The sequence below is a fragment of the Chiloscyllium punctatum genome, chromosome 18 (genome assembly GCF_047496795.1).
Source record: "Chiloscyllium punctatum isolate Juve2018m chromosome 18, sChiPun1.3, whole genome shotgun sequence".
Taxonomy (NCBI): Eukaryota; Metazoa; Chordata; class Chondrichthyes; order Orectolobiformes; family Hemiscylliidae; genus Chiloscyllium; species Chiloscyllium punctatum.
Genome location: NC_092756.1, coordinates 97,344,965 through 97,489,143, shown reverse-complemented (window position 1 = coordinate 97,489,143; position 144,179 = coordinate 97,344,965). Strand labels below are relative to the sequence as shown.

At 47.2% G+C, this 144,179-nt stretch overlaps 1 protein-coding gene across 1 annotated transcript; it reads left to right on the top strand.

Annotated features, from left to right (window-relative positions):
* The first annotated feature begins 65,509 nt into the window (after window positions 1-65,509).
* On the top strand, window positions 65,510-129,679 carry LOC140489388 (arf-GAP with dual PH domain-containing protein 1). Its single transcript, XM_072588889.1, has 11 exons — window positions 65,510-65,871; window positions 78,440-78,570; window positions 90,599-90,690; window positions 92,135-92,217; window positions 103,373-103,485; window positions 107,889-108,035; window positions 121,182-121,265; window positions 121,401-121,463; window positions 125,443-125,514; window positions 128,188-128,419; window positions 129,113-129,679. Exons 1-11 carry the CDS (start codon window positions 65,781-65,783, stop codon window positions 129,139-129,141), a joined length of 1,137 nt encoding a protein of 378 aa, XP_072444990.1. The 5' UTR covers window positions 65,510-65,780; the 3' UTR covers window positions 129,142-129,679.
* The last annotated feature ends 14,500 nt before the right edge of the window (window positions 129,680-144,179 follow it).

Genomic DNA, 144,179 nt, shown 5'->3' with positions numbered 1-144,179 from the left:
TTACAAGATTACCAAAGGAAACACAAACAAAAGAGAACAGAGTAGTGAATAACTTAACCTATCTGAAAACCTAACTTAATGATGCTGTTCCAAACACTTGCAACAATCCCCATAAATACCCCCTTGGCACAAAAGGTAAAATCAAACCCAGGGTCTTACAGGAGAGATGTCAGAGAGAGTGTGAGGAGGATCAACATGGAGCTGCTTCTTTAGGTCCAGCAGCTTTTACAACTCTACTGTGCTAATACCAAACCAAACCAGAGAAAAGTTGAGTTGGGAGAACTAACCACTCCCCTTTCATTGAACAAGCATTTTTTTTTAATTTTGAAAGCCTGTCGTCTGAGGCAGTATCTGTTAGCTATAATCAAACTGGCCCTAAAACCCTTTAACATTGACCTTTCGGAGTCTGTGTCTTTTATGACCTCTCTGAAACAAAGGCGAGGACAACATCACCTTGTTAAAGGAGCAGCATCATCACACATTGTGCAGAAGGTGACTACAAGCAGCTTTTCGGAGAGACTGAAAACTGAATGAGCGCTCCTTGCCACAAGCTAACCTCAAACTGGGGGGGCTGTACTTGACAGGGTCCATGGTCGATATTGTCTTGGTCCCACCGTAATTCAATTCAAAGAGTCATACAATGCAGAAAAGGCCCTTTGGCCCATCAAGTCTGCACTGACAAAGCTCCCACTAAAGGAGCGCTAATCCCAGTTTCCTGCATTGTTCCATACCCTTGAATGTTGTGATATTTAAAACGCTCATCCAAAATTTTTTTTAAGGTTGTAAGGTTTCCACTGCCTTCCCAGGCCTTGCATTCCAGACTCCCACCACCCATTGAGCACTAGTCACTGAACAACCTTCTACCATACACTTTGTGTCCTACTATTAAACTAATAGGGGCAATCAAACGGGAAGGTCCCATTAAAACTACCCCCAGCTTCAAGACAGAGTAAAGTGCATTGGCAATTTCTTTGTTTTTTTTAAAGTTGTTCATAATAATTTCTGGCAGGGAACTCACTCCAATTACCCCCCCTTACAAAAGGACTCCTTCCTTCCCACATCCCATCTCCAATATTCCTTCCATGATCCTAAAGCCTATCTCATGTCCATGTAGACCCACCACACTCTCCCTTCCCAATGTTATTACATTTTAAAACTCAACCTTCCGCCCAGACACTGCCCGTTGGTTTGCTGTACAGTCTGCAACTCTACCTCAACTCCCTAGCCAGGATTGCCCCTTTGCAAAGCTTCCAGAGTCTAATGCACCACTGCAACAGCCTCACCCTTTCCCAATACTAAAAAGAATATGCAGCCTTTCCCATTTATCTCCACTAAGTCTTCTACTTGAACATCCATATCCCCCAGGGCCAGAGTAACAGCGGTGTGTACAATCTACAAGACCCACTGCAGAAATTTGCGAAAGTTCTTTCAGCAGCACCTTCCCAACTATGACCACGTTTGTCCAGAAGGACAAGGGCAGCAGATACATGGGGAACACCAGCCCCTGCAGCTGCCCCCCCAAGACACTCACCATCCTGACTTGGAAATAAACGTCATCTCTTCACTGTCGCTGGGTCAAACTCCTGGAAATCGCTCCTTAACGATGTTGCGGGTCTACCTACAGCACATGGACTGCAGCAGTTCAAAAAGGCAGCTCACTACCACCTTCTCAAGGGGAACCTAGGGACAGACAATAAATGCTATTGTTAGTGGTGGGGGACACACAGTTCCCAAAAATGACCTTTAAAAAGGTTTTCCTATCAACTTGCTCCGTACCACAGAGTTTTAAATAAAAAAATTGTAAAATGAACTCCACGCTAAACACAAAATAATCAAGCTGACTTACTTAACATTCCATGTAAATACATGCATAATCATAGAACCTAATTAAAAACCATTAATACTCTCACAAAACCATGTAATAAAAGTGCAATTTAGCTTAATCAGTCAGCAATCAGTGCCTCTGATAAGATGGTGCAATTTCCAGGGGATGAGGCAATGCATATCTGGAACAATGCCACAGGTGATCTACTAACATATTTATAAAGTCGTTTGTCCATCACCATTTTCAATGCCACATGTTAAAAGAGCAGAGAAGGACAGTCCTGAGTGCTTTCTTCAGACTTGGGTCTTCAACATTGACTAACTTCTGCCAGTTTGCTATTTGCCGTCCAGTCGCAACGATTGTCCACTAGTTGACCTCAGGCCCCATGTAAAATGAGACTTTGTGGCCTTAGAGTGACAGGTCTGCGTCAATACCTTAGCAGCCATTTTTGCATTTTACAGTGACCCTGAACCACGACGTACTCTGAGGCAATGTTACAGATTAGTGCTCGCTCTTCCCTCTTGTACAGAAGGAGGTTGCTGTCAATGGTTAGGTCACTGGGGCTGGTAACCCAGAAACCCAGCCACCAGCTCTGATGATGTGGATTCAAATCACACCATGAACAGCCTTTAAATTCAATCAGTGCAAATCTGGAATTCAGAGCTCATTTCACTAATGGTGACCACGACAACCACCAGCCACAGACCTAAAAAGCCCATGTGGTTCATCAATTGTCCTTGAGGGACAAAAGTGTCCCATCCCTTACCTGGGTCTCTTCTACATGTGACTCCAGACCCACAGTGAAGTGGTTGACTCTGAATTGCCTCTCAGTTCAAACACCTTATCACGAAGTATCTCACCTCATGATAAGGTGAATCAACAAAGTGTTTTCCCCAGGGTAGGGGAGTCCAAAACTAGAGGGCATAGATTTAAGACAAGAAAGGGAAGATTTAACAGGGACCTAAGGAGCAACTTTTTTATGCAGAGAGTGGTGTGTGTATGGAATGAGCTGCCACAGAGAGTGATAGAGGCCAGTGCAATTACAACATTTAAAAGGACATTTTGGGCACTTTGATTTGATTTATTATTGTTACATGTATCTAGATACAGTGAAAACTCTCGTTTTGCATGTAGTCCAGGGAGATCATACCATACATAGTGAGCAAGAGAGGACTGCAGGTGCTGGAGATCAGAGTCAAAAAGTGTGGCACTGGAAAAGCACAGCAGGTCAGGCAGCATCCGAGGAGCAGGAGAATCGCACTAAAAGCAAGATCAACATTAAATCTGAAATTCAGAAGTCTAATAACAGTGGGGAAGTAGCTGTTCTTGAATCTTTTGGTTCGTGTGTTTAAGCTTTTGTATCTTCTGCCCGATGAAAGAGATTGGAAGAGATGATGACTGGAGTGGGAGAGGTCTTTGATGATATTTGCTGGTTTCCCGAGGAGGTGAGATGTATCGATGGAAAAGTATACATGAATAGGAAGGGTTTTGAGGGATATGGGCCAAATGCAGGCAAATGGGGCTAGGTCAGTTTGGGAAACCTTGTCAGCATGGACAAGTTGGGCCGAAGGGTCTGTTTCTGTGCCACATGATTCTATGACAATAAATGATGCCCACATAGAACAATACAGCACAGAACAGGCCCTTTGGCCCTCAATGTTGCACTGACCTGTGAATTAATCTTAGCCCATCCCCCTACACAACAGTCCATGAAAAGATAAGCAAAAACAAATCTGTGTGAGCCACTTTCAGACATCTTAAAGACAAGAAAAGTGAATCCTCTCTGTTCTTTCTCACATCGTCATGATGGATGGAACGGCCTCGTGGAGGAGATTCTGGGATTGTGTCCATATTATGCCACCATCTCATGCTGCACATTGTCATCGCCTCTGGACTATTTCCAAATCTTGAATCACAAACTGCGGTTCTCAATCAAATTCTAAACTTACAAGAGCAAAGCAATTAAGTTAATTTAATTTAATTAATTTAGCTCTAATTTTACTTTATTGCTAACTGACTCACTGAAGTTTTTTTAACCGTAGTTTATTTTAACTACTGGCATATCTCCTATTTACCGCAGAATGGCTCCTGGCAACTTGTGAAATGTACCACTTGATAGGATCTAGAATGTTCTATCATGTTCAGTACAGCTTCCATTTCTTTACATCTGCAAAACACAAGTGTTACCATTTAAATACAAGGTGGATACAGAGATGAATTATCTGCCTTCTGCTGTTAAGTAATCCTTGGCTGGTATCAAGGTCAATGAAGACACTGTGGATATTCGGACTCTTGTAATTTCTTCTCTTCAAGAGTTTGGTATATCCCATGGACAGAGGAAATACAATTGCAGATGTAATAATCTAATAATCCCCAACGGGAAAGGAGCATCAATTTAATTATATTGAATTGAATTAACTTTATTATCTTATGTACTCAAATGAGTATGGTGAAAAGTTTATAAGTCTCCACTTGCAAAACCATCTGAGGTACAGAGTACCGAGGTACAACCCTTAGATACAGAATAGAGAAATTAAGAAAAAAACAGTGATATTTAGCTATTCAGAGTATAACCATAAGTCAGAGAAACAAGATGCAAAGTTACAAAGACAAGCATCACAGTCTGCCTCCAAGGGCTATCCACAGGAGACCAGTGCAGGCACTCTCCGAGTGCTCCAACCTTTGGCTAACACCGCCCCCTCCGCCCCCTCCTCCCCCCCACCCACCCACACTCAGCACTAGGCCGCAGGTTGCCAGCATTCCCACTTCAGATCACTGATCCCCACTGTCCCCATTCCAGATCACTGATCCCCACTGTCCCCATTCCGGATCACTGATCCCCACTGTTCCCATTCCGGATCACAGATCCCCACTGTCCCCATTCCGGATCACTGATCCCCACTGTTCCCATTCCAGATCACTGATCCCCACTGTCCCCATTCCAGATCACTGATCCCCACTGTCCCCATTCCGGATCACTGATCCCCACTGTTCCCATTCCAGATCACTGATCCCCACTGTCCCCATTCCAGATCTGTGATCCCCACTGTCCCCATTCCGGATCACTGATCCCCACTGTACCCATTCCGGATCACTGATCCCCACTGTTCCCATTCCAGATCACTGATCCCCACTGTTCGCATTCCAGATCACTGATCCCCACTGTACCCATTCCAGATCACTGATCCTCGCTGTCCCCATTCCAGATCACTGATCCCCACTGTCCCCATTCTGGATCACTGATCCCCACTGTCCCCATTCCGGATCACTGATCCCCGCTGTCCCCATTCCGGATCACTGATCCCCACTGTCCCCATTCTGGATCACTGATCCCCACTGTCCCCATTCCGGATCACTGATCCCCAATGTACCCATTCCAGATCACTGATCCCCACTGTCCCCATTCCAAATCACTGATCCTCACTGTCCCCATTCCAGATCACTGATCCCCACTGTTCCCAATCCAGATCACTGATCCCCGCTGACCCCATTCCAGATCACTGATCCAAACTGTCCCCATTCCAGATCTGTGATCCCCACTGTCCCCATTCCGGATCACTGATCCCCACTGTTCCCATTCCAGATCACTGATCCCCACTGTCCCCATTCCAAATCACTGATCCTCACTGTCCCCATTCCAGATCACTGATCCCCACTGTTCCCATTCCAGATCACTGATCCCCACTGACTCCATTCCGGATCACTGATCCCCACTGTCCCCATTCCGGATCACTGATCCCCGCTGTCCCCATTCCGGATCACTGATCCCCACTGTCCCCATTCCAGATCACTGATCCCCACTGTCCCCATTCCGGATCACTGATCCCCAATGTACCCATTCCAGATCACTGATCCCCACTGTCCCCATTCCGGATCACTGATCCCCACTGTCCCCATTCCGGATCACTGATCCCCGCTGTCCCCATTCCGGATCACTGATCCCCACTGCCCCCATTCTGGATCACTGATCCCCACTGTCCCCATTCCAGATCTGTGATCCCCACTGTCCCCATTCCGGATCACTGATCCCCACTGTTCCCATTCCAGATCACTGAACCCCACTGTCCCCATTCTGGATCAGTGATCCCCACTGTCCCCATTCCAGATCACTGATCCCCACTGTCCCCATTCCGGATCACTGACCCCCACTGTCCCCATTCCAGATAACTGATCCCCACTGTTCCCATTCCAGATCACTGATCCCCGCTGTCCCCATTCCAGATCACTGATCCCCACTGTTCCCATTCCAGATCACTGATCCCCCTGTCCCCATTCCAGATCACTCATCCCTGCTGTTCCCATTCCGGATCACTGGTCCCCACTGTCACCATTCCGGATCACTGATCCCTGCTGTCCCCATTCCAGATCACTGATCCCCACTGTCCCCATTCCGGATCACTGATCTCCACAGTCCCCATTCCAGATTACTGATCCCCTTGTCCCCATTCCAGATCACTGATCCCCGCTGTCCCCATTCCGGATCACTGATCCCCACTGTCCCCATTCCAGATCACTGGTCCCTGCTGTTCCCATTCCAGATCACTGATCCTCACTGTCCCCATTCCGGATCACTGATCCCCACTGTCCCCATTCCAGATCACTGATCCTCGCTGTCCCCATTCCAGATCACTGATCCCCACTGTCCCCATTCAGATCACTGATCCCCACTGTCCCCATTCCAGATCACTGATCCCCACTGTTCCCATTCCAGATCACTGATCCCCACTGTCCCCATTCCAGATCTGTGATCCCCACTGTCCCCATTCCGGATCACTGATCCCCACTGTTCCCATTCCGGATCACTGATCCCCACTGTTCCCATTCCAGATCACTGATCCTCGCTGTCCCCATTCCGGATCACTGATCCCCACTGTCCCCATTCTGGATCACTGATCCTCACTGTCCCCATTCCGGATCACTGATCCCCACTGTACCCATTCCAGATCACTGATTCCCACTGTCCCCATTCCAAATCACTGATCCTCACTGTCCCCATTCCAGATCACTGATCCCCACTGTTCCCATTCCGGATCACTGATCCCCGCTGACCCCATTCCAGATCACTGATCCAAACTGTCCCCATTCCGGATCACTGATCCCCACTGTCCCCATTCCAGATCACTGATCCCCAATGTCCCCATTTCGGATCACTGATCCCCACTGTCCCCATTCCGGATCACTGATCCCCACTGTCCCCATTCCAGATCACTGATCCAAACTGTCCCCATTCCGGATCACTGATCCCCACTGTACCCATTCCAGATCACTGATCCCCACTGTCCCCATTCCAAATCACTGATCCTCACTGTCCCCATTCCAGATCACTGATCCCCACTGTTCCCATTCCAGATCACTGATCCCCACTGACCCCATTCCAGATCACTGATCCAAACTGTCCCCATTCTGGATCACTGATCCCCACTGTCCCCATTCCAGATCACTGATCCCCACTGTCCCCATTCCCGATCACTGATCCCCACTGTTCCCATTCCAGATCACTGATCCCGACTGTCCACATTCCAGATCACTGATCCCCACTGTCCCCATTCCAAATCACTGATCCCCCTGTCCCCATTCCGGATCACTGACCCCCACTGTCCCTATTCCAGATAACTGATCCCCACTGTTCCCATTCCGGATCACTGATCCCCGCTGTCCCCATTCCAGATCACTGATCCCCACTGTTCCCATTCCAGATCACTGATCCCCCTGTCCCCATTCCAGATCACTGATCCCTGCTGTTTCCATTCCGGATCACTGGTCCCCACTGTCACCATTCCGGATCACTGATCCCTGCTGTCCCCATTCCAGATCACTGATCCCCGCTGTCCCCATTCCGGATTACTGATCCCCACTGTCCCCATTCCGGATCACTGATCTCCACAGTCCCCATTCCAGATCACTGATCCCCTTGTCCCCATTCCAGATCACTGATCCCCACTGTCCCCATTCCGGATCACTGATCCCCACTGTCCCCATTCCGGATCACTGATCCCCACTGTCCCCATTCCAGATCACTGGCCCCTGCTGTTCCCATTCCAGATCACTGATCCTCACTGTCCCCATTCCGGATCACTGATCCCCACTGTCCCCATTCCAGATCACTGATCCTCGCTGTCCCCATTCCAGATCACTGATCCCCACTGTCCCCATTCAGATCACTGATCCCCACTGTTCCCATTCCAGATCACTGATCCCCACTGTCCCCATTCCAGATCACTGATCCCCACTGTACCCATTCCGGATCACTGATCCCCACTGTTCCCATTCCGGATCACTGATCCCCTCTGTCCCCATTCTGGATCACTGATCCCCACTGTCCCCATTCCGGATCACTGATCCCCACTGTCCCCATTCCAGATCACTGATCCTCGCTGTCCCCATTCCAGATCACTGATCCCCACTGTCCCCATTCCGGATCACTGATCCCCACTGTTCCCATTCCGGATCACTGATCCCCACTGTCCCCATTCCGGATCACTGATCCCCACTGTTCCCATTCCAGATCACTGATCCCCTCTGTCCCCATTCTGGATCACTGATCCCCACTGTCCCCATTCCGGATCACTGATCCCCGCAGTCCCCATTCCAGATCACTGATCCCCACTGTCCCCATTCCGGATCACTGATCCCCGTAGTTCCCATTCCGGATCACTGGTCCCCACTGTCCCCATTCTGGATCACTGATCCCCACTGTCCCCATTCCAGATCACTGATCCCCACTGTCCCCATTCCAGATCACTGGTTCCTGCTGTCCCCATTCCGGATCACTGATCCCCGCTGTTCCCATTCCAGATCACTGGTCCCTGCTGTTCCCGCTCCGGATAATTGATCCCTGGTGTTTCCATTCCGGATCACTGGTCCCTGCTCCGGATCACTGGTCCCCACTGTCCCCATTCCGGATCACTGCTCCCTGCTGTTCCCATTCTGGCCATTGGCATCTTCAACAACCCTGCTTTGGAGGCCAGGAGTCAGAGGCCAAGCGGAGGAAGTGGAAGGAAGAGAGAGGGAAAAAAGAAGAAAAAGAGGAAAAGGTGCAGGCGGAGTGGAGGTGCTCCAGTTGGAACATCCTACTCTGCTGGCATCCGACCGGATTTATTGGCATTCTACTTAGTGTACATTAACTAGTCCCCATCCAGATCAGACAGTCCTGCAGATACAGCTCTGAGTCAGCTTTATCAAGGGCTCCGGTGATGAGTTCCAGATGGGCAGACCATTGCCTGTTACCAAGGCAATGCACACTCAATGAACTCCACAGGAAGATTAATCAGTGATTTTCCCCTTCAAGGGATTATCACAGCATAATAGGAAAATAACACTGAATTACTTTTAAAATTGATCCTCCCCTCAAGGATCATCCCACTGAGGTGTTGAAAATAATCGAAAGACCTGAAAGGAAACTCAGGAAGGGTGATGGTGAGGACGGGTGCTGTCTGGAACATAGGGGCATGGTCTTTAAACCTGAGCCAGGCCATTTAGGGATAACCTCAGGAAGTGGATCCCCACACAGACGGGCTTGGAGGTAAGGAACTCACTCCCCCACCAGGACGCTTTTGAGGTGGGCGGTATGCGATTGACAAATCTTGAAATGGGGGTTGGGCTTTACAGAATCAAGCAGGGCAAATGGAGTGAAATTACAGACTACTGGATTGTATCAAATGATAGAACACATTTTTAGGGCTGAATGGCCTCCTCCAGTCCTGGTTTCCCACTCTCTCCTGCTGTACATCGCTCATTATACTCTCACTGACAGAGTATTTTATTATTCATGAACAGGGCAGAAAATATAAGTCCTTGCTGCTTCACAATACATCCAGCATCTTGAACCTACCATCAATGCATACTTTTTATCAGTGGAATGTAATTCTGCAGCCTCTTCAAGTGCTGGCCCTTCCATAACAAAGGCTGCACACACACAGCGTGAAGAGAAAGTCTGAGCTTGTACATCCTTTCAGAAGAATATGAGATTTTTTTTTCAGAAATGCTCTGACACTGAACTTACTACACTTCCATTAACAGAGTCCCAGAGATGAGCTTTAAGCACTTCTACCTTGACCTGGTATTTGAGCCATTTATATCCAACTGGTCAGCCCAGGGAAAGGGATCTTCTGAACAGTTAACAGTACTCCCCCCAACTCCCCCACCTCCCTTGGCGATTATTCTGGTCCAGGAGGTCAGCCAGCTCACTAATGTGTCTGATTAATTGCTGGTTTTAGTCTGGTAAACTGCTAAGGACTGTTCGCCCCTTTGATTCATAATCCTGAAACCAAGTGAACAGGGTGGGACAGTGGCTCAACAGTTAACACTGCTGCCTCACAGCACCAGGGACGCGGGTTCGGTTCCAGCCTCAGGTCACTGTCTGTGTGGAGTTTGAACACTCTCCGCGTGGGTTTCCTCTGGGTGCTCCGGTTTCGTCCCACAGTCCAAAGAGTTGCAGGTTAGAGCAGTTTGACCATGGGAAATGGCTCACAGTGTCCAGGATTGTTCAGATTAGGGGATCAGCATGGGCAATGCAGGATTATAGAGATAGGATGGGATGTTCTGCAGAGGGTCAGTGTAGACTCGCTGGGTTGAATGGCTTCTATCTACACTGTAGGGATTCAGGAATAACTGAGTTTGATGACAACCGCCTTGTAGTCTCACAGATGAATAGACATATCCATGAGGAAACAAGATTTGCATTGTTTATCGAGCCCTCCGTGACCTCGACCTTAGCTTCAAAGCCCTTTACGACCAAGGTAAGGAATGCAACGTTGGACTATAGAGGTCAAAGCAGAAACACCACTGCAATTCTTGCACAGCAAGCTCCCACAAACAGCGATGTGACGACAATGTATGGATAAGCTGCTTTGGCGAGGTTGTAGAGGGGCAAATATTTAAGCATACGTTCAAGTGAAAGAGTGGGAACTGTAAGTCAAAGAGGCCGAATGGGTGGCAGTTGTCTGAATGGCCTCTCCTATGGTGCCATCTTGCTGAGACAGTAAACTGGCACTGGGTTGACTGGGTGACACCCAATGTGTGGATCTCACTTGCCGCGTACTGCTAGAGGCAAATCCAATTTGGGCAAGTCAGGAATGATGAGTTGTGTTTGTGTTGGGGACTGAGTATCAGAACACTGGTCACTTACTTCAAAACATCCTCACACTTTGATGTCTGCAAAATGGATCCTGTAATGTTAATTGTGCCCCCCCCCCACCATGGAAATACTTGTTCCAGTCGCAACACGACAGAAAGAAAACATGCCGTGAAACCACGCTGGATCAGAGAGGAGGATGAGATGTGATTAGAGAATAGAATGTAAGCAAATAGCAATAGGTTACAATTGAACATAAAGGGCACAGGCCCCAGTATTAACCCACACCTTCTAAAAGTAATCTCTATATCATAATTCCTCCATGGCTGGCATTCATCTACAGGCAATGGAGAAAGACTTGCATTTCTATAGCACCTTTTGCAACCATAAGAGGTCCCAAAGGGTTTAGGGAGATGGTGACATCATGGTAATGTCACTGGACAGATCAGCATTTATTATCCATCCCTGATTACCCAGAGGGCAGTTAAGAGTAAACCTCATTGCTGTGGGTCTGGAGTCACATGTAGGCCAGACAAAGTAAGGATGGCAGCTTCCTTCCCTCAAGGGCATTAGTGACCCAGATGGGAATTTCCAACAATTGACAATAGTCATCATTAGACTCTTCAGTGCAGACTTTTATTGAATTTAAGTTCTACTATTCCCCATGGCAGAATTCGAACCCGGGAACATTACCTGAGTCACTGGATAAACAGTCCAGCGATAATACCACTAGGCCGTTGCCTCCCCTTCTGTAAGAGCCTCCTCCTTTCTGTAATGACCTCCAACCCTCCAGGATAGCTGCATTGTGCACCCCAATTTTAACTGCACCATCTTGGTTGGAGAAAATGAGAACTGCAGACACTGGAGAGTCAGAGTCAAAAAGTGTGATGCTGGAAAAACGCAGCAGGTCAGGCAACATCCAAGAAGCAGGAGAGTCAATGTTTCAGCACGTTCCTGATGAAGGGCTTATGCCCGAAATGTCGACTCTCCTGCTCCTTGGATGCTGCCTGACCTGCTGTGCTTTACCAGCAACAGACTCTTCGACCCATCTTCAGCTTGATCAATGCCTTCAGCTAACACAATCCTAGTCCTGGAATTCCTTCCTTGAACTGTTCCACCTCTGCTTCCTGTCTTAAGCCACTACTTAAAATCCAAAACTTTCACCAACAGTTTGGTTATTTGGTTTAGTGTGTCTTCATGGTGACCCAGCGTTGAGTGCACTCCTGTCAAAGTGCCTTGGGGACGGTACTCCACGAAAGTGGCGATATCAATTAAGGCTATTGTTGGTGCCCTTTGCTTTGGATTGTGCAGTTCATTGAGATTCATGAAGGAGAGCTTTCAAAAGAGACAGCTGGGTCACTGCGACATCTGCACATCGATAGGAACAGCAACTGACAACCTCCATATGGTTTATGTGAGCCCTCTGTGGATGTGTGTCACTATTTCCTGAAGACTGCAGGCTGATTCGTTTTGAAAGTCTCGCTGCCCCGCTGCTTCACTCTCTTTCCTTTTGTCATTGTCACGAAGTCCAGGGTGTTGTCTGTCTGTTCCTGTCACTCCCAGTCACTCTGCCTGTCTGCCTTCTCTCTGCTTTTCCCATCTCCCATTCTGTGTCTGTAACCACCGGCCAATCCACCCCACACTATTGAGTCTTGCTCAGTTACCCCCCTGGACAATCCCTCAGGAAAGGAACCTGTTCACCTCCCACTTCCCCATCATGAAACTCCAGCCTGTACCTGAGCTAGGCAGCTACCTGCTCAAGCAAGTCCCTTATTAAAGCAGCAAGCAACTATTAGGAGGCATTTGCCTGAACCTATAATTCAAATGGCACAACGGCCACAGCTGTGTGACAGATTTCTATTTATTAATGAACTGGGAGCATGACAGCTTCATGAGCGATCTTTCAGTGTGTACACAGTGGATCACACAGCAATGCACAGATTGACAGAAACTCACACAGGCAGGCACACACACTCATACAGGCACATGCACAGATATTCATACCCACAAACACAGACAAATGTGCACACATACACAGAGACTCACACAGGCAGCTACACAGAGATATGCACACACAGATACACTATCTCTCACACACACGTTCAAACACAGCCACCCTGTAGTATGTCTGTTTTTCACACACACACACATTGGAATACGCATGCAATTCCAGTCTCCTTCTTCTCGGAAGGATGTTATGAAACTTAAAACAGTCCAGAAAAGATTTACAAGGATGTTGCCACCATTGGAGGGTTTGATCTATACAGAGAGGCTGAACAGGCTGGGGCTGTTTTCCCTGAAGCGTCGGAGGCTGAGGGGTGACCTTATAGAGGTTTATAAAATCATGAGGGGCATGGATAGGGTAAATAGACAAGATCTTTTCCCCAGGGTAGGGAAGTCTAAATCTAGAGGGCAAAGGGTTAGGTTAAGAGGGGAAAAATCTAAAAGGGACATAAGGGGAAACTTTTTCATACAGAGGGTAGTGCATGTATGGAATGAGCTGCCAGAGAAAGTGGTGAAGGCTGGTACAATTGCAACAATTAAAAGGCATCTGGATGTGTATATGAATAGGAAGGGTTTAGAGGGATATGGGCCAAGTGCTGGCAAATGGGAGTAGTTTAGTTTAGGCTATCTGGTCAACATGGACGAGTTGGATTAAAGGGTCTGTTCATGTGCTGTACTTCTCTATGACTCTATAAGATACTCAGATACCTACCTACACACAGGTATACACACGCACACGCACACACACACACACACACACACACACAGATACATACACACATAGATAGACACACATACGCACAAGTGCTGTGTATACATACTTAGACACTCACACACAGATACACACATGAACAAACTGATACAAACACTCAGACATACAGATAGACATGCTCATATATGCACATATTCATGCTGACACATACTGTACAAGCACAACCAAGACACACAAACAGACACACAGATATGCATACATACTTGCACACAGATTCACAAATACATATACATACAGGCACAGACAGGTCGATGTTCATACATGCAGATAGGCATCTGCATAGATTAACACACACACACACGGAGACATATACACAGATGTGCGTACACAGACACTTGCACACAAGCACAGATATACAGATATTTACACACACAGACATATGCACAGATGGACAGACACACGCACACACACACTGGCACTGACGAATGTAAGAAACATCGGAGAAGAAGCAGAGAGGGCTGTTGCTGAAGTTAAACTTGAAGAGGCCAACACATCTTGGAAGTCAGCTCTCCTTTGGTGACAAAGTGGAGAGTCAGTCGAGAATCTGAGTTCAAACTGGGGCTTTGGCCTACCACTTCCAGCCCAGAAAGAAAAGTGACTTTGTGTGGTGGGGACGCCCAATGGGGGACGTCATGTCTGAAAGGGAACAGATGCAGAAATATTGGACACACAACAAGAGAGCCTCAAGCCTCCTGTCAATGCCAATTCCCACTTAGAATCAGCATTAGCTGAAATAAGAGCACACCCTGTTTAACCAACCCTGCCCTTTCGTCAGTTAGATACACCCAATAGTCAAGGTCACCTCTAACTAAAGTGAAGAATGGGAAATGAACATCCATTTTGAGTACAATGAACACCTGTGCCTCCAAATGTCCTTAATCCTTGGCATCTTCAAAGTAGTGGAGGACAAGCCCCCATGAAGGAAGTAAATATCTTTGCAAACGGAAAATTAAAACAGAACTAAGGAATGGAAATGTGGCCCGAAATTCTAAAGGTCTGCATTTTTTATGAGGATTGTGCGGAAGGTTCGTAAATGGCATCCGGTAGAACTCCAGTTTACGTTAATCCCATATTCATTTATTCTCCAATGCCTTTCATTCCTTTCTCTCCTATTCACAACTGAAAATTGATTAAAATAGTCCTGCTCTGAAATAGTTTTAATTAGAATTTCAAATGGGGATTAATAAACAATGTGCAGCTTTTTCAAGTGCAAAACAGGTATGTATTTCTGTTAAAGAAACAGAACACAGAAGTAAATGTGTGTGTGTGAGAGAGAGTGAGAGAGAGAGAGACTGTTTGTGAGAGAGAGTGTGTGTGTGTAAATGTGAGTACATGAATGTGTGTACGTCAGCCTGTCTGCATGTATCTATGTGTGTGTGTGTCAGCCTGTCTGTGTGTATGTGAGTGTGTGTGTGTGTCAGCCTGTCTGTGTGTATCTATGTGTGTGTGTGTCAGCCTGTCTGTGTGTATGTGAGTGTGTATGTGAGTGTGTGTGCGTGTGTGTGTCAGCCTGTCTGTGTGTATGTGTATGTGTCAGCCTGTCTGTGTGTATCTGTTTGTGTGTGTGTGTGTCAGCCTGTCTGTGTGTATCTGTGTGTCAGCTTGTCTGTGTGTATGTGAGTGTGTGTGTGTGTCAGCCTGTTTGTGTGTATGTGAGTGCCTGTGTGTGTGTGTGTGCCTCTGTGTGTGTGAAATAGTGTGTGAGTGCGTGTGTATGTGTGAAAGAGTGTGTAAGTGCCTGCGTGTGTGTGAAAGAGTGTGTTTGTGTGTGAGTGTGTGTGAGTACGTGAATGTGTGAGTGTCTGTGTGTGTGCGAGAGTGCATGTCTGTGTCCATCAGCGTCTGTGTGTATGCAAGTGTGTGTGCATGTATGTGTGTGTATGTGAGTGTGTGTGTGTGTGTGTGTGTGCGAGAGAGTAAGTGTGAGTATTTCAGTATACTTCTATTCACAGACATAAAAGGATAGAAGGAGGCCATTCAGCCCCTTCAGCATGCTCTACCATTCAACTGGATCGAGGCTGTTCTTCTGCCTGAGCTCCATTTCCTGCACCCACCCCACACCCCTGGATATCTTTCATATCTAGAAATCTATTGATCTCAGTTTTGCCTATGGAGGAAGTACAATGAACGTTTACTTGACTGATTCCTGGGATAGCAGGATTAGCAATATGAAGAGAGACTGGATCAGCTAAGATTATATTCACGGGAATTTAGAAAAATAAAGAGATCGTGTAGAAAACGATAAAATTCAAAGAGGACTAGACAGGCTAGATACAGAAAGGATGACTGGGGAGTTCAGAACCAGGGGTCACTCTTTAAGGATACAGGGTAAGACATTGGGACTGGGATGAGGAGAGATGTCTTCACCCAGAGAGTGGGGAGCCTGGGGAATTCTCTGTGATTGATGTCAAAACATTGAATGTTTTCAAGAAGGAGTTAGACACAGTTCTTCGGGCTAAAGGGATCAAAGGGTATGGGGAGAAAGTGGGATTCGAGGATTGTGTTGGATGATCAGCCATGATTCTGTAGAGTGGTGCAGCAGGATTGAGGGGCTGAATGGCCTCTTCCTGCTCCTAGTTTCTATGTTTCTATGCTGAACATGCTTAGTGACTGAGCCTCCATGACCATATGTACACCATTACAGGACCAATATTTACTCATCTGCAGTTTACAGGAAAAGAGAGAACTTGGAGAAAGCATCAAAATATTTCATCCATAAACTCCTCCATAGTTTTGAAGACTTTAATAAGCATTTTATTTTATTATTTCTTAGAAATTCATCCTTCCAGTGTGGAAGCAGGCCATTCGGCCCATTGAGTCCACAGCCATCCTCCAAAGGACATCCCACCCAGACCCACCCCTTCCCTATAACCATGCATTTCCCATGGCTAACCCACCTAGCCTGCACATCCCTGGACACCGTGGGCAATTTCCCATGGCCAGACCACCCTAACCTGCAAATCTTTGAACTGTGGGAGGAAACCCACACTGACACGGGGAGAACTCCACACAGAGAGTCGCCCGAGGGTGGAATCAAACCCAGGTACCTGGTGCTATGAGGCAGCAGTGGTAACCACTGAGCCACCGTGCCATCCCAGTGTTCAATAGCAGCAGTGTGTACTAGCTACAAGATGCACCAAAGATCCTTAGACAGCACCTTCCAAACCCACAGCCACTTCTGTCTAGAAGGACAAGTTCCTCTCCAAGCCACTCACCACTTACTCATGGGACGTTGGTAAAGGCAGCATTTGTTGCTTGTCCCTAGTTGCCCCTTGAGAAGGTGAGGTGAGCTGCTTTCTTGAACCACTGCAGTCCATGTGTTGTAGGTCGACTCTCAATGCCCTTAGGGAGGGAAGCCCAGTCCCAGTGAGAAGAAAAGTGATATATTACCAAGCCAGGATGGTGAGTGGCTTGGAGGGGAACTTGTCTTTCTAGGTGTAAGTGACCGTGGCTTTGGAAGGTGCTGTCTGAGGATCTTTGGTGAATTTCTGCAATACATCCTGTAGATGGTACACACTGCTGTTACTGAGCATCAGGGATGGAAGGAGTCAATACTGAAGAGAAAACAGTCCTGCGTCTATTCAATCTTCCTGATCGTTGAAACCTCTCAATTCTGGAACTTTCCTTGCAGCTCTGCTTTGCATTTTCACCAGAACCTCATATTCTTGATGTAGAATAGAAACTCTGTAGGGTCCACCAAATGTGATCTAACACCTCTTTATACACATTTGGCACTTTGTTTTTCAATCTTATTCCTCTAGGATTTAGAGGAGGGTGTGCCTTATATTATTTGCCCCTCTCACCAAATTGTAGTTGTTACTGTTTGGGAGCGATACTCCCAAACAAGCTTATCCCAATCTTCCTCTGCCCATCCCCATCAAAATACCTCAGTAACATGATCAAACGACTGTCTTTCTTTACCCTAGGTATCCCACAGGCCTCTGTGAAAGAAAAATCACTGTTGTGGACTAGGCCACACCACTCAAAACATTCTTGAGCACGCAGCCCAGACCATAACTTTGCAATTTGCTTCAGTAAGTGTAGAAAATTACCTGGAGTAAGGTTAGCCAGGTTGACTACTAGTTTTAAAACAGACAGAAATTTATTCACAAAATTACACAATGAAACACAAAGAACAGAATAAAAAACCCCGACCGAACTCAGTCTATCCAAACTAGTGTTTAGATCAGAGTGGTGCTGGAAAAAGCACAGCAGGTCAGGCAGCATCCGAGGAGCAGGAGAATCGATGTTTCGGGCAAAAGCCCTTCATCAGGGATGGTTTGATGAAGGGTTTTTGTCCGAAACATCGATTCTCCTGCTTCTCGGAAGCCGCCTGACCTGCTGTGCTTTTCCAGCACCACTCTGATCTGGTTTGCAGCATCTGCAGTCCTCACTTTTGCCTGTACAAACTAGACCTAATTTTGCTGTTCTGAATCTACACAATAGTCCCATAAGCAAACCCCCTTAAAAAAACATTTAAGAAATGGAACAGATGCTTACAGGTTGAAGTTAGAATGGCAAAAGGAGAGAGAGAGAGAGAGAGAGGTTCCACACAGCTCACTGTTGGGCACCTAACTAGTTCTGGACTGAACTGTTCAGCTAGAAAGCTGACCACTCCTCTTTCATTATACAGATCACTTCTAAAACATGACCACTTTGGCCTGAAGTCTCATCTGTTTATATACAAACAAATAGGCCTCTCAATATCCTTTAATCTCTGTACCAAACCAGTTGAATCAGCACAGAGAGTGGTGTATAACCCCTCTGGAAAAAAAAATCAAGGACACAGTATCCTTGAGAAAAGGAACAGCTTTTAGAAAAAAAGGGAGCAGCTTTGTGACAGGACCAAACCTGTATTCATCAGATTTAAGTACAAATTGTCAATAAACGTGACAAACATTCTCTCCCAGCATTCCAGCTCACTGCCAAACCGCAGCCACTGGTGTTTTCAAAGTGACCTGTTCAGTGGCGTTATTTCATACCTGCTGGGACTTGAACCCAGATCTCCTGGCTCAGAGGTAATCACACTACCACTGCACCAAAAAGCTCTTGGTGCCACCACAGGTATAACCACATTTTAACAAGCCTCCACATCTCCCTATTTACAACTATTAGCTTGTCACTTCTAAAAGGAGGGCTTTTATTGTGCAATGGTAGTGTCCCTACCTTTGAACCTGGAGACCTGATTTCAAATCCCACCTACTCCAGAAATGTGCAGTGATATCTCAGTGAAAAGGGTGATGAAAAAGACAACCTGTCAATTTTAAAAGACAGAGTAGGATATGTAGGCAGCCTGGAAACATTTGTATGCAGCAGAATGACAAGTTGAATCTCACAGAGTTGAAATCCTCTGTCTTCATGAAGTCCCACTATGGACTTTATCAACATTCATTCATTCGCTAATCCATGCAAACATTATATATAGATCTATTTTATGTATGGCTCTTTATTACATATAGGTCTACATTACATATAGGTTTGCATTATATTCGGGTGGCATGGTGGCTCAATGTTTAGCACTACTACCTCTGAGCGCCAGGAACCTGGGTTTGATTCCCACCTTGGGACTCTCTGTGTGGAGTTTACACATTCTCCCTGTGTCTGTGAGGGTTTCCTCCCACAATCCAAAGTTGACATAAGGAGGGAAGATGTGTTGAATAGGCTAGAGGTTATTAAGGTGAACAAATCCCCAGGACCGGATGGGATGCTGAAGGAGACAAGAGAGGAAATAGCTGAGGCCCTGACAGATATCTTTGTAACATCCTTAAGTACAGGAAAGGTGCCGGAGGACTGGAGGGTTGCTCATGGTGTGCCCCTGGACAAGAAGGGTGGTAGGGATATTCTGGGTAACTACAGACCAGTGAGCCTGACATCAGTGGTGGGAAAGTTGCTGGAGAAGGTATTGAGGCATACAATCTATTTATATTTGGAAAAGAATGGGATTATCAGTGATAGGCAGCATTGTTTTGTGTGGGGGAAATTGTGCCTTACCAACTTAATAGAGCTCTTTGAGGAAGTGACCAAGTTGATAGATGAAGGAAGGGCTGCAGATAATATATACATGTCTACATGTATATAGTATGTCTTTTGATAAAGTTCCCCATGGTAAACTAATGGAGAAAGTGAAGTCACATGGTATGCAGGGTGTTCTAGCGAGGTGCATAAAGAACTGGTTGAGCAACAGGAGACAGAGAGTAGTAGTTGAAGGGAGTTTCTCAAAGTGGAGAAAAGTGACCAGTGGTGTTCCACAGGGGTCAGTGTTGGGGCCACTGTTGTTTGTGATATACATAAATGATCTGGAAGAGGGCACTGTTGGTCTGATCAGCAAGTTTGCAGATGACACAAAGATTGGTGGAGTGGCAGAAAGCATAAGGGACTGTCAAAGAATACAGGAGAATATAGATAGACTGGAGAGTTGGGCAGAGAAGTGGCAGATGGAGTTCAATTCAGGCAAATGTGAGGTAATGCACTTCGGGAAGTCTAATTCAAGAGCAAATTATACAGTAAAAGGAAGAGCCTTGGGAAAAGTTGATGGGCAGAGAGATCTGGGAGTTCAGGTCCATTGTACCCTGAAGGTTGCTGCACAGGTGGATAGAGTGGTCAAGAAGGCATATAGTATGCTTGTCTTCATCGGACGGGGTATTGAGTATAAGAGCTGGCAGGTCATGTTAAAATTGTACATGATATTGGTTCGACCGCATTTGGAATACTGTGTACTTTTCTGGTCGCCACATTACCAAAAGGATGTGGACGCTTTGGAGAGGGTGCAGAGGAGGTTTACGAGGATGTTGCCTGGTATGGAAGGTACTAACTATGAAGAGAGGTTGAGTAGGTTAGGATTGTTTTCATTAGAAAAAAGGAGATTGTGGGGGACCAGATTGAGGTTTACAAAGTCATGAAGGATATAGACAGGGTAGATAGAGATAAGCTTTTTCCCAGGGTGAAGGATTCAATAACGCGAGGTCACGCTTTCAAGGTGAGAGGTGAAAAGTTTAAGGGGTTGCACATGGCAAGTACTTTATACAGAGGGTGGTGGGTGTCTGGAGCACGGTGCCAGCAGAGGGGGTAGAGGCAGGCACCGTAGATTCATTTAAGATACGGCTGGACTGAAGCATGTGTAGGTGGGGAGCAGAGGGATACAGATGCTCAGGAATTCGGCAACAATGGATTTGGATCGGCTCAGACTTGGGGGGCTCTGACTTGGAGACCTGCCAGCTCTTATATTCAATACCCCGTCCGATGAAGGCAAGCATACCATATGCCTTCTTGAGCACTCTATCCACCTGTGCCGAAGGACCTGTTCCTGGGCGGTAAAGTTTCTTTGTTCTTTGTGCAGGCCAGTTGAATTGGTCATGCTAAATTGCCCTTTGTGTTAGTTGCATTAGTCATGGATAAATATAGGGTGATGGGTTACTCTTTGGAGGCTCAGTGTGGACTTGTTGGGCTGAAGGCTATACTGTAGGGAATCTAATCTACCCTACATACCCTAATGTTTATTCATGTACAGTTTTTTGAAAAAGAGAAAACTTGTAGAAAATGTCAAGAAATGGTAAACGAAAATCTAAATGAATGGGAAGGGACGCAGCTGGGGAAGGTGTCTGTTACATACCGCACTGTCATTCCTGGATTGGATAGTGTGTTGTGTGTGTTTTATCTGCCATGTCGTTTACTGGAGTGTTGTTACAATCACTGCTTTCCACTAGACAACTTTATAATAGGGTACATGTGACAAGTTTTACATATTTCTCATTTTCTTAAACAATTTTTCCACTAGGATGTCTTTGTATGTGGTCAGAATATTGTGTTTTAGTTTCTACTGTGTACTGTGTACATGCAAATTTTTGAATGGTTGAACCTATCTATCTGACTCCCGTTATAAAACATCTTTGATTTGATTTGATTTATTATTGTCACATGTATCTAAGAACAGTGAAAAGTTTTATTTTTTGTGCAGGCAGATCATACCCTCAAAAGTGCATCAGAAGAGGTTGGAAGGGATTCTAACCGGGGTGGGAGGGGTTAACACCGGGGTGGGAGGGGTTAATACCGGGGTGGGAGGGGTTAATACCGGGTTGGGAGGGGTATTTGATGATGTTGGCTGCCTTCCCAAGGCAGTGGGAAGTGTAGATGGAGTTAATGAATTGGAGGATGGTTTGTCTGATGGATTGAGCTGTGTTCACAACTCTCTGTAGTTTCTTACGGTCCTGGGCAGAGCAGATGAAGGGCTTATGCCTGAAACGTTGACTCTCCTGCTCCTCGGATGCTACCTGACCTGCTGTGTTTTTCCAGCACCACACTTTTTGACATTACACCAGGAAGTCTACCTTTGTTTTTGAAAGTCCACACAGGAGCAACGTCCCACAGGAGCATTGGATGTGCTCCCATCAGTCACTCCTGGGGATGATATAGCTGCAAAGAACTAGGGTTGATCTTACTCATGTCATTTGCTTTACACAATCAGCCTCTGCCCGCTCAAAAGATTATTTTGATTTTATCGGGTGATGTTGCTGTGTTTAGGTCACGGGTTCTGTTTGCTGTAATTTCTCTCTGTGTGCCTGGAGCATGCTATTTAAATAGACTCTGTTTATTGTTTGCTGATGACATAGACAATGTTTGCTGTAAAACCGCACACTCATGGTGAGTCCTGTGTCTAAATCGCCAAGTCATGGTGGTATCACTAGTTTGATATTGAAATGTTGCCTCCTCTCGTTGGAATGTCACAGAGTTCCAAATTCCCAAGTAAACGTGAAATACCAAAATCGTCACAGTCAACACGACTCCAGTTCAGGTGACGTGAACCTTCAGCAGCAGAAGATTCAGTGGGAAGAGCCTGTCGGTTAATATTAAACTGACATTCTGTGTCATAACCTACACGTCAACATGTCTCAAAACGTTTCATTCAACAAATTACTTCTGATGCGCAATGACTGTTGGCTTGAGATGATTCTTTCTGACACCATTGAGTCAAAGCGTGGTCACTCACTTCCTTCTGGCTATTGGCATCGCACAGCAATAGAACTGGAGGAAGCCATTCAGCCCATCACTTTCAAATTACACCAAATTACAACCTCTGCTCTTGCCACATAGCCCTGCAAACTGTTTCCTTTCAGAGGTTTTATCTAACTTTCTCCTGAGGGTTCCTGTTCAATCTTTCTCCACCTCCCTTACGGGCAATGTGGCCTAGATCTTGACAAGAGTAGAGATCAGAGTGGGGCTGGAAAAACACAGCAGGTCAGGCAGCATCCGAGGAGCAGGAAAATCGACATTTCAGGCAAAAGCCCTTCATCAGGAATGGCTTTTGCCCGAAACGTCGATTTTCCTGCTCTTTGTATGCTGCCTGACCTGCTGTGCTTTTCCAGCCCCACTCTGATCTCTACTCTGGTTTCCAGCATCTGCAGTCCTCACTTTTGCCCACTAGATCATGATACTCAATGCCGACAATCAATTCTCTTCCTCTGTCCTCTGGTTTGTTAAAATTTGCCCTAACCTCTGGTTATTGACCCTTTCACCAGTGGAAATGCTTCCCTTCCATTTCAAAAGGTTTCATGATCCTGAAAGACTCAATTACAGTTCCTCAGCTCTAAGAAGAACCAACCCATCACCTCCGGTCCCTGCATCCCCCTAAAGTGTCTGAACCCTGAACCGTGCTGGTAACCATCTTCCACAGCCCCTCCAAGACCTTCCGAAAGGGCAGTGCCCAGAGCTGAGTGCAGTCCTCCAGCTGGGAGCTCATCGTGTGATTTGTGAATGGTTTCATGATTGGACTGTCTCCTACTGCTGCACTGGTGAAGGATGTTACCCCAATCACCAATAGATACCTGTGTGGTACCACTGACATCATCGCTGCACTCACACTATCACTTCCTGACCTTTACCTCATCTTGAGCTCACCTCATTGATCCCTGACCTCACAATGAAGTCACCTCATTGACCCTGACCTCACCCTGAGCTCACTCACTGACCCCTGACCTCACCCTGAGCCCTGCTCACTGACCCCTGACCTCACCCTGAGCCACCTTGCTGATCCTTGACCTTACCCTGAGCCCAGGTCAATGATCTGGCCTGAGCCCTTGCAGCTCTTCCTCAGTACAATCACTCACAAGGAGACTCAGAGAGAGAATCACTGATCTCCTGATCTCCATGACCACAGAGAGAGACAAACACAGTCATATTAAGACAACAGCCTTCCCCTCTCTGCCTCTTCCCACTCCCCCCATCCCTATCCCACAGCTGTCATACTCTCCCACACATTCAGGGCTACGTCTGTCTCAATATCAGTAAAACACTCTGAGGCCTGGACCTCAGCCCCATTTCCCCCTCCCTAAATATTTCTGTCCAGGTGACTGCTACTCTGTCACTCTGGGGTACAACACTGTAAATATACACACGCCCCTGCTCAGCGTCCCACCTATCAGTACCATTGATCTAAAACAAAATGATGACTATTAATCAAACTGCTCGGATGTATCATAATGCACCTCTCGATGGGTGAGACTTAAAGCTGGACCATCTCATCCACAGTTAGGGACAGCTACCATTGCACCACAAGTATTGGTCTCAAACACAGACTTCCGAGTCAGGCTTTGACTGCCACCATCATTAGCCAGAGCCCCTACCTGCAGTACTCTCCCATTCAGCCCGAACCCAGATTCATGAGCAGGGGATAAGCTGTCCTGGTGTGGTGTCCCCTTCCCTTACTGTTCTCCATCCCAGGGTCTCACTGATAAGGCCCCTAGTCAGAGAGGGGAATATTCCTGAGTGATGGGTGCCTTATGCCTGAGAGATTGAAGAGAGTTTGAGAGAGGCTGGCATCTATGTGCTCAGGATGTCTCTTTTCAGAAAGCAGAGAGCAGGGGAAAGGAAGCTGGGTTTTATTTCTAGTGCGTCACAGATTAAAGGATCCAGCAGAGTGGACGATAAATAGAATTCTATCATTGTCCCTCTTCAGTGACACAATCGCCTTTGAAAATTCAGCAAATCTGAAGAAAGCATTAGTCTCCCGAAGAGGTTGAGAATAGAGATATTTCCTGACCATCCCACACACATCATGCTGTGAAATGTTTCTTCACCAATGACAAAATATCAGCTATGTCAACTTGAGTAGATTATTTTGTTTCCTTTTCAGTCCTGTTACTTTCTTTCTCAGTTTTCCTTCCCAAAGCAATCACCTGGCCATGGGGAGGGGAAGGGGGAATGGCGAAAAATAAGACCAGAAGACATAGGAGTGGAAGCAAGGCCATTCGGCCCATTGAGTCCACTCTGCCATTTAGTCATGGCAGATGGCCGTTTCAAAGCCACTTACCTGCACTCTACCCGTCTCCCTTAATTCCTTGCAAGATCAAGAATGTATCAATCTCTGCCTTGAAGACATTTAGCATCCCGGCCTCCACTGAGCTCCATGGCAATGAATTCCACAGACCCACCACTCTCTGGCTGAAGAAATGTCTCCTCATATCCATTCTAAATTGACCCCCTCTAATTCTAAGGCTGTGCCCATGGGTCCTAATCTCCCTGCCTGACGGAAACAGCTTCCCAGCATCCACCATTTCTAAGCCATGTATTATCTTGTAAGTTTCTATTAAATCTCCCCTTAATCTTCTAAACTCTAATGAATACAATCCCAGCACCCTCAGCTGTTTATTGTATGTTAGGCCCAGCATTCCAGGGATCATCTATGTGAATCTCCGCTGGACACGCTCCAGTGCCAGTATGTCCTTCCTGAGGTGTGGGGCCCAAAACTAGACACAGTATTCCAAATGGGGTCTAACTAGAGCTTTATAAAGTCTCAGGAGCACTTTGCTGCTTTTATATTCCAACCCTTTTGAGATAAATGACAATATTACATTTGCTTTCTTAACCACGGACTCAACCTGCTGGTCAACCTTAAGAGAATCCTGGTCTTGTGCTCCCAGATCCCTTTGTACTTTGGCTTTATGAATGTTCCCACTGTTTAAAAAAATAGTCCATGCCTGTATTCTTTTTACCAAAGTACAAGACCTCACATTTGCTCACATTGAATTTCATCAGTCATTTCCTGGACCACTCTCTGAAACTGAAAATGTGTTGCTGGAAAAGCGCAGCAGGTCAGGCAGCATCCAAGGAGCAGGAGAATCGACGTTTCGGGCATGAGCCCTTCTTCAGGGCTCTTTTCACTTTCTGAAACTGTCTAAATCTTTCTGCAGCCTCCCCACCTCCTCAACACTACCTGCCTGTCCACGTAACTTGGTATCATTTGCAAACTTCACCAGAATGCCCCAGTCCCTTCATCCAGATCATTAATATATAAAGTGAACAGCCACGGCCCCAACACTGAACCTTACGGTACATCACTTGTTACCAGCTGCCATTCCGAAAAAGAACCTTTCAGCCCAACTCTCTGCCTTCTGTCAGACAGCCAACCCCCAATCAATGCCAGGAGCTCACCTCGAACACCATGGGCCCTCACCTTACTCAGCAGCCTCCCGTGAGGCACCTTATCAAAGGCCTTTTGGAAGCCTAGATAGATAACATAGGAAAATGTCTAGTTATGATGCTGAATCTGTCATCACGTGGGGCAGTCTGCTTTTGTTATTTGTTCTCTGGATATTGTCTGACCCCCAGATTCCAAATTCCTCTTTAATCTCCCCCTCCAACCTGTGTCGAGCAGAGCTCCATCAAAACGTAGGCCGTGTTCCATAAAACTGGGCCCTGACAGAATCAGCAACTGCTCAATCTGGATCATAGGAACAGGAGACCATTCAGCCCTTCAAGTCTGTTCCATCATTCAGCAGCTGATCTGTACCGCAACACAGTTGATCCTTCTTTGCCCGTTATCCAATAAAATATACCATAACCGCCCCCCCCACCCCAAAACTGGGAAGCTTCAACTGACTCCCATCATTGACAGCATTTTGCAGGAAACTTTATTGATTTCTTCAGTGAGAAAACACGTTTCCTGATTTGACTCCCCTTAACACTTGGTTCCAGAAAAGATTCACCAGAATGGTGTCAGGGATGAGGGACTCCAGTGATGAAGATCAAGTGAAGAAGCAAGGACTATTTTTCCAAGAGAAGGGAAGTTGACTGGAGAGTCAATAAAACAATTCAAACCAATGAAGGGTCCCGAACAGAGAAGGGAGGCCACTTTTGGAGACTGTGTACAATTCTGCACGCCCTGTGTTAAGAAAGCTGTTATTAAACTGGAAAGAGTGAAGAAAAGATTTACAAGGGTATTACCGAGACTGGAGAGTTTGAGTTATAAGGAGGGGTTGGATAGGCCGGGTCTGTTTTCCCTGGAGCGTAGGATGCGGAGGGGTGACCTTGTACAGGTTTATAAAATCATGAGCGGGAATAGATAAGGTGAATGGCAAAGATCGCTTCCCCAGGGCAGGAGAGTTCAAAACTAGAGGTTTTGGTGAGAGGGGAAAGACTGAAAAGGGACCCAAGAGGCAACTTTTTCAGACAGAGGGTATTGTGCATATGGAAAGAGCTGCCAGAGGAAATGCTAGAGTCAGGTACAATTACAACATTTAAAAGATATTTGGCTGATACATGAATAGGAAAGGTTTAGAGGGATATGGGTCAAACGCAAGCAAATAGGACTAGTTGAGTTTAGGAAACCTGGTCAGCATGAACGAGTCGGACCAAAGGGTCTGTTTCCATGCTGTTTGACTCTATGACTCTAAGAGATATTGAGTATTGCTGAAAAAAGATATAGTTTGCCAAAGGTTTTCATTTTGCAATTGCAAGGGCAATTTGCAAGAAACATCAATTTAGATGGAACCAACATGTCATTCAGAATTTAAAAAGAATGCTGTTTGATTGACAAGTGAACGCTGACTGGGGGAGGTGTTGCAATGGTGAATGAATCAGTTGATGATGAATGACAGTTAGCTGCCTAGTTTTACTTAAATTTAAAACAGACAGTTGAAATGAACCAGAGACTGTCTGTCAAGTACTTTGTTCAGTTGAAGCAAGGACAGTCCATATGCATGTTCTTTCTATCTATAGGGCCCTAGATTAATGTATGTAGCTTACGCAACGCTCATGTGCACCACACTGAGAACTCAAACAGTCTGGAAAAACTATTCCCATTCATAAAGGATCAAGAACAAGAGGGTACAGGTTTAAAATAATTATTAAAAGAAGTTAAGTTTATGCAAATTGTCCACACAAGTTAACCCTTTAGGTCAACATAGTTTTCCTGAATCCAGTTTCTTCAGATGCCGCTCAGATGAAGGCTCTCCAACTATAGAAATATCAGTTCCTTGCTTAAACACATTCCAGGATCACTTACTACCCTGGTAATCAGCGATGGGGAATCCTGACTCATACTGGAAAGTAAAAGGAGAAAGTGAGGACTGCAAATGCTGGAGATCAGAGCTGAAAAATGTGTTGCTGGAAAAGCGCAGCAGGTCAGGCAGCATCCAAGGAGCAGGAGCTGATTCCTGAAGAAGGGTTTATGCCCGGAACGTCGATTCTCCTGCTCCTTGGATGCTGCCTGACCTGCTGCGCTTTTCCAGCAACACATTTTTCAGCTCTGGAATATAAAAGCCCAAGCCACAACAGATTGCTTCGTTTGTGATCATTAACACAATAATCTACAAGGCACAAGTCAGGAGTGAGATGGAATACTCCCCACTTGCCTGGGTGAGTGCAGCCCCAGCAACACTCAAAAAGGTCACCTTCCAGCCTGCTTGATTGGTACCACATCCACAAACATCCACTCCCTCCACCAGCGACGCTCAGTCGCAGCAGTGTGTACTATCGACAAGATGCATTGCAGACATTCACCACAGATCCTCAGACAGCACCTTCCAAACCCACAACTACTTCCATCTAGAATGACAAGGGCAGCAGATACATGGGAACACCACCCTCTGCAAATTCCCCTCTGAGCCACTCACCATCCTGACTTGGAAATATCTCACCGTTCTTTCACTGTCGCTGGGTCAAAATCCTGACAATCCCTCTCCACGGGCATTGTGGGTCTACCTACAGCACATGGACTGCAGCGGTTCAAGAAGGCAGCTCACCCCCACCTTCTCAAGGAGCAACTAGGGACGGGCAATAAATGTTGGACCAGCCAGTGATATCCACATCCTGGGAATACATATTGAAAATGCACAGGCCTTATAATGAAAAGAGATGGGAGGTGATTTCATCGAAGTATAGAATGAACTCAATATGGAGAAAACCATGCAACCCATCATGCTATGCTGATCATTAACATCGTGATTTAAATGACCCCTTTTCTCAGCAAGGTCTCAGTAAGAAAGCGTAATATTGTTTTCATTTTCTCTCCCTCAGAATGTCGAAAAATTGGGTTCCTCCAATTTTAATTATTGGTGTTAAATCCTAACCCCAAATAAGTCGCTGTAATTAGCCCTGAGTCTTCCAACAGGAGCTGGTCTTGGGTCCTGCTAATTGGTTGTTATGGAGATGCCAACTGCAGCTGGGATATCATCGATTCTGAAGCTTCCGGTCTTACCCAAATCTCAGCAGCAGAACCGAGGACAGCATCTGACGACAATATCCCAGGAGGATGCAATTCTACTGCACCCAGCGCAATTAGCCAGAGGAATGATTAGCAGGCGACTGGCTCCTTGGGAGTACATTTCAGGAGAGATTTGACAAGGTTGTACAACTCAAACGGAACACACAAATTTGCATGCAGCCATCAAATCCCTGCATTGACTCCCAGTCTGACAAAAACTCAACACTGACATTATCATTCAGTTACCCCCATAACCTTCTCCAACGCTCAGAGAAATCAGAAATTCTCTAGTTCTTGCTTCAGGGCTTGAGTGTTTGATGGGCATAGTGTAGAGGCAGCTTTACTTTGTATCTAACATCATGCTGTCCCTGTGCTGGGAGTGTTTGACTGGGACAGTGTAGAGGCAGCTTTACTCTGTATCTAACCCCATGCTGTCCCTGTCCTGAGAGTGTTTGATGGGGGACAGTGTACAAAGAGTTTTACTCTATCTAACCCTGCGCTGTCCCTGTGCTGGGGGTGTTTGATGGGGACAGTGTAAAGGAAGCTTTACTCTGTATCTAAACCTGAGCTGTCCCTGTGCTGGGAGTGTTTGATAGAGGGAGTGTAGAGGGAGCTTTACTCTGTAACTAACCCTGTGCTGTCCCTGTGCTGGGAGTGTTTGATAGAGGGAGTGTAGAGGGAGCTTTACTCTGTATCTAACCCCGTGCTGTCCCTGTCCTGGGAGTGTTTGATGGGGACAGTGTAGAGGAGGCTTTACTCTGTATCTAACCCTGTGCTGTCCCTGTCCCTGGGAGTGTTTGATGGGGACAGTGTAGAGGGAGCTTTACTCTATATCTAACCCTGTGCTGTCCCTGTCCTGGGAGTGTTTGATGGGGACAGTGTAGAGGGAGCTTTACTCTATATCTAACCCTGTGCTGTCCCTGTCCTGGGAGTGTTTGATGGGGACAGTGTAGAGGAGGCTTTACTCTGTATCTAACCCTGAGCTGTCCCTGTGCTGGGAGTGTTTGATGGGGACAGTGTAGAGGAAGCTTTACTCTGTATCTAACCCTGAGCTGTCCCTGTCCTGGGAGTGTTTGATGGGGACAGTGTAGAGGGAGCCCGTACTGGAAATGTCTGTCAGAGTTGCTAATGGCTGCAGAATATTGGAAGCCTGGAAGGTTTCGTGAATTATTTTTGAAATAATATTGTCACTGTTTTGAAACAATCAGGTGAAAAGCATCCTGAAAATGAATTTCTCTTTCGTTATCTTAATGAATTACTGTTATTGTCACGAGACGTTTCTCAACAGCTGGCCTGAGTCAAGCCTTGAATCGCAGTGATTGGTTCTGCTTCATTTTAACTAATGATTTCTCATCTGTGTGTCTGACTGTACCATCCTGGGGCGGGGTATTGCTGCACCGAAAGAGGTCATTATGACCATGAGACACAGGAGCAGAATCAGGCCATTCAGCCCATCAATGCCATTCAATGAGATCATGACTGATCCAATAATCCTCAACGCCAATGATCTGCCTTTTCCCAAAACCCTTGATTCCCTTGCTGATTAAAAACCCGTCTTAACCTTGAATATTCAATACAGAATGATATAGAATATATAATAGGAATAAGAGATAGTGAGAATAGCTGTAGTTAAAGGGGGTGGAGGGCATGATAGGGGCAGAGGGGAGAGTTGTGGAGAATAGGGTGAAGAGGGTGGGGTTAGGGGTTTAAGGGAGTAGAGGAGAGCGAGCTGCAGGGACAATAGTTGTGACCATTTGACCTGTAATATCTTAAAGAAAAGTGGGTGATGGATGAGGATGAGAATCCAGAGAGTGAGGACTGGCAGCTGAAGATACAGCCAATAAGGGTTGGGCTCCTGGAGGACATAATGGCTGGAAACAGGGAGCTCAGAGCTCAATGAGAGTGTCTTACAGCAGGTGAAGAGGTGAGAGCGGCCAGTGAGGCTGGAATTAAACACCTCGATTATTTAATACTTGAGCCCCATGGGGACTTGGATTTCCGGTTGGTCATAGAGGACAAGACAATGGTTGCTCAAGCCCATTGAAGAATAAATATTGGCTTTTTCTGGTTCCCCCTACCTCCTCAGTCAGTGATTTATTACTGAGTTTTCCTTTCACCAGCTTTCAGTTTCCTCCAGTACCTTAACCCTACATTGTAACACATGACAGCTCAGCATTACTCTATCCTCCTGCTCATCCTCTTCCAGGCCTGTGCAGCTCAACACGGGGTTGTAGGACGTCACTCAGGAGCTGAGGCCTAGCTGATTTTCCCCTCCCTCACACTGAGGAACTGAGGCCATATGAAATGTTTGTAGTTGGAAAATCTAACTACTGTTTGGAGGAGCAAGATTTCTTCTCAAAATGTACGCAGCCCCTTCCTTGAGGAACACTCAAAGACACTGAGTTTTCATCCAAGTTGTTATGTCTAAATGTGATGGCTCCTGCAGCTGATGTGCCTTGTCTGTATTTTGTTGAAACTGTTTGATCAGGACACAGATGTAAATATTACAAGCATACAACACACTGTACAGCGGGACTTGTACACTTAACATCTCAGGCCACTTTATTCCCAAATCCCCAAATAACCCCACACCAGACTTTCCTAATCCCACTCCCCCCCAATCCCCCTCTCTCCCAGCCCCACTCTCCCCCAATCCCCCTCACCCCTAATCCCACTCTTCCCTAACCCGACACTCTCCCCAACCCCACTCTCCCCCAACCCCACTCTCCCCAACCCCATTCTCTCCTCACCCAACACACCCCCAACCCCACTCTCCCTAACCCTACACTCCCCTAATCCCACACTCCCCTACAAAGAATAAAGAACATTACAGTACAGGAACAAGCCATTCGGCCCTCCAAACCTGCGCTGATCCAGAACCTCTATCGAAACCTGATGCCTATTTTGTAAGGGTCTATATCCCTCTGCTCCCTGCCCATTCATGTATCTGTCTAGATACATCTTAAATGATGCTATCATACCCACCTCTACCACCTCCACTGGCAAGGCATTCCAGGCCCCCACCACCCTCTGTGTAAAGCACTTCCCACATATATCTCCCCGAAACCTTTCCCCTCTCACTTTGAACTCATGACCCCTAGTAATTGAGTCCCCCCACTCTGGGAAAAAGCATCTTGCTATCCACCCTGTCTATACCTCTCATGATTTTGTAGACTCCCATCAGGTCCCCCCTCAACCTCCATCCTGCTAATGAAAATAATCCTAATCTACTCAACCTATCCTCATAGCTAGCGCCCTCCACACCAGGTAACATCCTGGTGAACCTTCTCTGCACCCTCTCCAAAGCATCCACATCCTTTTGGTAATGTGGTAACCAGAACTGTATACAGTATTCCAAATGTGGCCGAACCAAAGTCCTATGCAACTGTAACATGACCTGCCAACTCTTGTACTCAATACCCCGTCCAATGAAGGAAAGCATGCCGTGTGCATTCTTGACCACTTTACTGATCTGCATTGCCACCTGAACACCCAGATCTCTCTGTATGTCAATTTTCCCTAGGACCTTTCCATTTACCATATAGTTCCCTCTTGAATTGGATCTTCCTCGCATTTGCCTGAACTGAACTCCATCTGCCATTTCTCTGCCCATCTCTCCAATTTCTCTATATTCTACTGTATTCTCTGATTGGTGTCATCTGCAAACTTGCTAATGAGGCAACCTACACCTTCCTCCAAATCATTTATATATATCACAAACAACAATGGTCCCAACACGGATCCCTGCGGAACACCACTGGTCACAGGTCTCCATTTTGACCTCCTAATCCCACACTCCCCTAACCCCACAGTCTCCCTAACCCCACACTCTCCCCAATGCCACTCTCCTAACCCCACAATCCCCTAACCCCACACTCCCCCAACCTCACTCTCCCTAATCCCACAGTCCCCTAACCCCACACTCTCCCCAACCCACACTCCCCTAACCCCACTATCACTTAACGCCGCACTCCTCTAACCCACCCTTCCCAACCGCACACTCCCCCAACCCCAAACTCCCCTAGCCCACTCTCCCTTAACCCCACGCTCCCTTAACCCACTCTCCCTTAACCCCACACACCCTTAACCGCACTCTCTCCTGAACACTCATCCCCCAACTCAACTCTCCCCTAACTCCACACTCCCTAACCCCACACTCCCCTAACCAATCCCAGTCACTCCAATCCAACAGAAACCATCCCAATTCCCTGAACCCAGCCAAATCCACAAACACAGCTCCGAGTAAAACAATCGACCATATTTGGCTCCAACACGTCAATCCAATTCACCCAGCCCAGAATTACACTGTGTCCAAACCAATCCTGCCACACCACAGTCACTGCCGACTCAGTCCTGTGCTGTATTTTGTTGGTGTGTCTCTCTGTCAACAATGAGGAGGTAGAGTGGACAGTGGTGATCACTCAGTGGGAGTGGTGGCAGGGAGTTATTTGAGTGAGTGAAGAGGCAGCCTGCCACTGAGCTCAGCCGACTGTCAATCAAGGTGATCCATCGAGGACTGGCAGCTCACGGTCACCGCTCAGTCTTGGAAAGGTGCTGACAATCTGTCAGAGGTGCAGGCTCAATCCAGCTGCTCCTCGGCCAATAATGAGGCGCAGGTTCAGGAGTTCATCGTACCGAGCTCCTGGTATCTGGGAGAGAGCTGAAATCTGCAAGAAATGTCACAGTTAGATCAGAGGGTGCAATCTGAGCTTTAAACTACCACAAAAGCAAAAGTCTCCATTATAAAACAAGCAGGAACACTCTACTGTTTTTTTTCACAGGGCTGATCGACAAATACACAGCTGAAAATGTGTTGCTGGAAAAGCGCAGCAGGTCAGGCAGCATCCAAGGAACAGGAGAATCGACGTTTCGGGCATGAGCCCTTCTTCAGGAATGAGGAGGGTGTGCCAAGCAGGCTAAGATAAAAGGTAGGGAGGAGGGACTTGGGGGAGGGGCGTTGGGAATGCGATAGGTGGAAGGAGGTTAAGGTGAGGGTGATAGGCCGGAGAGGGGGTGGGGGGGGCGGAGAGGTCAGGAAGAAGATTGCAGGTTAGGAAGGTGGTGCTGAGTTCGAGGGTTGGGACTGAGATAAGGTGGGGGGAGGGGAAATGAGGAAACTGGAGAAATCTGAGTTCATCCCTTGTGGTTGGAGGGTTCCTAGGTGGAAGATGAGGCGCTCTTCCTCCAGCCGTCATGTTGCTATGGTCTGGCGATGGAGGAGTCCAAGGACCTGCATGTCCAGCATCTGCAGTCCTCACTTTCTCCTGATAGACAAATACAGCCACTTTTGAGATAAACTCAGCACCAATTTTGTATCTGTCTCATGATCTTTGCTGGCACTTTCATAGTTTTAGCTTCCAGGAAGGATTGTTAAAACTAAAGGAAAGCTCCAACGATCTGATATTTCTTGCAGATTGATTCTTCACATCTTGTTGCAGACCATGTCCCATCAGTTCCCATCTCTCGGCTTGTACCTCAACCAGACAGTGATTGGCATTCATTCATTGATGGCTGTACTTGTGAGGCATAAGTCACACAATGAGAGGACTGAGAACCCTAATGAGCAATGGGCTGAGGAACATTTCACTCAGACACAGGAGATGCAGTTCCCTCTCACAGTTCACTGATGCTCTGTGGGACTCCAGCACAACCAGCGCACAGACACCATTAACCACCCAGTATCCACATGGGGGAGGAGACAAACTGACCAAGAATAGAAGAGAGAGCCATTTCAAAATGAACCCACACAAACACACCATAAAACAAAGTATCAACATTTCCTGGGAGTGTTTGATGGGGACAGTGTAGAGGGCGCTTTACTCTCTATCTAACCCTGTGCTGTCCCTGTCCTGGGAGTGTTTGATGGGGACAGTGTAGAGGAAGCTTTACTCTGTAGCTAACCCCATGCTGTCCCTGTCCTGGGAGTGTTTGATGGGGGACAGTGTAGAGGGAGCTTTACTCTGTAGCTAACCCCATTCTGTCCCTGTCCTGGGAGTGTTTGATGGGGGACAGTGTAGAGGGAGCTTTACTCTGTAGCTAACCCCATGCTGTCCCTGTCCTGGGAGTGTTTGATGGGGACAGTGTAGAGGGAGCTTTACTCTGTAGCTAACCCCATGCTGTCCCTGTCCTGGGAGTGTTTGATGGGGACAGTGTAGAGGAGGCTTTACTCTTTATCTGATTCTGTGCTGTCCCTATCCTAGTGTTACTGAGACGAAGGGGCTGTTTCCACCCTAACTCACTGGATATCAAGTGGAAAGCTGGATTTACATCCCCCAATATCATCAACCATTTACAACATCAGAGTGTCCCAAAGTGTTTTACAGCCAATTAATAGCCTTCTGAAGTACCGTTAGTTATTGTTGCATTTTCTGTAATCACAGAAACAGAGATTTGTTATCACGCAGAAAGAGGTCATTCAGCCCATCCTGTCTATACTAGCTCTCCAAATGAGCATCTCACTTTCCTCCATTCTCCTGCCTTTCCTCTCTCCCATAATCCTGCACATTTTTCCCACCACCGACATTCCACATGAAGCTTCTTCCATCATAGTCTCAGGTGATAGTATTCAGCCCACAGCGTCCTCATGTACCTTGCATCTCTCTCTGCCTCTCTTTAATCGTTGAGTTCCACTTCTAGTTGTCTTACACTTGTGACTTAACAAGAAAGTAACTCGACTTTACCCAAACCTCAGAAGTCTTCAGAAACGAGGACACTGGAGTTTAACTTTTCAAAACACTTTGGCGGTGTCTCAGCTAGAATGTTGAGTGTAGCTCTGAGCAATTCAGGAAGGATGGCAAGGCCTTAGAGAGGCTTTTGGAGGAGATTCACTGGAATGGGACAAGTGAGGAGGGGTTTCAGACTTGTGGACAGACTGGAGAAAGTATCAAGATTAGAATGGTGCTGGAAAAACGCAGCAGGTCAGGCATCATCCGAGGAGCGGGAAAATTGACATTTTGGGAAAAAGCCCGTCATCAAGAATGAGGCTGGGAGCCTCAGGTGTGGAGAGATAAATGGGAGGGGGTGGGGCTGGGAGGAAGGTAGCTGAGAGTAGGTCAATGGGGTGGGGGTGAAGGTGATAGGTCAGAGAGGAGGGTGGAGCAGATAGGTGGGAAGGAAGATTGACAGGTAGGACAGGTCATGAGGATGGTGCTGAGCTGGAAGATTGGAACTGGGGTAAGGTGGGGGGATTTTGCAAAAGCTGCTCATTGACTTCAGGAAGTGGAGTGGAGGACACGCCCCTGTCTACATTGATGGAGCTGAGGTAGAGATGTTCGAGAGCGTCAGGTTTCTGGGAGTGATGCTCACCAACAGTCTGTCCTGGTCCAACACATTGGTGCAATGGTCCAGAAAGTGGAACAATGTCTCTAAATCCTCAGGAGGCTGAGGAAATTTGGCATGTCCATCAGGACTCTTACTCATTTTTATTGAAGCATCATAGAAAGTAATCTATCCAGATGCATCATGACTTGGCATAGCAACTATAGTAAAAAACTATAGAGAGTTATGAACACAGCCCAGTCCATCACACAAACCAACCTCCCATTCATTGAGTCTATCTATACCTCCCACTGTGTCAAGAAAGCAACCCACATCATCAAAGACCCTCCCAACCCAGTTATAATCTACTCCGTTGGGCAGGAGATACAGAAGTTTAAACACATGAACCAACAGTTTCAAGAACAGCTTCTTCCCCGTTGTTATTAGATTTCTGAATGCAGCTCTCAAATTTCAAATTTCGTGTTGATCTCACTCTCTCTGCAGCCATAACATTGTGTTCCTCACTCTGTTCTCCTACCCTAATGCACTTTGTATAGTTTGAGTCAAAAAGTGTGGGTGCTGGAAAAGCACGGCAGGTCAGACAGCATCCAAGGAGCAGGAGGGTCGACATTTTGGGTCGACATTCCTGATGAAGGGCTTATGCCCGAAAAGACGACTCTCCTGCTCCTCAGATGCTGCCTGACCTGCCGTGCTTTTCCAGCACCACACACTTTTCGACTCTGATCTCCAGCATTTCTCTTTGTATGGTATGCTCTGACTGCTTGCAAAATAAGGCTTTTCACTGTACGTGTGACCACAATAAATCAAATCAAATCAAAATATTTTGTAGAGGCATGAAGAATGATGAAAGGTTGTAATGGAGTTGAAAAGGAGGCAATATTGCCACTACATCGTGTGTCGTTTACCAGAGGACACAGAGATCAAATAATTGGCAAAATAAACAGGAAACGGAGTGAGTTATTTATTCGAGGAGAAAGTGAGGACTGCAGATGCTGGAGATCAGAGCTGAGAATGTGTTGCTGGAAAAGCGCAGCAGGTCAGGCAGCATCCAAGGAGCAGGAGAATCGACGTTTCGGGCATGAGCCCTTCTTCAGTAATGAGTTATTTATTCATCAACCATTTCTGATTATCTCGAACTTGCTCCCTGACAGAACGTTAGAAAACAGATTCAACAGCAACTGTTAAAGGAGAACAAGGGTAAATATTTGCAGGGATGACAGGACTGACGGGATTCAAACAGCTGGCACAGAGACAATGGGCCAAATGGTCTCCTTCATGGCCCCGACTGGAAACACATGTGCAAGGACTGTAGATCAGACTCCAGTGGTGATGTGACCTGGAGTCAAATAGTCCACTGACCATCCTGGATCACACATGCAGCATGTGCAAAGGACAGAGACTAAGGTGGCATGGTGAGTTGATGAGGGAAAGGTATTTGTTTGACAAAAAGTTATCAACTATCCAGACAAAGAGTCAAAGATGAGAGTTCAGTCCTGATCTTCCCAAAGTCTATTGAGTTGCCAGGGTTCCATCTTGTTTATATTCAGTCCCTTTCAGGGAGAGAAAATACACACATGAGTTGGGGAGTGAAAATGGAATGTCACAAGTAATCTGAGTTAAACAGCCCAGAGAGCAGGAGATCCTGATTAAACCAGACCATCTCAATGCAGGGATGAGTAGAGTTGAGTACCGTATAAAATGTTCCTTTCTGTCGCTGTCTCTATGAACTGTCACTTCGCCAAGACAATGAGGAAAGGAAAAGACACAGACAGAGTGAGCTGTCTCAGTCCCACATAGACACGCTCTCTCTGCTTTGTGCTCAGTACCTCAGGGCCATCTCCTACCTCCAACAGATCCCCAACATCCACCAACAACACAAACACCCCCACCCCATCCTCCAAAACACACCCATCCCAACACACAGCACCCCCCATCCCCAACACACACACATCCCAACACACAGCACCACCCCATCCTCCAACACACACCCACCCCAACACACAGCATCCCCCATTCCCAACACACAGCATCCCCCATCCCCAACACACAGCATCCCCCATCCCCAGCACACACCCCCCCAACACACAGCATCCCCCATCCCCAACACACAGCTACCCCCATCCCCAACACACAGCAACCCCCATCCTCCAACACACACCGACCCCAACACACAGCACCCCCATTCCCAACACACAGCAACCCCCCATCCTCCAACACACAGCACCCCCATTCCCAACACACAGCATCCCCCATCCCCAACACACACCCACCCCAACACACAGCAACCCCCATCCCCAGCACACACCCACCCCAACACACAGCAACCCCCATCCCCAACACACACCTACCCCCATTCCCAACACACAGCAACCCCCCATCCTCCAACACACAGCACCCCCATTCCCAACACACAGCATCCCCCATCCCCAACACACACCCACCCCAACACACAGCAACCCCCATCCCCAGCACACACCCACCCCAACACACAGCATCCCCCATTACCAACACACACACATCCGAACACACAGCAACCCCCATCCCCAACACACAGCACCCCCATTCCCAACACACAGTACGCCCCATCCTCCAACACACACCGACCCCAACACACAGCACCCCCATTCCCAACACACAGCAACCCCCCATCCTCCAACACACCCACCCCAACACACAGCACCCCCCATTCCCAACACACAGCACCCCCATCCTCCAACACACACCCACCCCAACACACAGCACCCCCATCCTCCAACACACACCCACCCCAACACACAGCACACCCCCATCCCCAACACACAGCACCCACCTCCAACACATACACCCCTAAAAACAGCACCCCCCATCCCCACCAGACAGCATCCATCTCCAACACACACCCACCCCAACACACTCCCCATCCCCAAAACACACCCACTCCAACACACAAACCTGCCATCACCAACACACTCCCCCACCTCCAACACACACCCATCCCAACACACAGCACCCCCCATCCCCAACACACAGCTCCCGCCTCCAACACACACCCACCCCAACACACAGCACCCCCCATCCCCAACTCACTCCCCCACCTCCAACACACAACCACCCCAACACACACATCTCCCATCACCAACACACAGCACCCGCCTCCAACACACACCCACCCCAACACACAAACCCCCCATCCCCAACACACTCCCCCACCTCCAATACAGCACCCCCCATTCCCACCAGACAGCACCCATCTCCAACACACACCCACCCCAACCCACTCCCCATCCCCAAAACACACCCACCCCAACACACAAACCCTCCCACCCCATCCCCAACATACTCCCCCACCTCCAATACACACCCACCCACAATACACCTAACCCCCCATCCCCAATACACAGCACCCACCTCCAACACACAAACCGCCCATCCCCAACACACTCCCCCACCTCCAATACACACCCACCCACAATACACCTAACCCCCCATCCCCAACACACAGCACCCACCTCCAACACACACCCACCACCAACACACAAACCCCCCATCCCCAACACACTCCCCCACCTCCAACACACACCCACCACCAACACACAAACCCCCCATCCCCAACACACTCCCCCACCTCCAACACACACCCACCACCAACACACAAACCGCCCATCCCCAACACACTCCCCCACCTCCAATACACACCCACCCACAATACACCTAACACCACATCCCCAACACACAGCACCCACCTCCAACACACACCCACCGCACCACCCAGCACCCCCCCATCCCCAACACACAGCACCCACCTCCAACACACACCCACCGCACCACCCAGCACCCCCCCATCCCCAACACACAGCACCCACCTCCAACACACACCCACCACCAACACACAAACCCCCCATCCCCAACACACAGCACCCACCTCCAACACACACCCACCCCAACACACAAACCGCCCATCCCCAACACACTCCCCCACCTCCAATACACACCCACCCACAATACACCTAACACCACATCCCCAACACACAGCACCCACCTCCAACACACACCCACCGCACCACCCAGCACCCCCCCATCCCCAACACACAGCACCCACCTCCAACACACACCCACCGCACCACCCAGCACCCCCCCATCCCCAACACACAGCACCCACCTCCAACACACACCCACCCCAACACACAGCGCCCCCCATCCCCAACACACAGCACCCACCTCCAACACACACACACCCGCAACAGCCCCCACCCACAATATACCCACCATCAACACACTCCTCTATCTACATTATAATGATTAATGGATCTTGTCATTAAAGGAGGAATTACTTTTCGGAGGAGAGCTGTCGGGGCAGAGTCCTTGTGTATATTTAAGATGTGGTGGAGCTGGTGTAGAACTGGGGTAGACAAAGTTAAAAATCACACAACACCAGGTTATAGTCCATCAGGTTTATTTGGAAGCACCATCTTTCGGACCGCTGCTCCTTCGTTGGGTAGCTAGCTAACTACCTGATGAAGGAGCAGCACTCTGAAAGATGGTACTTCCAAATACATGTGTTGGACTGTAACCTAGTGTGTGTATATTTAAGACTGAGGTAGATTCTTGATCAGTTGGGGAATCAAGGGTTACAGGGAAAGAGCAGGAATGTGAGAAATGTTGGATCGGCCATGATTCTATTGAATAAGCATGTTCGAGGGGCCAAATGGCCTTATGGTCTTAACCCCCATTGCCCTCTCACAGAAAGGGCACAGTCCTTTATTGAGTTTGTCTAACCTCCAGCCTGGGAATCCAGCCCCTGTGACAATGCAGCACTCTGTCAACACAGAGCTGGGATACCAGCCAATCTGGATCACTGGCTGAAGTCTGGGAATCCAGACAGCCAAACCTTCCCCGTCTCCCCAGTCCGAACACAAATGTGACGAGATTTCCCGTGGACACATTACTCAGCTAATAGAGAGTCAAATAGCAGGCACAAAACAAAATCATTGACATTCCGAAAGAGATAGGCACCATCTAGTGGTCACCAAAAGTGGCCCTTCCTTCACACGGTTCAAGAAAAAAGGGAGAAAACACAAGTGCATCAGAAAGAACTGAAGGTTTGCAGATGTTCCGATTGGGAAGCTCAGGAGAAAGGTGCGATAATCTGGAAGAGATCATTACTAAATGGTGGAAGGCCAAATAGGATTCCAAAGTGGAGTTATGTTGAGAGGTTTAGGATAAGGATGCTACCAAGACTGCAGGGATTCAGCTATGAAGACAAACTAAATGGGCTGGGGTCATTTCCCTCACAGTGGAGTATCACAGAATTCCAACAGTGTGAAAGCAGGCCATTCAGCCCATCAAGTCCTTGCATTTCCCCATGGCTATCCCATCTAGCCTACACCTCCTTGGACACTATGGGCAATCCACCCTAACCTGCACATCTCTGGACTGTGGGAGGAAACCCACACAGACACAGGGAGAATGTGCAAACTCCACCCAGACAGTTGCCTGAGGCTGGAATCGAACCCGAGTTGTTGGGGCTGTGAGGCAGCAGTGCTAACCACTGAGCCACCGTGCCACCTCAGAAGGCTGAGGGGGGGGGCCTGATTGATGTGTAGAAAACAATGAGGTATCTGGATAGGATGAAATGTTTCCCTTTACTGGAGGGGATCAGTAACCAGGTTCCCTAGATTTAATGTAAGGGGCAGGAGGTTATTGGAAAAAGACCAGAGGCTTGCACTAAGGGATAGAACCAGTATGGGTTGAATGGCCCTTTTGACACTATAACAATGCTGTGAATGTGTGAGGTTAGTGGGCATTTAAGGAAGAATTGCTTTCATCTAGAGGGTGGTGGGTATCTGGAACTCACCGCCTGAAAGGGTCACACAGGCAGGAATCTTTAAGTGACCTTTAATACTAAAACATCCACAAACATCTACTCCCTCCACTACCGGCGCTCAGTAGCAGTGGTGTGTACCATCTATAGAATACTCTGCATGAATTCACCAGAGATCCTCAGACAGCGCCTTCCAAACCCATGACCACTTCCATCCAGAAGGACAAGGGCAGCAGATACATGGGAACACCAACCCCTGCAAATTCCCCTCCAAGCCCCTCAGCATCCTGACCTGGAAATATATCACCGTTCCTTCAGTTGGGTCAAAATCCTGGAATTCCCCTCCCCCCAGGTCATTGTGGGTCTACCCACAGCAGGTGGACTGCAGCGGTTCAAGAGACAGATCACCCCCACCTTTTCAAGGGGGCAACTAGGGGTGGGCAATAAATGCTGGGCCAAGCCAGCGAAGCCCACATCCCATAAATGAATTTTTATAAAGCATATGAGGCTACGGGCCAAGTACTGGAAAGCGGAGCGAGAGCAGTGGTAGTTGGGTGTTGGTCACTGGTGCACACACCTTCTTGTGCTGTAAAACATCTAAGACTCTATGACTGGAAGGGTCACCACGAGCCAGTTCTTTCAGATAAATTAATATTCACCCAGACAGTTGTGAATCTCTACAATTGAGTCACCAAGAGTCACTGCTCAGTCGCTGCGTGGATTCAAGACTGAGGTCGATCGATTTAAGGGACAGGGCAGGCAAGTGTACACTGAGGTGGTTTGAGCATTAACTGCGATCTAATTGAACAATGGAGACGGCTTCAATGGCCACATCCTGCTCCTCACCGAAGGCTGTGGCCCAACTCCACACTCCAGGGATACTGCCACAGCTGAAGAAGCTCAGTGACACCAAACTTTCATCCAAACAGTCAGCAGCAAGTTTCAGAAAGATTCCCAATCCTTGGGGAGGAGTAATTGGGGTGTAATTGGGGTGTAGTAATTGGGGAGTAATTGGGTGTAATTGGGGTGTAGTAATTGGGGTATAGTAATTGGGGAGTAATTGGGGTGTAATTGGGGTGTAGTAATTGGAGTGTAGTAATTGGGGTGTAAATGGGGTGTAATAATTGGGGTGTAATTGGGGTGTAGTAATTGGGGTGTAGTAATTGACCACGATTTCAACACGGCAAACAGAATCAGCAAGAGAGGGAAGGGATTCAGTGAGTTCTACACCCCTACTACTCTATTATTCAGAGAGGTGTAAGGGTGTGGAACGCACTGCCTGCAACAGTAGTAGACTCACCAACTTTAAGGGCATTTAAATGGTCATTGGATAGGCATATGGACAAGAATGGAATAGTATAGGATAGATAAGCTTCAGATTGGTTCCACAGAGGTCTGTACTGCGCTGTTATGTTTTATGTTCTATTGTGGACTGCCTCACAGCCCCAACAACTCGGGTTCGATTCCAGCCTCGGGCAACTGTGTAGCCCTGGTGGGGGGGGACGTGCGTCAGAACCCCACACACCAAGGCTCCTCCAGCAAATAGACCAGAAACCTGAGGATGCTGGAAACCTGAAACAAATACAGAGGGTGCTGGAGCAACTCAGCAGCAGCTGTGGAGAGAGAAACGGAGTTAATATTTAGTGACCCCTTGTCAGAGCTGATTGGAGCTGGGAAACAGTTGGTGTATTTGCTGGCGTTGGGTGGGGTGGAGAGGAAAGGTGTAAACAATAGGTGAGGATGGAGCCCAGACTGAGAAACAACAGTTGGACAGACAGGAATGTGTGAAGGTCAGATTAGGAGGAACATTAGCTTCTGATGAGGAGTCTCAGTAGCTGACTATGGGATGTGTGTGTAGTAACAGCCCATGGGATGATAAGGTCTGGTATACAGTGGGGGGGGGGGGGTGAGGTTGGAGTGAGGACGTGGGTGAAGATGTGCTCAGGCCTTAAGATGATTCTATTTGATATTGAGTCCTCAGTTGCTGATGGTCCCCAATGGCAGTGATTCATTCTCCCGCGTTGGCCATTCCTATATCTGCCCAACAACTTTTCTCTCTCTCTGTCTGAGCTCCATCTACATAAGAGCTGATGTAGCTACATAAGAATCCTACTCATTGACTACAGTTCAGCCTTCAACACTATTATCCCCTTGAGACTGATGACTAAACTTAGGGATCTCAGGCTAAGCCCCACTCTCTCTGCAACTGGATCCTTAGTTTCCTGATCCACAGGCCACAATCAATGAAGACCGGGGACAATATTTCATCCTCAACACTGGAGCCCCCCAGGAGTGCATACTCTGCTCCCTACTGTACTCACTGTATACCCATGACTGTGTCGCCAAATACCAGACCACTGCCATTTACAAGCTCGCTGATGACATCACCATATTCGGTCAAACCTCACATGGCAACGAAACAGACTACAGACAGGAGATGGAAGACCTAGAAAAATGGTGCACTGAGAACAACTAGCTCCCAATGCCAGCAAAACAAGGAACTCATTACTGACTTTTGGTGGGATATTACTCATGCCCCCCCCCTACACATTAACAGCACAGAGATGGAATGAGTGGAGACTGTCAAGCTCCTGGGAGTGATCATCCACAACAAGCTTTCTTGGACTGTTCATGTGGACGCACTGGTTACAAAGGCCCAACAAAGTCTCCTCTTCCTCAGGCAGCTGAGGAAATTTGGCATGACAGCAAATAACCTTGCCAAGTTTTATAGGTGCGCCACTGAGAGCATTCTGTCTGGATGTATCACTACCTGGTATGGTAACTGTACCATTCAAGATTGGAGATGGTTGCAGAGAATGGTGAACTCAGCCCGGACAATCACAAAGGCCAACCTCCCATCTATAGAATCCATCCAAGGACAAGCCGCCAGCATTTTCAAAGATCCATCCCACCCTGGCAACGTTTTTCTACAACCTCTACCATCGGGGAGAAGGTACAGAAGCCTGAACACACGCACCAGCCGGTTTCATAACAGTTACTACCCCACTGTTGTTAGAATACTGAATGGACTGACAAACTCTTAGCATTCGCCTGTCCCTGTGTTTTTGTTTTTGCCACTGTTTACCTACCATTTATTTATCGATGCTATTTAACTCTGATCTGCCTGGATTGCTCGCAAGACAAAGCTTTTCACTGTGCCTCGGTACATGGGACAATAAATTCAATTCAATCCAATTCAATCTCTATCTATAGTTTACTCCTGCCCCACTCCCTCCACCCCAGCTTCACCACAAATACGCCACCTTTTTCTGAGCAATGATCAGCTCTGAAGAAGGGTTGCTGAATCCCAAACGGTAACTCTGTTTCTCTCTGCGATTCTGCCAGACCTGCTGAGTTTCTCCACGTGAAAGTAAGGACTGCAGATACTGGAGATCAGAGTCAAAAAGGGTAACGCTGGAAAAGCACAGCAGGTCAGTCTGCATCTGAGGAGCAGGAAAATTGATGTTTCGGGTATAAGCTTGCTGAAGGGCTTATGCCTGAAACATCGATTCTCCTGCTCCTCGGATGCTGTCTGACCTGCTGTGCTTTTCCAGCGTCACCCTTTTTGATGCTGCTGATTTTCTCCAGTGATTTCTGTTGTTATTGAAGGTTCCTCATGAATAGCTTCTGTCCCTCTTTAGTGGAGAATCACAAACTGAACAGAAGCAGTAATTTGAGTATTTATTCAGCAAATATAAAGCTTGGGGAAGTACTGGTTCCAGAAGCAATGAGGAAAAAGAGAGAGAGAGAGGGGAACAATCATTTAGAGAAAGGTTGGAAAGCAAAAATAAGGGAAGAATGACATATCGATGAAATAACTCCCCATAGGCCGATATCCTGTCACCAAGTCACCCTTTATTTACACTAAGAGAGTCCTAGACACTGATCCAGCTCCCTCAGAGAGAACATAACCTCTGACCCTCCTGTTTATATTTGTCAGCCATGGTTCCTTGATTGGATCAGATTAACAGCCCCAATCAGGGAACTCATATACTATGCAGTCCACCTGGCTGACCTCGTTATGATCACTACAATAGAAGCATAGAGTCACACAGCTCAGAAATAGACCCTTCGGACCAACTAGTCTGTGCTGACAAAGTTTCCCAAACCAAACTATTACCACTTTCCTGCATTTGGCTCATATCCCTTTCCTATCCATGTACATGTCTAAGTGTCTGTGAAATGTTACAACTGCACCTGCATCTACCACTTCCTTTGGCAGTTCATTCCATTCACGCACCACCCTCAAGGTGAAAAAGCTGCCCCTCACGTCCTTTTTACATCTTTCTCCTCTCACCTTAAAATGATGCCCTCTAGTTTTGAACTCCCCTACCCTGGGGAAAAGACCTTTACTATTCTCCTTATCTATGCCCCTTATGATTTGATAAACCACTATAAGGTCACCTAATAACCTCCTACGCTCCAGGGAAAGAAGCCCCAGCCTATCTGCTTTCTCCTTATAACTAACTTGTATCTCCACACACAAGCAGTAAAAAGGATTTCAACAAAATTCTGAAGGTGGACACAAACCAAAGATTTCTAGCTCAGATATGGGAGTCTTACCAACTGATCTATTCAAGACGATACTAACCATAAAGTTAACACTCAAATTATGTTGACTCTGTCAGCATGAGTAATGATTTCTAAGCTCTGCTTTAATTACCCAGAACTAACATCCACAGCCCAGTCTATCAACTCCAACATCTCCTCCAAACTCTCTCTGACAATCAGCAGCTCAATTATTTAAACTTTAATCTTTACAATCCTCGAGATAGAATGTTCTCAGACAGCCAAAATTATCAAGTGTAATTATAACTCACTAATTTTCCTTCTAGCATTGATAAAGATTACCATTTTTAAAAAAAATCATTTTCTTAAAGAGCTGAGGAAATATAATTAAATGCAAACCTACATTTCTTTTTCAAAGTCTTTGTTATTTCAGGGGCACGAGGTTCAATCTTTGCACACGGCCTCTGCAAGGTTATGGAAGTGCATAATAAAGTTCTCAGTGACCTCCAGTTTATATTCATTAAACTAATGACACTACGCCATTTTGATTTACCACTGTTTAATAGCCATGATGTAGAGGTGTGGTGTTGGACTGTGGTGGGCAAAGAAACTAGGTGACATAGCTTTCGAGATACACAACAATGCAGTATCATAGAACATAGAACATTACAGCGCAGTACAGGCCTTTCGGCCCTCAATGTTTCGCCGACCTGTGGAACCAAATTGGTGCTCATCTAACCTACACTATTCCATTCTCATCCATATGCTTATTCAATGTCCATTTAAATGCACTTAAAGTTGGTGAGACTACTACCATTGCAGGCAGTGTGTTCCATGCCCCTACTGCTCTCTGAGTAAAGAAACTACCTCTGACATCTGTCCTAGATCTATCATCCCTCAATTTAAAGCTATGCCCCCTCGTGCTAGCCATCACCGTCCAAGGAAAAAGGCTCTCCCTATCCACCCTGTCTAATCCTCTGATTATCTTATATGTCTCTATTAAGTCACCTCCCAATCTTCTTCTCTCTCACGAAAACAGCCTCAAGTCCCTCAGCCTTTCCTCATAAGACCTTCCCTCCATACCAGGCAACATCCTGGGAAATCTCCTCTGAACCCTTCCCAAAGCTTCCACATCCTTCCTATAATGTGGTGACCAGAACTGTACACAATACTCCAAGTACAGCTGCAGCAGTATCACCGAGCAGAAACTGACAGCCAAGTCCTGTATCCGTGAGGATGGCCTCAATGTGATTTTGGGTTCATGTTGTGTTACATGTGACCCCACCATACTGTTCTGTATCTGTAAAATCTTCCTTACTGTCCTGTTTGACCCCATCACCTTGATAACTTGTTATGGATCTCTCTGCTTTAATTAGTTTGTACACTTTTAGAATACTTATTGCTTTGGTTAGACACTCGGCATGTGAGTCTTATACCTATTATTCCAGACACTTGGTTTGTTTCCAGCACCACCTTATTTTTAATTTTTTGCAATTATCTCTCTGCCTCATTTAATCGGATTATAGGTCATGCCTTAACTTGTTATTCAGCTGTTGACACTTCACTCACACTGTCTGATTCTTGTGATCACCTGCAGAGACTTATTACCTGGCACCACTCATACCATTTGTATGATCTTTGGATCTCTCTACCCTTGATCCCTCTCCCCATAAATTCTCTCAATTCAACTGATGAAGGGTCTATACCCCAAAAGCTTCTGATTCCAGATAAACCTGTTGAACTATGACCTGGTGTCATGTGACTTCTGACAGCGTAAAAGGGCGGGAGATAGTGAGGGGGTGGCGTACTGATAATACCGCTTATCTAGCAATCCAGACTCTCAGACCTGGGGACATGGGGTTTGACCCCATTTGGGCAGATGCTGGAATATGGCTATCCACCTCAGAGGATCTAAGTTCAAGTCCCATTCACTCCAGAGATCTGAACATGTTGTTTAAAAAAAAAGTGTACAGCCCAGAGCTCAGACAGCATTTGTGTATCTGAAGACAAACAAATGGTACAATGGTGGCTTCCCTACCTCTACACTGGGAGGGCCAAGTCCCTCCTGCGCAGGAAGTGAGTCTGATCAAGTCGATGAATATAACCAAAAGGGGTGGAGATGGCTCAACAGCATCTGTAAGACAAGTGCAAATATCTCACTCATGACGGCCCACCGTGTCGTGTTGTTTGGCCAAACCATAGCGCTGGTTGATAAACTTGTGCATCGGCGGCTGCTGAGTGTCCCTGAGTTGGCTCCGAGGTGATTTGCCCCATTGTTGAAGCAGCTGCATGGGTGGTTAAGTAACTTCGCAATGTGTTAAAGTCAAGATATTTTACTAATCAGAAACAAAAACACAAGTTGCTGGAAAAGTTCAGCAGCTCTAGCAGCATCTGTGCAGAGAAATCAGAGTTAATGCTTCGAGTCCAGTGATCCTTCCTCAGAATGGGGAGCAGTGTAGAGAAGCTTTATTTTGTATCTAACCCTGTGCTGCCCCTGTTCTGGGAGTGTTTGATGGGGGAACAGTGTAGAGGGAGCTTTACTCTGTATCTAACCCCATGCTGTCCCTGTACAGTGAGTGTTTGATGGGGGATAGTGTGGAGAGAGCTTTACTGTTTATCTAACCCTATGCTGTTCCTGTCTTGGGAGTATTTGACAGAGAACAGTGTAGAGGGAGCTTTACTCTGTATTTAACACTATGCTGTTCCTGTCCTGGGATTGTTTCATAGAGGACAGTGTAGAGAGATCTTTACTCTGTATCTAACCCCATGCTGTCCCTGTCCTGGGAGTGTTTGATGGGGACAGTGTAGAGGGAGTTTTACTCTGTATCTAACCCCGTGCTGTCCCTGTCCTGGTAGTGTTTAATGGGGGACAATGTAGAGAGAGCTTTACTCTGTATCTAAACCCCCTACTGTCCCTGTCCTGGGAGTATTTGATGAAAATTAAATAATTGGGACTTTTCAGTGCATACCCCTAATCAAAAGAAAGCAAGACCATTAGAAAAAATTAAAATAAGAAGCTTTGAAATGTAACTTTAAATGGTGATTAGAGGCTTCAGTTCTTCCAGGTCAGTAACAGCGCGTTCCTTCACACAGTGAAATGAAGCAGGTGATTATAATAATCAGTTGCAAAGCAATCTCTTTTTGCATTCTTGTATATTCTGCCTGGCTGGGAAGGTTTCAGCTTACAGGATAAATCCACGGGCAGTAAAACTCTAATCATTCCATTACCCATTTACTCATAAGCAGCACAAAATAATGAATATTGCTCAATCACAGGTTAATGCCTGTAGCTGTCCTCTGAACAGAATAGCAAAGCATAGACACACCATGATGTATCCCTGCCTTTCCCAATGTCAAGCTTTGGCCACTGGGGAGGATTAGCATAATGGTCAAGGTGAGAGTCAGGCAGCATCCGAGGAGCAGGAAAATTGACCTTTGTCCATCAAGATGAGGGGCTTTTGCCCGAAACGTTGATTTTCCTGCTCCTCGGATGCTGCCTGACCTGCTGTGCTTTTCCAGCACCACTCAGATCTAGATTCTAACCTCCAGCACCCACTTCCATGTAATGGTCAAGGTGAGTCCATATCTCAGTGGGTACAACAACCAACCCTTGAGTCAGAAGGTTATGTACCTAAACCCCTCCAGACATTTCAGCACATCTGAAGGATGCACTATCAGAGACTTATTTTTAGGTTAGATTCCCTACATGTGGAAACAGGCCCTTTGGCACAACAAGTCCACACCGACCCTCCAAAGAGTAACCCAGCCAGACCTATTCCTCTCTGACTAGATGCAGCCTTTCAATTGAGAAGTTTAACAGAGCACCATCTACCCTCACAGCTGGACGCCAAAGCTTCAATTTTGAAGAAGATAAAGGTGTTAGATCAGATTCCCGATAGTGTAGAAACAGGCCCTTCAGCCCCACAAGTGCACACCGACCCTCCGAAGAGTAACCCACCCAGACCCATTCCCCTCTGAATGATGTACCTAATACTGTGGGCAATTTAGCATGGCCAATTCACCTAGCCTGCACATCTTTGGACTGTGGGAGGAAACACACACAAATACAGGGAGAACGTGCAAACTCCACACAGACAGTCTCCTGAGGCTAGAATCGAACCTGGGTCCCTGGTGCTGTGAGGTAGTAATGCTAACCATTGAACCACCATGTCACCTGTGTTCTCTCCACTGTTTTATGCATTGCCTATCAAAATAAAACCAAAAAAACCTGACCATCTGATAATCATTCCATTACTTTCCCTGCCCAGATTGACTGCCCCATTTGCTGGAGTACAGGTCTGGGTACAGTTCAGAGGTACCTCACCAGTTCTAAAGTACCTTGATATGTCATAAAAGGTGCTACATAAATTAAATTCTTTTTTTTATCTGACTTCCCAATGATATGGAGGCGCCAATGTTGGACTGGGATGGGCAACGTCAAAAGTCACATGACACCAGGTTACGGTTCAACAGGTTTATTTGGAATCACGAGCTTTCGGAGCGCTGCTCCTTTGTCAGGGGAACCTGATATCATGTCCCTTCTGATTTATCTTCCCATTAACTGCCTTTTATTCTCTTTTAGTTACAAGGGAGTGAGATTCACATTCTCACTGCTCCTTAGGTCAAAGATGAACACACAGACCAACAGGTTCAAGGACAGCTTCTTCTACGATGTTATTCGACTGATGAACAGACCTCTCTAACTACAAATCTAACGTTGATCTTGCTCTGTGTCCCTTCTATGCAGCTGTAACCCTGTATACCTCATTCTGTCTAAACATCCTGTGGTCTGTTTGTCCTTGTTTGTAATGCTCTGCCTGTACTGCTTGCAAAACAAGACTTTTCACTGCATTTAGGTACAGGTAATAACGATAAATTAAATGAAAAGAGTTGCTCCTGAACAGTCATAGAGTCATAGAGTTGTACAGCACAGAAACAGACCCTTCGGTCTGACTTGTCCATGTTGACTAGATATCCCAACTCAATCCAGTCCAACCTGCCAGCACCCGGCCCATATCCCTCCAAACCCTTCCTATTCATATACCCATCCAGATGCCTTTTAAATGTTGCAATTGCACCAGCCTCCACCATTTTCCTCCTTTCCAGATTTATTAATGATTACTCTAAATTTTGTTACCCATCCCCCAACAGTTTGAAACATTTTCCCTCTGTTTACCCTATTGAACGCTTTCATGATCTTAAAGATCCTGAGTAGTTTATCTCTTCGCCTGTTTTCTCATGGGACAAGACCCCAGTTAGCTTCAGTCTTTCTAATGGTTATAAACCTTTCATTTCTGGTATCTTCTTTGTAAATCTGCTTCTGTTTTTACATATGAAGTTATTTTGTTACATTTGTGGTCAACATCTCAGTCTAGCATGTCATCGAACCTGCCATGTCAAGAAAAGAGTTTGCTCCCAAGAGTGTGGAGAACAGTAAGTACAATTACCTTCAAGCCAAAACAGCAAGAAAGCCACTCACTACAAAAAGATTCGATAAATTCTTTTTGATTAATCTCAGGCTTTCTCTGAGGAAATCAGTGCAGGCAAACTCACTGGAGCTTCATGATTCAAATTATATTAATCACTTGCCGACAGTTAACGCTCAATGTTCTCCATTGTGTATTTCAGTCATCATTAACTGCCATTCCACCCAATAAATTCTATGGGATTAGTGCAATTCTCTGCATAGCCCTGAGGTGGTTTGAAGTATTGGTGGGTTAAGGCAGTGTGGAGAGATGGGCTAGAAGTTGGTCCAAGAGATTCATACACTGATAGAAATTGGTAGTGCAGCAAGAGGCCATTCGGTCCCACTGTGTTCAGGAGTGATCTGGGAAAGCACAGCTGGTCAGGGGGCTTATGCCTTAAACATCGATTCTCCTGCTCCTCGGATGCTGCCTGACTGGCTGTGCTTTTCCAGCACCACCCTCTCGACTCTGATCTCCAGCATCTGCAGTCCTCACTTTCTCCTCCTTGAGGAGAGATCTATCCCTTCTTGCCAGCTCTTGGTCAGCGGCCCTTGAGATCATGCCACTTGGAGCCTATTTTTTAAGCGTAATTTTTTTTGCCTGTATTACTCTTTCAGCAGTCCCAGATTCTGCCACACCTTCTGGGTGAAACAAATTACTCCTCAACTCCCATTCTATTTCACCAATTCCTTTAAATATAGGGTCCCTGGATACTGATCTCTCTGCTAAAGAAAATAGATTCTTCCTGTTCACTCTGTCTGGGTCCCTCATCATTTTATTAATCTCAATTTAACTTCCCCTCAGCCTTTTCTGTTCCAAAGGATACACCCTCAGCCCATCTGTGAAGAGTTAACTTTTTGGGTGCGTTGCCCCACGATGTTAGCTTTTACATTCCCCACAGGAGTCACATTCCGCTCAGGGGAGAGGACAGTGTAATAGAGGGAGAGAATGAATTTCTCCAGCGCCACATTTCGAGTTCTCCAGAAAACCTTCACAGTGATAAGGACAGAGTAGGTTCAGCAAACCTAATAATCTCAGTGAAATGGAAATGATGTCAGTAATTTAGTAGTGTGAAGAGTGGCAGTTACTGTAAACTGGGTCAATGGAGAGGGAACAGGGTCCGGTGGAGCAGACAGAATACAATTCACTGATCATCCAACACCATCACAGTATCTCACAACAGATAATGTCAGCTCTATTAAAGTACGGATTTAACCATCAAGAATGTTCCTCTCCCCATCCTCAAGGAACTCACTTGCCTTAGCTACTTGTTTACAGTTGTCACAGCTCTATTGGTGTCCCACCCCCTTCATGGGTATTTACAGATTACACACCAGCTGGGTCTTGAGTCCAGAGGTAGGGAGACTTCCACTGTAGGAAGACTCCACAAACTTCATCTACTGACTCTTTAAGTGGGAGCTGAGAGATATTTTAGGCTTCTGACTCCTGTTCACCTTCCTTTTCAAATGGTTCCCAACTCTCCAGGATTGGCCAGATATAGAGTCATAGAGATGTACAGCACAGAAACAGGCCCTTCGGTCCAACTTGTCTATGCCGACCAGAATTCCCTAACCTAATCTAGTCCCATTCCTTCCTTCAACATATACCCATCCAGATGTCTTTTAATTGTTGTAATTGTACCAGCCTCCACCACTTCCTCTGTCAGCTCATTCCATACACGCACCACCCTCTGCGTGAAAAAGTTGCCCCTGGAGTCTCTTTTAAAGTTTTCCCTTCTCACCTAACCCTTTGCCCTCTAGTTCTGGACTCCCCTACCCTGGGGAAAAGACCTTGTCTATTTACCCTATCCATGCCCCTCATGATTTTATAAACCTCTATAAGGTCACCCCTCAGCCTCCAATGCTCCAGGGAAAACAGGCCCAGCCTATTCAGCCTCTCCCTATAGCTCCAACCCTGGCAACATCCTTGTAAATCTCTTCTGAACCGTTTCAAGTTTCATAATACCTTTCCTATAGCAGGGAGACCAGAACTGCGCATAACTCTGTCCAGGAAGACTCTTCATCATTCTGAAATATTAACCATTTCACTCTCCACAGATGATGCTGAGTTTTTCCAGAAAATTGTTGTTTTTGTTTTAAAAAACCCCACCTGGTTCACTAAAACCTGTTCAGAGGAGGAAATCAGCTATCGTTAGCCAGCCTGCTCTCCATGTGATCGAAGGATTCACAGAAAGGTAGCTGACTTTTAACAATTAGGAACGGGAAATAAATGCCCAGTCAGTAATGCTCACATCCCATGAACAAATTTAATAAAAAGTGTGGCAAAAGCAGTAACAATAAATTAAAAAACAAAAACAGAAATCACGAGTAAGGGGAGGCAGATCTGGCCTCATCTGTGGAGAGAAATCAGAGTTAACGTTTCAGGTCGAGCGAACTTTCCTCAGAACTGATGGTAGCTGGGAACTGGCTGATTTGTCTGCAGAAGATAGGGTGGGGGAGGGGATAAGGAGTGAACAAGTAGAGCCCAAAGAGAGAGAAGAACAGTTGGGCAGACAAAGGAGTGCATAATGATGCAGCTGGAGAAAGTGAGGTTCTGCAGATTCTGGAGGTCAGAGACGTGATTGTGGTGCTGGAAAAGCACAGCAGGTCAGGCAGCATCCGAGGAGCAGGAGAATCGATGTTTCGGGCAAAAGCCTTTCATCAGGAATGAAGGGCTTATGCTGGGAATGTTGATTATCCTGCTCCTCGGATGCTGCCTGACCTGCTGTGCTTTTCCAGCACTACACTTTCGACTAATGATGCAGCTAGGAGGCTGTTAATGGGGACTATTAGTGGCTAACAATGAGACGTGCGTCATAGCAAACTGTGACATAAGAGGTACAGTTAGTAAGTTTACAGATGACACCAAAATTGGGGGTGTAGTGGACAGCGAAGAGGGTTACCTCAGATTACAACAGGATCTTGACCAGATGGGCCAATGGGCTGAGAAGTGGCAGATGGAGTTTAATTCAGATAAATGCGAGGTGCTGCATTTTGGGAAAGCAAATCTTAGCAGGACTTATACACGCAATGGTAAGGTCCTAGGGAGTGTTGCTGAACAAAGAGACCTTGGAGTGCAGGTTCATAGCTCCTTGAAAGTGGAGTCGCAGGTAGATAGGATAGTGAAGAAGGTGTTTGGTGTGCTTTCCTTTATTGGTCAGAGTATTGAGTACAGGAGTTGGGGGGTCATGTTGCGGCTGTACAGGACATTGGTTAGGGTGCTATTGAAATGTTGTGTGCAATTCTGATTTGCTTCCTATCAGAAAGATGTTGTGAAACTTGAAAGGGTTCAGAAAAGATTTACAAGGATGTTTCCAGGGTTGGAGGGATTGAGCTACAGGGAGAGGTTGAACAGGCTAGGGCTGTTTACCCTGGAGCGTCGGAGGCTGAGGGGTGACCTTATAGAGGTTTACAAAATTATAAGGGGCATGGATAGGATAAATAGACAAAGTCTTTTCCCTGGGGTTGGGGAGTCCAGAACTAGAGGGCATAGGTTTAGGGTGAGAGGGGAAAGATATAAAAGCGACCTAAGGGGCAACTTTTTCATGCAGAAGATGGTACGGATATGGAATGAGCTGCCAGAGGAAGTGGTGGAGGCTGGTACAATTGCAACTTTTAAGAGGCATTTGGATGGGTATATGATTAGGAAGGGTTTGGAGGGATATGGGCCGGGTGCTGGCAGTTGGGACCAGATTGGGTTGGGATATCTGGTCGGCATGGACGGGTTGGACCGAAGGGTCTGTTTCCGTGCTGTGCATCTCTATGACTCTATGACATAACAAGGCCTGGAGTGTGGGACCAAATTCCTGCAGATGCTGGAATCTGAAACCAACAAATGCTGGAGATCCCAACGGGTCAGGCAGCATCCATGGAGAGAGCGCAAGCTAACGTTTTGAGTCTAGATGACTCTTCATCATCATGCTGATGTGTGGGTCTTTTGGTGTGTGGGAGTTGGGGTAAGGACATGGGAGAGCTCAAGCATAAAAGGTTGTTAAATTCGATGTTGAGTTCAGAAGGTTGCAGCTTCCCCAAGTGGAAAATGAGATGCTGACTTCCAGCTTGTGCTGAATTTTAACAATAAATTAAACATGCTAACGTGTTAGGACACCACAAATAGTTCCACTGTTTTTCAAAATACCTCTGCTGAACCTTTTATATAAATCAAATCTATATTCCAGCTGAGAACCATCAGCTGTGACAATGCAGTACCCCCTCAGTGCTGTGTCTGGATGTATCAGCCTAGATCTGTAACAGATAGGAATTTGAACCAATTAGCTCCTCATGCATGAACAAGACTCGTTCCGTCACGGCAGAGATTTACTTACACATCCTTGAACCTCATTTACTGCATCTATTGCTCTCGATGTGGTTCCCACTACATTGGAGAGACTGAGTGCAAACTGGTGGAACGGTTCAGGGAGCATCTCTGGTACATACGCACCAACCAACTCCACCTTCCAGTGGCCATCCACTTCAACCACCTCTCCCACTCCCCTGCCATGACAAGTCCACTCTGGGCCTCCTCCACCAGGCCAACCGTAAACTGGAGGAGGAACACCTCCTCTTCCGCCTGGGGAACCTTCACCCACACGGCATCGACATCGATTTCACCAGTTTACATATGTCCCCTCCACCCACCCCATCTGACCCTCCGATTCGGCACTGCCCTCTTGACCTGGCCTACCTGTCCGTCTTCCTTCCCATCTATCTCCTCCACCCTCCCCACTGACTTGTCACAATCACCTCCACCATCCATCTCTTACCTTCCCACCTACCTTTCCCCCCAGCCCCACCCTTCCCCATTTATTTCTCAGCCTCCTTTTCCCCTCCCCACTCCTCATGAAGAATCTGGCCCGGAACGTCGATTTTCCTGCTCCTCGGATGCTGCCTGACCCGCTGTGCTTTATCCAGCGCCACACTCCATCTCCTCTCACTCCTCACTGCCATGGCCAGCACCAAGTTACTAGAGTGAGAAATTTAAACTAAGTGTGCCAAGTCTCCAGAGAATAACAGCTCCCAGCGGATCCCACTCTGTGATCTTTGGAGAGTGGAGAGAACTCATTAAAAATCCAATGAATATCGTCTCCAATAGTAACAGGTTTCTTAAAAGTGCGAAGTAGTCAATTCAGCAAAAATACAGGGTTGGTTATTTTGAGGTTGAATCATCATGTGGGAAAAAAACTCAGAAAAATGTATCCATGCAAAATGTAATTTCTCGTTGACTGCCAACAATAGAAAAACACTTTATACCATAAACATCACGAAAATGACTGTGACTCTGTGATATCCTTTTGGAAATAAACTGAAGGTGCTCAGGTGGACAAGGAGTCTTGTACGGTGTACCTTTTAACAGAAAAAGTGAAACTCATTTTGAATTTCATTTAGATATCCAATTGAGCTCTGACAACCTCCTGTATTAAATCAGAGCCAGTGCTCCTCTGTGAGATCCGAGCTGTAGACTGACAATGCAAAAGACAGAAACCCCATTATAAAGTCATTACACTGGTGTCAGTTTTCCAAGTGCCTGTCTCTTGACGGACAGGTTCGGGGGGGGGGGGCGGGCGGGAGAGGAGTGAGCGACAGGTACAGAAATATCGAGGGAGATATCGCGTTTTGACAATAAAATAAACAGATCGACATGAAGGTCAGGCCTTGTGGGGTTACTGAGTATTGAGGGACTGAGTTCTGGAGAGGCTGGGCTTGTTGCTGCTGGAGATTAGTGTAGAAACAGTAGATACAGTAGATTAGTGTAGATGTCACTGGTGGGCGACATTGTGACACAGTTGTTAACACTGCTGCCTCACAGAACCAGGGATCTGGGTTCGATTCCCGCCTCAAACAACTGTTTGTGTGGAGTCTTCATGCTCTCCCAGTGTCTGTGTGTGTTTCCTCTGGGTGCTCCAGTTTTAAAGATGTGCAGGTCAGGGTGGATTGCCCATAGTGTTCAGGGATGTGTAGGTTAGGTGCCTCAGTCAGGGGTAAATGTAGGGGAATGGGTCTGGGAGGGTTACTCTTTGGAGGGTCGGTGCAAACGTATTTGGCCAAATGGCCTGCTTCCGCACTGTAGGGATTCCCTGATAGGTCAGTACAGACTTGATGGGCCAAAGGGCCTTTTCTATGCTGTATGGCTGTGAGAGGAGTGGGGGAGATGATTTGATTGAATTCATAAAAATGTTAACTCTGAATTCTCTCCACAAATGCTGGCAAACCTGCTGAACTTTTCCAACAATTTCTGTTTTTGCTTCCTCTTGTAGTTTTTTTTTTGTTATTTATTCATTTTGTGGGATGTGGGTGTCGCTGGATGGGACAGCATTTATTGTTCATCCCTAGTTGCCCCTTGAGAAGGTGGGGGTGAGCTGCCTTCTTGAACCACTGCAGTCTATGTGCTGTCGGTAGACCCACGATGCCGTTAGGGAGGGAATTCCAGGATTTTGACCCTGAGACACTGAAGGAACAGTGATATATATCCAAGTCAGGATGGTGAGTGATCATAGAGTCATAGAGATGTACAGCATGGAAACAGACCCTTCGTTCCAACCGGTCCATGCCGACCAGATATCCCAACCCAATCTAGTCCCACCGGCCAGCACCCGGCCCATATCCCTCCAAACCCTTCCTATTCACATACCCATCCATATGCTTCTTAAATGTTGCAATTGTACCAGCCTCCACCACATCCTCTGGCAGCTCATTCCATACACGTACCACCATCTGCATGAAAAAGTTGCCCCTTAAGTCTCTTTTATATCTTTCCCCTCTCACCCTAAATCTATGCCCTCTAGTTCTGGACTCCCCGACCCCAGGGAAAAGACTTTGTCTATTTATCCTATCCATGCCCCTCATAATTTTGTAAACCTCTATAAGGTCACCCCTCAGCCTCCGTCGCTCCAGGGAAAACAGCCCCAGCCTGTTCAGCCTCTCCCTGTAGCTCAAACCCTCCAACCCCGGCAACATCCTTGTAAATCTTTTCTGAACCCTTTGAAGTTTCACAACATCTTTCCGATAGGAAGGAGACCAGAATTGCATGCAATATTTCAACAGTGGCCTAACCAATGTCCTGTACAGCCACAACATGACCTCCTAACTCCTGTACTCAATACTCTGACCAATAAAGGAAAGTTACCCAAATGCCTTCTTCACAATCCTATCTACCTGCGATTCCACTTTCAAGGAGCTATGAACCTGCACTCCAAGGTCTCTTTGTTCAGCAACACTCCCTAGGACTTTACCACTAACTGTATAAGTCCTGCTAAGATTTGCTTTCCCAAAACGCAGCACCTTACATTTATCTGAATAAAACTCCATCTGCCACTTCTCAGCCCATTGGCCCATCTGGTCAAGATCCTGTTGTAATCTGAGGTAACCCTCTTCGCTGTCCACTACACCTCCAATTTTGGTGTCATCTGCAAACTTACTAACTATACCTCTTATGCTCGCATCCAAATCATTTATGTAAATGACATAAAGTAGAGGGCCCAGCACCGATCCTTGTGGCACTCCACTGGTCACAGGCCTCCAGTCTGAAAAACAACCCTCCACCACCACCTTCTATCTTTGAGCCAAATGGCTAGTTCTCCCTGTATTCTGTCAGATCTAACCTTGTTAATCAGTCTCCCATGGGGAACTTTGTCGAACGCCTTATTGAAGTCCATATCGATCACATCTACTGCTCTGCCCTCATCAATCCTCTTTGTTACTTCATCAAAAAACTCAATCCAGTTTGTGACTCAGATGGGAACTTGCAGAGGTGGGGTTCCTATGTATCTGTAGCTCTTGTCCTTCTAGATGGAAGTTGACATCGGTTTGGAAGGCGTTGTCTGAGGATCTTTGGTGAATTACTGCAGTGTATTTTGTAGGTAGTACGCATCGCTGCTACTGAGTGTCGGTGGTGCAGGGAGTGGATGTTTGTGGATCTGGTGCCAATCAAGCGGGCTGCTTTGTCCTAGATGGTAGAACATAGAACATTACAGTTCTACGGCCCTCAATGTTGCACCGACCTGTGGAACCAATCTGAAGCCCATCTAACCTACACTATTCCATTCTTGCTCATATGCCTATCCAATGGCCATTTAAATGCCCTTAAAGTTGGCGAGTCTACAACTGTAGCAGTCAGTGTGTTCCACGCCCCTACTACTCTCTGAGTAAAGAAACTATCTCTGACATCTGTCCTATATCTATCATCCCTCAATTTAAAGCTATGTCCCCTCGTGCTAGCCATCACCATCAGAGGAAAAAGGCTCTCACTACCCACCCTATCTAACCCTCTGATTATCTGATACGTCTCAATTAAGTCGCCTCTCAACCTTCTTCTCTCTAATGAAAACAGCCTCAGTTCCCTCAGCCTTTCCTCATAAGGCCTTCCCTCCATACCAGGCAACATCCTAGTAAATCTCCTCTGAACCCTTTCCAAAGCTTCCACATCCTTCCTATAATGCGGTGACCAGAACTGTACACAATACTCCAAGTGCGGCCGCACCAGAATTTTGTACAGCTGTAGCATGATCTCATGGTTCCGAAATTCAATGCCTCTACTAATAAAAGATAACACACACACCGTATGCCTTCTTAACAACTCTATCAACCTGGGTGGCAACTTTCAGGGATCTATGTAACTGGACACCAAGATCTCTCTCCTCATCTACACTACCAAGAATCTTATCATTAGCCCAGTACTCTGCATTCCTGTTACTCCTTCCAAAGTGAATCACCTCACACTTTTCTGCATTAAACTCTATTAGCCACCTCTCAGCCCAGGTCTGCAGCTTATCTAATGTCTCTCTGTCACCTACAACATTTTTCATCACTAGCCATATCTCTACTGACCTTAATGTCATCCACAAATGTACTAACTCATCCTTCTATGCCTTCATCCAGGTCAAGTAACAATGACCCCAAAACTGATCCTTGCGGTACCCCAAGAATAACTGAACTCCAGGATGAACATTTCCAATCAGCCACCACCCTCTGTCTTCTTTCAGCTAGCCAATTTCTGATCCAAAACGTTAAATCACCCTCAATCCCATCCTCTGTATTTTGTGCAATAGTCTACTGTGCGGAACCTTATCAAATGCCTTATTGAAATCCATATACACCACATCAACCACTTTATCCTCATCCACCTGTTTGGTCACTTTCTCAAACAACTCAATAAGGTTTGTAAGGTACAACCTATCCTTCACAAAACTGTGTTGACTATCCCTAATCAAATTATTCCTCACTAGATGATTATAAATTCTATCTCATAACCTTTTCCAACACTTTACCTACAACCAAAGTAAAGCTCACTGGTCTATAATTACCAGGGTTGTCTCTACTCCCCTTCTTGAACAAGGGGACAACATTTGCTATCCTCCAGTTTTCTGGCACTATTCCTGGAAACAATGATGACATAAAGATCAAAGCCAAAGTCTCAGCAATCTCCTCCTTGGCTTCCCAGAGAATCTAAGGATAAATTCCATCCAGCCCAGGGGACTTATCTACTTTTACGCTTTCCAGAATTGCTAACACCTCCTTCTTAAGCACCTCAATCCAATCTTGTGTGGTAGCCTGTCTCAGTGTTCTCATTGTCTTTTTCTAGTGTGAATTCTGACAAAAAGTGTTCATTTATCATTCCCCCATCTCCTCGGATTCCACGCACAACTTCCCACTACTATGCCTGATTGGCCTTAATCTTACTCTAGTCATTCTTTTATTCCTGATATAGCTACAGAAAGTCTTAGGGTTTTCCTTGATCCTATCCACCAATGGCTTCTCATGTCTCCTCCTGACTCTTCTTAACCGGTCCCTGAATAAGCTCCACATTTCAATTGTACCCATCCCCTGCAGTTTCCTTCCCCATTCTATGTATCCTAAATCTTGACTAATTGCATCGTAATTTCCTTTCCCCCAGCTATAACTCTTGCTCTGTGGTATATACTGATGTGGTGTCAAGCTTCTTGAGTGGTGTTGGAGCTGCGCCCATCCAGGCAAGTGGGGGGAATTCCATCGCACTCCTGACTTGTGCTTTGTAGATGGTGACAGGCTTTGGGGAAGTCAGGAGGTGAATCATTTGCTGCAGGATTTCCAGCCTCTGACTTTGCTCTTGTTTCCGGAATTAGGGAACACTGTCTCAAAATCAGAGGTCGCTCATTGAGAAGAATGAGAAGATGAGATAAGGAGAAATTACTTTCTCTCAGACGGTTGTGAGGTTTCAAACTCTCTGCCGTAAGTGGGAGTGGGGGTGGGGGAGGGTTGACTTAATAGTTTTAAGAGGGAGGGGGTGGAGCTCTGTGAGGCAAAGAGGTCAAACCATTATTGGGCAAGATGGGAACATAGAATGCAAAACATAAACAGATGAACCATGACCATATTGGATAGTAGGAGCATCCTCAACAGGCTGAATGGCCTACTCCCATTCCTTCTTTGTAATCTGCCTGGCTCTCCGCAATCTTCATATTGATCTGGGGGCTCTCAGTTGAAAGATTATGTGGTTCATCTCCATTCCAGATGTTGACATGCATATGCTCCTTATTTCCTCGGATTGAACTTTATCCTTCAGTCAAAATCCCCCGAAAAGAACATCTGGTCATTGCTGCATTGATTTTTTAAAAATGCGTTATTTGTTCAGGGATGTACTCATCACTGACCTTCCTAGTTTTTATTGCTCATCCCTAATTAGAGTCAGAGTCGTAGAGATGTACAGCACAGAAACAGACCCTTTGGTCCAACTCATCTGTGCTGACCAGATATCCCAACCTAATCTAGTCCCACCTGCCCGCACCTGGCCCGTATCCCTCCAAACACTTCATATTTATATACTCATCCAGATGTCTCTTAAATGCTGTAATTGTACCAGCCTCCACTACTTCCTCTGGCAGCTCATTCCATACCCGTACCACCCTCTCCATGAAAAAGGTTGCCCCTTGGGTCCCTTTTATATCTTTCCCCTCTCGCCCTGAACCTATGCCCTCCAGTTCTGGACTCTTCCACCAACCCAGAGAAAAGACTCTGTCTATTTACCCTATCCATGACCCTCATGAATTTATAAACCTCTATAAGGTCATCCTTCAACCTCCAAGGCTCCAGGGAAAACAGCCCCAGCCTGTTCAGTCTCTCCCTGTAGCTCAAACCCTCCAACCCTGGTAACATCCCTGTAAATATTTTCTGAACCCTTTCAAGTTTCACAACATCTTTCCAATAGGAGGGATTTCCCTGGAGAAGGTGCTGGTAAGTTCTCTTCTTGACTAACTGTGGTCCCCAGTCTGTGGTGACACCTGCTGGCAGCACCCTCAGGAAGTGAGTTTCAGCCTGATGGTTAGCAGAACCTTTCTGTGCTAGAATCGGCAGACCAGTTTCCGATGTCACAGCAGTGATTACAATTCAGAATACAGAGATATTGGTGTTGGGCTGGGCCGGACAAAGTCAGAAGTCACACATCACCAGGTTATAGTCCAACAGGTTTATTTGAAATCACAAGGTTTCGGATCGCTGCTCCTTCTTTAGTGAAGTACTGAGTTGTCAGGGTTGGAGGATTTGAGCTATAGGGAGAGGTTGAATGGGCTGGGGCTGTTTTCCCTGGAGTGTCGGAAGCTGAGGGGTGACCTTATAGAGGTTTATAAAATCATGAGGGACATGGATAGGGTAAATAGACAAAGTGTTTTCCCTGGGGTGGGGGAGACCAGAACTAGGGTGAGAGGGGAAAGATATAAAAGGGACCTAAGGGGCAACTTTTTCACACAGAGGGTGGTACATGTATGGAATGAGCTGCCAGAGGAAGTGGTGGAGGCTGGTACAATTACAGCCTTTAAAAGGCATCTGAATGGGTATATGAATAGGAAGGGTTTGGAGGAATATGGGCCAAATGTTGGCAAATGGAACTAGATTAATTTAGGATATCTGGTCGGCATGGATGAGTTGGACCGAAGGGTCTCTTTCCGGACTGTGCATCTCTATGTCTCTCTGATTATAACCTGGTGTTGTGTGAACTCTGACTTTACAAACAGAAAGCACTTCATTGGCTGTACCTGATCAATACCAGATTGATTAGGTCTATATTCAGCAGAGTTCAGAAGAAACCTATAAAATTCTGACAGGACTAGACAAGGTAAATACAGGAAGGATTTTCCTGATGACCAGGGATTTCAGAACCGGGGGCACAGGAGTCTCTCACGTACGGCCAGTGAAGGACTTTCTGAATTGTAGTCACTGCCCTAGGATACGGGGGAGGCCATTGGGACTGAGCTGAGGAGAAATGTCTTCATCCAGTGGGTGGGGAGCCTGTGGAATTCTCTCCCACAGAAAGCGGTTGAGGCCAAAACATTAAGTGTTTTCAGGAAGGAGATAGATATAGTTCTTAGGGCTAAAGGGGTCAAAGGGTATGGGGGAGAGAGCAGGAACAGGGGACTGAGTTGGATGATCAGCCCTGATCATATTAAGATGTCTCGTGACACCAAAGGTCACTACAGTACTTCACCTGAGGAAGGAACAGAGCTCCGAAAGCTTGCGATTTCAAATAAACCTGTCAGACTATAACCTGGTCTCCTGAGATTTCTGACCTTGTCCACCCCAGTCCAACACCGGCTCCTCCACATAACAAGTATTGAGGGGCGGAGCAGGCTCGATGGGCTGAATGGCCTACTCCTGCTCTTAGTTTTTATGTTTCCACACACAGAGCTCCTGAGGATGTGAAAGGTGCTACATAAGTACAAGCTCTTCCTTTTGTAAGGCACGGTTGTTACTGTCATCCCACTATGAATAGGAAGGGTTTGGGGGGATATGGGCCCGGGTGCTGGCAGGTGGGACTAGATTGGGTTGGGATATCTGGTCGGCATGGACAGGGTGGACCGAAGGGTCTGTTTCCATGCTGTATATGACTCTATGACTCTAAGAATCCAGGGTCAGTTTGAGTTAAATCCCTTAAAATGAAAGTTATAAAGCTGGTCTCAGTTAAACATGCCTGATCACTTCGACCTTTTGCTGTAATGTATGATACAAGGGGTAACCAATTCATGCACAGCAAGCTCCCACGAACTGCAAATGCTCAATGCCCAGCTCCTCCCCCATCCAAATATAGAAACGGGGGTTAATTTATGTCATTTCTAGGGCTTTTCGGTTGAGTCTAAATGTGTCAGGGAAACAAGTGTCTACGTTTGTTCCTTTAAAAAGAAAAAGCAGTCAGTTTCTTTTACAACTGAAGTTGCTGAAACGTTTTCTGTCTGGGTTTGAGGAGCTGCTGTACACGAAGCGGCCGCGCGGAGGCGGTGCCGGGCCACTGTGTGCCGATTGAAGGGGACGACGAGCTGACGGCTGTGTGTTTGTAACTGAGGAATGCGGAAAGAGTAGATTTTGCAGCGTGTGTCTCGCTCCTTTCGCCTGCCAGTTCCGATCATTCCATGTTCTCTGACTGCACGCCAGCCTTTTCCAGAAGAGAGAGAGAGAGAGAAAAGCAGGCGGCTGGATAAATATATATATGACAGAAGTAACTGGAGCAAGGGGTCTCACAGACACAACTGGGTTTAAAGAGCACTGCTAGGAAAGCAAGTTCTCGCTTGAGAAAGGACTCTCTCTCGTTGGATTTGAGCATTGTTTCCAGGGCGTTTACTATGTCAACTGAGAAAGAACGGATTTTCAGAGCACTTAAAGATTTGGTGCAGAAACCTGGAAATGGGATCTGCGCTGATTGTCAACTACCAGGTACGTTTTAACCAATCTCTCTGTATTGGCTACATTAGGAAGTCTCTCTCTGTCCCATTCTGTGTAAAGTGGATCCAAGAGGTTACTGCTGACTCTGTTAAAACAGATTTGCTTTTCCCCTGCAACTTTATTTATTGTATTGATTTTACAGCTGGGTTACGAACTAAGCAGGAATTTGGGTAACTTCAAACCAGGAGGCACCTGAAGGGTTCCGGAGGAGAAATTGCAGAATTGTTCCAGCAGGCCATTCAGCCCATCTTTCCCGCACTGGCTGTCGGAACATATTGACTGCAATCTCCTTGCCTTTGCCCTCTTATCCCTTCCCATGCTTTCAGTCGAAATAATTATCTAATTCCCATTCAAATGTCTCAGTTAAACCAAGAACCAGGTTCGGAGGGTCACTTGACCTGAAATGTTAACTCTGATTTCTCTCCACAGATGCTGCCAGACCTGTTGAGCTTTTCCAGCAATTTCTGTCTTTATTTGTGATTTGCAGTTCCCTCGGTCTCCAATTGAACCAGCCTCTGCCCCATCTCCAAGCAGTGAATCCCAATCCCAGGCTGCTCCCTGACTGATAAAGACTCTCTCTCTCTCTCTCTCTCACCTCACATTTGCCCCTTTTGCAAAGCCCTTGTAGTCTGTGGCCCTCCTGGTTTTCAGTTGGTTTACAGGGAGAGAACTGCCGTCAGCTGTATCAGAACATGCCGAGTTCCCCTTGCAAATACGTGAGCTGAACTAGGCCACTGCAATACTGGGGGAGTGCTACACTGCTGGAAATCTCAACATCTGAACCAGGCCCCACTCTCCTCCCTCTAGTCGCTGTTAAAGATTCTTGAGTATGATTCAATGGCAAGCAGAGCACTTTATTCTGATTGTCTTGGGTAATCCTTATCCTTCAACCAGCATTGCCCACGGACCTGTTTTCTATTCATTCACGGGCTGTGGGGTGTGACTGGCGAGGCCAGCATTTATTACCCAGAGGGTAGTTAAGAGTTGACCACATTGCTGTGGGTCTGGAGTCACATGTAGACCAGACCGGGTAAGAATGGGCTGATTTCCTGTTATTAACCAGACTGGGTTTTATTTTTAAACATTTGACAAGTTCTCTCTCAGATCAACTTTTATTTCTTTTTTTTTGTTGTTGCCTTTTTGATTTCAAATTTCAGTAAGGACTCAGAGCTGTGTCTCCAGGGTATTAGCCGAGGGTCATGGATTACATTACCACCTCACTGCAGCCCCAGTCGTTGCTGGGTGTGGGATCTTGCAGTGAACATGATGTTGCAGTGTTTTCTGATTTTAGAAGCACCTTGAAATTTTCTTGTAAGTCAAGCACTTTGTTGTCAGCATGGGCACGTCTGGAGGCCCTGAGACTGAGGGCTCTTACCCTGGAGAGCTGTATCACCTGCTGACCAGAGATGTTGGAATCAGTAAATGAGGCCATTCAGCCCATCGTCTCTGTGCAAGCCCTCTGAAAGGTCCATCCAATCGCTTCCTCTTTTGCTTTCTCCATGCCAGGTATTCATCAATTTCTTTCACTGAAAGTTCCTGTTGAATATGCTTCCAGACAACAGCGATTCGCTACAGAAAAATACTTTTCCTCATGGCTCTTACCCCAGTGACCTTCAATCTTTTCCGACCGTTCCGCTAAGGGAGCGGGAGGAAGCCATTCAGCCCATCTAGCCTGCCCATCCATCCAATATGATCATGGCTGATCAAACACTTCAATGCCTTTAGCCCTCCCTATCCCCAAATACGCAGCTGGTAATCCAAAACACATAGGCAACTGACCTCCATAATTACTCCCTCAGAGCCCTTCTTACATTTCAAACACTTCCACCAAATCTTCTCGGAACCTCCCCTTCTCCAGGCAGAGTAAGTCCTGCATCTCCGATCACTTTGCGGGAAATTGGCCAGATCTAAAGGTTAGGAACATAGGAGCAGGATTAGACCACTCAGCCTCTCAAGCCTGTTCCATCATTCAATAAGATCTTGGCAGATCTGTGGCTTATCTCTGTAACCTGCCTTTGGCCCAATCCTTTGCTTAATGAAAGGTTATCTATTTCAGATTTAAAATGAACAACTAAGGAAAGCTTAAAGGTACAGACAGGCAAGCAAAGTGCACCACTCTCCTTTCTGTTACATCCTGGACTCAGTTCCCTTTGACAGAGAGGGAGAGGGAGAGAGAGAGAGAGAGAGAGAGGGGCTTGGGAATTTAGAACGGGAAGGTGGGAGATAGCAGAAATTTTATGCCTGTCATCGCAATAGAAGTCACTTAAAGCATCCGAATAGTGGAAAATCAGGAGACAAGAGTAGGAGAAAACTTCAAACACTCATCAATGTCAGAGAGAAAGTTCGAACAACTGACCAGTCCTCTGGTCATTACAGAAAAGGCTGTGCAGAAATAGCAGGTGCAATGTTTGTAACTTGTCAAAACTTTAGATTCTGACAGCAAATGAAACGTGACTGTTTTTTAGTTCACTCATAGAACACAGGCATTGCTGTTTGGCAGCATATTGCCCACCTCGAGTTGCCTCTGAAAGGGGTAGCTTGTTGGGTTATTTCAGAGGTCAGTTAAGAGTCACCTACATTGCTGTGGGTCTGGAGTCACATGTAGGCCTGACCAGGGTAAGGATGACAGAGTTCCTTCCATAAAGAATAGTCGTGAACCAGGTGGGGGCTTTCTGACAATTGGCAATAGTTTCATGGTCATCAGTAGATTCTTAATTCCAGATTATTATTGAATTGAAATTCTACCGTCTGTCATGGTGAGTTCCTAACCCAGAAGAAAGGAGGAAGACAGAAAGGAGGAGTCTAACAGTTAGTATAGGGAAGATTCTAGAATCCTTTTGTTAAAGTGGAAATACTTTGAAGTTTAGAAAATCATATAGTTAGGCGAAGGAGAAATTATGTTGAGAAATTATTTTGCCTTATGGGGAAAAGGCTAGACAGGCTGGGCCTGTATCCTCTGGAGTTGAGAAGGATCAAAGGTGACTTAAATGAACCATCTAAAGTCCAGAGCAGGTTTGACCGGGTAAACATGGAGAGAGGATCTGGAACTAGAGGTCAGAGTTTAAAAATAAGGGAGTGCCCACTTAAGGGAGAGGGCGCCATCTTTTTCTCTCAGTCAGTTGTGAGACTTTGGAATTCCCTTCCTCAAAGGCAGTGCATGCAAAATCTTTAAATATTTTTAAGGCAGCGGGAGATAGCTTCTTGATGAGATTGTTGGGGGATATGCAGGAGCTGTAGGGAGAGGTTGAATAGGCTGGGGCTGTTTTCCCTGCAGTGTCTGAGGCTGAGGTTTATAGAGGGTTATAAAATCACGAGGGGTGTGGATAGGATAAACAGACAAAGTCTATTTATCCCTTGGGGTGGGGAGTCCAAAACTAGAGGGCATAGATTTAAGGCGAGGGTGAAAGATTTAAAACAGACCTGTGGTGACTTTTTCACGCAGAGGGTGGTGCGTGTATGGAATGAGCTGCCAGAGGAAGTGGTGGAGGCTGGTACAATTATAATGTTTGAAAGGCATCTTGATGGGTATATGAATAGGAAGGGTTTGGAGGGATATGGGCCAAGTGCTGGCAAATGGGACTTGACTAATTTAGGATATCTGATCGGCATGGACAAGCTGGACTGAAGGGACTGTTTCCGTGCCATACATCTGGACGTAAAGTTGAGCTTAAAATCTGATCAACCACGATCTGATTGAATAGTAGACCCTTGACAGACAGAGTGGCCTCCTCTTCTTCCTTGTTTGTTTGTGTTTGGTGAATTTATTAAAGTTCTTCGAGGGTGCAACAAGAACATCGGATAAAAGGGAATCAGTTGGCGTGGTGAACCTGGATTTCAGGAAAGCAGACCATAGACAAGATCGGAGCTCATAGTGCTGGGAATACTAAATGAGCACAGATAGAGGATTGGCTAAATAACTGCAAATATAACATCCAGATCAACAGGTCGTTTTCAAGTTGCCAAACGATAACCTCTGAAGTCCCACAGGAATCAGAGCAAGGGCCACAAGTGTTTACAATCGGAATTAATGACTCAGATGTCAGGTAGCGGGAAGTGCTGACAGTGCAAGAATACAAGGTAAATAAGTTGTGAGGAGATCACCGACATTCTGTAAAAAGTGATAATTAGCATAAAGCAGTAGGCAGACATGGGGTAACATTGAGAAAATGAGAGGTTGCCCCCTTTAGCAGGAAGAATGGAAACACAGAGATTGTCTACATGGAGAGGGACTGGAGTAGAGAATATACCCCCTACAGTGTGGAAGCAGGCCACTCATCCCATCGAGTCCACACTGAGCTTCTGAAGAGCATCCCACACCCAATCGCTATAACCCCACACCTACCATGGCAAATCCACCAAGCCTACATATCCCTGAACACTATGGGTAATTTCCCATGGCCAATCCACCCAAACCGCACGTCATTGTGACTATGGGAGGAAACCAGAGCACCTGGAGGAAAATTACGCAGAAACGGGGTGAATATGCAAAATCCACACAAACAGTCGCCTGAAGCTGGAATTGAACCGGGGTCCCTGTGAGGCAGCAACACTAGCTACTGAGTCACCCATGAGAATGAGGCAAAACCAAAGGATCTGGTGCCTCATTAATGAAAGATTGAAGTTGTTCATGGGTACAGCAAGTCATTAACAAGACAAACGGAATTCAAGCCTTTATTAAGTGAAATGGAATACAATAGTGGAGACTTTTTGTTGCAACTGTGTTGGTGAGACCACATCTGGGGAACTGTGCACAGTTTTGATTATCTCATTAAAGAGGGCTGTCTTGACAAAAGAAGACATTCAGAGAGCACCTTCACTCAGTTGATTCCTGGGAAGAAGATCTGTTTTGAGGAAAGGTTGACCATATTTTACCCACTTTGGGACTTGGAAGGTTAATGAGGGATCTAAGTGAGATAAATCTGATTCTGAGGGGCAAAAGCCAAAACAGAAATTGCTGGAAAAACTCAGCAGGTCTGACAACATCTGTGGAGAGAAAGCATTGGACCTGAAACATGAGCTTTGCTTTCTCTCTCCATAGTTTTTCAGTTCTAATGAAGCTTGATAGGGTAGATGCAGAGGGAAGGTGGAGGAATTCAGAATCCGGGTTTCAGTACAAGGAGGTAACCCATTTTAAGACAGCAGTGAGAATGAATGACTTCTTTGACAAAGGTTAATTCATCTTTGGAATTCTTTGCCCAAATATATTCACGGCTGAGATCAATCAATCCTGATTGGATTCCCTACAGTGTGTAGAAACAGGCCCTTCAGCCCAACAACTCCACACCGACCCTCTGAAGAGTAACCCACCCAGACCCATTCCTCTCTGATAAATGCACCTAACACTACGGGCAATTTAGCATGGCCAATTCACCCTGACCTGAACATCTTTGGATTGTGGGAGGAAACTGGAGCACCCGGAGGAAACCCACGCAGACACGGGGAGAACATGCAAACTCCACACAGACAGTCACCCGAGGCGGGAATTGAACCCAGGTCCCTGATGCCGTGAGACAGCAGGGCTAACCACCGAGCCACCGTGCTGCCCCTTTCTTGGATCACAGAGTGTCAGATGTTCAAGGGAGAGCAGACACCAAAATGTATTTGTGGCCAAGAACAGCTCAGCACTGGATGCTGGGATAGCAGGGTGTTTTCACAGAGCCAAATGGCCAATGTCTGCTTTTATTTCCTCTGCTCTTGCGTCAACTTCAAAGGTTCCCATCTTTGTTTTCAAAGTTCTCTGTGGCTTTGCCCTTCCCTATCCCTGCCATCCCCCCCCCCTCCCCCCCACCCACCTCCCAACCCCACCCCCATCCCTGTGAACCCTCAGAGACGACAATCTCAAACTTTCCCCTCCAGGTTGAATGAAGACACCTGGGAGAACTTGTTCTGTTCGGCCATGCAACAACAACTTGCGTTTAGGTAGCACTTTTCAGACAGTAAGCCACAAAAGGCAGACTGGGGCCATGTGACTCGAGGCTCAGGCAAGAGGTTGGAATGAAAAAGTGTCTTGAAGGGGCCAACAGAGTCTGAGAGGGTCAGGGAGAAAATGTCAGATTTTACAATCAGGCCAGCAGTGGTGCAGGGAATAAAATCAGGAGCTGCACGGTTAACAGAGGATCAAGGATCAGCTCACTGTCAACGTGGATAAGATATCTGTTTCTGTTCTGGATGTGAGCAGGGATCTGAGCTCCAATTGCACAAATTTTCTGGATGGCAATTTTTGTCTGAGTTTTATTTTCTCAAGCCCAATGGCAAATCACTGAATGTCATGTTCTCCATCGTAGCCAGTAAATGTTCAGAACTCACACTCGGTGTATTAAATATATATTCTGTGGTAACATGGTGTTTTTATTAACAGGCTGAGGCTGGGGTTATCACCATGGTTATCTGTTTTGACTCATTCGCCAGATGAAATATGAGGATGAAAGTGACTCTGCACATTGACGTGCAGTTAGAGTCAAGAGAGTGGTGCTGGAACAGCACAGCAGGTCAGGCAGCATCTGATGAGCAGGAGAGTCAACGTTTTGGGGAAAAGCCTTTCAGGAATTCCTGGCGAAGGGCTCTGGCCCGAAATGTCGATTTTTTTTTTTCCCTGCTCCTCGGATGCTGCCTGACCTGCTGTGCTTTTCCAGCACCATACTCTCAATTCTGATCTCCAGCATCTGCAGTCCTCACTTTCTACTACCTGACGTATAGTTAGGGTTTAACTCTGTAGGAGCAAGAGTAGGCCATTCAGCCCATCCAATCTTCTCCATCATTCAATGAGATAGAGTGATAGAGATGTACAGCATGGAAACAAACCCTTCAGTGCTACCCGTCCATGCCGACCAGATATCCCAACCCACTATAGTCCCACCTGCCAGAACCCGGCCCATATCCCTCCAAACCCTTCCTATTCATATACCCATCCAAATGCCTCTTAAATGTTGCAATTGTACCAGTCTCCAACACTTCCTCTGGCAGCTCATTCCATACATGTACCACCCTCTGTGTGAAAAAGTTGCCCCTTAGGTCCCTTTTATATCTTTCCCCTCTCACCCTAAACCTATGCCCTCTAGTTCTGGATTCCCCCACCCCAGGGAAAAGACTTTGCCTATTTATCCTATCCATGCCCCTCATAATTTTATAAACCTCAATAAAGTCACCCTTCAGCCTCTGATGCTCCAGGGAAAACAGCCCCAGCCTATTCAACCTCTCCCTGTAGCTCAATCCCTCCAACCCTGGCAACATCCTTGTAAATATTTTCTGAACTCTTTCAAGTTTCACAACATCTTTCTGATAGGAAGGAGACCAGAAGTGCACACAATATTCCAATAGTGGCCTAGCCAATGTCCTCATGGCTGATCTGATCATTTTCATATCCCCATAGCCCTTGTTTCCCTGACTGATTCATAATCAATCAATCCAGCTCAACTCTGAACAAACATATTGCCCCAGCCATGACATCCCTCTCTGGTAAAGAATTCCATAGACCCACTACTCTCCGAGAGAAGAAATTCCTCCTCATCTCTGTGTTTAGTGGGTAATCTTTTACTGTGCGATGATGCCCTGTGGACCCAGCCTGTCAAACAAGGGGCAACGACCTTCCTGTATCCACCCTGTCAAGTCTCTGACGATCTTGTATGTTTCAATAAGGCCACCTCACATTCTTCAAAACTCCAAGTGCAGTCCCAATCTACTCAACCCCTTCCTCATACGAAAATCTCTCCCATGTCCAGGATCAGCCTGGTAAATCTTCTCCGGACTATCTCCAATGCTGGTGTATCAGTTATGAAGAACGGTCACTGGGAGCTGAAGTGTTAACTCTGCTTTCTCTCCGCTGATGCTGAGTTTTTCCAGCATTTCTGCATTTAGGGTCACAGAGTCATGGAGTTATACAGAAAGGAAACAGATCCTTCAGTTCAACTCCTCTGTGCCCAATCTGACCTCGTCCCACTTGCCAGCACTTACTCCATATCCCTCCAATTCCTTCCTATTCATATGCCCGTCCTGATGCCTTTTAAATGCTCTAATTGTACCAGCCTCCACCACTTCCTCTGCCAGATGGATATATGAATAGGAAGGGTTTGGAGGGATATGGACCATACACTTACCACTCTCTGCATGAAAAAGTTACCTCTTAGGTCCCTTTTTAAATTTACCCTATCCCCTCTCACCCTAAACCACGTCTAGTTCTGGACTCCCCCACCCCAGGGAAAAGACCTTGTCTATTTATCCTATCCATGCCCCTCATGATTTTATAAACCTCTATAAGGTCACCCCCTCAGCCTCCAACACTCCAGGGAAAACAGCCCTAGCCTGTTCAACCTCTCCCTTTAGCTCAAATCCTCCAACCCTGGCAACATCCTTGTAAATCTTTTCTAAACCTTTTCAAAGGTCTGTTGGATTTTTTTTTTGCAAGATATCTTCCCTTGTTTCTTATTCACTTATGTACATATTACTATTGAGTAGGCTTTAACATGGACTTGTTCATGTCTCTGTGCCTTGCAGTGGTGAGACATGAACTCATTGTCCCAGAATGTTCACATGAATTAACCTGTGACCTCCTAACCCAGTGATGGGTTAGCATCACTGTGTCAGCACCTGCCCTCTTCAAAGCCTGTGACTATGCTGACATTGCTAACTTAATTCTGTTAATTAAGTGATGTCGGGAAGGATGGTAGTTTAGGGGTAAGGTCACAGGGCTAGTAATCCAGAGACTCAGGATAATCTTTTGGGTGCAATTTTCCAGCAATTTCTGTGTTTTTGTTTCTGATTTACAGAATCCACAGTTCTTTCAGTCTTTAATGTTTTGGGAGCAAAGGTTCAAATCGAATTTTGGGCCAAATGGTCTTATTCTGCTCCTATGTCTTATAGTCTAAATCACGACATAGATTAGATTCCCCACAGTGTGGAAACAGGCCCTTCAGCCCACACCGACCCTCCCAAGAGTAAGCCACCCGGACCCATTTCCCCTCTGACCAATGCACCTAACGCTGGGCAATTTAGCGTGGCCAATTCAGCTGGCCTGCACATCTTTGGGCTGTGGGAGGAAACCCACGTAGACACGGGGAGAATGTGCAAACTCCACACAGTCAGATACCTGAGGGTGGAATCAAACCCGGATCCCTGGTGCTGTGAGGCAGCAATGCTAACCACTGAGCCACTGTGCCACCCATGGTAGCTGATGGAATTTAAACTCACTTAATAAATCTGGAATGTAAATCTAATCTCAGTGATGGTGGACACATAACTATTGTTGACATTTGATAAAACCGATCTGGTTCACTAATGTCCTTTCAGGAATGAAACTGCTGTCCTTACGTGGTCTGGCCTACATGTGACTCCAGACCCACAGCAATGTGGTTGTCTCTCAAAAGCAAATCACTTAGTTCAAGGGATGAGCAAGAAATGGGGACGTCACCAGTGATTCCCACATCCAGGAAAGATTTTCTTTTAAGGAAAAACATTTCTTGACTCCAAAGGTTGTAGGAACCTCCCACTCACCCCTCCACCCAAATCTCCAGAAACATAGTATTGAGGTTAGGAGTAAATTGGTGATGTTAACTGTTAAAGGGGGATAATGTGTAACAAGCACCGAGAAACTCAGCAGGTCTAGCAGCAGCAATTGTGGAGAAAGAGAGAGAGAGAAACAGAGTTAACTTTTCAGATTCAGTGACCCTTCTTCAGAACCGTTTCTCTCCTCACAGAAACTAACAGCCCTATAGAGTTTCTCCAGTAATCTCTGTGTCTGTTTCAGATTTCGAGTTTTGCTTTTATTTGAGTGACGGTATCTAGTTGGGGGTCAAGATACAATTGGCCTCCAACCCAAGTGAATGGTTGAACAGTTTTGAGGGGCTGATTGGCCTCCTCCTGTCTCATACATTCAGTCTGTTTTTGCTCTTTCTCTCTTCCCTGTCTCCAGGTCAGGCACGGTTCCACAGGCAGCTGTCTACTCCCTGCTGCCTCTACATATGTTATCAGCCAAGGTGGGGCTTATGTCTCCTAGGCAAATCTTTTATTTAGCATTTTAACAAGTCACACCCCAGCTAGGCCTCACCGCTGTTCTCACAATCACACTGTTAAAGCAGGGAGGCACCCTAGCTCAGAGGTCCTGAAAAATCACACTGAAGAATAACTATCACCCCCTGACTGGGGCAAATTGCCTAGTCTTCTGAGTGAAGGCGAGAGCTTTATCCATTTCTGTGGGAGCGTCGACATCAGGAAGATGACACTTCTGCAACAGCTGCACTCCCCTCTCAGTGTGGGCACTGGGAGGGTCACAGAATCCCTACACTGTAGAAGCAGGCCATTTGGCCCATTGAGTCCACACTTTCCCTCTGAAGAGCATCCCACCCTATCCCAGTAACCTTCATTTCCCATGGCTAACCCACCTAGCCTACCCTTCCCTGGACTCTATGGGCAATTTAGCACGGCCAATCCACCCTAAGCTTTGGATTGGTTCTAGTGACTTCACCCGATGATGGAGCAGTGCTCTGAAAGCTTGTGATTCTAAATGAAGCTGTTGAACTATAACCTGGTGATGTGTGACCTCTGACCTTGTCCACTCCAGTCCAATGCCAGCCCGCCACGTCGGACTGTAGGAGGAAACCAGAGCACCCGGAGGAATCCCACGCAGACACGGGGAGAATGTGCAAACTCCACACAGCCTGACACCATAGGGTGGAATCGAACCTGGGTCCCTGGGAGGCAGCAGAGCTAACAACTGAGCCACCGTGCTGGTCTGGATTTTAAGCCTGTGCCTCTGCAGTGGGTCTTAGTCAGGGTGAAGAGGGTCTATTGCACTGAGTGGGACCTGACAGAGGGAACGGGTGTAACACAGTCAGGAAGACGGGATGGGTTCAAAGTTTGGGAGAAGATTTGTAGCTTGGGTGCTCGTTGTTGTGGTTCTGTTCGCCAAGCTGGGAATTTGTGTTGCAGACGTTTCGTCCCCTGTCTAGGTGACATCCTCAGTGCTTGGGAGCCTCCTGTGAAGCGCTTCTGTGATCTTTCCTCCGGCATTTGTAGTGGTTTGAATCTGCCGCTTCTGGTTGTCAGTTCCAGCTGTCCGCTGCAGTGGTCAGTATATTGGGTCCAGGTCGATGTGCTTATTGATTGAATCTGTGGATGAGTGCCATGCCTCTAGGAATTCCCTGGCTGTTCTCTGTTTGGCTTGTCCTATAATAGTAGTTAAATAGTAAAACTACAGAGAACAGCCAGGGAATTCCTAGAGGCATGGCACTCATCCACAGATTCAATCAATAAGCACATCGACCTGGGCCCAATATACCGACCACTGCAGACGACAGCTGGAACTGACAACCGAAAGCGGCAGATACAAATCACTATAAATGCAGGAGGAAAGATCACAGAAGCGCTTCACAGGAGGCTCCCAAGCACTGAGGATGTCACCTAGACAGGGGACGAAACGTCTGCAACACAAATTCCCAGCTCGGCCAACAGAACCACAACAACAGAGGGAATGGGTCATGAATGATGTCCACCAACCTGCCCCTTGGAGGCTGCTGTCTGTACATGGCTTCCCTCTGGTTGGGAACTCAGTCCATTCCATCCCTCCCAACACCCCTCCAAGGTCACTGCGCTGACATCCTGCCCTCGCAACCAATCCCTGAACTTTAATCATGATCCCATTAGCAACTGAGATTTCAACTACACGCTTTGAGATCCTCTCCATAAACCTCTCCCTGTGCTTCTCACTTGGATTACAGGTTAATGAATGTATCATCAGCCCTTGCTGCGCTGGACGGGTGTGGGCACACAGTAAACCTTTGATAATTCCTGTCATTCCTGAAGGGTGACAGATTACAGGTTGTCTCCTGCAGGCTCTTGCACTTGCCCTGACGGGCCGTGGTAATCGAGTGAGCCCAGGGTGGGGCTGACATGTCGGCACTCCCAGGTGCTCCCTCACCCATTCCCTGTGTGAACAGGCCTCTGGGGGAAGTGACTCTTTCAGCTTTGCGGGCATTCCATTGAGGGGCAGTTTTGGCAACTGGGGCACTGCCCTCCACCTTCTCCACTCCAACTCACTGAGGGAGTTGCTGCAGTAACCAAGTTGTTCTGGGATGTGACTTGGGCCAGTTACAAAATCAACAAGCAGTCCGTTACAGTGCTTATAAAAGACCGAAATTAAAATCTGGGAACTGTAAAGCACGCTGTTTCCAAACCAATCAATGATTCCCAGGACAGGGATAGCACAGGGTTAGATACAGAGTAAAGCTCCCTCTACACTGTCCCCCATCAAACACTCCCAGGACAGGGATAGCACAGGGTTAGATACAGAGTAAAGCTCCCTCTACACTGTCCCCCATCAAACACTCCCAGGAGAGGGACAGCACAGGTTTAGATACAGAGTAAAGTTCACTCTACACTGTCCCATCAAACACCTTTAGGGGATCTAACAACCCCAACACACTCTGACCAAATCAGGCTGGGTCACCCCCCATGTTGATGCTTTTGTAGAGTTGTTCTCAATGGAGCCCAGTGAATGTTGTTGAATCTTAGTGAAAGTGTTGAATTATTAAGTTCCTGCTGTATGCTAATTTTGGATTCTGTCTCCCAGAACCTGAATGGGTCTCTACCACTCTCGGAATCTTCATTTGCCTAAAATGTTCGGGGATTCATCGGAACATCCCTGATGTGAGCAAGGTCAAATCTCTCATCCTGGATCCTTGGACTGATTCTCAAATTCAGGTAAAAAAAATGACAGCCTGGTGCTTAAAATGAAGAGCAAATTGCCCTTCCATTCCTTGTTTCATGATATTCAGTGGGAACTGCGTCAGTATTGATTGCTCACCCCTAGCTGTCCCGCAGGAAGTGATGGGTCAACTTCTTGAACTGCTGCAGTCTGTGTGTTGTAGGTAAACACACGTGTTGGTCCCCAGGTGTTTGCCAGTCAAAGGGACACTTTGCAATATCAATGACACTGTGTGAGCTAGGAGAAAGTGAGGACTGCAGATGCTGGAGATCAGAGTCGAGAGTGTGGTGCTGGAAAAGCACAGGAGGTCAGGCAGCATCTGAGGAGAAGGAGAATCAACATTTCTGATGAAGGGCTTATGCCTGAAATGTCGACTCTCCTGCTCCTCGGATGCTGCTTGATCTCCTGTTCTTTTCCAGCACCACACTTTTAAACACTGTTAGTTAATAACTACTGACCAAAAAAAAAGGAACTGCAGATGTTGGAAATCAGAAACAAAAACAGAAATTGCTGGAGAAACTCAGGTCTGGCAGCATCTGTGGAGAGAGAGAAACAAAGTTAACGTTTCAGGTCCAGTGACCCTTCTTCACCAAACCTTTCTGAGGAAGGGTTACTAGACCTGAAACGTTAACATGAAACATTACAGCGCAGTACAGGCCCTTCGGCCCTCAATGTTGTGCCGACCTGTGGAACCAATCTGAAGCCCATTGAACCTACACTATTCCATTCTCATCCATATGCCTATCCAATTACCATTTAAATGCCTTAAAGTTGGCGAGTCTACTACTGTTGCAGGCAGTGTGTTCCACGTCCCTACTACTCTCTGAGTAAAGAAACACTTCTGTCTCTCTTCACAGATGCTGCCAGACCTGCTGAATTTTCCCAGCAATTTCTGCTTTTGTTTCTGTGTTAGCTCCCTCCAGTTTCATATCTTTGTTCAGACTTGTTGTGGTTTGGTACAGTTGTTTGCTTGGCCATTTCAGAGGTCAGTTAAGAGACAGCCACATCACTGTGGGTCTGACAGCAAATTTCCTTCCCTGAAGTACATTGGTGAACGCCCATTGGGGGCTTTATAAAAATCAACAGTGGTCACCACAAGGCTAGCTTTTAATTCCAGATTTTTATTGAATTCAAATCTTGCTGAGTGTAAATTGACTCCTGCACTTCCAAGATTGCAATAATTGTGTACGCTTTCGAAAACAGACTTAACTGATTGTTAGGCACTCCAGAACATCTTGAGGTCACAAGGGCACTTCAGATATTCAAGTTCCTGGTTTTTGTTTGCTGCTTATCTAATGCACATCTTTTAGATGTATCAAAAATTTGCATCCAAGCACGAAATAAACAGCGAGGAAAAGTCACCCCGAGTGAGGGAATACGTCTAAGGCACACCTTGGACGAATCCTGAGGTTTAATATCACGGTTGTGTCAGCAACGTTCAGACTAAGCGATATTCACTTGAGCCCCAGTATCTAGTCAGCACAATCCAGCTCACATACGCAAGCCTAACCACACCTTGCAGCTGGCCCAGAGCAACAGCAGCAGCTCACTTAAAGCACTCGATTACACTTGTTCTCTCCTCTGTCATTCTCTCTCTCCTGCTGTGTTCCCCCCTCTGTCTGTTTATCTCTCATTCAATCCAAGGTCGTTCTGCTGTAATGCACATTTCATTAATGCAAATGCACTACTGCCCAATCAATGAATTGGGGACACTGTTTCTATAGAGCGAACTTTTAAAGTGTGTATTGGTTATAACGTGATTCCAGCCCCATTAGTTTAAATGGTGCTGCTATTACACGATTTTCTAATAACATGGAATTGCACAAAAACGGAACTACCACATTGTAGCAGAACTGACTAATTCTATCTCTCTAATATTTCATTCACTAACTCCAGCTCTGCAGATATCTCTGTCACTCCGGAACAGTGGAACTGTCTCTCAGTAATCCTTTCTTCGAATCTTTGCAAATCTCCAACTATAAATATCTCTCTCTCTTTCATGCAAACTGGAGCTGAGCTGATCTCATGCTGTCATTTACCCCCAGCACCATTGTTCCTTCCTCTGTCTTCTGTTTGCATCCCGTCTTCCCGTTTCTGAATGTGGACTTCACTCTTGTATTTCAGTTTGACTGTTTTTGCTCCAAGTGATTATCACTCTCTCTCTCTCTCTCTCACTCGCTCTCTCTTTCTTTCTTTTCTCTCTCTCTTTCTTTTCATTCTCTTTCTGTCTTTCTTTTCTCGCTCTCTTTTCTCGCTCTTTCTTTTCTCTCTCTCTTTTCTCGCTCTCTTTCTCTCTTTCTTTCACTCTTTTTTACTCTCTTTCTCTCTTTCTTTCTCTCTTTCTTTCTTTCTCTCTTTCTCTCTCTTTCTTTCTTTTTCTTTCTCTCTCTTTCTCTTTCTCTCTTACTCTCTCTCTTTTTCCCCTCTCTCTCTCTTCCCCCCCCTTGCCCCCCTTCTCTTTCCCCTTCTCTTCCTTTCTCTGCAAATATCTGCCTCCCTCTCTCATTACCTTGCATTTAGATAGTGCCTGTATCACAGTAACATGTCCCAGGGTGCTTCACCATAAAGTCAAGTTGCCATAGTCCCACATGCTCATTGGACAGAGATGACTGGAGTGTTTTATTAATGAGGAGAGGCTGAACAGGCTGGGGCTGTTTTCCTTGGAGTAATGGAGGCTGATGGGTGACTTTATAGCAGCTTATAAAATCGTGAGGGGCATGGATAAGGTGGATAGCCAAGGTCTTTTCCCCAGGGGAAGGGGAATCCAAAACTAGAGGGCACAGATTTGATGAGAGCGGAAAGATGTAAAAGGGAACTAAGGAGTAACTTTTTCACTCAGAGGGTGGTACGTGCATGGAATGCGCTGCCAGAGGAAGTGGTGGAGGCTGGTACAATTACAGCATCTGGATGGGTATATCAGTAGGAAGGGTTTAGGGGGATCTGGGCCAAATGCTGGCAATTGGGACTAGATTAATTTGGGATATTTGGTCGGCATGGACAGGTTGGCCTGAAAGGTGTTATTCCATGGCAGGTTTAACCTGAGGGTCACCCGGCCCTCAAGGGAGGGGGGCCGTAGAGAAGGAGATTCCTTCGTGGTAACCACAGCTGGGGGGTTGGTGGTGATGGCAGTCGTTGTGGGGGGTGGGGGCAAGGGGTGAACAAAGCCTGCCTCATCCCCTACCCTGGGAAGCCAGTGGCAGTCAATACATTTCAAACATTGACACCGTTCTGTCTGATTTTGGCTTTAAGCATGCCTTTAGGATATTGGGCATCACTGCCAAGTGCAGCATTTATTGCCCATCCCTAATTGCTTAAGAGAAGGGGCACACACAATGTCCTGCACAATGAGCGCTCTCTTTCCTCTCCCACTCTTTCACTGTTCCTCCAAGAGAGTCAAGAGTCAGAGGTGAATGTAGTGGTCATCACTGAGGAGAAGGTGCCGGGGAAGCTGAAAGGTCTGAAGATGGGTAAATCACAGCAGGTCAGGCAGCATCCAAGGAGCAGGAAAATCAACGTTTTGGGCAAAGGCCCTTCATCAGGAATGCTCACTTTGCCGAAAACGTCGATTTCCCTGCTCCTCAGATGCTGCCTGACCTGCTGTGCTTTTCCAGCACCACTCTAATCTTGACTGTGATCTGCAGTCCTCACTTTCGCCTGGATGGGTAAATCACCTGGCCTGGATGGACTATACCCCAGACTTCTGAAGGAGATAGCTGAGGAGATTGTAGATGCATTGGTGGTGATCTTTCAGGAATCACTGGAGTCAGTGAGAATCCCAGAGGACTGGAAAGTGGCTAATGCAACACCCCTGTTTAAGAATGGGAGAGAGGCAGCAGCCAGGAAACTATTGGCCGGTTAGCCCAACTTCAGTCGCTGATAAGGTTTTAGAGTCCACTATTAAGGATACGATTGTGATGTACTTGAAAGTACGTGGTAAAATAAGTCTGAGTCAGCACGGCTTCATCAAGGGGCGGTCATGCCTGACAAATCTGTTAGAATTCTTTGAGGAAGTAACGAGCAATTTAGACAAAGGAGAGCCAGTCGGCACGATCTATTTAGATTTTCAGAAGGCCTTTGACACAGTACTGAACAGGAGGCTGTTAAATAAGATAAGAGCTCAGGGTGTTAGGGGTACGGTACTCCCATAGATTGAGGATTAGCCGACCGGCAGAAGGCAGAGAGTGGGGATAAAGGGGTCTTTTTCAGAATGGCAGCTGGTGACGAGAGGAGTTCCGCAAGGGGTCAGCATTGGGATCACAACCACTCACGCGAATGATCTGGGCGAAGGAACTGAGGGCATTGTTGCTATGTTGGCAGATGACACAAAGATAGGTGGAGGGACAGGTAGTGTTGAGGATATGGGGAGGCTGCAGAAGGTCTTGGACAGGCTGGGAGAGCAGGCAAAGAGGTGGAAGATGGAATACAATGTGGGAAAGTCTGAGGTTGTACACTTTGACAGGAAGGATAGAGGCACAAACTATTTTCTAGACAGGGAAAGGCTTTGGAAATCAGAAGCACAAAAGGAGTTGGGAATCCTAGTTCAGGAATCTCTTCAGGTTAACGTGTAGGTTGAGTTGGCAGTTAGGAAGGCAAATGTAATTATAGCATTCATTTCAGTAGGGCTGGGGATGTACAGCTGAGGCCGTGTAAGGCTCTGGTCAGATCACATTTGGAGTATTGCGAGCAGTTTCAGAATGTAGAATTAGATTTTATTGTCATGAACACTCAAGTACAGGAATACAGGATCATGGTGAGAAGTTTCCCCATTCCCGGCACCATCTTAGGTACAAAGTAGGAAAATAAGCAACGAAAGTTAAAAGCTCAACATTAAAGTCCTTCTTCCTATGTGGTAGAAAAATAAAGAAATGATGTTAAACGTTACACCCCCCCCCCACACTGTACCAAGATACACCGATCACCCCCACACTGTACCAAGGTACACCGATCACCGCCCACACTGTACCAAGATACACCGATCACCGCCCACACTGTACCAAGGTACACCAATCACCGCCCACACTGTACCAAGATACACCGATCACCGCCCACACTGTACCAAGATACACCGATCACCGCCCACACTGTACCAAGGTGCACCGATCACCGCCCACACTGTACCACGGTGCACCGATCACCGCCCACACTGTACCACGGTGCACCGATCACCGCCCACACTGTACCACGGTGCACCGATCACCGCCCACACTGTACCACGGTGCACCGATCACCGCCCACACTGTACCACGGTGCACCGATCACCGCCCACACTTTACCACGGTGCACCGATCACCGCCCACACTTTACCACGGTGCACCGATCACCGCCCACACTGTACCAAGATGCATCGATCACCGCCCACACTGTACCAAGATGCATCGATCACCGCCCACACTGTACCAAGGTACACCGTTCACCCCCACACTGTACCAAGGTGCACCGATCACCCCCACACTGTACCAAGGTACACCGTTCACCCCCCACACTGTACCAAGGTACACCGATCACTGCCCACACTGTACCAAGGTACACCGATCACCGCCCACACTGTACCAAGGTACACCGATCACCGCCCACACTGTACCAAGGTACACCGATCACTGCCCACACTGTACCAAGGTACACCGATCACCGCCCACACTGTACCAAGATGCACCGCTCACCCCCACACTGTACCAAGATGCACCGCTCACCCCCACACTGTACCAAGGTGCACCGCTCACCCCCACACTGTACCAAGGTACACCGATCACCACCCACACTGTACCACGGTGCACCGATCACCGCCCACACTGTACCAAGGTACACCGATCACCCCCACACTGTACCACGGTGCACCGATCACCGCCCACACTGTACCAAGGTACACCGATCACCGCCCACACTGTACCAAGGTACACCGATCACCCCCACACTGTACCACGGTACACCGATCACCGCCCACACTGTACCAAGGTACACCGATCACCCCGCACACTGTACCAAGGTACACCGATCACCGCCCACACTGTACCAAGGTACACCGATCACCGCCCACACTGTACCAAGGTACACCGATCACCCCCACACTGTACCACGGTGCACCGATCACCCCCACACTGTACCACGGTGCACCGATCACCGCCCACACTGTACCAAGGTACACCGATCACCGCCCACACTGTACCAAGGTACACCGATCACCGCCCACACTGTACCAAGGTACACCGATCACCCCCACACTGTACCAAGGTGCACCGATCACCGCCCACACTGTACCAAGGTACACCGATCACCGCCCACACTGTACCAAGGTACACCGATCACCCCCACACTGTACCACGGTGCACCGATCACCGCCCACACTGTACCAAGGTACACCGATCACCGCCCACACTGTACCAAGGTACACCGATCACCCCCACACTGTACCACGGTACACCGATCACCGCCCACACTGTACCAAGGTACACCGATCACCCCGCACACTGTACCAAGGTACACCGATCACCGCCCACACTGTACCAAGGTACACCGATCACCCCCCACACTGTACCAAGGTACACCGATCACCCCCACACTGTACCACGGTACACCGATCACCCCCACACTGTACCACGGTGCACCGATCACCGCCCACACTGTACCAAGGTACACCGATCACCGCCCACACTGTACCAAGGTACACCGATCACCGCCCACACTGTACCAAGGTACACCGATCACCCCCACACTGTACCACGGTGCACCGATCACCGCCCACACTGTACCACGGTACACCGATCACCCCCACACTGTACCACGGTACACCGATCACCGCCCACACTGTACCACGGTGCACCGATCACCCCCACACTGTACCAAGGTACACCGATCACCGCCCACACTGTACCACGGTACACCGATCACCGCCCACACTGTACCACGATGCACCGATCACCGCCCACACTGTACCACGGTGCACCGATCACCCCCACACTGTACCAAGGTACACCGATCACCGCCCACACTGTACCAAGGTACACCGATCACCGCCCACACTGTACCACGGTGCACCGATCACCGCCCACACTGTACCACGGTGCACCGATCACCCCCACACTGTACCAAGGTACACCGATCACCGCCCACACTGTACCACGGTGCACCGATCACCGCCCACACTGTACCACGGTGCACCGATCACCGCCCACACTGTACCAAGATACACCGATCACCCCCACACTGTACCAAGGTGCACCGATCACCGCCCACACTGTACCAAGATACACCGATCACCCCCCCACACTGTACCAAGGTACACCGATCACCGCCCACACTGTACCACGGTGCACCGATCACCGCCCACACTGTACCACGGTGCACCGATCACTGCCCACACTGTACCACGGTGCACCGATCACTGCCCACACTGTACCACGGTGCACCGATCACCGCCCACACTGTACCACGGTGCACCGATCACCGCCCACACTGTACCACGGTGCACCGATCACCGCCCACACTGTACCACGGTGCACCGATCACCGCCCACACTGTACCACGGTGCACCGATCACCGCCCACACTGTACCACGGTGCACCGATCACCGCCCACACTGTACCACGGTGCACCGATCACCGCCCACACTGTACCACGGTGCACCGATCACCGCCCACACTGTACCAAGATACACCGATCACCGCCCACACTGTACCACGGTGCACCGATCACCGCCCACACTGTACCAAGGTACACCGATCTCCACCACAGGAAGGAAGTGGATTGAAGTAAGGAAACAACAAGGAAGGATAAAAGTTAAAAGCAGACGGAGCAGATGAGTTCTGGGCAGGATGCTGCAGGCGGACCTGGTATCCCACCCCATCGTGGATTGCATCTTCAACCCTGTATCTGAGGAAGGATGGGCTGGTGTTGGGAGGTTATTGCAGAGTCTTGGAGATACACAGCATGGAAACAGACTCTTCGGCCAACCAATCCATGCCGACCATAATCCCAGACTAACCTAGTCCTAGTCCAGAGGAATGATCTCGGGGATGTAGGGCATATGAGAAACAGTTGAGGACTATGGGTCTGTACTCAATGGGGTTTACAATGATGGTGGAGTTGTGGGGCGGGGGGGTAGGGGTAGGGGGAGGGGGGAGGGGGGAGCTGATTGAAACTTACAGATTTCTGAGAGGCCTGGATAGAGTGGACATGGAGAAGGTGATTCCACCGGTAGGAGAGACCAAGCCCCGAGGGCACAGCCTCAGGGTGAAGGGACAACACTTTAGAACTGAGATGAGGAGGAATTTCTTCAGCCAGAGAGTGGGGTAATCTATGGAACTCATTGCCACAGAGGGCTGTGGAGGGCAAGTCATTGAGTGTATTCAAAGATGGAGATGGAGAGGTTCTGCATTGGTGAGGGGATCAAGGGTTATGGGGAGAAAGCGGGAGAATGGGATTGAGAAACAGATCAGCCGTCATCGAACAGTGGAACAGACTCAGTGGGACGAATGGCCTAATTTTGCTCTGCTCTCTTATGGTGCCTCTGCCTCTTACACGACCCCTTTAATTTTCTGTCACTGGGCATCGAAAACTCACTGTCCTCCACAAGATGAGATAAATTCCGAAAATATCTTGTTGGCGTTTTAGAAATAAATTTGGTGACCGTGGAGAGAGCAGATGTAACCACAGACTGACAGGACACAGAGGGAACCATGCAGACTGAGGAAATGTTGCATTACATCTGCTGTTGGAAATATCATTGCTCAGCAAAAGATTGAATGAATGAAGCAACTCATCATCCTGGGGCACCAGCAGCCTGGTCTGAACCGACGACAGTCCGTACCAACGACAATCTGAGTTTGTAGATCTAAAGTGAAGATATGGGATAGGAGAAGGCCAAAGAGCCCATTGTGTCAATCCTGGTTTGTACAAGCTTATGCCAGCCCCAAGCAGGTACCTGTGCGAAGGTGTGGCAGATTCAAGTTCCTTTTAAAAGGAGTTCCACCTCAACCACTGACCGAGACAGAGTTCCAAACCCCTCCCACCACCCTCTGGGGAGCAATGTTTTTCCTCATGCCCCCTCTGCCAATCCCCTTAAATTTGTGCCCCCCCCCCCCTTCCCTGGGGAACTGAGCTCTGTGCTAGGAGAGACAGGTCTTCCCTCTCCTATTTATCAATGCCCCACATCATGTTAACAAAGTCACCCCTCAAGCCTCCCCGATTCTCAGGGAAACCGCCCCCAGCTGATCCAACCATTCCCTCGGTAGTGCAGTATTCCAGCCCAGGCCAACCTTCTCGTAAATCTCCGCTGTACTTTGCAGGAAGTCCATAACCACTGTCGAGAATATGGTGAGTAGGACTGTACAAAAAACTCCAGCTGTAGCCAAACCAGTGTCTGAGAGACAGTTCCTGTATTACACCACTGCGATTGTATTTAATGCCTCACCCAATGAAGGAAAGTCTTCAGCTGAAAGCCTAAGTCAGCTACAGTCTAAATCACCTACACACCACCATAACTTCAGACTGAAAGACTTACAGTCTGAATCACCTATAGACCAACACAACTTCAGACTGAAACAGTTACAGTCTGAATCAGCTACATACCAACACAACTTCAGTCTGAAACAGTTATAGTCTGAATCAGCTACATACCAACACAACTTCAGACTGAAACAGTTACAGTCTGAATCAGCTACATACCAACACAACTTCAGTCTGAAACAGTTATAGTCTGAATCAGCTACATACCAACACAACTTCAGTCTGAAACAATTACAGTCTGAATCAGCTACATACCAACACAACTTCAGTCTGAAACAGTTACAGTCTGACAGCCAACATAACTGGATGGAGAGGTTGTAATTTTAAATTGATTATGATCTCATCCAGTTATGGTCTGGGGGAGTGGGGAATGTGGAATCACACAGAGGAGTTTTCTCTAGAAAGGTTCATGTGGTGCCAAGATTTCTTTGTGTTGGAGAGTCTCTGGTTGAAAGTTGATGTGTGATTTCAAAAGGCTAATAACATGGAGACATCAAATATTCCTTACCCATTTTCCTCCAGACACTCCCTGGTATTTATACATTAAATGTCAAAGGCATTTCTCAGAGGCAGAGAGAGAAGACCAAACCAAGAAACAGTAAGTTTGATCAAAGAGATAGGTTGTAATGGAGAGAGAGGGAGTGATTCATGTAATCAGAGATCCAGAAATACAGAGTCTCAGGCCCAGGGAATTGCCGCTGTGGGGTCAGGCATAACAGACTACGAATAGGAGGAGTTATAGAGTCACAGGAACACACAGTGATTCGGGAGGTATGCCCATGGTGAGATTTGATTCCAAATCATAGTGTGTGTGTGTGTGTGTGTGTGTGTGTGTTCTACAAAAAGCAACTTTCCTCCAGTGTCTTGACCATGCTGCATGTGAGACCCTGGACCAGGGAGAGTTGATGTGCTGTTCGACTGTTACAGTCAGCACAGTCAAACCTCATCATGTCCTCCTTCTGCCACGCCCTCACTCCCTCTCCCTCGCTCTCTCTCCTTCTCCCCTGCTCCCGCTCCCAACCCCTTGACCTCACCCCTTGCCTTTGTCCCCTTGCCCTTGCCCCCCTCTCTCACCCCACCCCATCTCCCTTGCCCACTTGCCCTCGCCCTCTCCCTCTCCCTGGCGTCTCCAATTGGTGAGTGGTACATCTGTGTGAGAGTATGGTTGGATAGTGTTGTGGTCATTAACCATCAATGCATTTGAAGGTCAAAGGTTGGAGGTGAGGACAGAGACACTGTTTAGCCAACAAGATTCATGCCATTGGGTAACCGTGCGTGTTCCACTTTCCAATTGGACACAGAGAGGTAGCGTGCCTGGGGGATTAGCCAATGGCAGGATTGGGGTGGTCGGGGTGGGGTTTGAAGTGGGATGTCATGTGACAACACCAACAGGAAGACACCCAGCCACAATGGTGCAAGGTTTGTGTGCATCCCATCGCGGACATATATCACCGCTCCCCCATTGTCACTGGGTCAGAAGCCTGGAACCACCTTCAGCTCTGGTCCCTACGCCATACGGACTGAGGCGGTTCGAGACCATCTACCACCAATTTCCTGAGAGATGAGGAACCTATCCAAGCTTGCCAATAATGCTCACAGCCTGAGAATGTGTGGGAACGAAAAGGATCCAAAGTCCTCTCCAGATTAATGAGGGATTCTGTAAGGATCTCCATAATCAACTTGACCTTCAGCAACATTGGAGCATGGCATTCAGCCCATCGAGCCTGGCTCACCATTCCATATGATCACGGCTGATCAAATACTTTGATTTCTCTTGCTCCCCCCATCCTTGTAACCTTGTACACCATCTCTTAATCTATGCCTCAAATATACTCAGAAGCTGAGCTTCAAAAGCCCTTTGTGGAATCCCAACACACTGAGTATAAAAAATTCACCCTACCTCATTCAGGGAGTCATGGGGATGTACAGCATGGAAACAGACCCATCTGCCCAACTGGTCCATGCTGACCGGACTTCCTAAATTAATCTAGTCATATTTGGACAGTCCTAACTGGCATCCAACATATTTTTAAATTGTGTATCCCCTCCCCTGACTCCCCATCCCAGCAAGCATCCTACCCTCATTTATCTGGTCTGTCCCTTTAAGGATTGGGTAGGTTTTAATTTGATCACCTCTCACTCTTCAAAGCTTTAGCCAATTGTAGGCCCAGTTTATCCAATCTCTCTTCGTGGGGCTGACCCCCTGCTGTCTATCTTCATTTGTAAATATTACCCCCCAGGTTTTGTGTCCAGCCAAGTCGATATGATGTGTTTGAGGGTGACGTTGATCACGTTGCTCAGGGGGAATCCTCCCACTGTGTTGTTCCCAGCGATAGGTCACAGTGGATGACAGGTTTGTGCCTCCTGCTCTTCCCATTGGCAGGCTGAGTGAGGCACTGGGCGTGAAGGAGCTCATGGTGCTCTCCTGTGTCCCAGCGCTGGGCCATCTGACAGCAGAGAGTTTTAGTGACTACAGACCTCCAACCCAGCTTTGGTCTTTAACTCCATCTCTCTCCCTTCCAGTTTATGGCCCAACATGGTAACAAAGCTGCCCAGCAGAAGTATGAAGCATTTGTGCCGATATATTACTACGTCCCGAACTACACCGACTGTCAGTGAGTACAGTACACAGCCTGCACCCAACTTCTCTCTCGTTCCATTGGTGTCAGGAAAAACATGAACCTTTTATCCAATTCATCAAGGCTTTCGTTGGAATTGAGCATCTTTCCATTTTTGTTTTGGTTTAACCACAGACTGCAAGGTTTCAGGCACAGTACACACCGGGTTACCTGTAACACACACACACTGTTACATACTGGACTACCTGTAATGCTCACACGCAGTCACACACTGGGTTATCTCCAACTATCTCACACTGTCACACACTGGGTTACCTGTAACTCTCACACACTGGTTTGCCTGTAACACACACACCAGGTTACCTGTAACTCACACACACTGTCACACACTGAGTTACTTGTATATCTCTCACACACTGTCACACAGTGGGTTACCTGTAACTCTCATACACTCACAAATTGGTTTGCCTGTAACACACAGATTGTCACACACTGGGCTATCTGTAACTCACACACACTGGGTTACTTGTATCTCTCACACACACTGCCACTCACTGAGTTACTAGTAACTCTCCCACACTCATACACTGAGTTACCTACAACTCTCACACACTGTCACACACTGGGTTACCTGTAACTCTCACGCGGTCACACACTGGTTTGCCTGTAACACACAGACTGTCACACTCTGGGCTACCTGTAACGCACACACACTGGGTTACTGTAACACTCAAAGACACTGCCACACACTGGGTTACCTGTAACACACACACTGTCACACACTGGGTTACCTGTAGCTCTCACACACACTGTGACACACTGGGTTACCTGTAACTCACACACAGTCACGCACTGGGTTACCTGCAACATTCACATATTCTGTCACACACTGGGTTGCCTGTAACACACACACACACACACACACACAGAGTCACGCACTGGGTTACCTGTAACTCTCACACACAGTCACACACTGGGTTACCTGTAACACATGTACACTGTCACACACTGGGTTACCTGTAGCTCTCACACACACTGTCACGCACTGGGTTACCTGTAACACACACACACACACAGTCACGCACTGGGTTACCTGTAACTCTCACACACTGTCATGCACTGGGTTACCTGTGACACACACACACTGTCACACACTGGATTACCTGTAACTCTCACATGCTGTCACGCACTGGGTTACCTGTAACATTCACATACTCTGTCACACACACAGCCACCTTTCTCACACACTGTGTCACTCACTGGGCTGTCTATGTCAGTTGTCCAATGTGATGGTGAAGGCAGAGGGGAGCAGTATGTGTTGGACAGTGTACAAGGTGGAAGATAGAACTGTTTAGGTGTTAAACTGGGGCTGGATCCTTAGGGAAACGGAGTGGAAAGGGCAGGGTGGGAAGTGAATGAGGATAGGAATTTCGACAGGAGGTTGGGAATTGTTGGTGCCAATCTCCCTTGGATGTTACAGGGTCCTGCGGGAGCAGTGGATTCGAGCAAAGTATGAACGCAAGGACTTCACGGAGCCAAATAAACCATTGGCCTATGCTACAGGTAAGTGAGAGAATGTGGCTCCACACTCCCAGGGTCCATCGATTCACATTGTGTTAAAATTCAGTGGTGGGGGGCAAGACAGAGAAAGAGTGAACTCACATTGACTTTACAGCACAGAAAGAGGCAATCGATCCAGCTGCCTCATGCTTGCTGTTTAAGCTACACCCAATCTTGCTCTCTCCTTGCTCATTGAACTCTGTCTGCACTGGAATCCTTTCTCCCTTGTGTTTATACAGCTGCTCCACAAACCTGTCTCTACCTGTTTACCTCAACCACTCACTGCAGGAGCAAGTTCCATATTCCCATCTATCTGTGGCTCAAGACATATCAACTGGGCACAACTCAGCAGGAGGCTGTTCAGCCCATCATTGTCCATGCCAGCTCTCTGTTACTCACACTCTCTCACACTCACTCACACACACTCTTATACTCACTCACTCACTCTCACACACACTCTCACTGTCTCTCTCTCTCTCTCTCAAACTCTCACTTACACACACGCTCTCTCTTGCTGTCTCTCACTCTCTCTCACACTCTCTCTCACTCACTCACTCACTCACTCACACACACACACTCACACACACACACTCACACACACACTCACTCACTCACTCACTCACTCACTCACTCACTCTCTCACTCACACACACACTCATTCACTCTCACTCATATATACACTCACTCACTCACACACTCACTCATACATACACTCACCCACACTCACACTCCCACTCCCACTCTCACTCACACTTATACATACACTCACTCACAAACACTCTCACTCCCACTCACACACACTCTCTCTCACACTCACACTCACCTACACAACTCTCACTCTCACTCACTCACTCTCAGTCTCACTCTCACTCATATATACACTCACTCACACACACTCTCACTCATACATACACTCACTCACACACTCTCACTCACACTTACACTAACACTCTCACTCACACTCTCACTCACACACTCTCAATCATACATACATTCACTCACAAACATTCTCACTCACACACTCACACACACACTCTCTCACACTCACAATCACTCACTCTCACTCACTCTCCGTCTCACTCACTCTCACTCTCACTCTCACTCACACACTCACACACTCACTCTATCTCTGTCTCTCTCTCACACTCTCTCACTCTCTCACTCCTCACTCACTTTCTCACTCACTCTCACTCACTCTCACTCACTCTCACTCACTCTCACTCTCTCTCACTCTCTCTCTCTCTCTCTCTCTCACTCTCTCTCACTCTCTCTCACTCTCTCTCACTCTCACTCTCTCTCACTCTCTCTCTCACTCTCTCTCTCACTCTCTCTCACACTCTCTCACACACTCTCTCACACACTCTCTCACACACTCATGCTCTCCCTCTCGCTCTCCCTCTCGCTCTCTGTTCTTCCTCTCTTTCTATCTATCTCTCTCTCTCTCTGTCTCCCACACACCCCCATCTGTCTCCCTTTCTCTCATACCCACTTACTCTGGCAGTATCTATGAGGAGGGCTCAGACTAACGTTTTGGGTTCGGTGACCCTTCCTTAGAACTTGTTAACCCAGAATGATTTCTCTCCACAGATGCTGCCAGACCTGCTGAGCTTTTCCAGCAATGTCTGCTTTTGTATCTGATTTATACCTTCCACAGTTCTTTCAGTTTTGATCCAGTTTAGTAGAACTTTCTTCTTTCTCAGTTGTATCCAGTAGGACTAAACCCACATGCTGATTTTATGCTGCCCTGGGTTACATGTTGCTAGTTTTAATGGTTTGTGCATTTTTACTCTCCGATTCCTTCGCTCATAAAGAGTTGGAATCTATTATTGAAGAAGTCAAAACAATGCATTTAGAAAAGCATTGTGTGATTAAAACAAGTCGATATGTCTTTACTAAAGGGAAATCCAGTTTAACAAACGTTTGAGAGCTCCTTTAGGATGTAGGGAAGGTAAAGGCTGACCAATGTAACTAGATTTGCAAAAGTCATCTATAAGGAGCCAGCCAAGTGATTAATGGGAGAGATAAGGGCCTGTGGAATTGAGGATGTGAAATTAGAGCCATAGAATCATAGAGATGTACAGCACCAAAACAGACCCTTCGGTCCAACTTGTCCATGCTGACCAGATATCCTATACCAATCTACTCCCACCTGCCAGCATTTGGCCCATATCCCTCTAAACCCTTCCTATTCATATACCCATCCAGATGCCTCTTAAATGTTGTAATTGTACTAGCCTCCACCACTTCCTCTGGCAGCTCATTCCATACACATACCACCCTCTGTGTGAAAAAGTTGACCCTTTGGTCCCTTTTAAGTCTTTCCCCCTCTCATCCTGAACCTATTATAGAGTCATACAGCATGGAAACAGGCCCTTCGGCCCAACCATCCATGCTGACCAGGTTTCCTAAACTGAGCGAGTCCCATTTGTTTGTGTTTGGCCCATATCCCTGTAAACCTATTCCCCTTAGCTAAGCCTCTCGTGATTTTCTAGATCCCTCAGCCTCCTGCGCATCAGGGAAAAATGCCCCAGCCTATCCTTGTAACTCAAACCTGCCAGTTGTGGTAACATCCCCCGTAAATCTTTCTTTGCACTCTTTCCAGTTTAATTATATCCTTCCTATAGCAGTGCTCCAAGTGTCGCCTCACCAATGTCCTGTAGAGCCATAACGTGATAATCCCAACTCCTGTACCCAGTGCTCTGACCAATGAAGGCAAGCCTGCCAAACACCACCATCACTGCCCTGTCTACCTGTGACACTGCTTTTAAGGAACTACGTATCCATACCCCTAGGTCTCTTGTTCAACAACGGTCCCCAGGGCCCGACCATGAACTATGCAATTCCATTCATATGGATGGGGGTGGGGGGTCATTTAGCTCAGTTGGCTGGACAGCTGGTTTATGATGCAAAGTCACACCAACAACACCAATTCACTTCCCTCAATGACCAAGGTTACCGTTAAGTTCCCACCTTCCCACCCTCGCCCCTTGCCTCAGGTTAAACCACCATCAGTCATCTCTGTCTCTGTCTCTCTCTGTCTCTGCATCTCTCTCTCTGTCTCTCTCTGTCTGTCTCTATTTCTCTTTCTCTGTCCCTGTCTCTCTCTCTCTTTCTCTGTCCCTGTCTCTCTCTCTCTTTCTCTGTCCCTGTCTCTCTCTCTCTCTCTCACTGTCTCTCTCTCTGTCTCTCTCTCTGTCTCTCTCTCTGTCTCTCACTCTTTCTGTCTTGCTCTTGCTCTCTCTCTCTCTCTCTCTCTCTCTCCCCCCCTCTCTCCCCCAGCCCTGTGGTCACCTGTGGCAATGGCAGCTGTGGCTTGTTTTGGATAGACAGAGTGCGATCGAAAACACAGGGCACAGAGTCAGGATTAGGAGCTGATCATGTCACTCAGAGATGGGGAGGACATTTCTCATTCAGAGGTAATTGCAAGTTTTTTGGAATTCCCTCTCCCTGAAGATTGCTGCGTCTTCATCGTTGGAGTACATTGAGGACTGACACAGAGACTGTTTTGCCTCTCAGGGAAGCATTAGGCTGGCAGAGGGGCATCGGGTTGTGCCTAAGATCCGTGATGACCATTTCGAAAGGTGGCAGTGACTCGACACTGAGATAGTCCACTCCTTCTCCTGTTCCTTCCATCCTTGGCCCCGGTCATAAGCTTTGAAGCTCTGGCTGGCTATTTGGCTACGGAAGGAACCAGAACATAATCTGATCCTACACTCGACATGGATCACTGGGCAACAGGGCACCTTTCCCTCTTTTAACCTGTTGACTGTGGGTCGCTGACCATGGTCAAGGGAATGGTGACGAACTGGGGTCTACAGGACCATGTTTAAATCCCATCAGGAGAATTGAGAATTTTGAACTTCTTTTTGAAATCTGGAAATAAAACAGTCAGGAATCAGTAAATGTGAGCTGGGAGCTGTTGGAGATCGCTTCACCAATACCTGTTCAGGTATGGAACCCTCCAGTCCAGGGCGATTGATTTGATTGCCTTCTGAGGGGGCAAAGCAGATTTATCAAATGACTGTGAGTGGCTCAGTGGTTAGCACTGCTGCCTCACAGCACCAGAGACTCTGGTTCAATTCCACCCTCAGGCGACTGTCTGTGTGGAGTTTGCACATTCTCCCTGTGTCTGTGTGGGTTTCCTCCGGGTGCTCCGGTTTCCTCCCACAGTCCAAAGATGTGCAGATCAGGGTGAATTGGCTGTGGGAAATTGCCCGTAGTGTCCAGGGATGTGCAAGTTAGGGTGAATTGGCCATGCTAAATTGTTCCATAGTGACCAGGGATGTGTAGCTTAGGTGGAGTGGCCGTGGGAAATGCAGGGTTACAGGGATAGAGAAGGAGGGGTGGGTCTGGATGGAGTGCTTTCCAAAGGGTTAGTGTAGATCTGATGGGTCAAATGGTCTGCTTCCACACTGTAGGGATTTTATGATTACAAGTCCAAAGGCGTACATCTTAAGTAGATTGGGTCAAGATTAGAGTGGTGCTAGAAAAGTACGGCCAGTCAGGCAGAATCCAAGCACCAGGAGAGTCAGACCAGGGCCCTTCATCAGCTTCAGTAGATTGGCCATGTTAAGTGTGGGGTTATGGGTACTAGGTGGGATGTTCTTCAGACGGTCAGCGCAGACTCAATGGGCTGAATGGTCTTTCTCCACACTCTACAGTTTGTATGATGTACTATAGCAAGGGGGCAGCTCATCGCCCGTTACTCAGAGCAGTTAGCGATGGGCCCAGTTAGCGATGCCTGCAGCTCAGGAGTGAAAAGTGCAAAAGCATCGGCATTCGGATCTAGAACCTTCTTCTGTGTTTAGTACAACCGCACGTTGATTACAGCAACTCAGGAATCGAGAGACGCAGAGCCTGGTGTGAGAAAGCAGCATGTTGTGAGCAGTCAGTCCAGTCCAGTCTCCACAGCTGACTGACACAGCACTGTGTGTGTTGTGGTACTTTGAAGAAACCCTACCATTTTTAGTTGCAGTTTTTTTAGCAGCCCCAGTCTTATCAGTTAGCCAACCTGCCCTGGTGATATTGACTGAAATTAGTGCAGTTTTCATAAAGAGGAACCACTGTCCTCAGAATTACCACAGAAAATTGAGAGAGAGACGTATTATCTCTCTACTGCTGACTGCCTCTCCCAGGCAACAGAGTCAGTCAGACTTGTGTTTAGTTTTGATCCTATCACCAAGTCTCCAAGACAAATTTAGCTCACACTGTTTCTCTCTTTAGCAATAAGCCCCACTTAAAACCACAGAGAAGTGACCCAGATGTAAAAGTTTATGGTTAGCCCTTTCCCCTGCTAAGTGAGCAAAGACTCATGGTGTGCACTTTAATAACCAAAGGCATTGAAATCTCCACTCCAGAACCTGGTTAAACTGCAGTCAGATCAGGACCACTCCCTCAGGTTCAAAGCAGAGAGCACTTATATTTATGTAGCACCAGGGATGTCTCAAAGTGCTTTACGACTAATGAAGTACGCTATGCAGTGTAGTCTCAACTTCAAAGGAAGCAGCCAAACTTACTCACCGCAAACGCCAATTTGACAGTGGCCCACATTTTAGTTTTGGGTTTAATGTTGTCCCGAGAAACCAGAGAGATGTCCCCTGCTTGGCAATAGTTGCCCCTTGATCAGAAATGTTTGGTTCCATGCCGGGAGAGTGAGCAGGGACGTGCCTGAATCTCTGGAGTACAGGGGTTTCGAGCTGTGACCTTGGGATGAAAAGAAAGACGCACGACACTCCGGTTTACCTGGAAACCAACAGAGAAAGATCCCAGTCCCCCGTCTCCCGGGAATTCCAGCAGTGCCCACGGGCTACAGTGGGTACACAGCAAATCCTGAGACTGGCACTGAGAAAGACATTCTGAGCTGACGTCACCGAAAACAGCCACTTTCAGCCAAATACTGTGCCCACTTTGCCATCCCATCACCCATTCCCAGCCACAACCGCCCAACCTTACCAATGCTCTTGTTTCTCAATTTTTGTCACAGAGATACCTGTCACCTGTACACCGACTGGTGTGTCTCAGGGAGATACCTGTACACCGACCGGTGTCTCTCAGGGAGATACCTGTACACCGACCGATGTCTCTCAGGGAGATACCTGTACACCGACCGGTGTCTCTCAGGGAGATATCTGTACACCGACCGGTGTGTCTCAGGGAGATACCTGTACACCGACCGGTGTCTCTCAGGGAGATATCTGTACACCGACCGGTGTCTCTCAGGGAGATATCTGTACACCGACCGGTGTCTCTCAGGGAGATATCTGTACACCGACCGGTGTCTCTCAGGGAGATATCTGTACACCGACCGGTGTCTCTCAGGGAGATATCTGTACACCGACCGGTGTCTCTCAGGGAGATATCTGTACACCGACCGGTGTCTCTCAGCGTGATACCTGTACACCGACCGGTGTCTCTCAGGGAGATACCTGTACAGTGACCGGTGTCTCTCAGGGAGATACCTGTACAGTGACCGGTGTCTCTCAGGGAGATATCTGTACACCGATCGGTGTCTCTCAGGGAGATACCTGTACACCGACCGGTGTCTCTCAGCGTGATACCTGTACACCGACCGGTGTCTCTGGGAGATACCTGTACACCGACCGGTGTCTCTCAGGGAGATACCTGTACACCGACCGATGTGTCTCGGAGATATCTCTTATCCTGTCTTTGCTCCTACATTTCCAGTCTCACAGTCTTTAACTGATGTTAGTTTGCCTCGGACCCAGAGACAATGGGAGGGTTGGGTGGTGTAGAGAAACGATCAGTAGAACTAGCAATAAAGTGGTAAATCTGTGTGCAGCAGGTTTTTATACAGTGGCCTGAAGTTAGCAAAGGCACTGGTGTGTGAAATGCCCAGGATTTGCAATCCCGCCAGACAAACGTCCTCTCAGGGAATCTTGTGATTCTGTTCCTTTTTGTGAAAACTGCTCAGGTTGAAGTGAACTCGAGCTGACAGTGAGGCTTCCTTCATTCCTTGACAGATTAAAACGTGCTTCAGGCAAGAGCCAACAGCTGCTCAGGTAGCAGTCAGTGCAAGCTCAGGGTGTGGCAAATTCTTCCCAACCTCCAGGTTTTGAACAAAAAAGGAAGGTGTTTTGGAATTTCTCCTGGGTATTATCTGCATGGTTAAACCACAGATGTATAGCACTAGAATTTCCATTCCCTCCCAGTCATAGAGTCATACAGAATGGAAACAGAGCCTTTACTGCAACTCGTCTGTGCTGACCAGGATCCGCAACAGCTTGGTCGTCTCTTTTAGTTAAAGTTGGATTCTGTACAATTTGCGTGGGCTTTCTCTGGGTGCTCTGGTTTCCTCCCACAGTTCAAAGCTTTGCGGGTTAGGGTGGGTTAGCCATGGGAAATTGCCCCATAGTGTTCAAAGATGCGCAGGTTACGTTGGGCTAGCTATGGGAAATTGCCCCATAGTGTCCAGGGGGATGTGCAGGTTAGGATAGATTGGCCATGGGAAATTATCCCATAGGGTCCAGGGATGTGCAGGTTAGGATAGATTGGCCATGGGAAATTGTCCCATAGTGTCCAAGGATGTGCAGGTTAGGATAGATTGGCCATGGGAAATTGCCCCATAGTGTCCAGGGATGTGCAGGTTAGAATAGATTGGCCATGGGAAATTGTCCCATAGTGTCCAGGGATGTGCAGGTTAGGATAGATTGGCCATGGGAAATTGTCCCATAGTGTCCAGGGATGTGCAGGTTAGGGTGGATTGGCCATGGGAAATTGTCCCATAGTGTCCAGGGATGTGCAGGGCTGGGTGGGTTAGCCAAGATAATGACCCCGTGTGAGGTTACAGGCATGGGACGAGTCTGGATGGGATGCTCTCTGGAGGGTTAGTGCAGACTCGATTGGCCGAATGGCCTCTTTCTGCATTGTAAAGATTATATAGTATTACGATATGCACTATTTGACACCTTCACTGAATCCCCGCTGTCAACAAAGGTATTGAGGGAACCAAGGCAAATAAATTAAGCTAGTTTACAGTGATTGTCTTGAATGGTGGAACAGGCATGAGGGGCTGAATGGCTTACTCCTCTTCCAATTTGTTCTATTCTACAGTGTTTATATAGGTGGTGTGATAACTCCTGGAATAAAAGTTTGTGTTGACCCTCTGACTCGAACGTGCAACCATCTATGAGAATCTAGGGGGCATGGTTAGTGAGTTTACGGGATGACACCAAAATTAGAAATATAGTGGACAGTGAACAAAGTTACCTAAGAGTGCAATGGGATCTTGATCAATTGGGCCAGTGGGCTGAGGAATGGCAGATGGAGTTTAATTTAGATTTTTTAAAATGCAACATCTTTATTTAAGACAAACTAGGGTAGAACTTACACAGTAATGGTAGGGCCCTGGGGAGTTTTGTCACACAGTCCCAGGGGTGCAAATATATAGTTCCTTGAAAGTGGTGTCACAGGTAGACAGGGTGGCGAAGAAGGTGTTTGACATGCTTTCCTTCATCAGTCAGATCATTTACTATCGGAGTTGTGACATTATGTTACGGCTGTACGAGACATTGGTAAGGCCACATTTGCAGTATTGTGTAAAATTCTGGATGTCCTGTTATAGGAAGGATGTTGTTATACTGGTAAGGCTGCAAAAAAGATTTGCAAGGATGTTCCTGATACTGGAAGCGTTGAGTTATAAGAAGAAACTGGGAAAGGGTGGGACTTTTTTTCCCCGTAGGAGGCTGAGGAGTGAGTGACCTGATAGAGACTTATAAAATCACAAGGGCATAGAAAGCTGAATAGCCAAGATTTTTTCTCCCCAGGGCAGGGAGTTAAAAACTAGAGTGCATAGGTTTAAGATGAGAGGGAAGAGATTTTAAAAGGGCTCTGAGGAGCAACTTTTTCAACACATTGGTGCATAAATGAAATGAGCTGCCAAAGGAAGTGATAGAAGTGAATATAATTACAACATTTAAAAGACATTTGGACAAGTATGTTTGGGGGATATGGGCCAAATGCAGGCAAATAGAACCAGTTCAGTTTAGGAAACCTGGTCCGCAAGGACACGTTGGGCTGAAGAGGCTGTTTCCATGCTTTTATGTCTCTGTCTCTATCCAAATCAAACTGACAATGTCAACAAGAGCATTTAATAGAAACAGAATGTAGGAGTAGGCCACTAGGCCTTTCAAGCCTGCTCTGCCAATTGGTATGATCATGGCTGATCATCCAACTCACTGCTCTGTTCCTTCCCATATCCTTTGATCCCTTTAGTCCTAATAACTATATCTACATCTTTCTTGAAAATCTTCAACGTTTTGGCCTCAAGTTCTTGGGGCTGAGAATTCCACAATCTCACCACTCTCTGGGTGAAGAAATTCCTCCTCGTCTCTGGCCTAAGGGACCTATCCATTATCCTTACTCTGTGACCCAGTCATCAAAAACATCCTTCCTGTACCTTCTTGTAGAAAATTCTTAGCTTAGCACTTTAAATGTGTCTAATCACAAGTGCTTCAATCCAGTTCAAAATACTTCAGGCAGACCAGGTTTGTAAAGATAGACTTATATAGATTGCATTTAGGTAGCACCTTTACACTACTGTGACTACTTTGGTACATTAATCAAACATTGTCACTAAGTCAAAGGAAGTGTTAAGAGGGCTGCCAGAATCTGCATTAAAGTAGTTGCCTTTTAAAGAAAGGGTGAGGTGGGAAGTTTCGGGATGGAATTCCAGAGCTTAGATGGTTGATGGCTGATGGCTGAAGGCACAACTGACTGAAATCCTAATGCTGTTGGTTCCATAATTTTCACTTGTTGGCAGCAGATAGCTAGAAAGTATTTTTGCTATTATGTAATCTTGAGTAAATTATTGATACACAAGTTCAGGGAAAGTTTTCAATTAAATAAGCCACTCCAATCTCCAGTAAATCAAATTAAAATGGCATGTTGCATCATAGTGAAGGAACTTAAAACTGTTGTACGAGTGAAGGAAGAAGCTGGAGGTAAAATGGCTGAATTCTATCCTATTTATGAGCATGTCAGAAATCATTTGACAACTATGGGCGGCACGGTGGCTCAGTGGTTAGCACTGCTGCCTCACACACCAGGGTCCCAAGTTTGATTCCAGCCTCGGGCGACTGTCTGTGTGGAGTCTGCACATTCTCCCTGTGTCTGTGTGGGTTTCCTCCGGGTGCTCCGGTTTCCTCCCACAATCCAAAGATGTGCAGGTCAGGTGAATTGGCCATGCTAAATTGCCCATAGTGTTAGGTGCATTAGTCAGAGGGAAATGGGTCTGGGTGGGTTACTCTTCGGAGGCTCGGTGTGGACTTGTGGGCTGAAGGGCCTGTTTCCACACTGTAGGGAATCTGATCTAACAGATAACTGGATAACTAGACTTCCAAGTTATTAGGACTAGTTGGAGCAAAGACTCTGTTTCCATGTTGTGTGACTCTATCCTTGGAGTTACCATTGACCAGAAACTTAACTGGACTCACCACTTAAACACAGTGGCTACGAGAGCAGATCGGATAATAGGGATTCTGTGGCGAGTAACTCAGCTCCTCACACCCCAAAGTCTACCCACCATCTACAAGGCACAAGTCAGGAGTGTGATGGAATACTCCCTGCTTGCCTGGGTGCAGCTCCAACAATACACAAGAAGGTCACCATCCAGGACAAAGCAGCCGCTTAGTTCGCACCACATCTACAAACAGTCAATCCCTCCACCACTGGTGCTCAGTAGCAGCAGTGTGGGCTATCTACAAGAAGCACTGCAGAAATTCATCAAAGATCCTCAGACAGCACCTTCCAAACCCACGACCATTTCCATCTAGAAGGACCAGGGCAGCAGGTACTTGGGAACACCACCCCCTGCAAGTTCCCCTCCAAGCCATTCAGCACCCTGACTTGGAAACTTATCGCCATGCCTTCACTGTCGCTGGATCAAAATCCTAGAATTCCCCCACTACTAGCATTGTGAGTCTACCTACAGCACGTGGACTGCAGCAGTTCACGAAGGCAGCTCACCCCCAATTTCCCAAGGGGCAACTAGGAATGGGCAACAAATGCTGGCCCAGCCAGTGACACCCACATCCCACAAATGAATTTTTTTAAAAAACCTCCACATATACACAGGTATCTTAGTCTCACAATACAATTGTTGCATTAAATAACCTGTTGTTTCATGTGTTTTCTCCCTTAGGCTACAGAGAAGGGTTTCTATGGAAACGTGGCCGAGATAACGGGCAGTTCCTGAACAGGAAGTTTGTCCTGTCGGAGGCTGATGGGAATCTGAAATATTTCACCAAGCACGATGTAGGTCTAACGTTGTTCTGGACTTATTTTCACTCAGTTGTCCAACTCTGTAATGGTTCAGACAGACCTGTGAAGCCAATGAGTCTTAGCAACCGTCAGAACAGAATGCAGCTCAACAGCCGGGACAGTGGGGATAGGTGCTGGGGTAGGGGGAGTTGGGGGGCAGTCCGATTTGAAATTTTGGGGGCCACAGTATTTGAGACACAGCAGTTCCAACAGAGCGAGTGTTAAACAAGGAGGCAGCTTGCGATCTTGCATTTTCTGTTTTTCAAACTTTGGGTGTGGCCTAAATAACTCAACCTTGAAATTTGGCTCCAGCAACAATTAAAAACAAGGCGTCATGTGGTCTTTCTTGAAAAGCAAACACAAGGTCTCATCATAATTTTCTCCACCACTGCCTCTCGCCCGTACTTACAGACCTTCCTCCGCAACTCATACAGTTCCTCCACATTTCCCGCTGTAGAATCCTTCCTACCTCCCCTCCTCCCCAACCCGTGATCCTACAGTTCCATCAGTGGGGTCTCCACAGTGTTCCAGATGTGTGTGGGTCACAGTGGGATACAGTTAGGGAACTCTGTGTCTCACAAAAATACACACACTCTCTTTGTCTCTCTCTCTCTCCCTCCCTCTTCCACACATACACACACTCTCACACTCTGTCACATACACACACAGTGCTCAGTGCGGGATCTGTTTGAATAGAAAGCAGGAGGATTTTATATTCACCGCACAAAACTAGCTCGGTGGTTAGCACTGCTGCCTCACAGTGCCAGGGACCCAGGTTTGATTCCAGCCTCTGGGCAGTATCTGTGTGGAGTTTGCACATTCTCCCCGTGTCTGCGTGGGTTTCCTCCAAGTGCTCTGGTTTCCTCCCACAGTCCGGAGGTTAGGGTGGATTGGCCATGCTAAGTTATCCATGGTGTCCAGGGATGTGCAAGCAGGGTGCATTAGCCATGGGAAATGCAGGGTTAGAGGGATAGGATGGGTCTGGGTGGGACACTCTTTGGAGAGTCGGTGTGGACCAATGGGCTGAATGGCCTCTCTCCGCACGGTAAGGATTCTATGATTCTCTATGAAAACAATCATCACCTCGATCCCACAAAATAGTTTCAACCCAAAAGTCATGAAGGTGAAAGAAAGCATTTCTTTTCAGAATCTTAAAATAGAATATAGAAAAAGTACAGCACAGAACAGGCCCTTTGGCCCACAATGTTGTGCAGAGATTTAATCCTAATGTAAAATATAATAACTTAACCTACACACCTCTCAACTCACTGCTATACATGTGCATGTCCAGTAGTCGCTTAAATGTCCCCAGTGACTCTGCTTCCACCATCACAGCTGGCAACGCATTCCATGCATTCACAACTCTCTGCGTAAAGAACCTTCTTCTGATGTCTCCTTTCTACCTTCCTCCTAATATCTTAAAACTATGACTTCTTGTACCAGTCAGTCCTGTCCTGGGGAAAAGTCTCTGGCTGTTGACTCTATCTATTCCTCTCATTATTTTGTACACCTCGATCAGGTCTCCTCTCTTCCTCCTTCTCTCCAGAGAGAAAAGTCTGAGCTTATTCAACCTTTCTTCATAAGGCAAGCCCTCCAGTCCAGGCAGCATCCTGGTAAACCTTCTTTGCACCCTCTCCAAAGCCTCTGTATCTTTCCTATAGTAGGGCGACCAGAACTGGACACAATATTGCAAATATCCCAGAATCCTCTGGTTATGGTTCAGGTCCTGACCAAATAGTCCAGGCTGACCCTCACAGTGTCGTCCCGAGGGAGTGCAGCGCTCTCAGATGGTGCACGCCTTTACATGTTAAACCAAGGCCCTGTAGGTGACTATCTCAAGTGAATGTAAAATGTCCTCTGGCCAGTGGCTCAAAGGAGCTCCATCTCTGAAATTCTGTGTTTATCCTTAAATCAGCTAAAAACAAGCCCCTCGCCATTCTCCCATCGCTGTGTGAGGGAGTTCCCTGTGTGTAAATTGGTTGCCCTTTTTCCTACAGTGACTCCGAAGGGAGATGGTAGCTGCTCATCCAGGTGCCGGGATTATTTCTTTGTGGACATGATCAGTGCAGCAGCTGATGCAATCTGAATTCAGAACTAAATCTGGATACAAATTGTTGTGAAAATCCATCGGTGTCCCTTTACAGAGAAAATGCTGCCCTCCTTACCTGGTCTACCCAGTGTATGTGACTCCAGACCCAAAGCAATGGGGCTGATTCTTCTCTGCCCTCTGAAATGGCCATTCAGTTCAGAGACAAGCAATAGATATTGGCCTTGCCATCACTGCCCGCATCTCCTTGAGGAATAAAACAGAATCATGCATAGAATCATGCAGTACAGAGACCTTTAGGCCCATGCCAAAAATACACTCCGACCCACACTAGATCCGTAGCCATAGAAACAGAATCCCAACAGTGTGGAAACAGGCCCTTCGGCCCAACAAGTCCACACCAACTCTCCAAAGAGTATCCCATCCAAACCCATTTCCGTACCCTGTTACTTACATTGACCCCTGACTAATGCCCCTAACCTACATATCCCTGAGCACAATGGGCAATTTACCATGGCCAATTCACCCTAACCTGCACATCTTTGGACTGTGGGAGGAAACCGGAGCACCCGGAGGAAATCCCTGCAGACACAGGGAGAATGTACAAACTCCACACAGACAGTCACCTGAGAGTGGAATTGAACACAGGTCCCTGGCGCTGTGAGACAGCTGAGCTAACCACTGAGCCACCGTGCCACCCTGAGTCATAGAAATGTACAGCACAGAAACAGACCCATTACTCCAACTCATCTATGCCCCCCAGATATCCTAAATAAATCTAGCCTCATTTGCCAGCATTTGGCCCATATCCCTCCAAACCCTTCCTATTCATGTACCCCTCTAGATGCTTTTTAAATGCTGTAATTGTACCAGCCTCCACCACATCCTTTGGTACACTCCATACACTCACCACCCTCTGTGTGAAAATATTGAGACTTGAAAATTAAGGAGTGACACTTCAGTTGCACGTCCAAGTACTTTCTAAAGGTTGTGAGGTTTCAACCCCTCTCCCAGATAGTTCAATCGGACGCCCCCCCCCCCCCCCAAACCCTCTGGGTGAAAAAGACTTTCATCAAATTCCCTCTAAATCTTTTGCCTTTGACTTTAAAAGTGTGCCATGTTCCCAACATTCAGACTAAGACGGGAGAGACGAAGGTGGGGGGGGAGGGAGGGAGGCAAGAAACAACATTGCAAACGTGGAATGGTCTGTGAGTTCCTGAGGTCACGAAGGACGGTGTAGCAACAGACATTCTTCCTTTCCTCCTGAGCTAGCTCCAAAGTCATGTTGCTTTTACTTCCTTCATTATTTAGAAGGAGAAAATCTCAAGTTGCAGTTCCTGAAACTGATGTGTGAAGGAGAACAGATATGGGAAATGACATCACCTGGCCCAATTATAGCAACTATTACCAGCACTGTCTCCATCTTGTTCTGGATTTGGTCATCGCTTATTTACTCTCTCCACGACGCCACAACAACATTTCACAAACCAGCCTCGAGACAAAAAAAAACACTGACTCGGAGAATTGCTTGGTGTTACGGAGCTGAAACCCTGCACAAAGCTCCATCTCTTGCAATCGGCATAATTGGGACGGAGGAAAGCCACATAAAAGGGAACACTGATTTGCACAACAGTTAACGGACTCAACTGTACCTTCCTCCTCTCCTCATGCTGTGTAAATTGGAACTCGGGTTCAAATCCCACCACGACAAATGGTGGAATTTGAATTCAATATAAATCTGGAATTAAGAGTTTAATAGAGTCATAGAGATGTACAGCATGGAAACAGACCCTTCGGTCCAACTCCTCCATGCCGACCAGATATCCCAACCCAATCTAGTCCCATAATCCATTGTCGATTGTTAGAAAAACCCATCTGGTTCATTAATGTCCTTCAGGGAAGGAAATTGCCATCCTTACCTGGTCTGGCCTACACGTGACTCCAGACCCACAGTAATGGGGTTGACTCTTAAACTGCCCTCTGGCCAATTAGGGATGGGCAATAAAGGCTGGCCTGGCCAGTGATGCCCTCACCTTGTGAATGAATAAAAGCAAAATTGGTGTTCCCTTTCAAAGATTGGATCCAGTTCTGATGAGTGTAAAATGAAAAACCCCTGTCACTGTCTAGAAAATATTTAAATTGGACATCACTAGGATAGATTGGTCCCAGAGGTAGGTTTTGAGGGGTTGGAGGTGGTCATGGAAATTGGGAAAATTATGCATGCATAATGAACCATTGACAGTGAACGCATCAGTTGTGTTTGTGGCTAATATTTAATTTGCCAACAAAGTGGAGAATGATGTTCTCCTCTCTCTCTCTCATTTTTTCCCTCTCCCTCTCTCTTTCTCAGGCTAAAGAGCCCAAGGCCGTGATTAAAGTGGACAATATCAATGCAACCTTCCAACCAACCAAGATTGGGAATCCCAATGGCCTTCAGATCACCTACCTGAAAGACAACAGCACTCGGAATATTTTCATCTACCATGAAGAGGAAAAGGTGAGGCAGACAGGTGTGAAGATAATAACTCAATGCCAATAGTTCATGGTGTTGCTGTGAGTTTGAGTTTGCGTATCCGTAACTTATGTCCCCTTTCTAAATCGGGTGAAGTGGCCTGAGATGTCAATGTGGGTAAGATTTGCAAAGCAATCTGCAACAACGCCTATTTATATAGCACCTTTAAAATTGTTTACCATCCCAAGGTGCTTCCCTGTGGAATGAAAGTGGGCTTCAAGCCAATGAGGGAGGGAGGACCAAAATCTCGGTCAAAGGCCTGAATTTTAAACAGGGCCATAAAGAGGGAAGCAGTGAGGTTTGGGAGGGTAATTTCAAAGGCTTAGGGACTAGACAGCTTAAGGTATGATCATCATTGGTCAAGCAAAGAGAACAGTGATGTCAAAATAGGCCAGAGTCATAGAAATATTGACAGTAGGAGCAGGAGTAGGCTATTTGGCCCCTTGAGCCTGTACCTCCATTCAATCTGATCATGGCTGATCATTGAGCTCAATACTCTAATCCCACCCTCCCCTCAGATCCCTTGATCCCTTTAGCCAATAGAGCTACATATGCCTCCTTCTTGAAAACACATTGGTTTGGCCTCAACTGCTTCCTATGGCAGTGAATTCCATGGACCCACCACTCTCTGGGTGAAGATATTTCACCTCATCTCAGCCATAGACTCACAGTGTCCAACAGCATGGAGGAGACCCTTTGTCCAACTTGTCTGTGCTGACCAAGTTTCCAAAACTGAACTAGTGTCCCATTTGCCTGCATTTGGCCCATATCCCTCTAAACCTTTCCCATTCATGTACCTGTCCAAATGTCTTTTAAACATTGTAACTGTACCTCCATCCACCACTTCCTCTGGTGGTTCATTCCACACATGAACCACCCTCTGTGTGAAAAAGTTGCTCCCTGGGTCCCTTTTAAATCTTTTCCCTCTCACCTTAAAAATATGTCCTCTAGTTTTGAGCTCCCCCACCTTAGAGTAATGACCTTATTCACCTTATCTATGGCCCTTGTTGTTTTATAAACCTCTGTAAGGTCACGCCTCAACCTCCTATGCTCCAGTGAAAAACATCACAGCCTGTCCAACCTCTCTTTATAACTCAAACCCTCCACTCTTAAGAGATTCCCTCTTTATCCTAAAATTATGACCCCTCGTACCGAACGTGGTGCAGTCAGGGAATGGAGGGCAGTAGGGAGGGATTGTAGGGGAGGAGGAAATGACAGAGACAGATGAGGGAAAGGCAATGCAGGGAGAGAAAAACACAAGGAGGAAAACCGTTCGTTGGAGACATTGTAAGCAAAGGTAAATCAGCGAGCACTGGAATGATGAGTGAGTGAGACAGGACTAAAGGAAGACAATGTCAGCTCAGCTGAGCTTCACCAAAAATATGTCTCTAATTTTCCTCAGTAATTGAAAAGGAAGTGGTGAGGCTTAATATATTAATTGGAATTTTGTGCTAATTGGGCTCAATTTGCATCAACAAATTAGGTCCATTTAGAAAACAAAGTTAAAGGCAATCCTCCGGGAGCAGTTGTGATGAATATTAAGTACAGAAATGAATTCATCCCACATAGTCCTCATTTAATGAATCTCTCATGCCTCTTAGAATCCCTGCAATTAAATTTAATCTCATTTCTCTTCTTCTCCCTCTCCCCATGTACATCTCTGGATATAGATGTACTTTATACACATGCAAATGAATGTTAGCATGAATTAGAATATAGAATCCCGACAGTGTGGAAGCAGGCCATTCAGCCCACTGAGTCCACACTGACCCTCCGAAGAGCATCCCACCCAGACCCACCCCCTTCCCAATCCAAATGACCCTGCATTTCCCATGGCTAACCCACCCAGCCTGCACGCCCCTGGACACTATGGGGAATTTAGCATGGCCAATTCACTTAACCTGCAGATCTTTGGATTGTGGGAGGAAACTGGAGCAAACCCACACACAGACACGGGGAGAATGTGCAAACTCCACTCAGATAATCGCCCGAGGCTGGATCGAACCCGGGTCCCTGGTGTTGTGAGGCCACAGTGCTAACCACTAAGCCCATTAATTGGACTCAGTTTTTTGGTTCTGTTCTGTATTTCCTTCATATGTTCATGTATCTAATATGTTCCTCACAAACTTCAAATATACATAGAAACACACAAAATAGGCGCTGAAGTAGACCATTTGGCCCATCGAACCATGCTCTGATTCAGTACCATCGTGGCTGATCTGTTTCTGTTCTGAATTCCACATTCCCATCTCATTCTCAAGAACCCTTAATTCCCTTCCTCACACAAATCTATCCACGTCTGCCTCAAGAATATTGAGTCACTTTGCCTCTACCTCCTTCTGAGGCAGAGTTCCAAAGCCACACAGTCGTCTGAGAAAACATATTCTCTTTATCTCTGTCCTTAAAGGGCAATCTCTGACATTAATCAGTGCCCCACTAGTTCTGGACTGACTCAGGAGAGGACACATCTTTTCACCCTCCACTTTTTCAACACCATCCACCATCTGTTACTCCTCCCTCCAGTGGGAACCAGCCCTGCCTTCCCAATCTATCATCCAATCACGGAATCCCTGCAGAGTGTAAGCAGGCCATTCATCCCATCCAGTCCACACCAATCCTCCGCATCCCAACCTTCTGTAAATCTGGGCCACCCCCCATGAGGGGTCTCTTGGTTCCGCGATCGGTCAAATAAACACTAGCAGCTCAGTCTCTTTTAGCAAGTTTTAACAATGTATTACGATGCTGGGCATAGATTTCCAGCAACACGGGGTTAAGCACCTGTGTGTACTCTGGGAAAGCTGCGCACATTCTTAAAACACAGTCAACTTTTATAGGTCTCTTAACAAACAGAACAACCTTAATTGCAAAATTAATCCAATAAAATGAAATGATTTGACAAATAGACATAAAATTGAGCCATTGATTTTTTTCCTAGGAACTGACTTGTTTTGCACTTCTTTATCTCCTGGACACCTAGTTTCCAAGGTCAATTTAGGATACTTTAATAATGTCATATCTTACTTAGTTAATTCATACTATGAACAGGGCATTGTTTGTTAATCTCTTTCAATAAATTCAGGAATGCAGTTTTCAGCAGGGTTAGATGCCATTGCGCCTGGAAGCCATCTTGCTACGTTATTTTATATTACTTGCATTAAGAAGCCATTTTTTAGTTAGTAAAATCATGCATTAAATGGTTGCTCCTGACACCAGCCTAAATCCAAATTTTAGATCCTCACCTCTACCCTAGCCATGTAATCCTGCACATCCCCTGGGCAATTTAACATGGCCAATCCACCAAATCAACTTGAATCTTTCTCAACCAATTTCATGCCATCACACCTGGGCTGAACTTTCACGACAATCAATGGTAAATTAACTTACTCTTATAACACAACCCACTCCATTTATTTGATTTTGTAAATCTTCTCTGAACTGCCTCCAATGCATTTAGATCCTTCATTAAATAAGGATGGCTAAAACCGCACACACTGTTCAAAATGAGGTCTCCCGAAACGCCTGTATAACTGAAGCATATCCTCCTTAATGTTGCATTCAATGCTTCCCATAATGAAGGAAAACATCCCATTAATCTTCTTTATCACCAGCTGGACTTACAGACTAACATTTTGTGAATCATACGCTGCAACTCCCAGATCCCTCTGCATTTTAGAATTCTGCAGTTGATTTCCAAGAGGGGCATGGATAAAATAAATAGCAAAGATCTTTTCTTTAGGGTGGGGCAGTTCAAAACTAGAAGGTATAGGCTTATTAGATTAGATTTCCTATAATGTGGAAACAGGCCCTTCGGCCCAATAAGTCCATACCAACTCTCCGAAGAGCAACCCACCCAAACCCCTTTTCCCTCTGACTAATGCACCTAACACTGTGGGAAATTTAGCATGGCCAATTCATCCTAACCTGCACATCTTTGGACTGTGGGAAGAAACAGGAGCAAACCCATGCAGATACGAGGAGAATGTGCAAACTCCACACAGACAGTCGCCCGAGGCTGGAATCGAGCCTGAGACCCTGGTGCTGTGGTGAAAGGGGAAAGATTTGAAAGGGACGTGAGATGCATCTTTTTCCACACAGAGGGTGACATATATATTGGAATGAGCTGCCAGAGGAAGTGGTAGATGCAGATACAACTACATTTAAAAGACATCTGGACAGGAAAGGAAAGGTTTAGAGGGATATGGGCCAAATGCAGGAAAATAGAACAAGTTCAGCTTGGGAAACCTGGTCAGTATGGACGAGTTGGGCCGAATGGCCTGTTTCTGTGCTGGATGAGTCTATGATATATTTGACTTCTCAGAAATAGTGGAATCTGTTTGATACTTTAATGAATCGATTCTCCCTCAGAGTCCCCGTGTACTCGATTAATCACTTGTTACTGGAATGCGGATTGTACCAATCCAATTTGAATCTAATCCCTTTAAGTGCAGGGTTTTTCCGCTGGATGTGCTGATAACCCGAAGCAGTTTATCACATTATCCTATTCTTTGGAAGTCTGAAAAGACAGAATCCCGCCCCCTCTCAGCCTTTTTTTTTAACCTGTGAGAACATGCCCAATTTATATAATCACTCCTCAAAAAACCCAACTCTGTGTCTCACACACACTTTTGAAATTTGTCTGTCTGAAGGGGAGGTACAATTCCAGCAGCAGTTTCCAGAGCTTAGAACAGGATTCTGCTTGTATGATAGAGACATGAGTAATTACAGCTGCCTCATTCAATGTACAGCGCTGCTGTGGAAATTAGAGGGACAAGAAACTACATGTTCTCTCAGGAATCTGAAATAGACAGGCAGGAGGCTGGGAGAATGCAGCAAGGCAGGCAGCATCAGGAGGGGGAGAAGTCGACGCTTCGGGTGTAACGCTTCTTCCAGGACTGGGGGTGGGTGTGCATTTAAAGGGATTAGATTCAAATTGGATTGGTACAATCCTCATTCCAGTAACAAGTGATTAATCAAGTACACGGGGACTCTGAGGGAGAATCGATTCATTTAAGTATCAGACAGATTCCACTATTTCTGAGAAGACAAATATATCATAGACTCATCCAGCACAGAAACAGGCCATTCGGCCCAACTTGTCCATACTGACCAGGTTTCCCAAGCTGAACTCATTCTATTTTCCTGCATTTGGCCCATATCCCTCTAAACCTTTCCTTTCCTGTCCAGATGTCTTTTAAATGTAGTTGTATCTGCATCTACCACTTCCTCTGGCAGCTCATTCCAATATATATGTCACCCTCTGTGTGGAAAAAGATGCATCTCACGTCCCTTTCAAATCTTTCCCCTTTCACCACAGCACCAGGGTCTCAGGCTCGATTCCAGCCTCGGGCGACTGTCTGTGTGGAGTTTGCACATTCTCCTCGTGTCTGCATGGGTTTGCTCCTGGTTCTTCCCACAGTCCAAAGATGTGCAGGTTAGGGTGAATTGGCCATGCTAAATTTCCCACAGTGTTGGGTGCATTAGTCAGAGGGAAAAGGGGTTTGGGTGGGTTGCTCTTCGGAGAGTTGGTATGGACTTATTGGGCCGAAGGGCCTGTTTCCACATTATAGGAAATCTAATCTAATAAGCCTATACCTTCTAGTTTTGAACTGCCCCACCCTAAAGAAAAGATCTTTGCTATTTATTTTATCCATGCCCCTCTTGGAAATCAACTGCAGAATTCTAAAATGCAGAGGGATCTGGGAGTTGCAGCGTATGATTCACAAAATGTTAGTCTGTAAGTCCAGCTGGTGATAAAGAAGATTAATGGGATGTTTTCCTTCATTAAGGGAAGCATTGAATGTAACATTAAGGAGGTAATGCTTCAGTTATACAGGGCACAGACACACACACACACAGACATACATACACACAGACATACACACACAGACACACATAAACACACAAATACACACACAGACACACAGACACAAACACACACAAAGACACACACAGACATTCATGCACAGACACACACACACAGACACACACAAACACACAGACATACACAGAGACAGACACACACACACACAAACACATACATACACAGACATACACACACAGGCACAGACACACACACAGACACACATACACACAGACACACACACGTACATACACACACACAGACACACACAGACACACACACACACACACAGACTGAAACACATAGACAATACACAGACACACACTGACATACACACAGTCATACACACATAGTCATACACACACGGACACACACACACATACACACATACGTACACACACACAGACACACACACACACACAGACTGAAACACATAGACAATACACAGACACACACTGACATACACACAGTCACACACACACACACAGACTGAAACACATAGACAATACACAGACACACACTGACATACACACAGTCATACACACATACACACACAGACACACAGACACACACACAGACACACACACACAGACACGCAGACACACACAGACACAACCGCACACAAAGACACACACACAGACATTCACGCACAGACACACACACACAGACACACACAGAGACAGACAGACACACACACAGGCACAGACACACATACACACAGACACACACACATAGACACATACATACACAGACATACACACACACATGCACACATACACATACAGACACAGACACACATACACACACAGACACATAGACACACACAGACATGCACACAGACACACACACAGACACATACACGCACACACTGACACACAAGCACAGACACACACACACACACACACATTCATACCCACTCACACACATACACACAGACACAGAGACACACATACGCACACAGAGACACACACAGACACATACACACAGACAAAGACACACATACACACGCACAGACATAAACACACAGACCCATACACAGACACTTATACACACAGACACACACACCCACATAGACACACACACATACATTCTCACACAGACACACACAGAGACAGACACACACACAGGCACAGACACACACACACAGACACATACATACACACAGACATACACACTCAGACACACATAAACACACAAATACACACACGGACACAAAGACACACACAGACACACACACAGACATTCATGCACAGACACACACACTCAGACACACACAAACACACAGACATCCACAGAGACAGACACACACACAGGCACAGACACACAGGCACACACACACACGCACACACAAACACATACATACACAGACATACACACACAGGCACAGACACACATACACACACACACATACATACACACACACAGACACACACACACACACACACACACACAGATATGCACACATACACGCACACATATACACACAAGCACACATATACACACAAGCACAGACACACACACAGACATCCACACACACACATTCATACCCACACACACACATACACACAGACACAGAGACACACATACGCACACAGAGAGACACACACAGACACACACAGACACATACACACAGACAAAGACACACATAAACATGCACAGACACACACGCACAGACATAAACACACAGACCCATACACAGACACATATACACACAGACACACACACCCATATAGACACACACACATACATTCACACACAGACACACACACAGACACACACAGAGACAGACACACACACAGGCACAGACACATACACACACAGACACACATGCACACACAGACACACATATACACAGACACACACACAGACAGAAACACATACACAATACACAGACATACAAACACAGACATACACACACACAGGCACACATACACAGACACACACACATACACACAGACATACACATACACACAGACAGACACACAGTCATACACACAGACACACATACACACAGATGCACACACATACACACATACACACAGAGACACGCATACACACAGACACACTCACAGACACACATACACACATACACACAGACACGCAGACACACACACAGACATACATACACACAGACATACACACAGACACACATAAATACACAAATACACACACAGACACACAGACACAAACACACACAGACATTCATGCACAGACACACAAACACACAGACATACACAGAGACAGACACACACACAGGCACAGACACACACACACACATACATACACAGACATACACACACAGGCACAGGCACAGACACACACACAGACACACACACACACAGACACACAGTGGTTAGCACTGCTGACTCACAGCGCCTGAGACCCGGGTTCAATTCCCGCCTCAGGCGACTGACTGTGTGGAGTTTGCACGTTCTCCCCGTGTCTGCGTGGGTTTCCTCCGGGTGCTCCGGTTTCCTCCCACACTCCAAAGATGTGCAGGTCAGGTGAATTGGCCATGCTAAATTGTCCGTAGTGTGAGGTAAGGGGTAGATGTAGATGTAGATGTAGATGTAGATGTAGGGGTATGGGTGGGTTACGCTTCGGCGGGGCGGTGTGGACTTGTTGGGCCGAAGGGCCTGTTTCCACACTGTAAGTAATCTAATCTAAATACATACACACACACAGACACACATACACACACAGACTGAAACACATAGACAATACACAGACACACACTGACATACACACACAGTCATACACACAGACACACACACAGACACACATACACACACAGACACAGATACACACAGACACACATACAGACACATACGCACAGACATGCAGACACACACAGAAACACATACACACACACACACAAACGCACACAAAGACACACACAGACATTCACGCACAGACACACACACACAGACACACACAAAGACACACACAGAGACAGACATACACACACACAGGCACAGACACACATACACACAGACACACACACATAGACACATACATACACGGACAGAAACACACACAGGCACACACACATACAGACACAGACACACATACACACACAGACACATAGACACACACAGACATGCACACAGACACACACACAGACACACATACCCACAGACACATACACGCACACACATACACAGACACATACATGCACACACATACACACAAGCACAGACACACACACGCATACCCACACACACACACTCATACCCACACACACACACACAGACACAGAGACACATACAAACATACACAGAGACACACACACATACACAGACACACATACACAGAGAGACACACACACAGAGACACATACAGACACAGACACACATACACATGCACAGACACACACACTCACACAGACATACAGACACACACACACAAACACAGACACACACAAACACAGACACACACAGACACATATACACACAGACACACACACAGACACATATACACACAGACACACACAGACACACACACAGACACACATACACACACACAGACACACACATAGACACACATACACACACAAACACACAGACACACACAGACACAGACATACACACACACACAGGCACAGACACACACACACACACACACACACACACAGGCACAGACACACACACACACACACAGGCACAGACACACACACACACAGACACACATACACACAGACACACACACATACACACACAGACAGAAAAACATACACAATACACAGACACACAGACACACAGACACATAAACACATAGACACACACAAACACACATACACACAGACATACATACACACAGACACACCACACACACACACATACACATACACACAGGCACACAGGCACAGACACACACAGACACACAGACGCACACACATACACACAGACATACACAGACACACACACACACAGACATACACAAACAGTCATATACACAGACACACATACACACAGACACACACATACACAGACACACAGACACAGACACACACAGACACACATACACACAGACACACACATACACAGACACACACACACAGACAGACACAGAGACACATACATACAGACACAGGGACACACACATACACAGAGACGCACACACAGACACACATACACACACACAGACACACACACATACGCACAGACACAGACACACTCACACAGACATACACACACAGACACATACACAGACTCAGACACACACAGACACATATACACACAGACACACACTCACAGACACATACACACACACATACACACACACACGCCCACAGACACACACAGACACATACACACAGACACACACACGCACAGACCCACACACAGACTCACACACCGACACACACACACACAGACATACACACACAGACATACACACAGACACACATACACACACAGACACACGTACACATACAGACATATATACACATACACACAGACACACACGTACATACACACAGACACACACACAGATATACACAGATACAGGCACACATACACACGCACAGACACACACAATACACAGACACAGACACAGACACGCAGACACACAGACGCAGACACACATACCCACACACACACAGACACATACATAGACACACACACAGGCACAGAGACACACATGCACACACACAGAGACACACATACACATGCACAGACACAGAGAGACACACACACACAGACAGACACACATACACGCAGACACACACACACAGAAACAGAGAGACACACATGCACACATATACACACAGACACAGAGACACACACAGACACAAACACACACACATACATTCTCTCACACATGCGCACGCACAGACAGACTGACAGATAGACACACACATACACACGCACACACTCAGCTGTCTCCCTTGACCTGCTCCACTCACCAGGCTTTTGGTCATCCTGTCTTCATATTTCCTTGAAGTTGTCGATATCTGTTTGGAGGAGGGTCACAGACACAGAGGTCTACAGCACACGAAGGACCCTTCAGCCTATCGGGTCCCTGACGCTGCAAGGTCACAGTGCTAACCACTGAGCCACCTTGAACAATCCTGCATGCATCAAACACTTATTGAAGAAATGAGGAGCATGGGATTTGAACCCACATATGTAGAACACAATGGATCAGTCGAAACACGTGGCTTTTCGACTCTGTCCAGCGTCTGCAGTCCTCACTTTCTCACAATGCATTAGTCGCCCAATATCTCAACCTCTCAGCCATCTCATCACACGTCAGCCTCAGTTAATGAGGGGAGAAGAGAAAAAGAGGTCTCACACATATGCAGTATTTTTAGTTACACTGAATTCACATAATCTTCCTGGATTTCAGTGACCACCTAAACTGCTTAATGAGTGTGTTATGTGAAGCTTCCCAAGTTGTCCTTAATAAGCTCATTATAATCCCCAAGCCTCCTCCATCAAACTCCCAGCTGCATGACAAAGCCTACCCCGAGGGAAATGGCGCAGACAGTCCCTGACAATATTCTATTTAAGTCGCTGTTAGAGGTCAGTGTTCCACATGTTCTTGACAGAAATTGTCGAACAGCTTCTGAAGTGGACAAACTGTATCTTTCAAGCCACTGAATAAGAACAAATTACTCCAAATTGTTATACAGCCTGCCCCAACTTCGAAGGTACAAACCCGTTCAGGAGCTGACCCAGCTCTGCGGGCAACGCCGTGCTGGCTGAGATGGAACAGTATGGGTCTGAGGCCAGGAATGGAGCAGCACAGGGTTAAAAACAAGCACATCCGGGCAAACTCTCCACTGCAGCACTGAGGGAGTGCCGCACTGTCAGAGGGTCAGTGCTGAGGGAGTGCCGCACTGTCAGAGGGTCAGTGCTGGGGTAGCGTCGCACTGTCAGAGGGTCAGTGCTGAGGGAGCGCCGCACTGTCGGAGGGTCAGTGCTGAGGGAGCGCCGCACTGTCAGAGGGTCAGTGCTGAGGGAGTGCTGCACTGTCGGAGGGTCAGTGCTGAGGGAGCGCCGCACTGTCAGAGGGTCAGTGCTGAGGGAGTGCTGCACTGTCGGAGGGTCAGTGCTGAGGGAGCGCCGCACTGTCAGAGGGTCAGTGCTGAGGGAGTGCCGCACTGTCGGAGGGTCAGTGCTGAGGGAGCGCCGCACTGTCAGAGGGTCAGTGCTGAGGGAGTGTTGCAGTGTCAAATTAGATTACTTACAGTGTGGAAACAGGCCCTTCGGCCCAACAAGTCCACACTGACCCGCCGAAGCGCAACCCACCACCCTATATTTACTCCTTCACCTAACACTATGGGCAATTTAGCATGGCCAATTCACCTAACCTGCACATTTTTTTTGGATTGTGGGAGGAAAGCGGAGTACTTGGAGAAAACACGCAGACACGGGGACAATGTGCAAACTCCACACAGAGAGTCGCCTGAGGCGGGAATTGAACCTGGGTCTCTGGCACTGTGAGGCAGCAGTACTAACCACTGTGCCACCGTGCCACCCATGTTCTGCCTTTCAAACTACACTCTCAACTGTTCTGTCAGGGGGTGAGGAAAGTGTTCTGCTTTGAAATAGATTTCTCCATGATGTTCTAGGCCATTGCTGTTCATGGGAGCTTACTGCGTGCAAATCAATGACCCCTTTCATTCATTATAAGAGCAATTGCACTTCACAAGGTACCTGACCAGCTGTAAAGTGTGTTGGGACATTTTGATGTTTGAAAGGCGCTATATAAATGCAAGTTCTATCTTTTCAATGCTCCAATTGATCTATTTTTTTAAATTTCCTCCCACACCTGGGAACCGGGAGGAGTCAGCAGAGGTTCTAAGTAGTACCCTTTGGAACAAGGAAGGTGTTGATAGGAACTGGTCTGTGTAATATCGAGAGCAGGTTCCCTCAGCTGGTGCCAACAGCACCTCAGGTTGCCAACTCTGACCGGCTGCATTATGACATGGTCTTCTGCTTCAGAGTAGAGCCCCTGACACACCTTCCAGGTGAAGCAGTGACTGACCTGCCCTTCACTCAGTCTGGTCTGCAGTACTCGCTGCTCACAATGTGGTCTCCTCTGCACTGGGGAGACAAAACACAGACTGGGTGACTGCTTTACAGAAATTGTAAATGAATACAAAGAATCGGTAAATGAACACAATTATTAAGCCTGGACTTGCCTGCAGCAAGGAAATGAACTCTGTCTTTCTGGGAGACTCCAGGAGGGATGGTGACTCGTAACACTCAACATTCAAATCCAGAATGCTGGTCTCACAGGATTTAATCTTGTTTATCCTACAGGAGATTGTAGATTGGTTCAATGCAATACGTGCTGTCCAGTTTCACTACTTACAAGTGGCATTTCCAGGGACCAGTGACCACGAGGTAAGCTTTGCTGACAACAGCTCTGAGTACCCTCTGGTCTATCGTGACCCTTTGATCCCCTTTAGCCTTATGAACTATATTCAACTCCTCCTTGAAAACAAATAAACTTTTCTTTTCCAACTTCTGATTTGCCAGCTGAAGTACAAACTGACAAGGAACTTCCTGAAGGAAGGTTACATGGAGAAAACAGGACCCAAGGTAAGAGACCACCTTCTTGTCATCAGCCTGAGCTGAAGTTGTTAAATGGCTCCGAGGTTATCACAACTGTCCGCACGGCCTACCTAGCAACAGGAGGGGAGCATCCCAAAATGGCGCCAGAGTGTGGCACAAGAACACGTTTAGCTATATCTCCCTCGATATCATGGAACTCTCACAGTGTGAAAACAGGCCATTTGGCCCAACAAGTCAACCCTGAAGAGTAACCACCCAGACCCATTCCCTTGACTAATGCACCTAACTACACACACCTGAAAACATTGGGCAATTTAGCATGGCCAGTTCACCTGACCTGCACATCTTTGGATTGTGGGAGGAAACTGGAGCACCCGGAGGAAACCCACGCAGACACGGGGAGAATGTGCAAACCCCTCACAGACAGTCACTCGAGGCTGGAATCGAACCCGCTGTAAGGCAGCGGTGCTGACCACTGAGCCACCAAGTCACCCAGACCATGGCAAAAAAAATCATTCATTCGTTCATTCATCACCAGCCGTAACCACAGCGACACCCATTCTCCTAATTGAGTTCAATGTACACACATGGTTTTGATGGGAAAGAGCACTATTCCTTTGGAAGTTCACAGTTCAGTTGGGATACTTGTGGGACACTTCCTGTCACCAGTGGGGACACTTCCTGTCACCAGTGGGGACACTTCCTGTCACCACCCACAGTTCCATTCCATCTGTTGAAGGTGAACAGGACCAGACGAGCAGGGTGTTGGGATTCTGATTACCGTTCCTTTTAACACCCACTGACAATGGTCAACTGGACACTGATCATTTTGCTATCTGTGGGATCTGGCTTTACTCAAAGTAGCTACCAACACCCATGATAACAATGCTAAATCAAACATAATTCTACGGCTTGCGAAGGAGTTGTAAAATTTCAGCTCTGTATAAGGACGTGTTTTTAAACAATGCTCCAACTTTAGGTTTGATGGCTCTTGGCATTAGTTGGATCACCCATTGGTTTTAATCACAGCTCCACAACTAATGACTCAGCTCCTGGATACACAGGGACTCTGGGAGTGTTCAGTGTGTCCGGGGAAATCAGGAAGCTGCTTTTGTGATCTCATCGGTGGTTACAGCAGACAAAGATTCACACACACACAAACCTTCTCTCAATATACACTCACACTCAGAGTCCCTACAGTGCAGAAAGAGGCCATTTGGCCCATTCAGTCTGCATGACCCTCCAAAGAGCATCCCACCCAGACCCCCACAACCCCATATTTAGCATGGCCAATCTACCCTGATCTGCACATCTTTGGACTGTGGGAAGAAACCGGAGCACCCAGAGGAAACTTACGCAGACACGGGGAGAATGTGCAAACTCCACACAGTCTCCCAAGGCTGGGATCAAACCTGGGTAGCTGACACTGTGAGGCAGCAGTACTAACCACTGAGCCACTGTGCTGCATGTAGTCTAACACATTCTCTCTCGCTCTCACACACATACCTCTCTGCACTTTCACACACATAGCCTCACTCTCACATCTGCCTTTACTCTTACATACACATTCAGCCTCACACATACTGTCTCTCACATTCACACACACCCTGTCTCTCATACACACTGTTTTACGGATACACTCTCTCATACTCTCACTTGCCCTCTCTCACAGACACACACTCTTACGCAAACACACACTCCCCAAATCTCATACATAGCTCCCTACACACACACAAACACACACACACACACTCTCACAGAAACACACACCCTCCAAATCTCATACATAGCTCCCTACACACACATAAGCACACATACTCTACACACACACTCACACACAAACACACACTCCCCAAATCTCATACATACCTCCCTACACACACACAGACACACATACCTACACACACACTCTCTCCAAATCTCATACATATCTCCCTACACACATACCCTACACACACTCCCCAAATCCCATACATATCTCCCTACACACAGAGAGACAGACATACTCAGATACACTATACACACACACACACACATCCTCTACACGCACACATCCTCTACACACACAGACACACACAGACACACACAGACACACACACACACACACACACACACACTCCCCAAATCCCATACATATCTCCCTGCACACAGAGAGACAGACATACTCACACAGATACACTATACACACACACACACATCCTCTACACACACACACACACACGTACAAGTACACAATGGAGAATGTGGAACTGGAAAATCTTTCTTTCTCTGCGCTGTATTTTTGACATTCCCCTGATACCATCTTCAACAGCCCATGGTCTCACCTTCATGAGCAGCTCCCTTTATTAGATGCCCAGGCAATTATTTAATGTACAAAAGTAAACCTTTACAGTTAATATTCTGGATTTCAAACTTATACAAAGCAGAGAAGGATGGCTGATACATTTATATAGAACCTTTTTAGATAGTCAGACCATTGAATGGTCAACAAGTATTGGTGAGTGGATGTGATATACTGCAGAGCTGTGACCTGATCGGTTGGCTGTGTTCTCACCTCTGTATCTGCTTCTGCTGTTTGGCATGTGTGTATTGCAGCTTGACCAGGTTGGCATTTCATTTTAAACATGCCTGGTGCTGTTTCTGGTGTGTCCTCCTGCCCTCTCCATTCAACCAGGGCCTGATTGGTCAGCTTGAGGGGAATAGTAGAGTGGGTGGGTGGGGGGGGATGAGTCAGAGCAGGGGTTAACAAGGCTGAGAGGTTACAGCTCGCTGAAAGCCTCATTGTTGCCCCGTGTCTGAGCTGCAGGATCTATCCTGAATCCATCCCATCCAGCAGAGTCGGAGTGCCACAGAGGGGAGTTTCGGCATGACAATGGGATTTTGTCTCCACAAGGACCATACAGTGGGGGGTCACCTGCACCACATACTGCGGTGACCGGGAGGGGGGGGGAAAGAAGAGAATGGGGAGGTGTATGTTTCTCCCTCGTGTTGGTTCCTTCGTCACTTGCTCCAGTCACACAGCGTTGTCCTTCAGACTGTGACCAGCACGCTCTGTCACGTAGCTGCTGAGTGACTCTCAGTGATGGACATTGAAGTCTCCCACCCAGTGTACGTTCTTGTCCCGTCGGTGTTGCCTCCAATTTGAGTTCTGCACGGAGTAGCATTGATTCGTTAGGCCGGGGGTAGGGCACATTCCCAGGAATCAGCAAACAGTTGATGCTGGTTATGGGATAGCTACTTGGTGGAGTTTAGAAGGAGGAGGGGGTGATCTGATTGGAACATACACAATACTGAACAGCCTGGACAGAGGAGATGTTGGGAAGATGTACCCATTGTTAAGAGCAACTAGGACCCGAGGGCACAGCCTTAGAGTAAAGGGAAGACCCTTCAGAACAGAGATAAGGAGAAACTTCTTCAGCCAGAGAGTGGGGAACTTATAGAATTCATTGGCTATGGAGGCCAGGTCATTGAGTATATTTAAGACTGAGGTAGATAGGTTCTTGAGTATCGGGGATCAAGGGTTATGGGGAGAAAGTGGGAGAATGGGGTTGAGAAACTTATCAGCCATGACTGAATGGTGAAGCAGACTCGATGGGCTGAATGGCCTAATTTCTGCTCCTGTGATCTTAGTCCTGGACACCAGAGGTAACTCGATTGCGCTTCTTTGAACTAACGCCATGGGATATTTTATTTTCACCTGAGAGGCATCAGACTCACCCAGAAGAAGCATCTCTGACAGAGCGGCACTCCCTCAGCAATGAGTGTCAGCCTCCAAGTGAGCCTCAAATTCACCTCAAGCAGAGACCGTTGTAATGTTCACAAAAAGATCTACCCCTTTGTAATACCCTGACCCTCCTAACCCTGAGCCTGTGGCACCAACAAGAAACAGCAACTGAATCCACACAGCAGGGCAGTGTGGAACTCTGTAAGACTCACCTAGAGCTCCACCACAATCTATCAGACACTGATCAAACAACAAAGTTCACTCGCTTTTTCTTGCTCCAAGCAAACCGAAGGTTTCAAGAAGCGATGGTTTACTCTGGATCATCGACGCCTGATGTACTACAAAGACCCTCTGGTATGTAACTCCACAGACAGCCCGGGTTAGAGGCTGTGCTCCCTCTCTCTCAATTACACTCGGTCTCTTATTCTCTCACACTCTCTCCATGTCCCCAACTCTGACACTCCCTTTCTCTCTCACACTCACACTGTTTCTGTATCACCCTTTCACATTTTCTGTCACATTCTCTGTATCTCTGTCCCTCGCTTTTCCCCTCACACCCTCACACTCTCTATCACCCTTTAAACACTTTCTGTCACATTCAATGTGTCCCTGTCTCTCTCTTACTTTCTCTCTCACACTCACACTCTCTCTGTATCACTCTTTAACACTCTCTGTCACATTCTCTGTGTCTCTGTCCTTCATTCCTGAGGAAGGGCTTTTGCCTGAAGCGTCGATTTTCCTGCTCCTCTCCTGACCTGCTGTGCTTTTCCAGCACCACTCTGATCTTGACTCTAATCTCTAGCATCAGGAGTACCACTTCTGCCTCATTTTTTATGCCACCCTCACACTCTCTGTATCTCTCTCCCTGTCTCTCTCTCACGCTCACACTCTCTGTATCTCTCTCCCTGTCTCTCTCACGCTCACACTTTCTGTATCACAGTAAAACTCTTGCAGTCACATTCTCTGTATTGCTGTCTCTTGTTCTCTCCCTTTCTGTCTCACACTCACACTCTCTCTGTATCACCCTATCACACTAATTCTCAAATACACTGTAATCTATCTCTCACTCTTTCTTCCCCACCCTCAACCTCATACTCAGTTTGTCTCAATCGCCATTAATCAAACTCCCACTTCGTGTCCCACTCTTTCTCTTGTACTCGCTCTTCCATTTGCTTGCCCTCTCCGACTCTGTAAGCACTCTCACGTTCACTCACTCAATCTTTTTCTCCCTTCATTCATCCTCCAGCTGACCACTTCCCTCAAGGTCAATCTTTTCCTCGGAACGTTCCTCTTTCCCAATGGTGTAGGGCTGGGTGCAAAGGGTCTTAAGGAAGGTGTTGTTGGCATTTCCCTAGCCCCTAACTACGCACACTGGGGACACTGGCACAAGGGGTTGGTGCAGAGACCAGGCAGCACAGTGGATGAGATTAAGGCTCAGGGGGATGGGGACTGGAAAGAGTTACCAAGGCTAGAGTGGCAGATCATGACCAACCTAAACCAAATGGGCTGAATGGCCTCTTCTGGGCCAATGTACTTTATCATGCAACTGAAGCAAGCAAATTGAGGAAGCTGAGGTTTTTGCAATAGTTTACATGATGAATCGAGCAGATGCTGTGGCTTGGTTCCTGCTCACAGGAGGATGCCGTGTGGGTTTCTGTGTTATGTATTTGGGGCTGGGTTTCATCCTCAGATTGCAGGATTCCAAGGAGGTGATGCCCCTGGGGTGTAATCGCTGGGCGGTTAATCCTGAGACCCAAGTAACGTTCCAGAGACCCGGGTTCAAGTCCCACCATGGCAAATACTGCAATCTGAATTAAAACAAATTTGGAATGAAGAGTCTAATGATGACCACAAACCCATTGTTAATTGTCGGAAAAACCCATCAAGTTCACTGATTCTATTCAGGGAAGGAAACTTCCATCCTTACCCAGTCTGGCCTACATGAGACTCCCGACCCACAGCAATGTGGTTGACTCTTAACTGCCCTCTGGGTAATTAGGGATGGGCAATAAATACTGGTACAGCCAGTGGCACACATATCCCATGAGTGAATTCCTTTTTTTTAAGAAATGCTCTCCGTGCTTTATGTTCTGAGCTCAGGAATGTCAACGAGGAACCAGTCAAATATTGGGATATTGCAATCTGTAGTGTGCAATACACATAGAGTCACAGATTCGTAGAGATGTACAGCATGGAAACGGACCCTTCTCATCCATACTGACCAGATATTGTCCATTAATCTCGTTCCATTTGCCAGCATTTGGTCCATATCCCTCTAAACCCTTCCTAATCATATACGCATCCAGATGCCTTTTAAATGCTGTAATTGTACCAGCCTCCACCACTTCCTCTGGCAGCTCATTCCATACATGCACCACCTTCTGTGTGAAAATGTTGCCCCTTAGGTCCCTTTTAAATCATTTCCCTCTCACCCTAAACCTATGCCCTCTAGTTTTGGACTCCCCCACACCAGGGAAAATACCTTGTCTATTTATCCTATCCATGCCTCTCATGATTTTATAAACCTCTATAAGGTCACCCCTCAGCCTCCGACGCTCCAGGGAAAACAGCCCCAGCCTATTCAGCCTCTCCCTATAGCTCAAACCCTCCAACCCCGGCAACATCCTTGTAAATCTTTTCTGAACCCTTTCAAGTTTCACAACATCCTTCCGATAGTAGATGGTTCGTAGAATGCCTCAGATTCAATGTTTACAATGCCCCAGGGTCAGGATAGATGGAAGGTTGTTAACAAAGGATCGAGATGGGCAGGCAAGGGGCTTATCTTTACTCAGTGCTGTTGTGATGATTTGGAATACACAGCCAGAAAGGTCGGTGGAAGGGAGACCAGAAGTCACTCTGAGAATGGAAGCTGTCTCAAAGGGGAGAACTCTGAAAGGCCGAGGGGAGAAAGCAGGGACAGTGTGCAGTAGGACTAATTGGATAAAAGGGGAAAGTGCGACCTCCTGAAACCTCCTGCCCCCAAAGCGAGATGGTATTAACGGGCAGTTGTTTGTGAAACTTCTGCAGGATGCATTTGCCAAGGGAGAGGTCTTCATTGGCAGCAGTGAAAACGGGTACCTGGTCAAAGAGGGTCTGTGCCCTGGAGCCCAGAGCAGTCCAGGATGGCAGTATGGCATCACCATAGTAACACCAGACCGAGACTTCCTGTTCACATGTGAAACGGAAAGCGAGCAGCAAGAATGGATAGCAGCATTCAACAGCGTGATCAATCAACAGATGTCACCTCAGGAATATACAGGTATGTTTCTCCCTCTCACTCCCCCAGACCCTCCTGACATGCTCTTTAACCCCTGCCCTCTCTTTAACCATATCTTCTATCATAAATTCCTTACAGTGTGGAAACAGGCCATTTGGCCCATCGTGTCCATACTGACCCTCCAAAGAGCATTCCACCCAGACCAACCTATTCCTGTAACCTTGCATTTCCCATGGCTGGCCCACCTAGCCTGCACATTCCTCGACACAATGGGCAATTTCCCAAGGCCAATTCACCCTAACCTGCACAGCCTTGGACTGTGGGAGGAAACCGGAGGAAACCCACGCAGACACGAGGAGAATGTGCAAACTCCACACAGGGAGTCACCCAAGGGTGAATTCGAACCTGGGTGCCTGGTGCTGTGAGGCAGCAATGCTAACCACTGAGCCACCATGCCAACCCTCTTTACCCCCTCTCTTTACCTCACACCCTCTCTTTAACCCCATCTTCTCCTTAACCCATGTCCTCTCTCTAACATCTCCCCCCCAGTCTGCGAGGAGGAACGAGACAGGGCCATTGTTGACAGAGCACCGTGACTCTGGGTGGTCACTTTCTGAGTGAGGTTCAGAGCCATGAGGATGAAGGGGGTGGGGGGGGGAAGCAAAGAAAGACAAAGAAATGACTATGTGGGTTTCTTCCTCAACTCAGTTCATGACTTCCTTTTCTGTTTTTCAGTGGAAGCCAACTTCAAACACAGACGATAAATCCCCAAACATGCTGACCTCCAACCTTTAACTTCTGACCTCAGCTTTACAGACAGACACAACACAAAGCCATCGCTATGGTGCTGGAAGATTAGAACCTCCCCATTTTTTACCAGTGACTCCACTTCTTACCGATGAGAGTGCGAGGCATTTCCCCTGGGGCCTTGGCTTCATGCGCTGCTGGCGGGCCCCTGGGAATGTTCTAGAACAGAAGCATGATATAACTCGCTCAGCCACATTGAGGGTTCTTGGCACAGCCATGGATGTGAGCTGCAGGGATTCGGCAAGCCAGCTTGGAGGAAACACAAACATTCCACTGTCTATTGGACAGAGAGCTGACAAATCCACCTTCCTGTTGAGGAGATTGGTGTGCCGAGGGACACTCCAATAATCCCAGCACAGTGACACAAATACTCAGCAGAACACTTTGTCCCCCTGGGAATTTAGGGGCATAATAAAATGGAAGCAGGAAAAAAATGTCCCAACTAGAATAGTGGAGGGATATTCTTTAGCCAATAAAGCTGAGGCATATTCATAAGGACAGTGTATCTGACCCTGACCTTGGAGTGTTTGATGGTGACAGTGTAGAGAAGCTTTACTCTGTATCTAACCCTGTGCTGTCCCTGTCCTGGGAGTGTTTGATGGGGACAGTGTAGAGGGAGCTTTACTCTGTATCTAACCCTGTGCTGTCCCTGTCCTGGGAGTGTTTGATGGGCACAGTGTAGAGGGAGCTTTACTCTGTATCTAACTGTTCATCTATGTTGGGTGCAAGTTGTCCGATTGTCTTGTACATTCTCTAATTGTCCCTCCGTTTGAGTGTCACACATCTCCCCCCAGCCCCGCCCCGCCCCAAGCTGGGCTCCTTATTTTCCCAGAGCCAGTACGCATGCCCCCCTGCCATTGCATATTGTTGTCAGTTGGCTGGATGGCTGGCCTGCAAGGTGGAGTGATGCCAATGGGACGGGTTCAATTCCCGCTCCTGGCTGAAGTGACCATGATGGTCTCACCTCATGTCCGGTGACCCTCAGGTTAAACCGCCATCGGTCACCTCTCTAATGAGAGGTAAGGACAATAGCAGTTTGGTTTTGCCATTATCTGCACTGTAGTCTTTGCTCACCAGGGGATGGTGTCGATCACCTTAACCTTAACCCTTCGTTTGTAATCACCAATTGACCCTGGGTCCTTTATTTCCTCACAGCCTGAGGTGCTGCTAGTCTGGATGCCTAAATCAGGAGTGTGTTTCTTTCCCCAGTCCTGACAACCCATCTCTCTCCCCAATCGACAACAGCAGCTACCAAACGTCGTGTTTCTGATCATCCCTGTCGCCATTCACAAATTTCTCTAGCAACCCCCAAAGGCGGGGTCCTTCAGGCTGTTGCAGAGATACCTCATGTGGCCAAGTTCAGGAGAAATGCTGCTCTCTGAGTGGTCATGAAAACATTAACTGCTTCTTTCGAATATTTCAACTGTTCAGTTAAAAACAAAATCTCCTACCAACCTCCACGGGAAAAGAAACAGAATGGCAACTGGTTTTTATTTCAAGTTTGATGCTGTCAATGCAACCAATCTGCTCCATCAAATATTAAATGGTGCTGGAGTCAAAACAAAGTTAAAAATCACACACAACACCAGGTTATAGTCCAACAGGTTTAATTGGAAGCACTAGCTTTCAGAGCACTGCTCCTTCATGATTAGATTGGGTTAGGTTCCCTACAGTGTGGAAACAGGCCCTTTGGCCCAACCAGTCCATACCGACCCTCCGAAGAGTAACCCACCCAGACGCATTTCCCTCTGAATGATGCACCTAACACTATGGGCAATTTAGCATGGCCAATTCACCTAATCTGCACATCTTTGGACTGTGGGAGGAAACCGGAGCACCCGGAGGAAACCCACACAGACACGGGGACTAGTACAAACTTCACACAGACAGTCGCCCGAGGCTGGAACCGAACCTGGGTCCCTGGCGCTGTGAGACAGCAGTTCGAACCACTGAGCCACCGTGCCACCATCAGGTGGTTCAAAGCAGCGCTCCGAACCTGTCGGACTGTAACCTGAAGTGTGATTTTTAACTTTGTCCACCCCAGGCCAACACCAGCTCCTCTACATCAAGAGTCAAAACACATTTAAACAGTGCACAGCTAGGATTCAGACTCCCTGAGACCGTGGAGGAGGCGGGTTCAATCAGGGTATTCAGAAAGGAGTTGGATTATTAACCGAAAGGGAAAGGGATAGGGTGGGAAAGGCAAGGAGGTGCCACAATGAGAGTTGCTCTTATGGAGAGCTAGCATGGCCAAAATGGGCCAAATAGCCTTCATCTCCACCTAGACATTCCACCCATGCAGCTGTGAGTTTCCCCGGCCTTTCCCTGCAATGCCCACCTGCCCACCTACATCAGCTGACCTCGCACTGGGTGTCATAGTTAAACTCAGCGCCAGAGGCAAAACTCTGGTCCCGTTTCTGAGGAAGGGTCACTGGACCTGAAATGTTAACTCTGATTTCTCTCCAGAGATGCTGCCAGACCTGCTGAACTTTTCCAGCAATTTCTGATTTCCAGCATCCACAGTTCTTTCTGGTTTTTTGACCAGCCAGCCCTCTGGTTTGGGATTTAGTGACAGCTCTGAAGCTTTTAATGGGGCTTGGTTTTTTTTAAACCTTCAAACTTCGGGAACGCTCTTTATCTGGAATGTTCTCAATTCCCCCGAGGAAATAAATCATCAGGCCCTTCAACCCGTCATCTCCCTCCTGAACCAGAAGGTCTTGGAATCAAATCTGGAAGTGATAATCCAGTGACGCGCTGAGGCAGTGCTGTGTTGTCAGAGGTGCTGTCTCTGAGATGACAGAGTCAAAGAGACGTACAGCATGGAAACAGACCCTTCGGTCCAACCCGTCCATGTTGACCAGATATCCGAACCCAATCTAGTCCCATCTGCCAGCACCTGGCTCATATCCCTCCAAACCCTTCCTATTCATATACCCATCTTTGATGCCTTTTAAATGTTACATTGTATTAGTCTCCATCACTTCCTCTGGCAGCTCATTCCACACACGTACCACCCTCTGTGTGAAACAGTTGTCCCTTAGGTCCCTTTTACATCTTAACCCTCTCACCCTAAACCTATATCCTCTAGTTCTGAACTCCCCCACCCCAGGGGGATGTGGATAGGATAAATAGACTTTGTCTATTTATCCTATCCACATCCCTCATAATTTTGTAAACCTCTATAAAGTCACCCCTCAGCCTCCAACGCTCCAGGGAAAACAGCCCCAGCCTGTTCAGCCTCTCCCTGTAGCTCAAACCCTCCAACCCTGGCAACATCCTTGTAAATCTTTTCAGAACCCTTTCAAGTTTCACAACATCCTTAAGAGACCAGAATTGCATACAATATTCCAAAAATTGCCGAACCAATGTCCTGTACAGCCACAACATGACCTCCCAACTCCTGTACTCAATACTCTGACCAATAAAGGAAAGCATACCAAACGCCGCCTTCACTATCTTATCTACCTGCAACTCCACTTTCAAGGAGCTATGAACCTGCACTCCAAGGTCTCTTTGTTCAGCAACATCCCTAGAACCTTGCCATTAAGTGTATAAGTCCTGCTAAGATTTGCTTTCCCAAAATGTAACACCTCGTATTTATCTGAATTAAACTCCATCAGCCACTTCTCAGCCCATTGGCCCATCTGGTCAAGATCCCATTGTAATGTGAGGTAACCTTCTTCGCTGTCTGCTACCCTTCCAATTTTGGTGTTCTCTGCAAACTTACTAACCATTCCTCCTAATATAAACCATTTATATAAATGTCGAAAACCAAGATCTGACAATATCTTCTCTGGTGGAGGGAGATGACCGCCTGGCCACAGTTGGGCAAGGGAGCAGGGCACTTGTGTGCCCCAGGATCAGTGATCCTACTTCAACTAATCCCTACAGTGTGGAAACAGGCCCTTCAGCCCAACCAGTCCACACTGACCCTCCAAAGAGTAACCCACCCAGACCCATTTCCCTCTGACTAATGCACCTAACACTACTGGCAATTTTGCATGGCCAATTCACCTGACCTGCACATCTTTGGATTGTGGGAGGAAATCGGAGCACCCGGAGGAAACCCACGCAGACACGGGGAGAATGTGCAAACTCCACACAGACAGTCACCCGAGGCTGGAATCAAACCCAGGTCCCTGGTGCTGTGAGGCAGCAGTGCTAATCACTGAGTCACCGTGCCGCTCCCCCCCACCCAATGCAAGATACAGGCCAATGCTTTGTTATCACATCACAGTTTGTGAGAAGCTTGCTGTACATAAACCACCTGCATACGGAATCACAGACGTGTTATGGCACAGCAGGAGGCCACTGTGTCTGAAACGGCCGTTCGAATGAGCACCATTCCATAACATCCCATTGTACGGAATTTACATGTTCTCCCCATGTCTGTGTGGGGTTCCCCCGGGTGCTCTGGTTTCATCCCACAGTCCAAAGATGTGCAGGTCAGGGAGAATTGGCCGTGCTAAATTGCCCGTAGTGTTTCGGGACGTGTAGGGTGTTAGGTGCATTAGTCAGGGGTAAATATAGGGCAGTGAAATGGTCTAGGTGGAATACTCTTCAGAGGTTCAGTTGTGGACGTGTTGGGCTGAAGGTCCTGTTTCCACGTTGTAGAGATTCTATGAAAGTTGTATCAACAACATTCTTGAACCTTGTCCCCACAGCCCTGCACCTTGTTTCTGTCCAATGCACTCTCAAATGTCCAAATGGAACCTGAGTCCACCACACTTCCAGACCCATACATTACCGCAGCGATGACACCTCAAAACACTTCTGTGATTCCGTACAGAGCCACTTTATACACAGCAGGATCCCACAAACTGCGACGTGAAGTACTTTGGGGCAGCCTGAGGGCGCTATAAAAATGCAAGTTCTTCCTAATCTTTTCTCCGGTCGACAAATAATGGGCTACCTGGGCCAACAGAGACAGCCGCTCAGAATGGTTGTGATCAATGGTGAGCACGCCCAGTAAACTGAGTGGAAAGGGATCGACTGGGTTAGGTTGCTGTTGGGAAAAGCAGCTCTGGACAGGACAAAGCAAATGATCTTTCAGAGTTCCGAACAAATGATTCTCACAACCACACTTCAAAAAGAAATTAAACTAGAAGGAGGCCCTTCAGCCCATCATGTCTGTACCAGCCATGAAGCACGCTGCAAATGCACGAATCCCATTTCCCGGCACTTGTCCCATAGACGAGCACGCTGGGTGCAGAGATGATGTGTCACTGATCACATACAAACTATTCAAGGTTCTGGGCAGAAGAATTAGAAAAGAAATTGTTATTGGACTTTTTCGGGCTGCACGAACAAAGGGATTGATGAAAGAGTTGGTGCATTAGGAAGACTCACCGTTAAAGGGAGGGGGGAGAGAGGGAAGTGGAGAGATTAGGGAGGATATTCCAGAGCTTAGCCCCCAAGCAGATATTGGCACAGTTGGCACACACTGAGCATTTAAAATCGGGAATCATAATGATGCACAGCACGGAAACAGACCCTTCAGGCCAACCCACCCATGCCGACCAGATATCCTAAATAAATCTAGTCCCATTTGCCAGCATTTGGACCATATCCTTCCAAAACCCTTCCTAATCATATAACAATCCAGATGCCTTTTAAATGCTGTAATTGTACCAGCCTCCACCACTTCCTCTGGCAGCTCATTCCATACACATACCACCCTCTGTGTGAAAAAGATCCCCCTTTTAAATCTTTCCCCTTTCACATTAAACCTATGCCCTCTTCTTCTGGCTTTCCCCAGCCCAGGGAAAAGACCTTGTCCATTTACCCTATTCACATCCCTCATGATTTTGTAAACCTCTATAAGGTCATCCCTCAGCCATTAACGCTCCAAGGAAAACAGCCCCAGACTCTTCAGTCTCTCCCTGTAGCTCAAACCCTCCAACCCTGGCAACATCCTTGTAAATCTCTTCTGAACACTTGCAAATTTCACAATATTTTTCCTCGAACATGGTTCTGTCATGACAAGAGATTAGAATTAGAGGCACTTGTGTCAGATTTAACCTGGGAGTGCTCGATGACAGAACCAGGAATCTGAAATGTAAGACTTGAAACACCCTCATCTTGGTAAGTACAAAACTTAACAGCAATAATGAAGGAGAAAAGCATCACATTTATAAGCTCAAAAGCAGCTTATTGCATTCAATGAATACCCTTGCTGTAAACTGTGATGCAGGAGTCGAAAGGCGAAATTATTGCAGGGACTCACACTGAGACGGGTGAGTCAGAAATCACAAAGAGATGGGAGACAGCTTCATCAATGAAGCTCAAGCAGAGAACAATGTGAGGGAAAGGGGAGGGGGGAACATTACAGGACGCACTACAGAGAAGTCAGCAGTCAGTGTCAGGAAATCAGGAATCCAAATGCAAATACTGGAATTTCTCCTGATGCAGAGAGAGGTTGTGCATTCCAAGATTAAAGAACTTCAAAAGCCATTCTTCCACACACAAAGGACATTCCAAATAGTTTCACAGAATATTGATAACCTGTCATCGCTGTTGGTTATTTAGGAAACACAACAGGCAACACAGAGTGCCACACTGTCAGAGGGTTAGTACTGAGGGAGTGCTGCACTGTCAAAGGGTCAGTGCTGAGGGAATGCTGCACTGTCAAAGGGTCAGTGCTGAGGGAGTGCCGCACGATCGGAGGGTCAGTGCTGAGGGAGTGCTGCACTTTCGGAGGGTCAGTACTGAGGGATTGCCGCACTATCGGAGGGTCAGTACTGAGGGATTGCCGCACTATCGGAGGGTCAGTGATGAGGGAATGCCTCACTGTTGGAGGGTCAGGGCTGAGGGAGTGCCACACTGTCAGAGGGTCAGTGCTGAGGGAGTGCCGTACTGTCAGAGGGTCAGTGCTGAGGGAGTGCCACACTGTCAGAGGGTCAGTGCTGAGGGAGTGCTGCACTGTCAGAGGGTCAGTGCTGAGGGAGTGCTGCACTGTCAGAGGGTCAGTGCTGAGGGAGTGCTGCACTGTCGGAGGGTCAGTGCTGAGGGAGTGCTGCACTGTCGGAGGGTCAGTGCTGAGGGAGTGCTGCACTGTCAGAGGGTCAGTGCTGAGGGAGTGCCGCACTGTCAGAGGGTCAGTGCTGAGGGATTGCCGCACTATCGGAGGGTCAGTGCTGAGGGAGCGCCACACTGTCGGAAGGTCAGTGCTGAGGGAGTGCCACACTGTCGGAAGGTCAGTGCTGAGGGAGTGCCGCACTGTCGGAGGGTCAGTGCTGAGGGAGTGCCGCACTATCGGAGGGTCAGTGCTGAGGGATTGCCGCACTATCGGAGGGTCAGTACTGAGGGATTGCCGCACTATCGGAGGGTCAGTGATTAGGGAATGCCTCACTGTTGGAGGGTCAGGGCTGAGGGAGTGCCACACTGTCAGAGGGTCAGTGCTGAGGGAGTGCCGTACTGTCAGAGGGTCAGTGCTGAGGGAGTGCCGCACTGTCGGAGGGTCAGTGCTGAGGGAGTGCCGCACTATCGGAGGGTCAGTACTGAGGGATTGCCGCACTATCGGAGGGTCAGTACTGAGGGATTGCCGCACTATCGGAGGGTCAGTGATTAGGGAATGCCTCACTGTTGGAGGGTCAGGGCTGAGGGAGTGCCACACTGTCAGAGGGTCAGTGCTGAGGGAGTGCCGTACTGTCAGAGGGTCAGTGCTGAGGGAGTGCTGCACTGTCAGAGGGTCGGTGCTGAGGGAGTGCTGCACTGTCAGAGGGTCAGTGCTGAGGGAGTGCTGCACTGTCGGAGGGTCAGTGCTGAGGGAGTGCTGCACTGTCAGAGGGTCAGTGCTGAGGGAGTGCTGCACTGTCAGAGGGTCAGTGCTGAGGGATTGCCGCACTATCGGAGGGTCAGTGCTGAGGGAGCGCCACACTGTCGGAAGGTCAGTGCTGAGGGAGTGCCACACTGTCGGAAGGTCAGTGCTGAGGGAGTGCCGCACTGTCGGAGGGTCATTGCTGAGGGAGTGCCGCACTGTCGGAGGGTCAGTGCTGAGGGAGTGCTGCACTGTCAGAGGGTCAGTACTGAGGGAGTGCTGCACTGTCAGAGGGTCAGTGCTGAGGGAGCGCCACACTGTCGGAAGGTCAGTGCTGAGGGAGTGCCACACTGTCGGAAGGTCAGTGCTGAGGGAGTGCCGCACTGTCGGAGGGTCATTGCTGAGGGAGTGCCGCACTGTCGGAGGGTCAGTGCTGAGGGAGTGCTGCACTGTCAGAGGGTCAGTACTGAGGGAGTGCTGCACTGTCAGAGGGTCAGTACTGAGGGAGTGCCACACTGTCAGAGGGTCAGTGCTGAGGGAATGCCACACTGTCGGAGGGTCAGTGCTGAGGGAGTGCCGCACTGTCGGAGGGTCAGTACTGAGGGAATGCCTCACTGTTGGAGGGTCAGTGCTGAGGGAGTGCCGCACTGTCAGAGGATCAGTGCTGAGGGAATGCCTCACTGTTGGAGGGTGATTACTGAGTGAACGCTGCACTATCCTGGATTAATATTCAGCCTATGGCTACCATCAGTCAGAAGAAATCTTTACCAACCTGTCATAGGAGGAACTATCACTGACTCTGGGAAGGTAGACAGAAAATGCTAGAAATACTCAGTGAGTCTGGCCACATCGATGAAGAGAGCAATCAAGATTAACATATCAAGACGATGAACTTTCTTCAAAGTTCAAAGGAAATGTTGGAATCATCACAGGTTTTGACCAGGTGAAGAGGGGTTGGTGGGAAACGAAAATGGAATTCTTTGTAACTGTTCTGTCTCCCTCTCTCTCCCTCTCCCTCTCTGATTCTCTCCCTCTCTGTCTCTCTCTCTCACTTTCTCGTCCTCTCTTTCTGTCTCTCTCTCTCTATATCACATTCTCTCCCTCTCTTTCTCTCTCCCTCTCTCTTCCAATGAAGCTGAAGGGAAATTTGAAGAACTTCAACTCCTCTTTCCATTGAGCACATTGTCACCTTCCAGACTTAACATGGCGGTTTGACAGTTTTAGACCGCAATCTCTTCGGTCACTCGTTTCTTTCTTTTCACATATTTGGGTTGAATTCTCTGCCCTCTCCTGCTTTTGCCAACATCTTGCAGCTGTTCGTCATCCCACAGACTCAACTCACTCGAGGCAAACCTTTTGTCTCGTTGCTTTATTTTCTTGTCCCATCTCCATTCCCTCAGGCTTGTCATTCATTGATGATTGATTGCTTCCTGTCTTCCATTCACTCCCTGAGCTTCCCTTTCATTCCTCGTCCCTTGTTTCCACTCGCTCACCACCTCTTGCAATTCCAGACTGTTCCTGGCTCTGATGGAAAGTCACAGAGCTGATACGTCACCAATAACTTTCTCTCGCAACACGGACAGCATTCTCAACTTTTATCACGTTGCTGTTGGTAGGAGCTTTCTGTGGATAAACTAGCTACTGCCCTTTGGCACCGTAGGAAGGTCGCACAACAGGAATGAGACCATTCAACCCCTCTGTATCCATGCTAGCCCTCTGCAGGTACAGTTGCACAAGCCACGCTTTCAGATAACGGCCTGGTTTTCCTTCGAAAGCCTCAGTTCAACCACCACCACACTCTCAGACGGTTCATTCCAAATCCTGACCACTCACTGCGTAAGAAAGGTTTTCCCATGTTGCTATTGTACCTTTTCTTCGATCCTTTCACTAATGGGAACAATGTCTGCCGCTTTCCTTACCCAACAGTGAATGTTTTGGTAGAGAATCAGCCCCTATCCAGTCAATGAAAGAATAGGCTAAGGGGCTAAATGGCCACTGCATGTTTTACCCACCTTCCTGTGCCCAGACCTCATGATTTTGAACGCTTCTATCAAATCTCTTTTTGATCGGAACGGCCTCAGTTTCTTCAAGCTATCCACGTCACTCAAATTAACCAGTCACACAGAACTCAAGTGTTGCTGAACAAAAAGACACATTTTGTTGAAGCTTTGCCTCTGGCCCTCATCAGGATACTTTTGCAAGAATACCAGTATAAAGGGGGAAACATCAGGACACTTGTGCAAGAATACAAATGCAAAGGGAAAAAACATCAGGACACTTTTTGTAAGAATACCAGTGTAAAGGGGGAAACATCAGGACACTTGTGCAAGAATACCAATGTAAAGGGATAAAAATCAGGACAATTTTTGCAAGAATACCAATGCAAAGGGCAAAACATCAGGACACTCTTGTAAGAATACCAGTGTGAGGGAGAGACTTGTACAGCACCAGTGGATATGGCTGATTGGATAACAGGTAGATTCTGATTGTTAAAGGCATTAGGAATGTATCAGTTATTTATAAGCAATTAGCAAAGTCCCTTTTCCCTCAAAGTATTCTTGTTAATCTTTTTTGCAGTCTGTGGGTGGACATGGTGGCTCAGTGGTTTGCACTGCTGCCTCATAGCACCAAAGACCTGGGTTTGATTCCACCCTTGGGTGACTGTCTCTGTGTGGAGTTTGCACATTCTCCCCATGTCTGCATGAGTTTCCTCTGTGTGCTCCAGTTTCCTCCCACAGTCCAAAGATGTGCAGGGTAGGTGAATTGGCTATGCTAAATTACCCATAGTGTCCAAGGATGTGTAGGCAAGGTGAGTTAGCCATAGGAAGTGCAAGTATAGGGCTGGGGACGGGTGGGATGGTTCCCAGAGGGTCGGTGTGGACTCGATGGGTTGAATGGCCTGCTTCCACATTGTAGAGACCCTATGACTCTTAAGTCCAAAAATGTGCAGGTTAGGTGGATTGGTCATACTGAGATTGTCGATAATGTCCAAGGAGGTGTAGGCTAGTTGGATTAGCCATTGTAAGTGAAGGATATGGTAGGGGACTGGGTTTGGGTGATATGTTCTTTGGAAGGTCAGTGTAGACTCGATGGGCCGAATGGCCTCTTTCTGCACTGTAGGAATTCTATGATTCTCGAAAGTCTTCACTAGGCCCTAAGCTTTTTACTTTTTCACACCATGCCTCCATTTACAAAGCTTTATTAAGCTGCTTTCTCAATCTGTCCCACTACCTTTCATCATTTGCATACATATATCCACAAGGATCTCTGCTCCTCCACCCCCTTTAGATTTGTCCCCATTATCTTTTTTTTTATCTTGCTTCTCACCAAAGTGAGTCAACCAGCAAGAACACATCAAAAATGTCCTCTGTTGTCCATAAAGCATTTTGGGAATACCTGAGGTTGTGGCAGGTGCTACATAAATGCAAATTCACCTTCTGTCTACACGTTTGCTGCTAAAAAGAAACCTGTAGCAGTAAACAGCACAGCGCTACCAAATTAAGAGGTTGTGGGAAAAACACGCTGACTCCCAATTTAACAAGCCAGCTTTTGCAGTTCAGTTCAGACAAACCACAGTTAGAGCACACAGTCTACAAATAAATGCAGAGGGCTTTGGTCTTTTTATAAGGACGTTTGGTGCATTCCTTTAACTCATGTTGCTACCAACTTGATTAACTCTTCTCAAACACATCCCTGACTCTGACACAGTCGCAAACAACTGCACACCAAATTGGGCTCTTGGGGCACAGTGGCAGTGTCCCTACCTTTCGGCCAGCAGGAACGAGTTCAGGTCCCACCCAGGGGAAAGCGAGGACTGCAGATGCTGGAGATTAGAGTCGAAGAGTGTGTTGCTGGAAAAGCGCAGCAGGTCAGGCAGCATCCGAGGAGCAGGAGAGTCGACGTTTTGGGCATAAGCCCTTCATCGGAATGCCCACCTGCTCCAGGGGTGTGTTGTAACATTTCGGACCAGGATAAATTGTAAAAATAAAATCTATTCTGACAACAACTGCATCCCCAGAGCGATAAACTCTATTTGGGCACACTCGCGGATACCTCATCTCTAAACAAACACTTCTTTCACATCATCACTAATCACTTGTTTTGTAAAATGGTAGAGGTGGTGAAAGATTTTTTTTAATGGATGCCTATTGCGCCCGCCCCCCCCCCCCCCCCCCCCAATGGTTTCCCCTCCCCCAGCCCAAGGTTGTCACTAACTGGAGGTATCCTGGAGATCAGTCGCCAACTCCAAGAGGTTCCAGGGCAATGCTGGGTGGTTGGCAAATCCTCTGTACTCAGTTGCCTTCCTATAACTTTGGCACCTTACACCATAACAACAACAGCATTTGTATAGCACTTTGAGCAAATGAAAACATCCCAAGGTTCTTAATGGGAGTGCTGTTTGGACAAAATGTGACACCTTTCTTTATTCATAGAAACAATAGAATCTTCAGTAGAATTCATAGAATCTTCACACAGCACCTTCAAAAACCCATGACCACTTCCATCTCGAAGGACGAGGGTAGCAGATACATGGGAACACCACCCCACTGCAGTTTCCCCTCCGAGTCACTCACCATCCTGATTTGGAAATATATCATCATTCCTTCAGTGTCACTGGGTCACAATCCTGGAATTCCCTCCCTCAGGGCATTGTGGGTCTACCCCAGCACATGGACTGCAGCGAGTCAAGAAGGCAGCTCTCCCCCACCTTCTGAAGGGGCAACTAGGGATGAGCAATAAATGCTGGGCCCAGCCAGAGATGTCCATGTCCCACAAGTGAATAATTTTTTTTAAAATCCCTGCAGTGTGGAAGCAGACCATTTGGCCCATCAAGTCCAATGCCCCCCAAACCTATCTCTGCATTTCCCATGGCTAACCCACCCAGCCTGCACATCCCTGGACATTATGGGTAATTTACCATGGCCAATCCACCCTAAGCTGCACATCTTTGGACTGTGGGAGGAAACCCACACAGACACGGGGAGAACATGCAAACTTCAGTTGCCCGAGGCTGGAATTGAACCCGGGTCTTTGGTGCCATGAGGCAGCAGTGCTAACCACTGAACCACCATGCTGCCCCCTTTGTTGTTCTTTTCATAGAATACAAGCATCGCTGACAAGGCTAGAGTTTGTTGCCCAGCCTTAATTGCCCCTTGAACTGAGTGGCCCGCTGGAACATTTCAGAGGGAAGTCAAGAGTCCACTATGTCACTGTCTGGAGTTACATGTTGGCCAGGTCAGGTAAGGACTGTAGATTTCCCTCCCTAAAGGGCATTAGTGAGCCAGGAATAGTTCTATGGTCCATGACAGAGACCAGCTTTTATATTCAATGTTTTACTAATGTTTTAATTAAATGTAAATTCCATTAACTGTCCCCACTCCCTAACCTTTGATGGTCTGCATTGCCCTTAATGGGATTTGCATAGAGTCACAGATGTACAGCATGGAAACAGACCCTTTGGTCCAACTCATCCATGTTGACTAAATATCCTAAATTAATCTAGTCCCATTTGCTAGCACTTGGCCCATATCCCTCCAAACCCTTCCTATTCATATACCCCTCCCGGCGCCTTTTAAATGCTGTAATTGTACCAGCCACCACCACATCCTCTGGCAGCTCATTCCATACACGTACCACCCTCTGCGTGAAAAAGTTGCCTTTTAAATGTTGTATGTAAATTAATTCAATTGGAAAATGAGGTTTATTTACTGTTGGTGGTTAATAGATGACAAAATACCATGGGTGATTTGGTGATGGGGAAAGACAATGTTCGATTATGTGTAAGGGCTCTTCTGGATGTAAAAGAGAAAACGTAAATTCCACTAGGTGGGATTTGAACACTCATCGCTGTAGTATTGAACTAAATCTCAGAGTGGGTAGTGTAATGGTAAATTCACTGGATGAGCAGGACAAGGATGGGTTTAGAAGGATATGAGCCAAAAGCTGGCAAATGAAACTAGATTAATGTAGGACATCTGTTCAGAATGGTTGCTAGTCCAGTGACTTTACCATTTCACTACCATCCCCCTCTCACACTGAGTCACATCAGGAGTCACTACAAGAAGTGATCAAATGTTTAGTCAGAAGGTTAGGTTTTAATGCACATCAGAGAGAGAGAGAGAGATAGAGAAACAGAGAGGTCACTTTGCAGCTCAAAACCCTGAGCACCTGAAATCGCAGTCAATCGTGATGGAGCGATTAAACTTGAGAATGTACAAGAATGCAGAGTTGGAGGGGCGAAGCGTGGGGCCGGGCCATGGAGGGATCTTAACACGAGGGTGGGAATTTTTAAAATGGAGGCAGCCTGGTCTCCAGATTCCAGCCAATGTCGCTGACACAGATTTTCAATGTGATGCCTGGGAGCTCTCTCTCCACAAAATGGCTGCCATCATCTACAACAGTGAGTGTACCTCAAAACGTAGTCGACCTGCTGAAAAGCATTTGCCTTGTCCAGGTACCCGGAACGGAAGAACATACTCAGTAGGGGCAGGAGTAGGGTGGAGAGTGTGTTGCTGGAAAAGCACAGCAGGTCAGGCAGCATCTGAGGAGCAGGATGCTGTCTGACCTGCTGTGCTTTTCTAGCAACACTCTCTCAACTCTGATCTTCAGCATCTGCAGACCTCACTGTCTCCCAGGGGCAGGAGTAGGCCATTCAGCCCCTCACACTTGTCCTACCATTCTATAAGATCATGGCTGATCTGCCCCAGGCCTCAACGACTATTTTGTGTCAGCTCCTAAAAGCCCACAATTCCCCGATATTTCAACAATCTCCCCCCTCTTTCAATACCTTTAATGATCTAGCCTCCACAAATCTGTAGGGGGTATTATTACACATGTTCACTATCTTCCGATAGAATGAGTGTTCCTTTATTCTGGAACGGTGTTCCCTAGTTTGAGAGTCCTCCACTCGCGGAAACATCTCCACTGCATCGAGCGTGTCAAAGCCCCCTCATGTTTTAAGAGGACTGTGTCACATTCTTCTGAACTCTGATAGATATAAGTCCAGTCTGTCTAGCTGCTTTCGAAAGGTCAATCCCTTCATCCCAACAATACGCCAAATGAAAGAATGGGTAGCACAGTAGCTCAGTGGCTAGCTCTGCTGCCTCACAGTGCCAGGGGCCTGGGTTCGACTCCACCCTTGGGCAACTGTCTGTGTAGAGTCAGCATGTTCTCCCCATGTCTGTATGGGTTCCCTCCCTCTGGGTCCTTGGTTTCCTCCCACAGTCCAAAGATATG

What these genes read in the sequence shown, in the direction of transcription:
- LOC140489388 (XM_072588889.1), top strand. Translation starts at nt 65,781, where the DNA reads ATGTCAACTGAGAAAGAACGGATTTTCAGAGCACTTAAAGATTTGGTG. An exon ending in TGGAGAAAACAGGACCCAAG is followed by an intron (nt 121,464 to 125,442) that starts GTAAGAGACCAC and finishes TCTTGCTCCAAG; the next exon opens with CAAACCGAAGGTTTCAAGAA. An exon ending in TGTACTACAAAGACCCTCTG is followed by an intron (nt 125,515 to 128,187) that starts GTATGTAACTCC and finishes AAACTTCTGCAG; the next exon opens with GATGCATTTGCCAAGGGAGA.